The sequence below is a fragment of the Leiobunum rupestre genome, chromosome 5 (genome assembly GCF_980474605.1).
Source record: "Leiobunum rupestre chromosome 5, qqLeiRupe1.1.hap1, whole genome shotgun sequence".
In the NCBI taxonomy this organism is placed as follows: domain Eukaryota; kingdom Metazoa; phylum Arthropoda; class Arachnida; order Opiliones; family Sclerosomatidae; genus Leiobunum; species Leiobunum rupestre.
The window spans coordinates 25,060,166-25,202,235 of record NC_143388.1 but is presented as its reverse complement, the minus strand read 5'-3'; the positions used below and the strand labels follow the sequence as shown (position 1 = coordinate 25,202,235).

General features: G+C 36.6%; 5 protein-coding genes across 8 annotated transcripts in view; 3 read left to right on the top strand and 2 right to left on the bottom strand.

The window, feature by feature from the left end:
* The first annotated feature begins 1,580 nt into the window (after window positions 1-1,580).
* Window positions 1,581-13,287, top strand: LOC149943941 (cytochrome P450 3A41-like). The gene is made up of 4 exons (XM_090175905.1): window positions 1,581-1,722; window positions 4,062-5,176; window positions 12,153-13,084; window positions 13,154-13,287. Exons 1-3 carry the CDS (start codon window positions 1,717-1,719, stop codon window positions 12,553-12,555), a joined length of 1,524 nt encoding a protein of 507 aa, XP_090032031.1. The 5' UTR covers window positions 1,581-1,716; the 3' UTR covers window positions 12,556-13,084; window positions 13,154-13,287.
* LOC149943942 (uncharacterized) lies at window positions 7,420-9,262 on the bottom strand. The gene is made up of 2 exons (XM_090175578.1): window positions 7,756-9,262; window positions 7,420-7,700 (listed from the first exon to the last, which is right to left on the bottom strand). The coding sequence occupies exons 1-2, from the start codon at window positions 9,257-9,259 to the stop codon at window positions 7,585-7,587; spliced, it is 1,620 nt and encodes a 539-aa protein (XP_090031704.1). The 5' UTR covers window positions 9,260-9,262; the 3' UTR covers window positions 7,420-7,584.
* A 24,793-nt stretch (window positions 13,288-38,080) lies between the features above and the next one.
* LOC149943940 (lens fiber major intrinsic protein-like) lies at window positions 38,081-115,621 on the bottom strand. Its single transcript, XM_090175219.1, has 3 exons — window positions 114,765-115,621; window positions 55,757-55,837; window positions 38,081-38,664 (listed from the first exon to the last, which is right to left on the bottom strand). Exons 1-3 carry the CDS (start codon window positions 115,476-115,478, stop codon window positions 38,413-38,415), a joined length of 1,047 nt encoding a protein of 348 aa, XP_090031345.1. The 5' UTR covers window positions 115,479-115,621; the 3' UTR covers window positions 38,081-38,412.
* Window positions 115,622-133,231: 17,610 nt separating this feature from the next.
* On the top strand, window positions 133,232-135,337 carry LOC149943939 (uncharacterized). The gene is made up of 3 exons (XM_090175374.1): window positions 133,232-133,308; window positions 133,395-135,019; window positions 135,069-135,337. The coding sequence occupies exons 2-3, from the start codon at window positions 133,397-133,399 to the stop codon at window positions 135,192-135,194; spliced, it is 1,749 nt and encodes a 582-aa protein (XP_090031500.1). The 5' UTR covers window positions 133,232-133,308; window positions 133,395-133,396; the 3' UTR covers window positions 135,195-135,337.
* A 6,560-nt stretch (window positions 135,338-141,897) lies between these two features.
* Window positions 141,898-142,070, top strand: part of LOC149943938 (uncharacterized) — a 16,180-nt gene continuing 16,007 nt past the window's right edge. For 2 of the 4 annotated variants that reach the window (XM_090175372.1, XM_090175370.1), the window contains exon 1: window positions 141,898-142,070. This exon is cut by the window's right edge. In XM_090175372.1, coding sequence (XP_090031498.1) covers window positions 141,914-142,070 — 157 coding nt within the window. In that variant the 5' untranslated portion in view covers window positions 141,898-141,913. The other 2 variants (XM_090175371.1, XM_090175373.1) reach the window with 2 other exon arrangements.

Genomic DNA, 142,070 nt, shown 5'->3' with positions numbered 1-142,070 from the left:
CAAGTTGGCAGATTTATCAACACAAAACTAAAGCCCCGTTTTCAATCACGTTTTTGCGTCAAAACCAACCGGGAGAAGCTACTCTATCGACTTTTTTGTTTCGAGATATCTAACTGGATTTGATACAGGCTTATTTTTAAATAAAAGCGCGTCAAAAAAGCAAAAGCGAAAAGCCTGAAATTTATCGTAATTGAAAACTGGGCTTTAGAGGGATAATTACATAATTGCTCTGAACAAATTCGAGAATACTTATCATTGTAAAGCCATGTTTTCAATTACAACATTTTTAAGGCTTTTCACATTTGCTTTTTTGACGCGCTTTTATTTCAAAAGAAGCCTATATCAAATCCATTTAGATATCTCGTGACAAAAAAGTCGATAGAGTAGCTTCTCGCGGTTGCTTTTGACGCGAAAGCGTGATTTTTTTCTAAGAAAAAATCTAGATTAAAAATGCGCCTTTATATTTCCAAAAAAACAACTATTCTATCATTAACAATTGTCAGGGAATCTGATCCAAAAATCACAGGGTTCAACAACCTGCTTGCAATGTTGGTCGGTGGTTATTTCAACCGTTATTTGCAATTTTAGACTAATTGAAATATTAAATATTTAAAAAAAATTATGATATTTTGCTTGTCCGAAAAATCTATAGAGTGTTGTCGTCTGAAACCCTGCGACGTCACCATTGTAATTTGCCTATTGATAAAAAACGGTAACTGTCATGGCGGCCACAGCTGTGACGTTACAAGTTTTCAAAATCGTATCAGACGACAACACTCTATACTGACAGATTTACGCAACGAAATTGTATTTACATTTCAGTTTCAATGAGTTTCAACCCGGTTAAAAACAATTTGACATCTTGACGTGAATTTTCCGAATTATAGATTTTAAAGGGCCAAGCCGGCGTTTGAATTTGACCTCTTTCACGCGCTAATTTCCAGAATAGGATTGGTCTTACCTGCTACCACGTGCTAAATTCAAGCCGACTTTTTAAAACGCCGGTGTGGCCCTTTAAGTATTACAGCATGATTACGGAGAGTTTGGCAAAACGCGTACTAGATTCCATGTATTGGTTATAGCAGCCGAAATTTTGTAATTACACTACCGCCATCTCTAGATTTATTGCTGAACCTCTATTCCTGGAGACTGTTTTGTTAATTAATAGTTCAGTATTAAACCTAGGGATGGCGCCACGTTTTATGCTAGCGCGTGCTGTACCTTTACTCTTTGGTGCTAGTCTCCAATTTATCATAATTTAAAAACGCTTTAAAGCCAAAACCGCGTAATTCATGTTACGTGATTGTTGATTTCGAACGACGATTGGCTTAAATAGTAAGTGCCACAGACTGTGACTGGTTCGACTTTTCCAAAGTCCAAACTATATCTAGATGTCGCTTTTCAATCTACTTATGGAACTTCGGTCGTTGACAATCTTCCCTTTTATTTGATTCAATAAGATATTGTACATAATTTATCTTCTTGTCTTGTAACATTGACAATCCTGTACGCGGGGACCGTCTTATCGGGATTATCTGAAACGTCTCGATAACTCAAACGTGCAGACCTGATTTAGGCCTCGGTTTTGCATGACAGAGCTATTGTACTAGAAACATTTCGAAACGACTTTCTTTTGGCCAAACGAGAATTTTGTTGTTTTCGCCGGACCCGCGAAGGCTGTTCAAATAGTTAGCTAGACGAATTTGCGTTCTCAAAATGCACGTAAGTTGATGGTTTATATTTCTAAATTCTGTGTTTTGCACTTAAAATATTACTACCGTAATACCCTCGGTTAATCAACATGAATTTATAAACTGCTTTTGCTAATTTCTTGGCTTGAAATGAAACCTAAATTGGCTTATTTGATGATCGCCCGAAGAGGATATTATTCCAAATTGAAATTTAATCGTCGTAGAACGTCTACAAAACCGGTTTGGCTTTCATTTCTCACAATGAGAACTTTCTAGTGCCAAATGATCCCAAATCGTATTATTTTATTTGCTTAGAGATTTTTTAAACCTTTATTTCAGTTTAAAGTTGGTTCTAACTAAAATTCACACCTAGACTTTGTCGTATAAATTGTTTAAATTTGGTTGTTGGGTTTCTACAATTGCTACTCCCGATTATCTGGATATATACAAATATATTTTTTTATGAATTTAATTTTAGCGCTTAACGTTGGGAGATAAGTTCTATAATTTGATTTAAATTCTTCGTTATCTTTCATGTTTTAATTAGAGATGATTTAAAATCTTATGAGATTATTGGCCTTGGATTGCTTTTTTTGAAATTTTTTCCTTAAGAGATAAGGATAAAATTCCAAAAAGTAAAATCAGGTAATACATGTTCACGGCATTCAGTTTTACTAATTGAAGAGTTTAAAAAATTAATAAATAAATAAATTTACCATCGAATCATATTTAGTTTAATTTGAACCTTCAATTTCGTTCGTAATTAAACCCCCACTTAAATGATTTATTTCTAAAATTAACATCAAGCTTAGTTTTCAATAGCGCATTTAAGAATGTATTTTTATTTACGTGCTTAATTTGATAATCAATCTAGCACGATATGATATCGGTATCGGTTACCGATATCGCGATTTGTCCGATTAATCGGTTCGCGTCTAAATTACCGATTTTACCCGATACCGATAGTTTCCGATTTTTCCCGACATTTTAAAACCGATATTCTCAAAAAACAAGGCAGATGGCGCGAATTCATTTTAAAATGTCGGTATCGGTAAAAATCGGTTAGATATTTGTAATAATCGTTTAGATATCGGTATCGTTAATAATCGGTTAGATATCGGTATCGATAAATATCGGTTAGATATCGGTATCGATATTAATCGGTTAGATATCGGTATCGATATTAATCGGTTAGATATCGGTATCGATAGTAATCGGTTAGATATCGGTATCGATAGTAATCGGTTAGATATCGGTATCGATAATAATCGGTTAGATATCGGTATCGATAATAACCGGTTAGATATCGGTATCGATAATAATCGGTTAGATATCGGTATCGTTAATAATCGGTTAGAAATCGGTATCGTTAATAATCGGTTAGATATCGGTATCGTTAATAATCGGTTAGATATCGGTATCGTTAATAATCGGTTAGATATCGGTATCGTTAATAATCGGTTAGATATCGGTATCGGTAATAATTGTTTAGATATCGGTATCGATAATAATCGGTTAGATATCGGTATCGATAATAATTGGTTAGATATCGGTATCGATAATAATCGGTTAGATATCGGTATCGATAATAATCGGTTAGATATCGGTATCAGTAAATTGTCAAAATCGGTATCAGTTAAATTACCATATTGACCAACACTATTGATAATAACAATAAATTGATTTATATATGAATAATAAAAACAAAAATTGATTACACTTCATTTAATTGCTGCCTGTATTAATGAGTACCGGGTACAAAGTTTTTAATTAATTTAAAAAAAGTGGTTAATCGATTACGAAGTGTGAACATAATTTTCTACTTATTTTTCGTCTATAATTGGATTTTGTTTAGGGGAAAGGACCAAGGGTATTAGCCTAGCTAATTATTATTATTATTATTATTATTACCCTACTGGTAGAGCATGAGCACTTCTAACTGTAGGAATAAGTACAATTTTCAATCACTTTTTAGAACTTTGTACGTACTATTTATGACTCCCACAAGCGCCAGATACTCGACTTTAAGACATAGTTACTTAATAAGCTAACAGTTTATAAAGAAACTACTAAATTTTATTTTCTGGAAATGCAGTCGAGGCATAATAAAACTAAATTTCAAAACAGTTCGATTCCGAAAGTCAGTGCCTGAAATTTTCGTTCCTCATATCTTGTGAATATTCACTTCCTGTCCTGTAAGTCATAAACTTAAGTAAAGACGACGAAATAGACTAGATTATGATTATGACGTAGAGGAAGTGAGTCTTCACCCACTGACTTTCAGAATCGATTTATTTCTTGACTTATAACTTAAAAGGGTATTACGGTATGTTAAACTTTTGTCTTCAACAAGCGTTTAAATTCCTTTAGATATTCGCCGTACCTTTACTATTAACGCGATGGTTGTTCTACGTTTTCGGAGCTTTGCTCGCTTTACTGGCGATCTTCACCTTTAGACAAGCAGTCATCACTTATTTGATGTACAAACGCTACGAGAAGTTCAACATTCCCGGGCCAAAGCCATCCATCCTAGTAGGCAACATGTTAGAATTGACCAAGGACGGAGCTTTGCCTCACGAGACCATCGGAAGATGGCTCCGACAATACGGTAACGTCTTCATCTACTTCGTGGGTAAGATGCCCATGATGGTGATCAAGGACGCGTCCGTCATTAAACAAATCATGATACGTCATTTCCAAACTTTCCCTCAACGGATGGACTTCTCCATCAATTTGAAACCACTGAGCGATTCGGTTCTGGTAGTCAAAGGACAACGCTGGAAAGAACACAGAGGTGTCTTGACGCCAGCCTTCAGCGCCAGCAAAATGAAGCTGATGTTTAACGTCATAAGTCAAAAGACGGACAAGTTCGTACGTGTCCTTGGTGAGAAATGTCAACGGGATGGCGAGGTGGAAATGTTGGAATACTGCAGCACTTTGACACTGGACGTGATAGCTCATTGCGCTCTAGCGTTGGACGTCGACTGCTTAGGAAACCCGCGGGACGAATTCTTTGTAGCCGTCAAGGAGTACATGCGTTACGCCAGCAACCCGGCCACCAGAAGCACCTTCATCGTTCCCTTTCTAATACCGCTGGTGGCTTTCATCAACAACCATCTGACCGCTGGGAAAATGACCACGATGATCGTACAGAATCTACGAGCGGTCATTAACGCCAGGAGGATGGACTCTGGTCAAAGAAGGATTGATTTGCTGCAGAATATGCTGGACGCCGAAGTGGACTCGAAAGAAATCGGGAAAATGAGTGACGATGACATTGTGGGCAATTCGCAACTCTTTCTGCTCGCGGGCTACGATACAACTGGAAATGGACTGTGCTTCACCACCTTCTTATTGGCTTCACATCCGGATGTCCAGGAAAAATTGTATCAGGAAATAATTGCCAATATCGACCATTCAAATCCGACGTACGACGATTTGCAGAAACTGGGATATTTGGATCAAGTCATCAGTGAATCTTTAAGGTCGGTTATTTTTCATTGTTCTTATCGTTCTTTAATGGTACTGCAATAAGTTATAATTTCCTCTTGACTCGATCACTGGGGAAAATGGTGTGACTAAATTTAGAGGGCTTTTAAAAAAACACAATTTACTTAGGTAAGCCCATGGTACAATCTCAGTGGCGTAGCTAGCATGGGTGACACTTGGGGTGGATACCATTGTGTGCTAGTTAGTAGTTTCTAGTTTGTGCAAGTTTTTATTTTTTTCACGGTCGGGTGTCACCCCCTAATTACGCCCAAACGGGTGGCAGCCGGGGTGGACCATCCCCTGCGTCCCCCTAGCTACGCCACTGTACAATCTGGTATTAATATTACTATTTTTGGTGTTAGGTCTCTAATTACGAATGTACTTGGAGCTAAATGGCTTTATGTCCCCGAAACGTATGGTCGTAAATACAAATATTTTTTTTAATTTTTTTTCAATGGTGTGCGCCCCCCCCCCCGAAAAAAATCCTGGCTACTCCACTGGCTTTAATCCGAAAACAGGCGGGAAGAAACACATAGTGGAAGTTCGTAAATGGGCAATGGTCGATTTAAAAGGGCTACCATGCATTTATCGTGCTAAATTATTCGTTTCAGATTCAAAATGTAAGGTAGCCCCGCTTTCGAACTGAAACAGATTAGTAGTTTAGATATTTTTCATAATTATGTTTCGTAACATATTTAAAACTTTTGTTCGATAAACAGCCAGGTTTGTTTAACTCTTAATATGACACGCTTGTTAATTTTTCCAGATTTTGAACTCCGTAAACGCATTTACGTTTAGGGTCAAGCAGGGCCGTCTTTACCTAATTGGAGGCCCCTGGCCAAAGCTTTGGGCGATCCCCCGTAACTCCACCCAAGTTTCTAACCTCCAGTGCGAAGTCAATCGTCGCTCAAATCTACAACTATCGGTTCAAATAGTTTCGCTTGTCCTACTAAAGGTTACTAAAGAAGAAACTTATTCTGCATTTAAAAATACCAAAAACCAAAAGTCTTTATTCGTTTTAGATTTACCCTGTCTATAGACGCGACTAAATACGAAGTTTAGGACTTTCGAGCAATATTTCACTATTTGAAAAATGGGGCTATCCAGAATCTTGGGGCCCTAGTGCAGTGCCCTTTTTGCCCAATGGGAAAGACGCCACTGGGGTCGAGTAAAATTCGTGTCGGACTCAAATGGAAATGAGACTTTTCAGTTACAATGTCAACATTAAGCGTAACCAAAAGTCAATAATGACCATATTCTAGGGGAAGTTGGAAAACTTAATTAAATCGAATAAAAACTGAGTTCCACCGTGGATAAGGCTATTCAATTGTGGCAGACGAGAAATGATTTTTTACACATCTGAATATTGCACGGTGACGTATTCGTAACGTACGCTTTTGTTGTTTGGAAGGTTGCGGGTTCAAATCAGGACTAGGATGAAAATTGATCAGTTTCGTTAATATAATCAGATTGAAATGTTACCGTTGCTCAACAATTTCGGCGAAACTAGTGTTCAAGTTTAAATTAAAGCAAATAATAATTTCAAATTTAAAGTCTGCATAGAAGAAACACTTTACTTCAGCTACTGAAGACAATAAATTATCTTTAGCTGGTTCTAAGAATTCGGTCTAGGGTAAAAACAGTAATATTTTGACGTCATTTATTTTCCTCCTGTGGTGGCGAATAGTTAGAGTTGAGGTAAAAATGTTGTCCCAAAACGGCTCCCTGTAGAAACATTCTGGACAAGCGCGTGACTTTTATCAAAATTATTCTCGCTTTGGGGAATGAGTAGAAAGTGTAGAGTAAATATCTCCACCAGAACAAGCGAAAAGTTAATTCAGAACGAGGGAGTAGTATACGCCTTCTGTTACATTGATGGCTAGAAATAAGAGTGGAAAAGCGTGTTAGATCTGAAATTAAAAATCTTGAAATTACAAATACGTAATTGTAATTAATTATGTTAATACAAAAATTAATCTTTTACCTAAAATTTTCCTTTTTTTGGAACAATTTTCATTACAATTTCATTATCAAAAATAAAAGTTTAGGACGCTAGCAGACCGAACTAAACCTCGCAGTTATGACTGGATTTAGAATCATACCGAAGTGAAATCATATTCGTTCGAACTATAATTTGGTATAGGAATTTGAATATCAAATTAGACAGTATAGAATTTATTAGATAGATTCCTTGCCCTCTAATAAAATAACGGCTTTTAACGAAATAATTTGAATAATGCACGTTCTAATAATTTATTAGAAAATATTTACAACAATATAGATCATCACATGGTACAAAAACTAGCGCGAAGTTACCATACATTTAAAACAGTATTTACAAGAACCGAGATGGAATTTTAAAAATAAATATAGTGAAGAGTTATTGTGGAGCGAGGAACCCGGTTCACATGCCAAAACCGGATGGAGACGGCACAATTACTTGCGGAACCGATTTACCAGTTTCCAACAGCTCCAATGGAACTGCAGGAAATTGCTGGACTACCGGGAACTCAACAGGGGCTGAAATGAGGAACATCAATTCACTGTTCAAATATTTCAAGATTTTTATACATACCACCTGCAGGTCCATACTGTTCCACTGTGTTGTGGAGACCGTTGGTCAGTGATACATCTCCTTCCGCTCGAGGAACGCTAGTCAGAGCTTTGGCGACTCCGACCACTGCATTCTGGACTGCTTTCGTTGTTTTCCCGGCTAAGACTGCTCCAGTTTTTAAGGCGGCAGTAACTCCAGCTGCCTTAGTCCCAATTACTCCTGTGGCGGACTTTCCAACTGCGACTTGACCAGCTACAGCTGCCTTCGCAGCTCCCAATTTGGCGCTCCCGGCCTTGGCTCCGGCTGCTAAGACAGCTTTTCCAGCTGCTAATTTGGCAGCTCCGATCCCAGAGACTATTTTAGAACCTCCCAACTTGACTCCGACTAGCTTGGCACCACCGAGACCACCGACAAGTACTTTTCCACCGACGATTTTACCAGCACCGATGACAGTCGCTTTCTTGGCCAATCCTAATCCAGCAACCTTAGTTCCGACGATGACTTTACCTCCAGCCAGAGCCGCTCCTCCGAGACCGACGGCGGCTTTCTTGGCCATTCCGACTCCAGCGGCTACTTTAGTTCCAACGACAGCTACTTTTCCGGCAACCAGGGCCTTTCCTCCAGCAACAGCGATTCCGGCTTTACCAACAGCTATTTTACCAATGACTCCGGCTCCGGCTTTTGCTATTGAAATTTTACCAGCAACCACTGTTCCAGCTACAAGGGTTTTTCCTCCTACGACAGCGATACCACCGACCGTCTTAGCCAGACCAAGACCAGCAGCCCCAACTGCTGCTTTCGTACCAATGACAGCTTTGCCTCCAGCGATAGCCAGTCCAGCTTTACCAAGTGCAACCGTTCCAACGACTCCGGCCCCGGCTTTTGCTACGGAAACTGTACCACCAACCAAGGCTGTACCTCCGACGACAGCAACACCACCGACCTTCTTAGCCAGACCCAGACCAGCAGCCCCAACTACAGCTTTACCACTAACCAACGCTTTTCCTCCAGCAACAGCCAGTCCAGCTTTACCAAGAGCAACCTTTCCAACGACTGCAGCTCCAGCTTTGGCTACAGCAACTGTACCTCCAACGGCAGCCTTGCCTCCAGCAACAGCTAGTCCAGCTTTACCAAGAGCAACCTTTCCAACGACTGCAGCTCCAGCTTTGGCTACAGCAACTGTACCTCCAACGGCAGCCTTGCCTCCAGCAACAGCTAGTCCTGCTTTTCCAACTGCTAGTTTTCCCACGACTCCAACCTTAGCTTTTCCCACAGCTACTTTCCCAGCTACGACTTTGCCTCCGAGGAGCACGGGAACCACGACAGCCTTCTTGGCTAACAGTCCAGTCCCGATGGCCAGAGCTCCGGCACCTTTGGCGACCGCGAGACCGCCTCCAATCAGACCTTTCTTGGCGATGGCACCCCCGACAATTCCTTTCGTCAGCAGCAAAGAAGACACTTGGAATTCTTGAATCAAGAGACCGAAGCACAGGAATACCATGATACTTTTCATGTTAGCGTCCATTACTGCAAATTAACCAAAAGTATTATTGAGCAGTAATTACCTTAACTAATAATTCAACGCAACTAAAGGATCCGATAATTACCAAAACACTGCAGCTTCTAAAGGTTATCGGGGAAATGCTGTCAGAATCTTCGGGAGCAAACAGATGACTTTGTTCTGATTTAAGCCGTAGAAATAACAGCTATACAAAGTGTTCCTGGTCTTTTATACCGTTTAAAAAGCGTTTGCCCAATGAGCTCAGTCAATTCTCCCCCCTTTGGCCTCACTGCCAAGAACAATGCGTAAAGAAATAATTCTTATCTAAAAACGAAGGCCTACTTCAGGTTTTTTTTATAAACATTTAGTCGTCAAAAACTCATATATTATAATAAAAGTCGAAACGTCCCTCAAAAATTGGCACCTGTTTGACCTATTATAATAAATAAATAATATAATTAATATGGTTTTTGGTTATTTAATTGGTGCCAATCTAGAGTAGGTGTAGAACATGCTTTGTCGAAATACATTAATGTTCAATTTTAACGTTTCGTTTTTTCTGAACTGCTAAAAATAACATAAGAATGTTTAAGCGTAACTGTATCCGTGGTTCTGCGGTAGAACGCTCAAATGTCGTTCAAGAGGGTTCGGGTTCGAATGCCGGCCGATTAAAAAATTACACTACACTCAATGACAAAAAGAGGGCGCTTTTGGAAAAACCTTTTCCCTGATTCTAAGAAACTGCGTACGCAGTGATTACCCTTTGCCTCGAAAATGCGAACGCGTTTGCAGTCCTGACAGACAGACCCACCCACAGACAGACAGACAGACACGGTGGTTGTATAACCCCTCCTTGGGTACAAAGTCCCCTCGGAGAGGTAATAAAGAAAGTTAATCTGGAATTCTGTACCCTATAGTGGGAGCGCATGGTGATAAATTGTTTTGAATTCTCATAAAGCTCTCACAATTGATACACGCGTACCCTGAAATATTCTTTAAAATAGTGAAAAATATTTTTAAAAAATTTTGGTTCGGTTTTTATAAGCAATTTAAACCATAGGCGCTTAAATAAACCCCTCTCTGTCTGTCTTGCCCTCCTGTTGAAAAATGCTGCCAGATCTATGGACAGAAAATTTTCAGCTTTGGCAGTATAAAGAAAAACCATAGACAAACCAATTATTTGTCCAGTCGCAGCAGCACAAACTCTATAATCGGCTATTAATTATTTTTTATTTAAAGGACTATTGGTACCGAGATCATTTTAGTATTTGGAATTTTACGATCCCAAATACGGTATTGTAAGATACACTGCACCTCGCCAACTCGTAGAAATAAAAGAACTACGGGGACCGGGAAACATTTCAAATAAATTGCGGTACATAAAATAGCTCAAACACTTGTTCCAAATAGGCTACGCTTTCAATTAAAAAACCATTAAAAGACATAACATCAGAATGTGTGGCAATTTTGGAGCGACTCGTTATTTTAATGTACGTCCAATTTAACGTCCTTGAACGATGCTTGCCAATATCTGTCCGCGCACAGAGAACGTTGGAAAATATTCCAACTACTCGAAGCACCTTACTCAAAAGGGCTATTTTACAAGGTAACATAATAGTGGGGCAGTGTCATATTTCGAGACCATAGGGTAATAAAAGCTATTTGGTCAACTACTTTTATTTGGAATCTAGCTAGTACATGTCGATCCGACACTTGCTTAAGTGTCTTCACGTCATTAAATTTGACTGGAACGATAGTTAATTACCTCTTTGGTGTCAATGTATTACGTTCGTAGAATCTTGGATAAATTAATAAAGTACCAGTACAGAATCTAGAATCCTTTATAACACCACCGATTGAAGCGCCACTGTGTCCGAAATTAGAAAGATTTCTACCCAAATAGTAAACACGTGGCTAATATAACCGAACGACATTAGGCCTATTATCTTAAGCACGTGCTTTGTATTTGGGTGGAAAAGTTTCACGATTCTCTCGGTAGAGGCGCTGGAAGACCATGCATCTTTAAAAATGGGTTTTGGCTTATGATTCGGATCCATTAGTATATTGATCTTCGATAGATCACACGTACTCTTAGTCTAATTAATGAGTTATTCATGAGAAGGCCAAGGTCTGGTGATAACCAATTTAAAGTTAGATTTACAAGTAATCTACGTAGGGATCCGTTGCCGATATTAATAAAGTCATCTATCAAAACAGTAGTGTATATGATAAAATCATTGTAAAAGACGGTTCAGTGCACTGTCATACCATTTTATTCTAATTTCTCATAAAAAGAAGTTTGCAAGAACATATCAGAATGTTTCTTTTAATTTAACTTGATATATATTATCTATCAGAAATCGAATATCGTTGATTTTATTTGTTTACACTCTAAACCCCGTGTCTGAGAAATGGTCTAGGTTCCAAAATCTGGCGTAGGTGGCGCGGCCAATCACTCTTTAGGTCTTTTAAAAACCTTCTTTGGTCTTACGCGCTTTGGTGGCGAAAATTTCATAGACCTCTAATCCCAAAGACGAGCAATGTTTTCGAATGGTGGCGCGCCAATAAAGAACGATTCCCAATTCTTGCCAGCCTTGCTAGGATCTATCTATCGACGCCTGCATCCAGTGTTAATAGTGAAAGGCTGTTTAGTACAACCGGAAACCTACTTACAAAATTAAGAAATAGACCAAAGCCAAGCCTTGTTGAGGAACTTGTCAGGTTATGACAATAAAATATTATCATAGTATTTTATTATTTTTAAATGTTTTTCCTACAAATGTTTTTCGAATACCGGTATCGGCCAATATCGACTTCGCTTAAGCCGATATTGGCCGATACCGATATTAGAAAAATAGGCCGATATATATTTATATATATAACCTATAAGATTGAGACCACTATTTTCGTCTTTCAGATATTATCCACCAGTAGTGATGTTTATAACTCGTCATACCACGGAAGACATCACGGTGGACGACGTCTTCATCCCGAAAGGCACTAACGTCCTGGCACCAACGTACCAACTGCACCACGACCCCGAATACTGGCAAGATCCGGAGAAGTTCGACCCTGAGAGGTTCTCGGCCGAAAACAAGTCGAAAATAGTTCAAGGAGCCTATCTGCCTTTCGGGATCGGTCCCAGGAACTGCGTCGGCATGAGGTTCGCCCAGCTCGAGATGAAGTTGGCCCTGGTCAAGTTGCTGGCCAAGTACAAACTGATCCTATCCAGCAGAACCGAGGTGCCTTTGCAATTGGACTGTCCCACCGTTATTATCAACGCCAAAAATGGCGTCTATTTGAATTTGGAGGAGAGATAATCTTCAATGGTTTTCATTTCAATAAAACTTTTCTAAAAGGCGAAACTATAAAGTAAATTTGGTCTTAAGCCATTGTTAAAATGGCCAACTTCGATTCGGTAACTCGTGTTCGTAGTTGGCCGTGCGATGGTAATGAAAATAAATTATTCCTTCCAGATACTGCAGACAGCTAATTAACTTCCACCTTTCTATTACAAGATTTTTAAATAATAATAATAATAATAATTAGATAATTTAGATGAATCGATCAAAATTTAAACCGCCATTAGCAAACAAATGAATAATAATTCGTATTTCTTAGGATAGATGACGCTGCAGTTCTCCACAAAGTCACGTGACTACCATCTTTTCAGCCCCCTGCACTTTAAAGTTTCACCTATTACATAAAATAGCTTATTTAAAATAGACTTTTTTATCATTTCATTGTGCGGTCGTATGTAACAAGCAATTTCAATAAAAACGTTCTCCATCGTTGAAATATTTCTTGGTCCGGAGCTTCCACCGTTTGAGCTGTCCTGTAAAGCATAAAGTACAATACTACAGCAAGTGGCTACTTTTCGCTTATTTGAAACTAAAGTGTACACTTTTTACACTAAAGGCAACTATTCCTTAATTCCGGTGGTGAGAATTACAGTACACTGCGAGCAATTGGCCAATGGCAGCAGAGATTTAGACTACACTTTCTACTCCTCCTCAAAAGCAAGAGTAAAGGCAGTCATCTGCTCAAATGGCGACAGAATCATTTGAAAAATTCGACTCTAAGTACGACCTACCAAATTTCACAATGTTTTAGTGTTGTTAATTTTCCGGAAAAATAAAATGCGGAAAAATTTCCAGAAAATTTTCCGCAAATCGGAAAAATTAAAAAAATTAAACATAAATTACTTATTAAGGGTTTTTAATGTGTTTAACTTTTTATCGATATAAAATGTCCAATAACAGTAAACATACTACAAAACATTAATAGTGTTACATTGTTAATCAGTTTTAACTAGTCTAGAGGTTTAGTTTTACTTTTAGATTCGAAAAAATGAGGCGAAAATGCCGCTTTATTTAAATTTGCAAAACAATATATTAGCAGCGACTTATCATAGAATGAAATCTTTTTTTTAATTTTATTCGGAAAAATACGGAAATTTTTCCGGAATAAAGGTCTTGGTCATTTTCAACACTAGAATGTTTAAAACCCTATTTAAGAAATTCAAAGATTTTGTGGTCCTTTAAAAGTCGATTGTGTCTGTTAATAGCTTAATTTTGAGTAAAAAGTGTACACTTTTAGTGAAAAGTATTGAGTATCAACTCATTGTCAACCCGACATGTACACTGGTTTATTTTTTTAATTGTGTGCCCGCATAACCAAAGTCCAGGCTATGCTACTGTTTTGTTTTGTAGTTTTATGGAAATCTACATCTATGCTACCCCAACCCAAGGACTACACTAGCTACTCTATATCCAAATCCCAGAACAAGCGAAAAGTTTCTACATCGCATAAAGCTAGTGGCTGCTCCAAAGAAAACTTTTCCATATTGCACCAAAGTGACCCCATAAAGTATCACCCTCTATCGTAGTCGCAGAAATATTTAAATTCTAGCACAGAAGAGAAACTTCGGCGATTTCTTAAATTAATCAAAGTATCCTAGATTCCAAAAATTTAACTGCCTCGCGCTTTGTCAATAGCGTTTACCCACTTTCTGCCTTACAGCAACCGATGAAATAACAACCTTTTTGACACCATCTTCCTTCACTATCTCAACGTCAGCTAAAGACGTACCAGAGCTCCTAAAGACCATCCGGTACCAAAGATTGTTAAAACTATGAACATTTTCTGACCTTTAATGGGCAATTTAAAAGGATGCGTTTGGGTACGTTGCTAACCATGAAGATTGGCTAACCAACATTGAACCAGCCATGGTTGCTGGGGTTCATGAGGACGTGGAGGAATTCGTCACTGGAACTTCTTAAAAAGAGGTAAGGTTCGGCTGTGCTGTAAATGATACGGGATTAAGCTTACGGTTAGCAAGCGTATTTCACTACTTTTCATTTGCGGTATTTAGTCTTTGACCTTAGTAGACTAATCACTTTTATTACTTTTATAGACTGACGCGTAAGTATAGAATATACTTTTTTAAATTGTTTATTCCAAGACTCAATTGCCTTATGTAAGCCTATGCCTTAAAGAACGGAAACTGTTACGGATCGCATGGGTTTGACCTATACTGGATCCGTAAGCCCGAATTTCCGACATTTTTTACATTAATTTAATCCCGCGGATCTAGAGAAAAATCTACGCATCGGAGACAAAATATGACACCACCACTGGTTTCCTGACGTCGCAGACATGTGCCTTTTATATGTTTCAAATTAATTAGGTTTAGTAAAATGAGGGAAATCATGGATATTGTAATTATTTAGTAAAATGAGGGAAATCATTGAAATTATAATTATTTAGTAAAATGAGGGAAATCATTGAAATTCTAATTATTTGGTAAAATGAGGGAAATCATGGAAAGTCTAATTATTAGTAAACTGAGGAAAATCAGATAAAGTCAGAGAGTCAAATTTACACCAATACGTTTTTCATGTTAAAGATTTGACTTTTTTACTTCTTTTAACCCCTACCACTTCGTGAAAATCTACTCTAGGTAAGTGTTTATTAAAACAACATAAAGCTTCGTAAGAAAGCGACTCCTTACCTTTACTCAATGAATTGGCCTAAAGCTTAGTAAGAAAGCGACTCCTTACCTTTACTCCATCAATTGGCCTAAAGCTTAGTAAGAAAGCGACTCCTTACCTTTACTCCATGAATTGGCCTAAAGCTTAGTAGGAAAGCGACTCCTTACCTTTACTCCATGCTTTAGCTAAAAAAATACTTCAGCTACCTAGGAGAAGCCATTGAGTTGCGAATATTAATCTAGAGGTCCAATTATTATTTCGTGAATTACGTTTTTAAAAATAAGAATACTGCCGTCTGCTCCCAAATGACGAGAAAAGTTTATCATTCTACCCGTGGCGCCGTCTATCTGTCAATGGTTCGTTCAAATAAGACGCGTTTTCCGGCAAAAAGATTTTTTTCCTAAAATAATGGATGGCGCCACGGGTCATATGATAACGTTTTCTCGTCATTTTAGAGGAGACGGCACATTCGTAATTTTGAAAAACTTGTTTCGCGAGGAGCAGATTTGATTGGATATCTAGATTAATATTCCCAACTCAATGGGAGAAGCTAGTCTAGTAGTTTATTTATTTTTTGGCAAGCTACGTTGGAGCCGTTCACAAATTGCGTCACGCAAAAAATCGTATTTTTCGACACCCCCTTAAAACAATTCAATAGGACGGACATATACTTAAACTCAATTAAAATACCCCAATCCTTAAAATTATGAAATTTCTTTCAAAATTAATCATATTTATTTATTTATTTATTGTTTTGCCTCTATAAAACTAAACATATTAGATGGTTTCTTTTCGCTTGTTCCGGGATTTCGGAGTAGGGTAAGAAGAGTAAGGCTATGACGTCATTTCACTCCGATTCTGTGGTGGCGAATAGTTTGAGTCGGAGTAAAAACGTTTTTCTTAAATGGCTGCTGTGGCCTTTTTAGCGGATAAATTCTGGATAGCAGACGACATAATCCGATTTACTCCTTTACACCTCCTTTTCAGAAGGAGTAACAAGAGTAGCCCTAATACTCCGGAACGAGCGAATAGTTTATTGGCCGGAGTAATTCTCATCCCCGGAACAGGCGATTAAAACGTTTTAGGGTAAAAAGAGTACACTTTTAGTGCGAGAACAGGCGAAAATAAACCACCTATTATTATAAATGATAATAACAAGTGCCAAATTGGAACTGTTTGTTAGATAATTTTCGGAAGGACCTCATATAGCGAGTTTCTAGAACTATTACATCGATAAAATATAAATATATATATCATATATATATTTATATGAATGACCCGTAATGTAGCTCGAGCTAAAACTTTAATCTAAGCCAGTAGCGCCATCCTACGGCAGGCAGTGTTACTAGATTAACATATATGCGTGTACATATAATTTCGTCTGCTTGACGTTCGAAATAAGAATAATTATTTTATAATTTTTCCTATTTTTCAATGCTTTCTTTTATTTTCCTTTAATTTAACCATTTTTCCTATATTTTCTTATAATTAGATATTATTTTGTATTTCGCGCGGCTTTTTCGAATTTCCCGCGTGCCTAGTTCGCTTTTCGTAATACAGATGGCGCTCAATGTACTAAATCCCTTTGATAAAATATAAACTGCTTTTTAATAAGAACTGCACTGAATATAATTAAGAATATCGTCGTCTGCTTATAAGAAGTTCCTTTTATATAAAAACAAATTTAAAATTTATTTCTGCAAATTTTCCTATATGTTCCTATATTATCAGAGAAAATACTCCTATATTATCCTATAAATCGACTTTTGAATTTCCTATATCCTATACATTTTTTGGGGTTTTTCAGTGGTCACCCTGAACGGGTTTTTCTTTGGTTTAGTAGTGGAAACTGATTTTAATAGTTCTTTTTATAAAATAACCTTGGCCATCTTGTTGAAATGTTGTCTCCCCGCTTCAGCTGTGGATCCGTTGTCTCTCCCACTAAAGAGTTTATGAACTCATTCTTAGGCATTGGCTGAACTATTCTAGGGCAACATTTCAACAAGTTGGGCAAGCGTAAAGACATTTTATCAAATCAACTATTAGTTGCAAAATATTGTCATATCTATATTTACCATTATTTGTCTCTTTTTTACTTTGGGAAAAAAACTATAAAAACAAGTGGCGTACCAAGAACTAGCAGACGAAAATACTTTCTTGAGTTCAAACTATTTCCGCTAGATGTTTATATTGTATTAAGTTCAACGGTTTAACGTTGCCAAGCCTACCTACCCAGTTTACTCCATAATTTCCATCCTACAGGTCGGAAGACGTCAACTTGAGGGAACCAATGAGAGGATGAGGGAGTGACGCTAAACATAACTTGTTGAGGTTAGCGGTAATAGTTAGTGTAGGGAGCTGTTGGCTCGCGTGTCATGAAGGGCTTGCCACCACCCTCCTACGCATTGTAACCCGGCCACCTGAATTAATGGCTTCAAAAGTCGCTTGATGACTTAGGCCTAAGGTGGTGCCTTGGGTATTATTATCTTCTCATCATAGCAAACTAGCAATCTCAATTGAACCAGTAGTAATCGTGGTAGGGTTTAGTTTCAGCGCATTCGGTTAGCCAGTTTCTACGTTAGTGCTTCCCTCTTAAATATTTTGTAAACCTGATTACTAATTTTCGTAAAATAATCACTGATTACTCATAATTTTGTAGTGATTTCCGGTTATTATTTAAAAATGAATATAACCTCAGGTATTTGTTGTGGAACACCAACGTTTGCAGCTCTGGTCGCTCTTGTGTTCGGCTTTAAAAATGTTTGGCGCCACCTTTGAGGATAAAACACTTTTATCCTCCAAGGCGCCACTGTACAGGGTAATTTGAAAAATTGAAGGGGTCTACCATAAATATTGCTTTGCAGGTTATATTCCCTATGATTTGTACACCTACTTAAGTGACTACCCCCTCGCAGCTGGCTGTCTCGTCGGGGAACGTTTTACCATGGCTAAAGCCGTTGCCATCCCCTTATGCCAGGTGGCGCGTAGAGCGGGAAACCGCGTTGCCAGACGTACGATAATTATAGTAAACGTCGGTAATTTCGAGCCAATTTTCGGGGCCTACGATATATTTCGATTTTTATTTCAATAATGTACGATAATTTTATAACTCAGCAGAAAAATGTTTTAAAGTAACTGCCTTTAGTATTATAATTCAATTTCTAGGATTTGGCAACGCGGAAATTTTCCAAGATTTCGCTAGAGGAGATTGAAGTCTGAGAATTAAGGAGAGTAACCCATATCTAAAATGTCATTTAAATTATCGCCATTACTATCCGAAGTTATCTGCTACGACACCCTACGACTTGTTTTTAACGTAACTAACTCCTACATATATTAGTTCCTACTCCCTTTACGACCGAAGTATTAAATTAAAGTACCGTTAAAGGAGAACTGTCACCACCCTAAAATTTGTTAAAAACCATTTATATGGATAGAGGACGTCCGAAAATGTTAATATTTCCCGTATTTGATTTATTATTAGCAACCAAATTTCGTGTTTTATCGCCCCCGACTCGAGAATCTCAGAACCGCTTGGTTGAACCTACCTGCAGCACCATCTCGTGAACGAAATATTTTTCCCCCGGTTTTATCGTTTTTCGGACGGAACTGCCGTCGGCTACGACATTCTCCTTGGCTTTTTAACCTAGTTATATTGGTAGATTGTGTTATTAATATGCGTTACACGAAGCCCTATCTCAAACTTTTGCCGCTTCATTCTTTTGGCGCTGCACGGAGGTTCAACCGCGATTTCTGAATATTTTGAAGCCGTTTGATGTAGGTTGCGGAAAAAGTAGCGTAACTTTTTAAATACTTTTCTAATAACTATAAAATTTCAGGGACATAATTATTAATATATTTTCTATCTTTCGGTAAAAAACCTCGTAAATTTTGGTTATGGTGACAGTTCTCCTTTAAGACTTTGCAATTTTATTGGTGCCAAATTAGTTCATATACCAAATTATTGGTCACCGTACGCTGTTCACACTTTTCCATCAAACAATGCGTTTATATTTAATTGTTCACACGAGAGCTTTCGATTTGTCTTCCACCAATCGGATTATTCGTACATTATATTGTCGTCCGCTATCATGTTTACTAGATGAAATTAACAGCGTATTCCATTTGACTGCTCTAGATTGCTCTGATCAACATTTTATGTTCCATTTGCGTGCTCGGATCTGCTCCGATCAAGTTTCGCGTGTTCCATTTCCCGCTCTCGGGTACTCCGAGATCGCCCAAAACCGCGATAGATAACGTTTCTAGATCGAGAACGGAGCAAATTTTTGCGTGTTCCTTTTAGATTTTTGGGCAAAATGGTAGACCAAAACTCGAAAATTAAAATTACAAGCAGACGAAAACCAAAAAAGCGCGGGAATATGTTAATGGAATGTTACATTTGCGGTTTTACTCTAGTCGATTGGGGCGAGATCTATGACGTCAGAGTCAGATTCGGAGCGAATCTCGAGCAATCAAATGGAAAACGCTATTAGAAATTGGGATTAGCCTGTCAAAATTATGTATGTCTTCTATTTCCATAATAGCATATGTAATATAGTTACTCATAAGTGTGCCAGAAAGAACTTTACCCCAATGAGACCTTGTTGCAAGGATATGACGTAATTGACGTCACTTTCCAGTCGATGACGGTTTTATCGTCATCAAAACTAGTTCTGGCGGGGAGGTAAGCAAGCTAAAACCAGTTTTACGCGACGTTAGTCCGTATTTTCTTTGGTGGCTGTGACACAAGGTCTCATTTAAATTTTTAATACAGAAATGTTGAACAGAGGCACACTTATGAGTAATTATGTTACATATGATAATAGCAATATTATTTATTAGGTAAACGACGGGTTAAAGGTTTCAATGTACTCGCGTCAGGGACGTCGTTACGGCATTGTTTAATTTCATTGGTTGAATTTCAAATAGTTGTATATCACAATCAAATTGTACACCCAAAAATCAGGCACCTAACCTAAATTGCTGAAAAAAAAGCGATTTTGTTAATCAGATTTCACACACTGTTTTAGCTTGAAAAGCTCTACACGACAACTAGCATTATCCATTTAACCCCAAATGATTTAGTCATAGTATTCTCCCGATTCTCAGGGCCGGAATTACAATTGTTAGAGATCCTGGGCCCACAGGCAGATAAGGAGTCTGGGCCCCCTTTTCACGCGCTGAATTTACTCTTATCCCTGGAACTAGGCTGTGCCTGAATTTCCCTGATTCGGCGTAGAAGTCTGAGCTCTACGGTTATATTACTAAATAAAAGCTCTTAACAATCGACGACTAAATACGCGATAATTACGCAACATTGCGATTTAAGGCTGCGTCCGTAAACTGCCAGGCAGAAATTTTGGTAATTTTAAAACAAAATCTTCTACCTAGGAATTTCTCCAATATAAATTACGATTGATATTATAGATTTATGCCTTCGAATACAGTAATTACGGTCACTGGAGGGCCCCTTCCAAGGATGGGCCCCTAGGCCACGGCCTAGGTTGGCCTAGGCGGAAATACGGCACTGCCGATTCTTACTTCGGTTTATTATCTTCTGATATAAACTCCTGACGTATATAGTCTACATTTTTGACGAAAAAGAAACTAAATATAAAAACAAATAAAGAATGGATGGCAATAAAAGCCACCAGATGGGACTGTAAAATGGGCCCCTTCGTACAATATTTCACCGAAAGAGAATCTCTAGAAAAGAAGAGCAAATAACAGAGAGCGAAGAATGGATGAGATTTATCAGAGTGAAATGGAGAAAAAAAGAGTCTTCGATTCGGATGGGTTGCCTCCAAAACGTTCCGATTATTCGTCGGGATAAATCAAAGACGTCCCTCATTTGTGGGCTGGATGCTCTTCCTCCTGTACAGACACTTTCCCGGATGGCCGATACTATTAACTCTACAAATCCCTCTTTGCAAATCAAGGCTTATAGCACCGATGCTCAGATTTTCGGGATGTTTTCCGTAATGGAGGTCCATTTTCTATTTCAGGGGATTTACTAACCCATAAATCTGTTTGTTGCGAAGTATGGGCCAGAAGGCATTTATTTATACCATAAGTCTATAATATGGTTACATAAGTTTGTCACTTTGGGGAATATTTTACTGAGAGCTAGTAACGGAGTGACGTCATCACAAGAAGAAAATCTCCCCCTAGCGAGGCGCTGTCAAAGGTTACGCGTGACGCGTTAGCAAGCGGACGCAAAACGGTGACGAAGCCCATAAAACAGTCTGCATTTTGATTAGCTCTCAGCGAAATTTTTGCATGTGAAGAATAGGAAGTGTCACACTTATGTAACAATATTATTCACTTATGTTAATACTTGATTGGCTTAAATCAAATCAGCCTCGGTTTCTCATTGGTCCCCTTCCGTCTTTCCATCTTGTGCCAGATAAAAATGAACCTGCTCGTTCAACCTAGGAGCAACAAACACAAGGAGACCGCAGCTAGCCTTTAAACACGCTAACGAAGGGTTGTGTACGAATTTCATTAGACGAGGGTCAAGAGCCTTTACGATGAACGTTTTACGGTCGGGGGGAAAAACAATTTCCGAATTTCCCCCTTCCGACGGCAGCAGGCGCTAAAGCGTCTAGCCAATGAAAAACGTACACAATAAAATCCACGACTTTTGACGGGTTGCGTTTTCCTTGTGTGGGGTGCTGTGTTTGTTGCTCCTAGGTTCAACTTACAAAGGAGATGAGCCGAGGTGATTTTCACTGATTTTGTTTAAAATCGGGGGATAAGAAGACCTTTATGTTACTTGAAATTTCCCAAAAGGAAAAAATTCGACGGGCTTTAGTTTTGGCATGGCAACCAAAAATGTTTTTGATTACTTAAAATCTACTTTTCTTATGGAAATTAACATGGAGAAATCGCTGATTTGAGTAGTCCACCCTTTGAAATATTTTAAAATATTAAAAATTAAATTATATTAAAAAAATTGTCAAGAATGTATTTATTTATACTCAGGGAGAATGAATATGTCGAGACTATCGACGGACACGTTGAGGCCCTAACCCCGTCACGCCAAGGGGGGGGGGGGGGGGAGGAAAAAGGAGGCGGTCTTATTTTTTGCGTTCTCACAGCAGCGTTAATCGCGTCGAAATTTTTAAGAACCAATGAGATTGCAGTATTATTTGATTTTATTAAAGTGGAGGAGCATACCGGGGGGGCACAACGGGTGGAATTAGAGAAACGCTAAAAATAATCTCAACATATTCATTCTCCCTGAGTATAAATAATTACATTCTTGAAATTGTACAGTAAGTATATGGGTTATAATATTTTGCCAATTTAATGGCATATACCAATTTTACTTCCATAAATAACCAAATTTTAGTCAATTTCACTTGCATTTACCTAATTTAGACATTTTACTAATATTTAATTTAATTTAATTTTAATAAAAACGTTTCTTCGTAGTATTTTTAATTCAAATATTTATATACTTAAAACTTAAGCAAGAAAATATTCAGATCTAAATATTTAATACTATATTTCTTAAAGAAAAAGGTTCATTCAAATACCTCATACGTCAATGAATTCATAGATAACAAAATTTCAGAAAAATATCTATGTACATGGATCTAGGCTAGGTTATTGAGCCTTTCTTGGCCACATGCATTACGAAGGTAATAATAATAATAATAATAATCAGCTAGGCTAATACCCAAGACACCACCTTAGGCCTAAGTCATCAAGCGACTTTTGAAGCCTTTAATTCAGGTGGCCGGGCTACAATGCGTAGGAGGGTGGTGACAAGCCCTGCATGAAACGCGAGCCAACAGCTCCCTACACTAACTATTACCGTTAACCTCAAGAAGTTTTTATGGAAGGGGAAACCGAAGAGCTCGGGGGAAAACCCCTTAAACCAGGCTATCTAGATAAATGGGTGAAACAGGGTACACGACGACTCGATTTTGTGTTTAGACTAATCTATCGAAAACCATTTTATACTTATTTAATCTTAAATAATAATTGAATAAATCTTCAATATCAAAAAAACTTCTGGATAAACACTGAATTCCGTTTTCCTGCTGTTTAGTTTTTGGTAGAAAAACTTTTTTTTTGAGATAGTTTATCTATGATGTACATTATCAAATTGGTTCATAGCATTTTTGTTTATTCTAGTTATTGTTTTAATAAATATTCAACTTGACGAACCAACTTAAAATCGTACATTTTTACAATGTGTAAATCCATTCTTTATGAGAATGGAACTTCTCCAAGTAGCGTTCAAACTTTTATTTGGTGCCAAATAAGTTGTGGAAGTTTAAGTTAATAGTAGGTGTAGAGAGCTCTTGACTCGCGTGGCATGAACGGTTTGCCATCAGCCTCCTACGCGTTGTAACCCGGCCACCTGAATTAAAGGCTTCAAAAGTCGCTTGGTGCCTTGGTGATTATTAGCTGATTATTATCTTCTCATCATAGTCCATCTCCCGAAGCACTTGGCAAACTAGCAATCTCAATTGAACCAGTAGTAATCGTGGTAGGGTTTAGTTTCAGCGCATTCGGTTAGCCAGTTTCTACGTTAGTCTTCCCTCTTAAATATTTTGTAAACCTGATTACTAATTTTCGTAAAATAATCACTGATTACTCATAATTTTATGGTGATTTCCAGTTATTATTTTAAAAGGAATATAACCTCAGGCATTAGCTGCGGAACACCAACGTTTGCAGCTCTGGTCGCTCTTGTCTTTGGCTTTAAAAATGTTTGGCGCCACTGTACAGCAGGGTTGGACATAAAGCACTAGTCACGGCATTTGACTACTAAAATAAATTATCTGACAATTAAAATTAATCGAAATCTGGGAGCTCACTAGTCAATTTGACAAGTGAAAAATTAACCTAAATATTCATAAATAATGGCGAATATGGCGTATCATTCATCAATCCCATTTTATTTAAAAAAAATTGTGATCGGCCAAGTCATGTAACTCAAGTGATAGTAAACTCCTATTTTAATTCTGACGGGTAAAGCAAAATGTTGACTGTTCTTGTTTTTATACCTCCCTTTTAATTACTTATCAGTAACTAGTTAGAATAACTGACACACTTATACAACGTAATTATAGACTTATGGTTAGAACAGTTTATTTCAGGTGCGTTCATTACTTAACTTTACTTTAAGAGAGATTCGTATTCTTTTTGTCGAACTTCTTTCGAAGGCTTTTCAACAAATATTTGGTTGGATTTTCTAAGTAATTTAACATTTTAGCGTAACTGGGGGCAATTCTGTAAAAAATCGAATGGGAATTCGATCTCGATACCCTATACCATGTCGAAATCAACTTCGAAAATTTGCATTGATTTATGCTTATTAGAAATCTTTACCGAATACCATTCGTCGAGATCTCGAAGTTCGAAATCTAGTTTTCTATCGAAAATTGGATTTCGAATATTTACAGAATAGGCCCCCTGAAGACGTATTCTTCAACTTTATCCATCTTCAGGGACTAGAATCAAATCTAAATAATGAAAATTTCAGCTGTTACCTATTTAAAGGAATTAACTACCCCATCGATTAACAAATAAATCGGGTAGGATGGTGGTAATTGTAAAACTTTCGCCTTTAACAATCTCGGTGCGCGTAAAAATGGTCTAGACAAACGGAGAATGCGAAAAGCATCAAGTACAGCTAGAGGAGGGAAAAACGGGGTAAAGCGTCGCGTCTAGAGGAGGGAAGAAAGGGGAACAGCGTCGCCTCTAGAGTAGGGAAAAATGGGGAACAGCGTCGCCTCTAGAGGAGGGAAGAAAGGGGAACAGCGTCGCCTCTAGAGGAGGGAAGAATGGGGAACGCGTCGCCTCTAGAGGAGGGAAGAATGGGGAACATCGTCGCGTCTAGAGGAGGAAAGAAAGGGGAACAGCGTCGCCGCTAGTGGAGGGAAGAAAGGGAAACAGCGTCGCCTCTTGAGGAGGAAAGAAAGGGGAACAGCGTCGCCGCTAGAGGAGGGAAGAATGGGGAACATCGTCGCGTCTAGAGGAGGAAAGAAAGGGGAACAGCGTCGCCGCTAGTGGAGGGAAGAAAGGGGAACAGCGTCGCCTCTAGTGGAGGGAAGAAAGGGGAACAGCGTCGACTCTTGAGGAGGAAAGAAAGGGGAACAGCGTCGCCGCTAGAGGAGGGAAGAATGGGGAACGCGTCGCCTCTAGAGGAGGGAAGAATGGGGAACATCGTCGCGTCTAGAGGAGGAAAGAAAGGGGAACAGCGTCGCCGCTAGTGGAGGGAAGAAAGGGAAACAGCGTCGCCTCTTGAGGAGGAAAGAAAGGGGAACAGCGTCGCCGCTAGAGGAGGGAAGAATGGGGAACATCGTCGCGTCTAGAGGAGGAAAGAAAGGGGAACAGCGTCGCCTCTTGAGGAGGAAAGAAAGGGGAACAGCGTCGCCTCTAGTGGAGGGAAGAAAGGGGAACAGCGTCGACTCTTGAGGAGGAAAGAAAGGGGAACAGCGTCGCCGCTAGAGGAGGGAAGATTGGGGAACAGCGTCGCGTCTAGAGGAGGAAAGAAAGGGGAACAGCGTCGCCGCTAGTGGAGGGAAGAATGGGGAACATCGTCGCGTCTAGAGGAGGAAAGAAAGGGGAACAGCGTCGCCGCTAGTGGAGGGAAGAAAGGGGAACAGCGTCGCCGCTAGAGGAGGGAAGAATGGGGAACAGCGTCGCCGCTAGTGGAGGGAAGAAAGGGAACAGCGTCGCGTCTAGAGGAGGGAAGAATGGGGAACAGCGTCGCCGCTAGTGGAGGGAAGAAAGGGAACAGCGTCGCGTCTAGAGGAGGGAAGAATGGGGAACAGCGTCGCCGCTAGTGGAGGGAAGAAAGGGAACAGCGTCGCGTCTAGAGGAGGAAAGAAAGGGGAACAGCGTCGCCGCTAGTGGAGGGAAGAAAGGGGAACAGCGTCGCCGCTAGTGGAGGGAAGAAAGGGGAACAGCGTCGCCGCTAGAGGAGGGAAGAATGGGGAACATCGTCGCGTCTAGAGGAGGAAAGAAAGGGGAACAGCGTCGCCGCTAGTGGAGGGAAGAATGGGGAACATCGTCGCGTCTAGAGGAGGAAAGAAAGGGGAACAGCGTCGCCGCTAGTGGAGGGAAGAAAGGGGAACAGCGTCGCGTCTAGAGGAGGGAAGAATGGGGAACAGCGTCGCCGCTAGTGGAGGGAAGAAAGGGAACAGCGTCGCGTCTAGAGGAGGGAAGAATGGGGAACAGCGTCGCCGCTAGTGGAGGGAAGAAAGGGAACAGCGTCGCGTCTAGAGGAGGGAAGAATGGGGAACAGCGTCGCCGCTAGTGGAGGGAAGAAAGGGAACAGCGTCGCGTCTAGAGGAGGGAAGAATGGGGAACAGCGTCGCCGCTAGTGGAGGGAAGAAAGGGAACAGCGTCGCGTCTAGAGGAGGGAAGAATGGGGAACAGCGTCGCCGCTAGTGGAGGGAAGAATGGGGAACAGCGTCGCCGCTAGTGGAGGGAAGAAAGGGGAACAGCGTCGCGTCTAGAGGAGGAAAGAAAGGGGAACAGCGTCGCCGCTAGTGGAGGGAAGAAAGGGGAACATCGTCGCGTCTAGAGGAGGAAAGAAAGGGGAACAGCGTCGCCGCTAGTGGAGGGAAGAAAGGGGAACAGCGTCGCCTCTTGAGGAGGAAAGAAAGGGGAACAGCGTCACCGCTAGTGGAGGGAAGAAAGGGGAACAGCGTCGCCTCTAGAGGAGGAAAGAAAGGAGAACAGCGTCGCCGCTAGTGGAGGGAAGAAAGGGGAACAGCGTCGCCGCTAGAGGAGGGAAGAATGGGGAACAGCATCGTCGCTAGTGGAGGGAAGAAAGGGGAACATCGTCGCGTCTAGAGGAGGAAAGAAAGGGGAACAGCGTCGCCGCTAGTGGAGGGAAGAATGGGGAACATCGTCGCGTCTAGTGGAGGGAAGAATGGGGAACATCGTCGCGTCTAGAGGAGGAAAGAAAGGGGAACAGCGTCGCCGCTAGTGGAGGGAAGAAAGGGGAACAGCGTCGCCTCTTGAGGAGGAAAGAAAGGGGAACAGCGTCGCCGCTAGTGGAGGGAAGAAAGGGGAACAGCGTCGCCTCTTGAGGAGGAAGGAATGGGGAACATCGTCGCATCTAGAGGAGGAAAGAAAGGGGAACAGCGTCGCCACTAGTGGAGGGAAGAAAGGGGAACAGCGTCGCCTCTTGAGGAGGAAAGAAAGGGGAACAGCGTCGCCGCTAGTGGAGGGAAGAAAGGGGAACAGCGTCACCTCTAGAGGAGGAAAGAAAGGGGAACAGCGTCGCCGCTAGTGGAGGGAAGAATGGGGAACATCGTCGCGTCTAGAGGAGGAAAGAAAGGGGAACAGCGTCGCCGTTAGTGGAGGGAAGAAAGGGGAACAGCGTCGCCTCTTGAGGAGGAAAGAAAGGGGAACAGCGTCGCCGTTAGTGGAGGGAAGAAAGGGGAACAGCGTCGCCTCTTGAGGAGGAAAGAAAGGGGAACAGCGTCACCGCTAGTGGAGGGAAGAAAGGGGAACAGCGTCGCCTCTAGAGGAGGAAAGAAAGGGGAACAGCGTCGCCGCTAGTGGAGGGAAGAATGGGGAACATTGTCGCGTCTAGAGGAGGAAAGAAAGGGGAACAGCGTCGCCGTTAGTGGAGGGAAGAATGGGGAACATCGTCGCGTCTAGAGGAGGAAAGAAAGGGGAACAGCGTCGCCGCTAGTGGAGGGAAGAAAGGGGAACAGCGTCGCGTCTAGAGGAGGGAAGAATGGGGAACAGCGTCGCCGCTAGTGGAGGGAAGAAAGGGGAACAGCGTCGCGTCTAGAGGAGGAAAGAAAGGGGAACAGCGTCGCCGCTAGTGGAGGGAATAATGGGGAACATCGTCGCGTCTAGAGGAGGAAAGAAAGGGGAACAGCGTCGCCGCTAGTGGAGGGAAGAAAGGGGAACAGCGTCGCCTCTTGAGGAGGAAAGAAAGGGGAACAGCGTCGCCGCTAGAGGAGGGAAGAAAGGGGAACAGCGTCGCCTCTTGAGGAGGAAGGAAAGGGGAACAGCGTCGCCTCTTGAGGAGGAAGGAAAGGGGAACAGCGTCGCCTCTAGAGGAGGAAAGAAAGGGGAACAGCGTCGCCGCTAGTGGAGGGAAGAATGGGGAACACCGTCGCGTCTAGAGGAGGAAAGAAAGGGGAACAGCGTCGCCACTAGTGGAGGGAAGAAAGGGGAACAGCGTCGCCGCTAGTGGAGGGAAGAAAGGGGAACAGCGTCACCTCTAGAGGAGGAAAGAAAGGGGAACAGCGTCGCCGCTAGAGGAGGGAAGAATGGGGAACATCGTCGCGTCTAGAGGAGGAAAGAAAGGGGAACAGCGTCGCCGCTAGTGGAGGGAAGAAAGGGGAACAGCGTCGCCGCTAGTGGAGGGAAGAATGGGGAACATCGTCGCGTCTAGAGGAGGAAAGAAAGGGGAACAGCGTCGCCGCTAGTGGAGGGAAGAAAGGGGAACAGCGTCGCCTCTTGAGGAGGAAAGAAAGGGGAACAGCGTCGCCGCTAGTGGAGGGAAGAAAGGGGAACAGCGTCGCCTCTAGAGGAGGAAAGAAAGGGGAACAGCGTCGCCGCTAGTGGAGGGAAGAATGGGGAACAGCGTCGCCTCTTGAGGAGGAAAGAAAGGGGAACAGCGTCGCCGCTAGAGGAGGCAAGATTGGGGAACAGCGTCGCGTCTAGCGGAGGGAAGAATGTGGAACAGCATCCTAAAGAGGGAAAATTAGTAAAAATATTTTATTTCCAGCGATTTATTTTCAAATTTGAGAAGAAATACGCATTTTTTCTTATTAATTTACTACATCAACTTAATCCACCTGTTAGTCATTCTGCCAACAAAGAAACATGAAAAATTAGTTGGTCGTCCGTAGCTCAAGTTTAGTTTTTTGTCTTTATTAGTAGGTTATTTGGTTGGGTTTTAAGCCCAACCTAGCAATTCGACCAGAGTAATCGAAATAAATATATTTATTAAAATTTACACGTTTCCCGCTATTCGCTTGGCGTCGCTGAAACTCACTAATTAAAGCTAATAACGCGAAAAGGCAGATTCTGCCACGGCTAATTGGCAATTAGGCCATGACCAAAAAGGCCTTTCCCAATAACGGCCATTGTGTGGGCTTCCTTTCATAGAGAGCTGCAGCTTCCAATAGAGCCCGTCAAAGGGATACAATGGCAGAAAGACATTCAGAGCGCGTATTTCCCCTCAGCCTGAAGTGGACCGAACTTGTCTTCGACAGACTTTCCCTCTTAATTGATTAATGTTGCCTCAACTCCCGGACGTCGCTCTCCCCCTTCTCTCCCCTCCCCTCTTTTAGACTTCCTACAAAAGAGTTAGGACTGATGAAAAAAGCACAGTTTGTAGAGAATGGAGAACTTTTAAGAAATACGGGCCGCCATTTTGAACAGTTTTAGTCTTCTAGCAGCTGCTGTTTTGGAAAGAGAGAAATAGATATGTTTACTCTCTCTCTCAACTATCTCTCTCTCAACTAGTTATTTTCAGCCAAAATCGATACACACCAGCAGATTTTTTCAGGATCATTTGAACACGGCACTTTCCGCTGGTAAATCCATACGTTTCTTCTTCATTCTTGCCGATCTCTAGAGGTTTCGTTATGTCTGAAAATTGAGAAATACGATTAGAAATATTGAAGGCTGGTTTTCAATAGGGCAAAAACGCCACGACGAAAAACCATCCCCCAGACTAATACAATATTTTGGCGTCGACGCAAAAAATTCCCCGTTAGGCCTAATTCAATATGTTTGCGTCGGGATACGGACGTCTCGGTGGCGGCGCTTTCGATACCACCGAAAATATTTTTTATCATTATACATCTTTTCCCGTTCAGCCTGGACCTTTCCCTTAATTATTTTTTAATTAGATATAAATACCATATATTAGTTCATGAAGCTAGTCATTTTAGATATTGAAATCGGTGACTATGGCTTTTTTTCTTAAGAGTAAAAGAGACTTAGACGTATTGGCAATGTTCAAGAAAAGGCGAGTGTAAACACGCGTTGATACTATCGAAGATAAAGTGGTTAAAATTCATCAATGAGCACACTCATTCCACAACTGTCTCTATGATGGAGGCCAAGTTTGCGGTTTCAGAAATGAGAAGAAAGGCGGTAACAACCGAAAATACCAATCGGTCTATACTATGAGAGGTCGTCAGTCAGATGTCTGAAACTTCTCGAGTTCTCTTACCAAAAAGGGAAACACTTGGTATTTATTATTATGTCATTTAATTCCGCCACCGAAAAGTCCGTCAAACCGAAACGTCCCCACCGAAAGCGCCGCCACCGAAACGTCCCACACCGAAATGTCCTAGACCAATTTGCGTCGACACCAAAGATCCCTTTAGGTTTAATACAATATTTTTGCTTCCACGCAAAAAAAAATCCCCCTTAGGCCTAATACAATATTTTTGCGTCAACGCCAAAAATTCCCGTATATTTTAGCATAAACGCTTACCGTCATGGCGTTTTTGAACTAGTGAAAACCAGCTTTACATCCCAGGCGTTGAATGTGAACGTCTAGCAATCCTTTTTTACATTTATGTTCTGCAACGTCTAGAAAAGGCTTCGTGGAAAGTACCATGGAACTCGTTCTTTAAGTAAAGAAAAGAATGCAAAGAGATTCTAGTGTAATCAAATTAACACGGAAGCTACTCTGTATATTATTAACAGTAAAGCAGGAGACGTTTTGTATACTATAAGCAGTAGCTGAGAAGGGGTCAAGTACTCGATATTATTCACAGTAACGTAAAACGTTTCTGGATATTATTAAAACTAACACAAAAGGAGCTCTGGATATTACTAACACTAACACCAAAGGAGCTCTGGATATTATTAACACTAACACCAAAGGAGCTCTGGATATCATTAACACTAACACCAAAGGAGCTCTAGATATTATTAACACTAACACCAAAGGAGCTCTGGATATTATTAACACTAACAACATAGGAGCTCTGGATATTATTAACACTAACACATAGGGGGTCTGGATTTTATTAATACTAACACAATAAGATATTTGGATATTATTAACACTAACACATAGGGGCTCTGGATTTTATTAATACTAACACAAAAGGGGTTCGGGATATAATTACCAGTAACATAGGATTTCTGGTTATCATTTAAATAAAGGTAATTAATATTATTAACGCAAACTGTGAACTGTATTATATGCATCTTGACGAACAAGGCTAACATAAAATTATTCACTCAAATGGGATACTGAATATTATAGCACAACAGGGATATTAAATATTATAACACAAAAGGGATACTTAATACTATAGCACAAAAGGAATACTGAATATGATAACTTAAAAGGGATACTGAATATTATAACTTAAAAGGGATACTGAATATTATAACTTAAAAGGGATACTGAATATTATAACTTAAAAGGGATACTGAATATTATAACTTAAAAGGGATACTGAATATTAGAACCCAAATGGGATACTGAATATTATAACACCAAGGGGATATTGAATATTATAACGCCAAGGGGATACTGAATATTATAGCACAACAGGGATATTGAATATTATAACACCAAAGGGATACTGAATATTATAAAAAAAGGGTTAATGAATATTATACCCCAAAAGGGATACTGGATATTAGAACACAAAAGGGATACGGAATATTATAACACAAAAGGGATACTAAATATTATAACACAAAAGGGATACTAAATATTATAACACAAAAGGGATACTGAATATTATAACACAAAAGGGATACTGAATATTATAACCCAAAAGGGATACTCAATATTATAACACAAAAGGGATACTGAATATTATAACTTAAAAGGGATACTGAATATTAGAACCCAAATGGGATTCTGAATATTATAACACCAAGGGGATATTGAATATTATAGCACAACAGGGATATTGAATATTATAACACCAAAGGGATACTGAATATGATAAAAAAAGGGTTAATGAATATTATACCCCAAAAGGGATACTGGATATTAGAACACAAAAGGGATACGGAATATTATAACACAAAAGGGATACTAAATATTATAACACAAAAGGGATACTGAATATTTTAATCCAAAAAGAAACTGAATATTAGAACACAAATGGCATACTGAATATTATAACGCAAAAGGGATACTGAATATTATAACACAAAAGGGATACTGAATATTATAACACAAAAGGGAAACTGAATATTATAAAACAAAAGGGATACTCAATATTATAACACAAAAGGGATACTGAATATTATAACACAAAAGGGATACTGAATATTATAACACAAAAGGGATACTGAATATTATAACACAAAAGGGATACTGAATATTAGAACCCAAATGGGATACTGAATATTATAACACCAAGGGGGTACTGAATTTTATAGCAAAACAAGGATATTGAATATTAGAACACAAAACTCATACTGAATATTATAACACAAAAGGGATACTGAATAGAAGAACAAAAAAAAGGGGTACTGAATAGTAGAACACAAAAGGGATACTGAATATTAGAACACCAAAGGGATACTAAATATTATAACACAAAAGGGATACTGAATATTTTAACCCAAAAAGAAACTGAATATTAGAACACAAATGGCATACTGAATATTATAACGCAAAAGGGATACTGAATATTAGAACACAAAAGCGATACTGAATATTAGAACACAAAAGCGATACTGAATATTAGAACACAAAATGGATACTAAATATTATTACACAAAAGGGATACTGAATGATATTTACACAAAAGGGATACTGAATATTATAACACAAAAGGGATACTGAATATTATAACACAAAAGGGATACTGAATATTATAAAAGGGATACTGAATATTATAAAAGGGATACTGAATATTATAAAAGGGATACTGAATATTAGAACCCAAATGGGATACTGAATATTATAACACCAAGGGAATACTGAATATTATAACACCAAGGGGATACTGAATATTGTAGCACAACAGGGATATTGAATAATAGAACACAAAAGGGATATTGAATATTATAACACCAAAGGGATACTGAATATTATACCCCAAAAGGGTTACTGAATATTATACCCCAAAAGGGATACTGAATATTATAACACAAAAGGGATACTGAATATTATAACAAAAAAAGGGATACTGAATATTAGAACACCAAGGGTATATTGAATATTATAACACCAAGGGGATATTGAATATTAGAACACAAAAGGGATACTGGATATTAGAACACAAAATGGATACTGAATATTATTGCACAAAAGGAATACTGAATATTAGAACACAAAAGGGATAATAAAAATTAATACACAAAAGGGATACTGAATGATATTTACACAAAAGGGATACTGAATGATATTTACACAAAAGGGATACTGAATATTATAACACGAAAGGGATACTGAGTATTATAACAAAAAAGCGTATGGAATATTGTGAAGTGAATATTAAAAATTAACCTACCAAAATAATTTTGTTGCAGCAGTACACCTGGAAGATGGCAGCTCGGATCTGGTGAACAAGAGGGAAGCGTAAACGTTGGGACAAAAGGGGCCAAATGAACCAACTACTATTTGTCAGAGGTTGCGGCTAGCAGTCGAATGAAAGGCAGGCCAGACGAAGGACGGTTAGTTTCTCCAGCCACCGCAAGATGTCGCTATTAGTTTGAGGGATTCTCTTCTATTTACCCGAAAAGCGAGGGCGTCCGAGAGATGGAGTCGTTCATCATTTGTCGAAAGCGCGGTTCGCCCTTTTTTGCGGGGGGGGGGGAGTTGAGTTCAGCCGAGATTTTCCGAATCATTTCTTCCCGCGACTCGCTATCTTCGCCGAAAAGTCGATGATAAAACAAGTTCGCCACGGACATATTCGAAGATTCACTAAATTCTTAATTTTATCAACAATACGCTTAAGTACACTTATAATATCTAAGGCCTCTGGTGTGAGACAATCTGTTTCAGCGTTACTCTACACATTCCAAGTGCATACTCTTATAATTTCCTGGTTTAGAATAGATCGATTGACGTCAGCGCCATCTCATGTCCAAAATGGTAACCTCTTTTGGGTTTTCGTCCTCTGACCGCTGCATGCGGATAGGTGATCTTATTCTTGCTAATTTTTCAAATTATTGGCTGCACAATTTTATTCTACGAATAAAGAATTAACTTCAATTTATTTCTTGAAAACTTCCAAAATGGAAATGTGAGTATTATACACAAAAATAATGCTTTGGCTTGGCTATATTAGTTAAACGAAAAGTCTGTAGGAAAAAACACTCGTATTTAGAAGCGAGAGATACACTCAGATATCATGGTGCCACCAAGAACGTCCTTAGGTTACTGAGAACAAACGAGCCTAAATCAGTACTACCAATATGGTCTTTATTTCTATTTAGGGAGATTGACTATGTTTAGTTTAACAGTAAATTCCTCCTACGTTCTAAGTAGCCTGAAGGTAGACTCCTACGTTCCAAGTAGCCTGAATGTAGACTCCTATGTTCTAAGTAGCCTAAAGGTAGACTCCTACGTTCTAAGTAGCCTGAATGTAGACTCCTACGTTCTAAGTAGCCTAAAGGTAGACTCCTACGTTCTAAGTAGCCTAAAGGTAGACTCCTACGTTCTAAGTAGCCTAAAGGTAGATTCCTACGTTCCAAATAGCCCTAAGGTAGACTCCTACGTTCTAAGTAGCCTAAAGGTAGACTCCTACGTTCCAAATAGCCTGAATGTAGACTCCTACGTTCTAAGTAGCCTAAAGGTAGACTCCTACGTTCTAAGTAGCATGAAGGTAGACTCCTACGTTCCAAATAGCCCTAAGGTAGACTCCTACGTTCCAAATAGCCCTAAGGTAGACTCCTACGTTCTAAGTAGCCTAAAGGTAGACTCCTACGTTCTAAGTAGTCTAAAGGTAGACTCCTACGTTCTAAGTAGCCTGAAGGTAGACTCCTACGTTCTAAGTAGCCAAAATAGGTTCTTGGTATCTTATCCCTTGCCTGTTTGAGTCAGTGAAAAATTCATCAAAAACAAGCGCCATTTCATAAGCTTCACTTACAACCCGCCACTGGGTGATGTCAAAAATCGAATAACGTGAGGAAAATAATGAAAAAAGAGATAGAAAAGAGCCTCTAATAGGTCAACTTTTTTCGAATTTAGGGCGTTGTATTGTGGGAGGAAATGTGATGGGATACCACCCCGAAACTCAAGAAGACTCGGAAGATAGTCGAGTAATAGTGAATTGTATCAACGAATGGGTTTAAAGTTTCCTTACAAAAAAACTACCAGGTTAAACGTAACTTAATCCTGGTTAAAGTTCGGCGTTTATATTAAGGGAGATAGTGTAATTTTATCAGTGAATGCAGGAAGACAAGGAAATAAATTATTAGCACCAGCTTATTTACTAGAATATTCAATTACTACATTTTAGCCTTTAGAGCCTCCTAATTTGATCTTAAGTTAAGTTCACAAAATACGCTCGTAAAATTTAAATTCAACCTCCAATTTATTTACTTTATGTTTGAATATTGCTTGAAAGTCAAATTTAATAAGTATTAATTTAATATCAGATATATTTAAAATAATCTCCTACGAGAGAAATATCCATTTAGATCATGAAACGTGTACCTGCGCAGGTTCGAGGCCAGTAGAAAATACAGTCGATGCAACTTGCAAATCATGGTTTATAAATACATTTCACATAAGTGTGCCAGATCCTCATCTTCCACATGTACCAATTCTAGAAGATTTTAGATTAAGTAATTAAGCCAATTTTCCAAATTTTAATTTGACGTCACTCCACAAATCAGTAATTATTTCAACAAATAATAATAATAATTATTATTAGTATAATTAATAATTATTATAATTAGTTTAATTAATAATTATTATAATTAGTATAATTAATAATTATTATAATTAGTATAATTAATAATTATAATCAGTATAATTAATAATTATTATTAGTATAATTAATAATTAGTATAATTAGTATAATTAATAATTATTATAATTGATAATTGATAATAATAATTATTATAATTGATAAATGATAATAATAATTATTATAATTGATAAATGATAATAATAATTATTATAATTGATAATTGATAATAATAATTATTATAATTGATAATTGATAATAATAATTATTATAATTGATAATAATAATAATAATTATTATAATTGATAATAATAATAATAATTATTATTAAAATTAAATGAAATGAAATGAAATGAAATGGTTACAGTAATAAAAATTTAAAGTTATATATACACATGAGGCAAGATTCATTTTAGTTGGAGAATATCATTGTATTTACATGAGAAAATGTCAATTTGCTCACTAAAGCTATTACATGTCATCTGAAACCTTAGTAATGGAGTTAATTGATATAATAATAATAATCAATAGTTGATAATAATAATAATTATTATTATAGTTAATAATAATAATTATATTATATTATTATTATTATGATATTATAATTGTTTATAATAATAATTATATTATTATTATTATAATATTATTAATAATTATATTTTATTATTATTATTATTATATTGTAAATCATTATTTTCCACTATTTCCGATGTATAACCTTGTTGGTGCTATCTGTACTGTTGTTATGCACGATAAATAAACTCATTTCATTTCATTTCATTTCATTTCATATTATAAATAATTATATTATATTATTATTATTATAATATTATAAATAATTATATTATATTATTATTATTATATTATTATAAATAATTATATTTTATTATTATTATTATATTATAAATAATTATATTATTATTATTATTATTATTATTATTACAAATAATAATAATTTTTTAGAAAACATATTCAAAACACTGTAAATAGCTGTAGAAGATTATTAGCCGTAACTTTAAAACTCAGTAAGAAAATTAACTCTAAAAAACATTTTATACTTCTATATCATAGCTTGATTAAGTCCAAATCTATGTACGGATCTTGAACCTGGGGAGGGTGCAGCCATTATCTGTTGCAACATATCGAAAATAATCAAAAGAAATTTGTAGAATATCTTCATACATATTTTTAAAAAAATAATATTTATAATTATTCAAAAATTCTACATGATCTCAAAATTGACAAAGGCTGAACTAATTTTTCTTTATAAATTACTAAACAATATAATACCCAGTGAAAAGTTAATTTCAAAACTTAATATATCTGTTCCTCGGTACAGTACTCGAACTACAAAAATGTTTAAAACTGAAAAAAGTACTCTTAATCCTATTAATAGAATACAAATAATTTCAAACACCCACTCCAATGACATAGATTTGTATAACCTTAAAATATCTGAAATCAAAGCATTGCACATGTATGTCAAAATTTCTAAAACTAATAACCAATTGTATCTAACCTAGTTAAAAGCTTTGGTATTTGGAACACATTAAAATTTCATTTCATTTCATTTCAATTAATAATAATTAATAATAATAATAGTAATATTGTTTTATTACTCTAGAAAAAGTAACCGAAGTCTGCGAAGGTACGTTTTCAATCTTATAACGTTAGCAGATATATATTTTATTATCATGGTAATATTGATAATGTTTTCCATTTCAAAAATTTGACTAGGTGACTAGTTAACATTTGTAATTATTTACATTGTTGTACAATCTCCGGGATCCTAACCTCGCTATTTTACATAATACGTGTCAATATTAATTTACATATTTCAATTATTGAATAAAGGAGAGCATTAATATTTAACCGCACTAGGAGAGCGAGAAAGGTAGAGGCTATTCAAACGCCGCATATCCAATTTTTTTCGATATTTACACACGGTAATTATTTTAAAATGACTATAGATGGTCGTTAAAATTCTTTCATAAATATAATGACCCAGGAATACGTAGTTTTGTTATTTTGGTTAAAACTGGAACGTTGGAGTTAGTCGACCGAAGAGAATTGGAAATAAGAAGTTCTGTTTTATTCGAAGTGGTCCCGAGGACTGGGATCCGAAACTAACGTACCAAAAAAGGACACAGTCAGTCGAGTGTTGATCTATCATCTTCTCTAGTCCCAGATTTGGTCGGTCGTCCGTCTTAGCGGCCGCCCGGGAGTTGCCCGCAATTTCCGCTACGCGTCGCTGCGGAGTGAGTAAAGGAAAGGGCGGGGGGGGGGGTCCTCATCTTGCGCTGTGAGGGGGGAAGCGACCCGTCGGATGTCATACGCCGTAGTCGTTGTTGGAGGCGGCCGTCATTTCGGTCTCGTTGCTGCAGCTGAGCGCCCCCGAGTGGTCGCTGCGGACCATTTCTCCGTCGCGGCCCGGGCCCGCCGCTCCGTGGCCGCCGGGGTACTGAGGGCCGTTCTTCCGGCGGAAGGAGCGTCTTAGGGCCGACGGCGATGAGGAGTCGCGGCTGTACTCGTACGTGAAGCCCCCGATGAAGCCGCCCAGCAAAGGCCCGACCCAATACACCTAAAACGAAAGAAAAACAAGCAAAACAAAACATTAATATTTTTCGATCTTTTGGTTTTACTAGCGTACTCTAACGTTGACTATGTTTTAAAAACAGAGTTGGCTGATATAAATCGTCTATATAAGTTGTCTACGTTACCATCAAGGCTTCAAATTTCAAATATACAGGGTGCTTTAAAAGGTTATGCAAAAATTTTAAGGAGTTGTAGGGGGTGAGTTGAGAACTATGCCTGATTTTCCCCCATTTTCCTACGATGAATGAAAAGAGCGCCAGAGAGCTTCAAAGTGTGGCCTACTAGCCCCTGGAAGTAGGCTGCAACATGCCAAAAAACAAGCAGCAGGGACTTTAAATACTGTTTAAGTTTACCTTTTTACGCTGGTTACCTCGATTTGTTTACAAAGTCCTTTTTTACCTATCACACGAACCCAATTAATGTTCGCGTTTCCCTGCTGCTTGAATTTGCGCTTGTAGCAGCCTTCTTGCAGGGGCTAGTAGGCCACACTTAAAAAACATTTTAAAAAAATTCAAATTTCAAAACAAAAAAAAAAATTGATCAAAATTGACAAATGAAATGAATTTTATGATATTTTGATGAATTTTGGTCAATTTGATCAAAATATGTAAAAATTGATCAATTGTTATTTTCAATGGGACAATATACAGACTGTGTTGTCAAAAACATTTTCGGTTGCCATGGCAAAACTAATGCCCATTGCAACTTTTCCCTTGGTGAAATTTCATGTTACCATAAGGTCTACATACCCACCTACTTTCAACCAAATCGGTGATTATCACCTCGGGTAGTCTCCTCGTTAGTTCAAATCACGTATAGACGCTCAAATCTAACATTAGTCGGTGGCGTCCCCTATCTTTCATAGAAAATATATTTTCTTAAATATCGTCTGCTTCTGTTCCCACTTTAATTATTATCACCGCTGGCTTGCGGTAGATGACGCCACCGACTAATGATATCTGTTTCGGTTCGTACGTGATTTCAAGAAAGTGCACTCAGCCATCGAATAAAAATTTTGGCTCTAGAACTTCGGCTGAAAGCAAAACCTACCTAACTTATTTTAAATACAACTACGATTTCTCATATCTATGGCGAAGGCCACAGTCTTTTATCGTAAAGGTTCGCCGAGATATACACGTTCTAAATTGCGCGTACGTTAAGAATTCTTTACTATTTCAAATTTTTAAATCAATGTTTCTCTTAATTAATTAATTACTATCCCTAGGTATAATAAATTCATTCTTGGTTAGGCCTAAAGCTCAATTTCCCTGTTCGCAAAGCAACCACCCCGAATCATCGAGCGATTTTTCATGACATTAATCCAGATGGCCGGGTTACAATGCGTGGGTGTGTGGTGGCCAGCACTTCACGCCACGCGAGCCAACAGATCCCTACACTCACTATTATCGTTAACCTCAATAACTTTCTTTGGAAGGGGAAACCGAAGAACAAGGGGTTAAACCCCTTTAACTCCAAGTTTTCACCCAGTTTTGCGTTGGCATCAAAAATTACCATTAGGTCTAAAAACAGATTAAATCTCGTTACAGAAAACGGAAGAATTTTTATTTCAATCTTTTTATTCAGATTACGGATATGAACCAGCTATCTACAGATGGTTAAAAAATTGGGTTCATTTGATTTTAATACATTTGAAAAAAATCCCTGATTATTAGACAAACTAACGGATAACTTATCGAGATTCGATGAACCAGGTTGTGAAGTGGGTCCTGTGGGCCCCTAGTGAAACATTAAACAATGTATTTACTGTTAATAATCTGGTAACCAATATTTTTAGAGCCAGTAAGCCACAGGTAGTGATTAAAAAAAATTATGCCAAAGGTAAACTTTACCCAAAGGTCACAGATACCACAAAACCCCAAAGACAAATTTCATGGTAGTACCAGTAAAGTGTATGTGAACACAATAGGAATGTCTAAAGATCATTTACACTTAAACTTAGTCTAAATTAAGACGTCACGCGTTTTGTTCAAATTCATTGGCTGGCTGCCGTCGCTAAGAAGACTCACTTAGAAAATTAATTTGCCAGAAAATTTAGTTCATAAACTAAAATTAGTTCTCACACTGAAGATCTTAAAGAATTTATCACATTCTTCACAAAACTGATCTAGTTCCACGTAAAATCACCTATTTAGATGGCGCAGATGTTAAGTGAACTTCAATTCGATGCAAGGCTTAATGTCGACTAGGAGCCGAGCACATCGCGAGTGAAAATTTCCGCTATAAACCACGCCAGTTTCTATGAGAATCATCAGAGCCACAAGTCTTCCTTTTACATATATAGTTTCAAAATCGTATTGCGAGACAAGTTAATTAAATAACCATCTTATATAAGAGTATAGGCAATAATTAATTAAGCCCATCTTCGCATACTTTAAAGCGAAAGCTCGTCAAAGACTATCGCCATCTATGTTTACGTTTTGTGATTAAAAAGCAGATAAACCTTCGCTACAATGTATGCGAGGGTGGAGGATAATTATACAGGGTGGAAGCCTCAGCCGTGGTCCAGCCTCGGTACTTCTCCCTTATATTCTCCCATTGGTCTATTTTTGGCCTACCAGCGCCTGTAGAAGTGTTCCACCCGCAGCACTCTGGTGTACTAGGAGAAGTACCGAGGCTGAACCACGGCTGAGGCTTCCACCCTGTATACTTCCATATTCTAAGTAGTCCTTTTAATAATTTTTAACGACAGAGCTTGGAATAATTAATTCCTTCGTCCAAGATTTGTACTATCTTTAAAGAAAGTTGTCTGGCTGCTCGCCATGAAAAGGCAGAATAAATCGAAGAAGCCCATTTACCATAGCCTCTGGTCTTTTATTTAAAATATATCTCAACTTTTGAATCTGTCTTGTATTGCCTCAAGCGCCGACTATTAAACTATTTCCATCTTTCCGAGTGACAACCTCATTACGCTTTGACCATTCGGAGATAAGTGCCCTTGGCCATAAGACGATAAAGAAAAAGGGCCATCTCTTCATTAGCATCTAAAATAAAACTATTTCGAAACTTCTCCAAAGTTTCTAAGGTTCTCGTAATAGTCAGAGCATTTCAATTCTCCACCAACGAGTTGACAAAAGACAAAATTTAGTCATTGTGGATTTTATATACATAATTTCTGTTTAAAAATTAGCTTGTTATTCGGAATAATTAAGAAGACCAAATAATTATTTTCCTACCATAAAATAAATTTGTTTATATTATTTCTTAAATGTAGATTTGAGAAAAGTATAGATGGTGCAAAACAACATAATTATTTCCTGACTGAATAGAACGAGTAGTCCAGAAAATTAGTGACTGCGCTGACCTCTCTATATACAGATCTTGCTTCTTTTCTCAACTCCAAAAGAATGAATTTGTTTCCATAAAATCTTGTAGAGATTAACGGTAATAGTTAGTGTTACTGTTACGCAAGTAACCCGGCCACCTGAATTAATGGCATTAAAAGTTGCTCGTTGACTTGGGCCTAAGGCTGTGCCTTTGGGTATTAGCCTAGCTGTTTGCCTAGCTGATTATTATTAGCAAACAATTTTTTTTTAAATTTCTATCCATATTTTCCGTTACGGATTATGGTTACTCTATCTAAAAATTAACCACTGTGTGTTGTTTAATATGCCTTTAATTATCTGGTTTAAAACTGCCTAACGTTCTATTACCGAAAGTGGTAAGTCAATATCATACACAAACAAAGCAATTTGGAAATTCCCTTTATTTAGCAATCGAACAAACGCGAATTTTTAATATTTCGCGAGTTAGTTACGGGTTATGGCATTCCAAGTAGTGTAATATAGAACAAATATATCTGGTTTCAAACTACTTTGTTTATCGAAATGGATACAATAGAGTTGCCATTCTCAGTAATAGTAAACAAAGCAGTTGGAATTCAGATAGTCTAAAGACATATTCAACAATAGAGTGGTTGATTTTGAGATGTAGTAGCCGTAATCCGTAACCAACTCGAAAATTATGTATAAAAATGAGAAATCACATTTTTTTCTAATGATAAGATATAGAGAATTTTCAAGCTCATTGAGCTACCTCTAAATTTGGTTCAATGTATCCCCAATTTCTTATGAATTATGTTTTCAAACATTGGAACCAATTTAGAGGGTAAGTTAGACTGCAACATTTAAGAAATAAATGAAATAAGGACCACCCTTCAAAATACGTTTTAACTTAAACAGTGAAAATATGGATTTTCTGATGAAACCCTTGAACCCTTCTTAAATGAATTGACTCCGCACGAAAAACATTTTGATGATAACAATATTCAAGTTACGAGTGTGGAGGCTCTACAAATTGCGATTAAAAACATTACTCAAGTCAACGACCTTAGGATGCAAAACCTAGGTAAAAGAATAACTGCTAGCAGGTGCTATAAGATTTACAATTATCTGAAGGAGCCTTCTGAAAAATTTCCAAATTGAATGAATCAAAGTTTCGTCGAAACGAAAACACCCAGTACGGAACTATTAACGAGCCTATCGCTATATCTAAATACGAAGAAAAATTGCTCTAGTCATTCACCTTAGTCATCCGTATTTGGCTTGTTCACCAGATAGATTAAATAATTCAATTTTAATCGAAGTGAAATGCCCTGTAGCTAGCAATGACAAACCACTTGATGAAATGGTTAAAGATTTGAACTTTTTGAACCTTCCAAAAAAAAATTTGAAATTAAAAACCTAACAGAAGTTCTATGGACAAATACAACTAAACCTTGCAATTTTAGGCCTCTCCGTAGAGCATCTAGTTATTTAAGAAATGACTGTTAATAATTGAAGTGAAAATTGATAGAGTTTGTTCCTACGTTTTTGCTTAAATTGCAATATGTTTATTTTAAATATTTAAAAAATATATTGAAATAAAATCACAAGTCAAATCAAATTTATTATCTTCCAAAATAGATGTTGACAAATTTACTACAGCGCTCGCAACAATGAACAGTTTATCAGCATATAATAGTAAATCCCAAGTTATGCTTTTATGAAAAATGTTGAACGTTTTCAATCTTTGAATTAGGTACGGCTCAACATGAACACTAGCACTAGCAATTTTTGATGTAAGCAAAGCGTCTTCTTGGGAAAATTGTGCCCTCTTCTTAGTTTTTTTGCCTTTTAGAAAAATGAGTGAAAGAGAGGAGCGAAAATTTTACTTCTCAAAAATGAGCGAAAAGAGACGAGCGAAAATTTTACTTCTCAAAAAAGGGCGAAAAGAGAGGATCGAAAATTTTACTTCTCAAAAATGAGCGAAAAGAGAGGAGTGAAAATTTTACTTCCCAAAAATGAGTGAAAGGAGGGGAGCGAAAATATTACCTCTCAAAAAAGAGCGAAAAGAGAGGATCGAAAATTTTACTTCTCAAAAATGAGCGAAAAGAGAGGATCGAAAATTTTACTTCTCTAAAATGAGCGAAAAGAGAGGAGCGAAAATTTTACTTCTCTAAAATGAGCGAAAAGAGAGGAGCGAAAATTTTACTTCTCAAAAATGAGCGAAAAGAGAGGATCGAAAATTTTACTTCTCAAAAATGAGCGAAAAGAGAGGAGCGAAAATTTTACTTCTCAAAAATGAGCGAAAAGAGAGGATCGAAAATTTTACTTCTCAAAAATGAGCGAAAAGAGAGGATCGAAAATTTTACTTCTCTAAAATGAGCGAAAAGAGAGGAGCGAAAATTTTACTTCTCAAAAATGAGCGAAAAGAGAGGATCGAAAATTTTACTTCTCAAAAATGAGCGAAAAGAGAGGAGCGAAAATTTTACTTCTCTAAAATGAGCGAAAAGAGAGGAGCGAAAATTTTACTTCTCAAAAATGAGCGAAAAGAGAGGATCGAAAATTTTACTTCTCTAAAATGAGCGAAAAGAGAGGAGCGAAAATTTTACTTCTCTAAAATGAGCGAAAAGAGAGGAGCGAAAATTTTACTTCTCAAAAATGAGCGAAAAGAGAGGATCGAAAATTTTACTTCTCTAAAATGAGCGAAAAGAGAGGAGCGAAAATTTTACTTCTCTAAAATGAGCGAAAAGAGAGGAGCGAAAATTTTACTTCTCAAAAATGAGCGAAAAGAGAGGATCGAAAATTTTACTTCTCAAAAATGAGCGAAAAGAGAGGAGCGAAAATTTTACTTCTCAAAAATGAGCGAAAAGAGAGGATCGAAAATTTTACTTCTCAAAAATGAGCGAAAAGAGAGGATCGAAAATTTTACTTATCTAAAATGAGCGAAAAGAGAGGAGCGAAAATTTTACTTCTCAAAAATGAGCGAAAAGAGAGGATCGAAAATTTTACTTCTCAAAAATGAGCGAAAAGAGAGGAGCGAAAATTTTACTTCTCTAAAATGAGCGAAAAGAGAGGAGCGAAAATTTTACTTCTCAAAAATGAGCGAAAAGAGAGGATCGAAAATTTTATTTCTCAAAAATGAGCGAAAAGAGAGGATCGAAAATTTTACTTCTCTAAAATGAGCGAAAAGAGAGGAGCGAAAATTTTACTTCTCAAAAATGAGCGAAAAGAGAGGATCGAAAATTTTACTTCTCAAAAATGAGCGAAAAGAGAGGAGCGAAAATTTTACTTCTCTAAAATGAGCGAAAAGAGAGGAGCGAAAATTTTACTTCTCAAAAATGAGCGAAAAGAGAGGATCGAAAATTTTACTTCTCAAAAATGAGCGAAAAGAGAGGAGCGAAAATTTTACTTCTCTAAAATGAGCGAAAAGAGAGGAGCGAAAATTTTACTTATCAAAAATGAGCGAAAAGAGAGGAGCGAAAATTTTACTTCTCAAAAATGAGCGAAAAGAGAGGAGCGAAAATTTTACTTCTCAAAAATGAGCGAAAAGAGAGGAGCGAAAATTTTACTTCTCAAAAATGAGCGAAAAGAGAGGAGCGAAAATTTTACTTATCAAAAATGAGCGAAAACAGAGGAGCGAAAATTTTACTTCTCAAAAATGAGCGAAAAGAGAGGAGCGAAAATTTTACTTCTCAAAAATGAGCGAAAAGAGAGGATCGAAAATTTTACTTCCCAAAAATGAGCGAAAAGAGAGGAGCGAAAATTTCGCAGCGCAAAAAAGAGCAAAAAGAGAGGAGCGAAAATTTTGACGTGCAAAGAAGAGCCAAAAGAGAGGAGCGAAAATTTCGCCGCCCAAAGAAGAGCCAAAAGAGAGCAGCAAAAATTCTACTTACGCTTTTACCAAAGCACTCTCTTATATAACTCGGATAAAAGACACAGTGTCTTGAGAAATATCGAAAACGTGGACGTGAGTCGCGAATATCGACGCTTAGAAAAATAAGGGACGCCATAGACAGGCGTGTCTTTGCTACGTCGAAGGAAATGGAGGAAAATTGTCATCCATGGCATGCCACCAGCCAGATCCCGAGTCTCGTCACCTTCGCGGGCGCAATAGCCTTCTCGCACTTGACAAGAGTTTTTTCCAACCACCGATATCTCCACTGTTACCCCTATTCCATACTAACTGTACCCCTTCTCCCAGCTTTGACGGAACCCAAGTGTCAAACTCGGTGTCCTAGAACCGCGAAGGCCTCGTCCGGTGGGTTTTGATAAAAGCCAAACCGTCAAAATTTCCTCCGCTTTGAAATGATATAAAAGACGTCGTCATTAGAAAACGTAGTTTCCAAAAGTTTCGCCACCATATTTTTCTGGAAAATCTGGAGAAATCTTTAATGCGAACTCTGACTTGCTATAGCTCGAAACATTTTTTTATGAATTCTAGTTTTATTTACGTTGCACCTGCTACAAAAGGAGTATTTCGCGCCATTTCCTTTTCCTTATGAAGAAACCTTGGAAATCTTTAGTAACGTTTTCTGCCACCAGATGGGGTAAAAACTCCTTCCGCATAGGGCTGTATTGCGTAGCGTAACACTCAAATAAATAGTCATAACCAGAAGCGAGTAAGAGCAAAAAGCACTCTGTGATATACAATAAATTATTACAATTTGTCTGTGATTTCCAATAATTAATCACAATTTGTCTGTGATTTCCAATAATTAATCACAATTTGTCTGTGATTTCCAATAATTAATCACAATTTTTCTGTGATTTCCAATAATTAATCACAATTTTTCTGTGATTTCCAATAATTAATCACAATTTTTCTGTGATTTCCAATAATTAATCAAATTTTTTCTGTGATTTCCAATAATTAATCACAATTTTTCTGTGATTTCCAATAATTAATCACAATTTTTCTGTGATTTCCAATAATTAATCACAATTTTTCTGTGATTTCCAATAATTAATCACAATTTTTCTGTGATTTCCAATAATTAATCACAATTTTTCTGTGATTTCCAATAATTAATCACAATTTTTCTGTGATTTCCAATAATTAATCACAATTTGTCTGTGATTTCCAATAATTAATCACAATTTTTCTGTGATTTCCAATAATTATCAAACTTTTTCTGTGATTATCATTGATTTCTCAAAATTTTTCTACGATTAAATTGATTTTCAACAATTCTTTCGGTGATTTTTTAAAGGTTAATCTCAATTATTTCTGTGATTATATAGTGGTTACTCCAAATTATTTCTGTGACGCTTTAGTGGTTACTCTATTTGTGATTTGATTCTTTAGTGATTCCTCACAAATATTTGTGATTTGATTCTTTAGTGATTCCTCACAAATATTTGTGATTTGATTCTTTAGTGATTCCTCACAAATATTTGTGATTTGATTCTTTAGTGATTCCTCACAAATATTTGTGATTTGATTCTTTAGTGATTCCTCACAAATATTTGTGATTTGATTCTTTAGTGATTCCTCACAAATATTTGTGATTTTATTCTTTAGTGATTCCTCACAAATATTTGTGATTTGATTCTTTAGTGATTCCTCACAAATATTTGTGATTTGATTCTTTAGTGATTCCTCACAAATATTTGTGATTTGATTCTTTAGTGATTCCTCACAAATATTTGTGATTTGATTCTTTAGTGATTCCTCACAAATATTTGTGATTTGATTCTTTAGTGATTCCTCACAAATATTTGTGATTTGATTCTTTAGTGATTCCTCACAAATATTTGTGATTTGATTCTTTAGTGATTCCTCACAAATATTTGTGATTTGATTCTTTAGTGATTCCTCACAAATATTTGTGATTTGATTCTTTAGTGATTCCTCACAAATATTTGTGATTTGATTCTTTAGTGATTCCTCACAAATATTTGTGATTTGATTCTTTAGTGATTCCTCACAAATATTTGTGATTTGATTCTTTAGTGATTCCTCACAAATATTTGTGATTTGATTCTTTAGTGATTCCTCACAAATATTTGTGATTTGATTCTTTAGTGATTCCTCACAAATATTTGTGATTTGATTCTTTAGTGATTCCTCACAAATATTTGTGATTTGATTCTTTAGTGATTCCTCACAAATATTTGTGATTTGATTCTTTAGTGATTCCTCACAAATATTTGTGATTTGATTCTTTAGTGATTCCTCACAAATATTTGTGATTTGATTCTTTAGTGATTCCTCACAAATATTTGTGATTTTATTCTTTAGTGATTCCTCACAAATATTTGTGATTTGATTCTTTAGTGATTCCTCACAAATATTTGTGATTTGATTCTTTAGTGATTCCTCACAAATATTTGTGATTTGATTCTTTAGTGATTCCTCACAAATATTTGTGATTTGATTCTTTAGTGATTCCTCACAAATATTTGTGATTTGATTCTTTAGTGATTCCTCACAAATATTTGTGATTTGATTCTTTAGTGATTCCTCACAAATATTTGTGATTTGATTCTTTAGTGATTCCTCACAAATATTTGTGATTTGATTCTTTAGTGATTCCTCACAAATATTTGTGATTTGATTCTTTAGTGATTCCTCACAAATATTTGTGATTTGATTCTTTAGTGATTCCTCACAAATATTTGTGATTTGATTCTTTAGTGATTCCTCACAAATATTTGTGATTTGATTCTTTAGTGATTCCTCACAAATATTTGTGATTTGATTCTTTAGTGATTCCTCACAAATATTTGTGATTTGATTCTTTAGTGATTTCTCACAATTATTTTTGATTTAATTCAAATTTATTTAAATAAAATAAACCCGATCCACTTATTAAGTATATAAATTGACATTCATATTTTCTTAAACTACCATGGTGAATTACTATGTTAAATATTTATTAAAAGATTTGTTATGTTATTTCATGGTTTTATTAAAATTATAAAATTCAGATTTGACTTTTATTAAAATTTAAATTGTGTTCCACAAGTGTGTCTGTTTATATCATTTAAAACGTTATCAATAATTTTTCCCGATTTAAAAGTATTAGTATTCGATTTTTCTATGAAGTAAAATGTTTGGGGAAATCTTGACGGAAAATGCAAAAAGTACAGCCTTGTTTAGTCTTAGCGAAATTGGTGGTGTGTGACGTAGAAAAACAGTGAAAACACGTAGAAATATTTTACAGAAATCAGATTACCCACATTTACGATAAAATATTATCAAATCAGTTGATCAAAATGCTAACCAAATAGTTTAACTTGAAACTAATCCGAATTTATCGTAAACCGACAGAAAGAAGTTGAGCGGATTTCAGAAGCCTCACAATTATCGATTTTACATGACCCTAGATTAAATTCCTTTAGACATTTTAATCACTGTTTATTTTGATTTGCTTTCACAAGATAAAATAAATCTACTAAACGTGTAAGTCAGAAACCTGTTTAAAAACCTGGAAAGATAAATTATAGTAGATCAGCGCAGATTGTATTATTGTGATAATGAATCAGATACAATTTCAGATCAGATTGATTGGTTGGTGAGGGTGGGGGAATATAACAGACCAGCCTGATCTCAGTAACTGTTTATCTTTAGATATCTGAAAATTACGACGTGAATAACCCGAAGTAGTAGTTGCAGTAAGTTAAAACCACTAGAATAATCTGAACAGTTGGCCGTTGGAACCACTAAAATGATCGGAACAGTCAGCCGTTGGAACCACTAGAATAATCTGAACAGTTGGCCGTTGGAACCACTAGAATAACCTGAACAGTTGGCCGTTGGAACCACTAGAATAACCTGAACAGTTGGCCGTTGGAACCACTAGATTAACCTGCTCAGGTGGCCGTTGGAACCACTAGAATAATCTGAACAGTTGGCCGTTTGTACCACTAGAATAATCTGAACAGTTGGCCGTTGGAACCACTAGATTAACCTTAACAGTTGGCCGTTGGAACCACTAGAATAACCTGAACAGATGGCCGTTGGAACTACTAGAATAACCTGAACAGATGGCCGTTGGAACCACTAGAATAACCTGCAAATTTGGCCATTGGAAGCACTAGAATAACCTGCAAATTTGGCCGTTTGTACCACTAGAATTACCTGAACAGTTGACCGTTGGAACCACTAGAATAACCTGAACTGTTGGCCTTTGGAGGCACTAAATACCACATGTCCCCAATAATAAACATGGCCCTTTTCTTCCCACAAATTCCATGCTCTTAGGAACTTCGACCAAATGGACAAAAGGCTCAGGAACCTTTTCCCTGGGAGCTATATTTTCGCTAAATTCATAAAGAAAGCTCTCCATTTTTGCGGGTGTTATTTTTTTCAGTCGCCATGGTAACGGGAAACTTTTATCTCTCCCCTATTATACGCTTTGAAATTTTATCTATCCCGAGGCCATATTCTTTAACTTGTTTTTTTTTATATATATCTGTAATGGTACAGAGCGAAGTTCCTAAGCCTTAGCGAGAATGGAAAAAACGGAAAATTTGATATTTTCTTTATATATATATTTTTATCTTATAAAGAATATGGCAAGTTCGGTGATTTTACAAGTAAATAGGAGAGGGGAGGATGGTTTTACAAGGAAGTTTTTTTCGCCAAAGAAACTCGAAGCTCGGCCATTTTATTATTTATGGCAACGAGTTTTTTCTGTTTATATCGAGAATTGGAGATGAGGTTAAGTGAATTCCGTCCATAGTGCGCTTTTATTTTTATATTTTCTTGTCCGAGTCTTATGGACACGAAAGAGAATAACTGGTCAGGACCCCAGCTGCTTTTGGCCATCTCGGAGAGTAAATATTTCGTTTTTACAATCCTTTTCAGTCCGGCACTACGCCATCTCTCGCTGTTTGCCAGACTCATACGCTGATAAAATTAACAATTTTGTGGAAGCCATTATGAAAAATATAATTGTCGACCGGGTTATAAAAAGTGACGGACAGTAGTGGCACCAAGGGGTAGGTCCGGTAGATCATTGCCAGGCCCGACAAGAGACGGGGGAAGCCGGTACAAATACTCGGGGCCCTTGCAGCCTGGGGCCCAGGGTTTAAAACAAACGAGGTTTAATCCCCTTGAAAGTATAGCTATCTCCAGTAGTAATGGCTCTGTTAGGCCTCGTTCTTGGCGGCCCTGGCTATTAACTACATTGAAATTGAAAAAAGGGCCCAAAAATCCTACTAATAAAAAATTTCATTTATAAGAAATTACAATTATAAGAATAAAATTTAAATTTTGAGGTTTAATCGTCATATATTTCAAGCTTTTTTAAAACCAAAGAGGCCCCAAAATGTCCTAGCGCCACCACCAGGGCGGGAGGGAAAGGACAAATGGGATAGCTAGAAGGAATTCGATCAGTCGTTGCTTTAGGACCTACAAAGATTTCCTAATTTCTAATATCGGATATCGTAACACCTTAGCATATTTTTGTTTATTTTAAAATGCGGTTATAGTTATGGAATTAACTAAAATTTAATAAATCTGCAAAAAAGTACAAGGCGTGAAAATGTAAATATATTTTTTTTTGGATTTTAAACGTTTATTTTTAAATTTAATTTAATTTTAGTCCAATACAGTAGCGTAGCTAAAAATTCGTTAGAGAGGGTTTAAAATGTGTAAGAATTTTGTACAGTCAAAGCTACAACACTAGAGCCCATTGACTCTATTTTAACCCCCTCCTATTGTCTGTTTCTTATTCTGTACTTATATTTAACCCACTTTTCAGCGCACCCGACTGTATTTGACGTTCTTTCAACTTGTTTTTCAAAACGTAAGCTTCTCCCTAAACTTCGTTGCAATGACGTCATGATTAAACCAACGAATTAGAAATGACGTTGTTTGCCAAGATCATGACGTCAATAAATTGTTTAAGTGCCACTTTTCATAAAAAAATAATATGGTGTAAAAAGAACAACAAGCTATGTACCATTTTCATATTTCTATAATGTACTTGCACTACGACTTAGCATACCGTCACCCAATGCTTTTTCTATGGAAACCCCCCTGTTCCTTAATGGCAGGCATGGTCAAAGTTATGGATTACTTTGTAAAGCTAATGACATTCATCACGCGTTTGACCTAATTTAACTGTTTATAATGTTTTGCTCTATATTAATTCAACGGAAAAAATAACTTTGTTAATTCCTTAAAGGAAAAGTCCAGGTTCGGTAAAACTTGGGTCTATTTGAAAGATCATGTTTAAATATACTCAAAAATATCAGTCGCAAAATTGTACCTTTTTTTAATGACGAGAAATTAATTTTTAAACGAGCGAAATTTTCCGCCAAGCGAGCTGCCATTTTTTTTCGCCTTCCCCCCGCAGACCGCACGCGGAGCAGGCGCGCGCGGGGAACAGTGCGCTGTTAAAGCCTGTTATAGCGCGAACAGCGCGTGATTAAAGTCCTAAAACGTCAACCCGAAACAAAAAATGGCAGATCGCTTGGCGGTAAATTTGGCTCGTTTAAAAATTAATTTCTCGTCATTAAAAAAAGATACAATTTTACGACTGATATTTTTGAGTTTATTTAAACATGATCTTTCAAATAGATCCAAGTTTTACCCAACCTGGACTTTTCCTTTAAGTTTATCATCATTTAATTTTAAAAATCATTATGTCCACCGTGTGGGAAATAAAATACTAAAATACGGGTACTTTAGTATTTTATTTTATTAAATACAAATTTAAATCACAAAGTATCCGTGTCGTTTATTAGAAGTTATTTCTAAGTTTATCACCATTATAATTAAAAGTTTTATAAAAGACTGATACTTCATAGATTTAAAAACATTTTATTTATAAAAAGTCAACAAGTTTGCAGGATGGAGTAAGGTATTATATAACAGTTTTAGCGCCTCACTGTGATGTCAGAGTATGGGTGAGGTTTGACCAAAAGGGGACTAAACTGAACCTTAATAATAATACTAATCAGCTAGGCTAATGCCGAAAGGCCCCACCTTAGGCCTAAGTCATCTAGCGACTTTAAATGCCATTAATTCAGGTGGCCGGGTTACAATGCGTAGGAGGGTGGTGGGAAGCCCTTCATGCCACGTGAGACAACAGCTCCCTATACTCACTATTACCAAAAGTAAATATTGGGGAGAAAGTCTTGGACTTGGGTTGTTTAGCGCGACGACTTATTTGAGGGGCAAAAATATTTTCAAGAATTTGCTTGCATCCCCCAGTCGTGTTTACAGGGATTTTTAATGAAACTTTGTACTCCTCTCCAGAAAAAATAGTTCTGTTCTTTTCGGGCTTTTTTTCCGGCAATACTAAATTTGTAAGTAGTTAAAAAAATTACATTATACAGTTTATCAACCAGTTATTCATTTCTACTGCTAATATATTTCATGTTTTAGTAAAATTAATCAAAGTCCGATTATTGGCTAATTTCACATTATTACCACAACCAACTGTGCCTCGGTTCTTACTAGGGAAAACGTGATTTTCATCTTAAAATGGTCAGAAAAGGCTTAAGTGTAGAATTATTATTGGAAAACTATAATGATGATTTTTTTAATTGGATGAAGATTTTAAACCAATTTGTGGTACCTTTTCGCGGCATATTAATACTTATAATAAGCTAAAAAAACGTATTATCGAGGGGCAGGTCACTTCCTTGATTAACGACGCACCCCTCAAAAGATTAAATCCGATTTAATCGTGATTATTTGGATTAAATTCAATTTAATCACGATTAAGTTGATTAAATCACGTTTAATCATGATTAGAATGTTTAAATCTGATTTAATCATGATTAAATGATTAAATCTGATTAAAATGATTAAATCTGTTTAAAATGATTAAATCCTGATTAAAAAAATTATATCGTGATCAGTATGATTAAATCGTACTTTAGTTTTGATTTTAATGATAAATTCTCTATTCGACCGATTATATTGATTAAATCGTGATTAAAATGATTAAATCTAATTAAAAAGATTAAATGTAATTAAAATGATTAAATGTAATTAAAAAGATTAGATCATGATTAGAATGATTAAATCTCGTTTAAATGATTAAATCCTGATTAAAAAGATTAGATCATGATTAGAATGATTAAATCTCGTTTTTTCTAATCTTGATTATATTTTTTAATCACGATTACCCTGATTTAATCATTTTACTATGATTAAGACGCACCCAAAATGGAAGTGACCTGCCCCTCGCGTATTATAAACAATGAAATGAATCTACACCACACAGCCGACACGCGATTGCCAGACAAACGAAGCGGACGACGTGAAGAAAATCTCTCGCTTCAAATACCTCCCCAGAAGCCTCTAGAGGAGCATTATTTTTAGAGTAAAAGGCGCGAATTTCTAGCAATCCTATTGGCTCTCTGATTTAAATGTTCTCCAGCGCGTTTAAAAGCATAGCAACCACAGTGGAAACTACAAGAAGGGGGCAGTGCAAGACTTTCTCCCCAATATTTACTTTTGCTATTACCGTTATCCTCTACAAGGTTTTTGGAAAGGGGAAACCGAAGAACTTGAGGGAAAACCGCATTTCGCAATGGGGAGAGAACTTGCAAACTCAACGCCGAAGGAGTTGTTCCGAGTTCTAACCCAGTGCTACAAGCTGGGATGGAACCTGGCTTCTCTTGCTGCGAGGCGAAAGTGCTAACCACACGTGCTTTTCCAGCGAGGGAAATTTGGTTTTGACGTCATCACCGCATTTTTAGCCACGGGCCAGTGTCGACCTCCTTTTGACAGCCCCGGAGCCCCATTCTTCCGCTGGAATCAAAGGGATCGGTTGGTTTGAGTCTATTTGATCGATTCCCAAATGATCGAACAGGTCCCATTTGATCGAATTTCCATTTGATCGAATGGCATTTGATCGAACGAAATTTGATCGAAAGCTACTGTAGGGTAAAACTACTAGTTTTTGGGAGTAAATCGAAAAGGCAATTATGCATACGCGCCTACGGCGCGCGTACATCAACCTAACCTAACATAACCTAACCTAACCTAACCTGACCCTATTTATATATATCAAAAACAACGGGCCGTTATCGTCGATGTCATAAAAAATTCCATCATAAAGTAAAAATCTTTTCATCTTTGTGGCTTAATACAGTTAAAGCAATGAATTATTACATCATTATTCCTTCTGCACTTCATATTGACATTCGGTAAAATAAAAACATACCAACTGGTACTATAAATACTTTTGAATTCGATCAAATAGTATTCGATCATTTGAAGGTTCGATCTTATGAAACAAATCACAAATGGGATTCGATCAATTGCAATTTCGATCAATTGCAACGTATAATGATCGACTGTCGATTACATATTTTTCGATCAAATGGATCAACACCGATCGGTCTTCCATATACTTATAACCCTTTTAACTAATCAAAAACGATTGTAGGATTGAGATAAAATTTGTAAAACCGCCCTAATTACTGAGACCGATACATATTTGACCACGGAGAAAATCCCTTCACAGGGGTAACGCCATTAGAGGTCGATTTTTGAATACCCAAAGTGTCCGTAGATGGCGCCAAAAATCTAAAATCCGCTAAAACCACCAAATTTGTATTTATATAGCTTTTACACATGGACAGTAAATTAAGAGGACAGGTTTTCGATACCCTTCCACCTAGGAGCAACAAACACAAGTAGAACGCAGCTAGCCTTTAAACACGCTAACGAAGGGTTGTGTACGAATTTCATTGGACGAGCGTCACGAGCCTTTACGCTGAACGTTTTACGGGCGGGGTGGGGGGGGGGGGGGAAGACAATTTCCAAATTTCCCCCTTCCGACGGCAGCAATGAAAAATGTACACATAAAGTAGATCAACACTCACCCAATGGCTTCTCCAGGAATTAGTGACGACAGCGGGTCCTAACGAGCGAGCCGGGTTGAAGCTCGCTCCCGTGTAACGAAACTGAAAAGAGAAACAGACACAATAAAAATTAATTAATTAATTAAATTAAAAATCTCTAATTTTTTTAATTAACTACTTTATTAATTTCGCAGGGTGGCCTACTTGTCGTAAACAGTGTACAATCTGGCTTAATTTTTTACGGTAAGCGCTTTGTAATAATTCCGTAATAATCACCTTACAACCAAATAGTAACCACCTAGTAATCATCTAGTAATCATCTAGTAACATATCAGACTATCTCGTAGCCACCTTGAAACCACCTAGTAACCATCTACCAACATATAAAAACTACCTCGTTGCCACCTCGAAGCCACCTGGAAATCCGTGGAAACCACCTTATAACCACCTGGAAATCACCTTGTAGACCCTTCAAAACCACCCGGAAACAAACGCGTAGTCACTTCAAAACCACCCGGAAACAACCTCGTAGTCACTTCAAAACCACCCGGAAACAACTTCGTAGCCCCTTCAAAACCACGTGGAAACAACCTCGTAGTCACTTCAAAACCACCTGGAAACAACCTCGTAGACTCTTCAAAACCACCTGGAAATAACCTCGCAGCCACTTCAAAACCACCTGGAAACAACCTCGTAGTCATTTAAAAACCACCTGGAAACAACCTCGTAGCCACTTCAAAACCACCTGGAAACACCCTCCTAACCACTTCAAAACCACCTGGAAACAACCTCGTAGTCACTTCAAAACCACCTGGAAACAACCTCGTAGCCACTTCAAAACCACCTGGAAACAACCTCGTAGTCACTTCAAAACCACCTGGAAACAACCTCCTAACCACTTCAAAACCACCTGGAAACACCCTCCTAACCACTTCAAAACCACCTGGAAACAACCTCGTAGTCACTTCAAAACCACCCGGAAACAACCTCGTAGCCACTTCAAAACCACCTGGAAACAACCTCGTAGCCACTTCAAAACCACCTGGAAACAACCTCGTAGCCACTTCAAAACCACCTGGAAACACCCTCCTAACCACTTCAAAACCACCTGGAAACAACCTCGTAGTCACTTCAAAACCACCTGGAAACAACCTCGTAGTCACTTCAAAACCACCTGGAAACAACCTCGTAGCCACTTCAAAACCACATGGAAACACCCTCCTAACCACTTCAAAACCACCTGGAAACAACCTCGTAGTCACTTCAAAACCACCCGGAAACAACCTCGTAGTCACTTCAAAACCACCTGGAAACACCCTCCTAACCACTTCAAAACTACCTGGAAACACCCTCCTAACCACTTCAAAACCACCTGGAAACAACCTCGTAGCCCCTTCAAAACCACGTGGAAACAACCTCGTAGCCACTTCAAAACCACCCGGAAACAACCTCGTAGCCACTTCGAAATCACCTATTAACCATCTCATAGCCACTTCGAAACCACTTTGTAACCACTTCGAAACCACATAAAATTAAAATAATAACCACCTCTTAACTACTTCGAAAACACTTATAAACTACTTTGAAGCCACCTTAAAACCACGTAGTAACCACCTAATGACCACCTCGTAATATCTGTTCACTGTTTAATGTTTACCTATGTAAATATAAGTGATGAGCGCCTCGACTAATGTTTATAAATTATTATAAGAGATAATGTGATGTCTTTATGAGAATCCCTCCATTTCGAGAACGCGACTTTTATTATTAATTCGAACGACCACATGTACATAGCTAGAGCATTAATAGTACACGTATCGCCATCTAAACATAATGGCGGGATACACGAGATGTTAGTTTTTCGAAGTTATTTGCCAAATCGAGTACGCGAAGTTATGAAGAAAGCCCAACCGTAAAGTGCTCACTCCTAAATATAGGGGCAATATTAAATGAAATACGGGGAAAATTTGAGATGTAATATAGGGACAATATGAGATTCAATATAGGGACAATATGAGATTCAATATAGGGACAATATGAGGTGCAATATAGGGACAGTATGAGATGCAATATAGGGACAATATGAGATGCAATATAGGGACAATATGAGGTGGAATATAGGGACAATATGAGATGCAATATAATGACAATATGAGATGCAATAAAGGGACAATATGAGATGCAATATAGGGACAATATGAGGTGAAATAAATATAGGGACAATATGAGGTGAAATATAGGGACAATATGAGGTGCAATATAGGGACAGTATGAGATGCAATATAGGGAAAATATGAGGTGCAATATAGGGACAGTATGATATGCAATATAGGGGCAGTATGAGATGCAATATAGGGACAATATGAGATGCAATATAGGCACAATATGAGATTCAATATAGGGACAATATGATATGCAATATAGGGACAATATGAGGTGCAATATTGGGACAATATGAGATGCAATATAGGGACAATATGAGATGCAATATAGGGACAATATGAGATGCAATATAGGGACAATATGAGGTGAAATATAGGGACAGTATGAGATGCAATATAGGGGCAGTATGAGATGCAATATAGGGACAATATGAGATGCAATATAGGGACAATATGAGGTGCAATATAGGGACAGTATGAGATGCAATATAGGGAAAATATGAGGTGCAATATAGGGACAGTATGAGATGCAATATAGGGGCAGTATGAGATGCAATATAGGGACAATATGAGATGCAATATAGGGACAATATGAGATTCAATATAGGGACAATATGAGGTGCAATATAGGGACAGTATGAGATGCAATATAGGGACAGTATGAGGTGCAATATAGGGACAATATGATATGCAATATAGGGACAATATGAGGTGCAATATAGGGACAATATGAGATGCAATATAGGGACAATATGAGATGCAATATAGGGACAATATGAGATGCAATATAGGGACAATATGAGGTGAAATATAGGGACAGTATGAGATGCAATATAGGGGCAGTATGAGATGCAATATAGGGACAATATGAGATGCAATATAGGGACAATATGAGATATAGGGACAATATGAGGTGCAATATAGGGACAGTATGAGATGCAATATAGGGACAGTATGAGATGCAATATAGGGACAGTATTAGATGCAATATAGGGACAGTATGAGATGCAATATAGGGACAATATGAGATGCAATATAGGGACAATATGAGATGCAATATAGAGAAAATATGAGATGCAATATAGGGAAATCAACGGAAAATCTGGTAGCCCTGTTAAAAAATATTACAAACCGGCGGCGGCACAAAAAACCGAATAATTTCCACTTAATTTATTATTTAAAAAGTTCTTAGTCAATCTGGTTAAGCAACCCAAAGAAATTTTAGTATGCAAGCCATAAAACTATCGGACACGCCTATTTCTAGTGGCGCCATCTATAAATTTAGTCAACGACTGACCTAGTTTTGCTATAAATCGACTTGGAAATACATCGGCGACAGGCCAAAAAAAAAGGAACGGGACTCAATTGCCAAAAAAACTACAATCCATAGTTGTTAAAAGACCGTTAGGAACTTGCCAACGCCACTCGATAAGGTAGTCAAACGTCAAAATGACCAACGCTGAATACCAACGTCCAACCGTCATCTCGCGTTACCGTCAAAGGCTTACAGAATGGTACAGTCAACACGATTATATCCATACGTAACCTTCTACTGGGACTCGGAATCATACAAACCGTGAACTTGATGAAAATAAGCCTTGGCACCGGTTATATATAGTTTTATATGATTTTCTCTCTCGACTGCTTTTAGGCTGATACGTCGTTTTGGGTTCAGAATGAGCCTTGCCTTGTTTGCAATTCAAATCATACTGAGTTTCCAACCTTAGTCGCTTTTTCGAACTTCTAATGGTCTCTGAAAGGCAAAGCTCCCAAAGAGAATTGAAAAATTACCAACCCAGTGCCCTAAACGGATTAACTTCAAAACATTTCCCTCACCTAAAAAGTTTCAAACCTAATACATTTTCTAATCTTGAATTAAACAAAAGTGTAAAAAAAATAAATGAAAATTTATTTTTTTAAATAAATTACAGTAGCAAAAGTACATAAAACCTCTCTTAGAGAGAACGGCTGCCCCATGGCAAAACCTTATAACCACCAAATTTTTTAAAAATTAGATTTTTACGCATCAGTTTTACTAAGGCATGTACAAAAGTACTGTAAAAGTTTCAGGTAAAAGTCATAAATATTTAACTATTTATGACTTAAAAAATGGTTTTGGATTTTATAATTTTCGCATTAAAAACCACGTTAAAATCTTATAACTTAGGTTTTGAAAAAGTCAAATATCTCAAAATTACGATCGTGGTGGTTAAAAGGTTTTGCCATGGGACAGCCGAGAAGTATCCATATGCTTATAGTGCTATTTTTAAGTTAAACAGGTGAACAAAATATGCCCTAAACGGATTAACTTCAAAACATTTCCCTCACCTAAAAAGTTTCAAACCTAATACATTTTCTAATCTTGAATTAAACAAAAGGGTAAAAAAATTAAATGAAAATGTCTTTTTTTAAATAAATTACAGTAGCAAAAGTACATAAAACCTCTCTTAGAGAGAAGTATCCATATGCTTATAGTGCTATTTTTAAGTTAAACAGGTGAACAAAATATGCCATAAACGGATTGACTACAAAACATTTCCATCACATAAAAAGTTTCAAACCTAATACATTTTATAATCTTGAATTAAACAAAAGTGTAAAAAAAATAAATGAAAATGTATTTTTTTAATAAATTAAAGTAGCAAAATTAAATAAAACCTCTCTTAGAGAAAAGTATCCATATGCTTATAGTGTTATTTCTAAGTTAAACAAGCAAAGAAAATATGCCGGTATTTTTTTCAAATAAATATTAATAAACATAATAATATTGTGTAAATTTTCATATTTTAACAAAGGTTACTTAATATCTAAAAATGCCAGCATTCAAGTGTGTATAAAATGGTATGCCTCTTACTGAATGTCACTCGTAAGCGCCATCTCTTATTATTTTATTTCAATGCAATTGTCAGTTTAATAATATTTATATCATCAATTTCAAATTTGATAGTTATATTTTAGCTTGAAATTAAATGTAAAATATATTATAGTCGCAGAAGTATATAATACATAACTTAAACAAAAGTATTCTGATAATGTTATTTGCTTGAAACGTGTACCTTTGCAGGCTTCAGATTATTTTTAAGTCCATTGTTAGTTTTATCTTCGACTAAGGATTAGTTAAATTTTAGTTTACCTATCCGATATTCTTAAAATTTTGATAAATTTCCTTTTTTGGACCTGTTGAGCCTTAATCCATTTTTAAATTTTATCTTCGACTAAGGATTGTACCATAAATTATAAATAAACTATTATTGTAACTACAGTAGGAATACAAATTTGTTAAAAAAAATTTCGGTTGCCATGGTAAATCGATTGGGTAGTGCAACGTCTCCTTTTGGGAAATTTCATATCTCATATAGGTCTACATTACGCCCGACTTTGAACAAAATCGGCAATAAACACCTCGGGTACTCTCCTTGTGAGTTCATAGTCCCAAGCCCCGTGTTTTATTTGTAGCCGTGAACTAGGTTTAAAATCGGTTATTACATTTCATAGCGTTGGTCAGGAATTCATACCTCTACTTGGAATGCTTATCGCGGCAGATTTTCGTCTCGATGGGGATGACGGTTTTTTTTGTCGTCACTACGTTAACTTAACAAACAACAACGTGAGAGGGGAGAGCGCGCAGAGGCGATTTTTCTCTCGTAGGCGGGGCCGAAGCCGTCAGAGTGATCTTACCATACGCGATACGCTAGGATAAGCATTCCAAGTAGAGGTATGGATTTCGGCGTTGGTATAATTTAAAGTTTACAAATGATGATAGCTACATCTCTACGGACGTTTATATACAATAGAGAGTTTCAGCAAACGAATTTCTAGGCGTTTACGGAAACGTCTGCAACGTTCAGGAGATTTTTAGACGTTCAATGGGTTTGCTGAAACTCTCTATTGATGTAAAAACCGAGGTAAAAACATAGTTCTTTATTTTATTAACCGACTCTGCTGAAAACGATTTAAAAGAAAAAATACTATTTTGATCTACATAATGAAACACTACCGTGAATCCCGCCCATTTTTATAGTAATCATCCAACCGAATCTTCTTTAATAATAATAATCAGCTAGGCTAGCGACTTTTAATGCCTATATGCCAGGTGTCCGGGTTAATTGGCGTAGGAGGGAGTTGACCAGTCCTTCTTGCCACGCGAACCAATAGCACCTTACACTCACTATTACCGTTAACCTCTACAAGCTTATTTATAGAATGGGAAACCGAACCACTCGAGCGGAAAGAGTAGTTGCGAATTTTCACCCAATTCGATCGAACCCGAGGCGAAAGTGCTAACCATTAGGACTGTGCGAGTACTTGATCATCATCGAGTACCCGACATGTTTTTAGGTCGGGTACCCGAACTCGTAACTCGATTAAGAAAAATGCAATACTCGTCGATGATAGAGTATCGAAAATTTACATATTCGGGTACTCGAATACTCGAATAAGCCGCCTTGCTGAATTCGTCAGGTTGTTCGGGTACTCGACTATTATCATATATCATGTTTACTATAGTTATGAATAATCAAGAATACCATTATTAACAATTTAAGAAAATTACCCGAAAAAAACTCGATCGACTACTCGAATAAATAAATTTTTGGCCGACTACATAAATCTTTACTCTGTCTTTCACTGGAAGTAGGCTGACTGCATGGCATTTTTCTTAACTACTCGACTACTCGAATAAATACATTTTTGGCTCAATCGAGTACTCGATTACCCGACTCAACAAAAATACTACCCGACTCAACACTCGTCGAAAAAGTTTTCAGATACTCGGTACCCGACTCGATTGCCTAAAAATACTATTCGCAAGCTTTACTAACCATTCCGCCAGCCCACACTCCTAGTAAATACGCGTATAATTTCCCCGGTATTATTAGTTATTTAAATTAGTTATTTGAATCGATCCAAAATCGTTTTTCAAAATGGTGAGAACAGTGCTACTAAAACATTGAAGCTTCAACAAATCTATAAGTTTATAGTGAAAAATAAAATCATTTCATCAATAAACGCTAGAAAATGACTTTTAAATCAAATATTTGAGTCCCGTTTATAATTATAAAACTTCTAAGCGTAAAATGTCGTCAACAATCTTCGTAGTGAAAGGCTTTAGTTGTTCCAATAGAGCACTCTCTTTTAAAAAGAACCGTTGCGAACCGTGACACCTGGTGGCGGAAAGTTTCGCGAAAACGATTTAGAGAAGTACCTCTACATCTCTTGTAAATTAAAGAACCAAAGATTTAAGTCAATACTTCTTGACGCCAACGCGGCATTAGAGTTTATTATTTATTTAATTTTATTTTATTACTTACGAAATGTGACTGAGTTTGCTTCTAAAAAGGTTTAACCAAAAGTAAATAATTTTATTTCGTGAGATTAACACATTCCCAAAAAAAGCGTACGGGATTTCGGTATCTCTGTGATTTCGCGATTTCGTCGAAGATTTCGCGATGTCATCAGAGATTTTGCGATTTCATCAGATTTCGTGATTTCGTCAAAGATTTCGCGATTTCGTCGGAGATTTCATCAGAGATTTTGCGATTTCATCAGATTTCGTGATTTCGCCAAAGATTTCGCGATTTCGTCGGAGATTTCGCGGTTTCGTCGGAGATTTCGTCGGAGATTTCGTCAGAGATTTTGCGGTTTCGTCGGAGATTTCGTCGGAGATTTCGTCAGAGATTTCGCGGTTTCGTCGGAGATTTCGTCGGAGATTTCGTCAGAGATTTCGTGGTTTCGTCGGATATTTCGTCGGAGATTTCGTCAGAGATTTTGCGGTTTCGTCGGAGATTTCGTCGGAGATTTCGTCAGAGATTTCGCGGTTTCGTCGGAGATTTCGTCAGAGATTTCGCGGTTTCGTCGGAGATTTCGTCAGAGATTTCGCGGTTTCGTCGGATATTTCGTCGGAGATTTCGTCAGAGATTTTGCGGTTTCGTCGGAGATTTCGTCGGAGATTTCGTCAGAGATTTCGCGGTTTCGTCGGAGATTTCGTCAGAGATTTCGCGGTTTCGTCGGAGATTTCGTCGGAGATTTCGTCAGAGATTTTGCGGTTTCGTCGGAGATTTCGTCGGAGATTTCGTCAGAGATTTCGCGGTTTCGTCGGAGATTTCGTCAGAGATTTCGCGGTTTCGTCGGAGATTTCGTCGGAGATTTCGTCAGAGATTTCGCGGTTTCGTCGGAGATTTCGTCGGAGATTTCGTCAGAGATTTCGCGGTTTCGTCGGAGATTTCGTCAGAGATTTCGCGGTTTCGTCGGAGATTTCGTCAGAGATTTCGCGGTTTCGTCGGAGATTTCGTCGGAGATTTCGTCAGAGATTTCGTGGTTTCGTCGGATATTTCGTCGGAGATTTCGTCAGAGATTTTGCGGTTTCGTCGGAGATTTCGTCGGAGATTTCGTCAGAGATTTCGCGGTTTCGTCGGAGATTTCGTCAGAGATTTCGCGGTTTCGTCGGAGATTTCGTCAGAGATTTCGCGGTTTCGTCGGAGATTTCGCGGTTTCGTCGGAGATTTCGTCAGAGATTTCGCGGTTTCGTCGGAGATTTCGTCAGAGATTTCGCGGTTTCGTCGGAGATTTCGTCGGAGATTTCGTCAGAGATTTCGTGGTTTCGTCGGATATTTCGTCGGAGATTTCGTCAGAGATTTCGCGGTTTCGTCGGAGATTTCGTCGGAGATTTCGTCAGAGATTTCGTGGTTTCGTCGGATATTTCGTCGGAGATTTCGTCAGAGATTTTGCGGTTTCGTCGGAGATTTCGTCGGAGATTTCGTCAGAGATTTCGCGGTTTCGTCGGAGATTTCGTCAGAGATTTCGCGGTTTCGTCGGAGATTTCGTCGGAGATTTCGTCAGAGATTTCGTGGTTTCGTCGGATATTTCGTCGGAGATTTCGTCAGAGATTTTGCGGTTTCGTCGGAGATTTCGTCGGAGATTTCGTCAGAGATTTCGCGGTTTCGTCGGAGATTTCGTCAGAGATTTCGCGGTTTCGTGGGAGATTTCGTCAGAGATTTCGCGGTTTCGTCGGAGATTTCGCGGTTTCGTCGGAGATTTCGTCAGAGATTTCGCGGTTTCGTCGGAGATTTCGTCAGAGATTTCGCGGTTTCGTCGGAGATTTCGTCGGAGATTTCGTCAGAGATTTCGTGGTTTCGTCGGATATTTCGTCGGAGATTTCGTCAGAGATTTCGCGGTTTCGTCGGAGATTTCGTCGGAGATTTCGTCAGAGATTTCGTGGTTTCGTCGGATATTTCGTCGGAGATTTCGTCAGAGATTTTGCGGTTTCGTCGGAGATTTCGTCGGAGATTTCGTCAGAGATTTCGCGGTTTCGTCGGAGATTTCGTCAGAGATTTCGCGGTTTCGTCGGAGATTTCGTCGGAGATTTCGTCAGAGATTTCGTGGTTTCGTCGGATATTTCGTCGGAGATTTCGTCAGAGATTTTGCGGTTTCGTCGGAGATTTCGTCGGAGATTTCGTCAGAGATTTCGCGGTTTCGTCGGAGATTTCGTCAGAGATTTCGCGGTTTCGTCGGAGATTTCGTCAGAGATTTCGCGGTTTCGTCGGAGATTTCGCGGTTTCGTCGGAGATTTCGTCAGAGATTTCGCGGTTTCGTCGGAGATTTCGTCAGAGATTTCGCGGTTTCGTCGGAGATTTCGTCGGAGATTTCGTCAGAGATTTCGTGGTTTCGTCGGATATTTCGTCGGAGATTTCATCAGAGATTTCGCGGTTTCGTCGGAGATTTCGTCGGAGATTTCGTCAGAGATTTCGTGGTTTCGTCGGATATTTCGTCGGAGATTTCGTCAGAGATTTTGCGGTTTCGTCGGAGATTTCGTCGGAGATTTCGTCAGAGATTTCGCGGTTTCGTCGGAGATTTCGTCAGAGATTTCGCGGTTTCGTGGGAGATTTCGTCAGAGATTTCGCGGTTTCGTCGGAGATTTCGCGGTTTCGTCGGAGATTTCGTCAGAGATTTCGCGGTTTCGTCGGAGATTTCGTCAGAGATTTCGCGGTTTCGTCGGAGATTTCGTCGGAGATTTCGTCAGAGATTTCGTGGTTTCGTCGGATATTTCGTCGGAGATTTCGTCAGAGATTTCGCGGTTTCGTCGGAGATTTCGTCGGAGATTTCGTCAGAGATTTCGTGGTTTCGTCGGATATTTCGTCGGAGATTTCGTCAGAGATTTTGCGGTTTCGTCGGAGATTTCGTCGGAGATTTCGTCAGAGATTTCGCGGTTTCGTCGGAGATTTCGTCAGAGATTTCGCGGTTTCGTCGGAGATTTCGTCAGAGATTTCGCGGTTTCGTCGGAGATTTCGTCGGAGATTTCGTCAGAGATTTCGTGGTTTCGTCGGATATTTCGTCGGAGATTTCGTCAGAGATTTTGCGGTTTCGTCGGAGATTTCGTCGGAGATTTCGTCAGAGATTTCGCGGTTTCGTCGGAGATTTCGTCAGAGATTTCGCGGTTTCGTCGGAGATTTCGTCGGAGATTTCGTCAGAGATTTTGCGGTTTCGTCGGAGATTTCGTCGGAGATTTCGTCAGAGATTTTGCGATTTCATCATTTTTCGCGATTTTTTCATCGGATAATTATCATGATAATCATCCATCGATAATTATCAACCAACCCTGTCCTTATCCCACCTTTTTAGATACCGACAGACACAGACTTGGACACATTTAGACCCTAGCGTTCTCTGTGCTGATAAATAAACCTAGATTCCACAATAACCCTGAAAATAAGTTCGGTGATAATTTTTGCTTATTGTCGTACTTACCTTAATTATGTTACTTATGAAATGGGAATATATAAAGTGTTTTGAAAATTGGGGCAATGACTATTCTCCACTTCACGTACTACCAAATCTGCAATTAAAGCACGATACGGGTTTTCCGCAAGTTTACACAGAGAATGCTTTCAAGTAAAGGGCGGATGTAGAGTAGGACCTGAATGTTACGATAGATGTCGTTTTCGGTAGCTCCTCCATCCAGGTATGATAGGCCCGATTGGTTGAGATTTCCAATGCTTATGAACAGGGACTAAATAACTGCCTAATATATTTGCACTAGTCTCTCGAACTTCACACGTTCACCGTCTAATGACCGAGGCTTAGCGGCAAACTTGGATCGTAAATAGGTGTTTCTATTAGCGTTTTCAATTTGTCTGCTCTCGAGCACTCTAGATCGCTCTGATCAACATTTTATGTTCCATTTGCGTGCTCGGATCTGCTCCGATCAAGTTTCGCGTGTTCCGTTTCTCACTTTCGGCTGCTCCGAGATCGCCCAAAACCGATCTGCTGATTTCGACAGATCAACGGATCGAGGTTGAGATCGGAGCAAATTTTTGCGTGTTCCTTTTAGATTTTTTTGGCCAAATGGGCAGACCAAGACGCGAAAATTTGAATTACTAGCCGACGAAAAACAACAAAGCGCGGGAATATGATAATGGGATGTTCCATTTGCGGTTTTACTCTAGTCGATTGGGGTGAGATCTATGACGTCAGAGACAGATTCAGAGCGAATCTTGAGCAATCAAATGGAAAACGAAATATGAAATACGGTAGGTCACGTGTAAATGTTTTTTTACGTCACTAGCTAAATTTATTGAATATAGAAAGCGCGCGCTCGAGTCTATGAAAATTTTGTAATTGGAAGTCCACGTGCGAAACGCGCGTGTCAATAAAGTACTAAAAAGCTTAAGACGCCTAAGGGCAACAAACACAAGGAGAACACAGCTAGCATTTAAACACGCTAACGCAGGGTTGCGTACAAATTTCATTGGACGAACCTTTACGCTGAACGTTTTACGGGCGGGGGGAAGACAATTTCGGAATTTTCCCTTTCCGACGGCAGCAGGCGCTAAAGCGTCTAACCAATGAAAAATGTACGCAAGAAAATGCACGACTTTTGACGGGTTGCGTTCTCCTTGTGTGGGGTGTTGTGTTTGTGCACCTAGGCGACGCGGAGAAAAACATTTTATGGTAAAATTATTTAAAGGAAACACCTATTATAATAAACATCTTTTCAATTCTCCAAAAGTAATTGAAAATATGAAAAGGTACATTTGAAAGAATGGCGAGTGATTTTGTTCGTCGATGAAACTGAAAATTTGTGAAGTCGCCGGTTAATAAAATTTAAATATTGCGCGTTGCGGCTACGCTAGGGGGCGATACTTTACGGCGTCTTTTTGATGCAATACGGAAAAGCATCCAAGGGGTTTTCTTTCGAGCCCTCACTTGTATTGGTCTTTCCATAATGTTGGGGACCATTGGGGGGGATCTGTAGAAGTGGAAAAAACAGTAAACAATTAGGGCTGTGCGGGTATTGATACCCGACCCGATACCCAAAATTTAAATTTTTAAATACCCGAAAGTGATCGGGTATTAAATTTTTTCCCGCCAAATAGTCGGGTATTAAAATTTTCCCGCCAATTATTCGGGTATTCAAATTTTCCCGCCAAATATTCTGGTATTCAAATTTTTGCGCCAATTACTGTGAGGTATAAGCAAACTGAAACTGAAACTGAAACCAAAAGTATGCGCATAACGCGAATCCCGCACCTTTCTGTCCATATTTCAACATATGTCTCTAATGAAACTGTACTAAAATACTAAAATAAAAGGATTGTTTTTGAATTTTGGATAAATAAAAGTTTAATTAATTAATTCCCTTAAATAATGTAACTACCCGATAATTACCCGTTATTTTTAGTATCCGAATAGTTATTTTGCTTAGGCTTAAATACCCGAATACCCGATAAAAATTGGCTACCCGACCCGATACCCTAAAGAAATATTTCTGATTTACCCGTACCCGACCCGAACCCGAAAAAGCACTACCCGCACAGCCCTATAAACAATAAGACCACGTTGTTTTATGGAAATGTCTATAGAGACGTTTCATTCTAAAAGTCAATCAATAGCCCTCCTAACGGCAAAAACATTACCCATCAATCAGCCTACTTGAAACTCCCTCTAAACTATCCCAAGGACAAATTAAATTAACCACGATGTCCCGCGTAATACTTTGATAGTTGAAAAGCTTTCATATTTTTAAATGAAGCTCCATTTATTAAAATTGGCTTGAGCCTGGGATGCGAAGCCTCTGATTAGCATATATGCTAATTTCGTTCGTATCCCTAATAACAAATTGCTCCAGAGAGAGAATGAGAATGGGCTTTACATCCAATCTCCATAGGCCGGTACCACCCTCACCGGAAAGATCATCTGAGCTTCGAACCCGTATACTTCACCCTAGCTACGCGCTTTATCAAAAGTACGACGTGGATCGTCAATTTGCATAACGTAACGTTACCCACATTGTATATTTAATCTTAGCGACGAAGTCGTAGACTGGACCCTACTCCTCGCTTTGAATTTCGCTGCCTGGTAATAAAGGTAGCGAGGTTATCTTATCAGGCGTGGGCTTAACAGACGGGTAACTGTAGAACAATGACCAAGTAAGACCCCTTTAAATTCCGAGCAACGTATAAGATTTAACTAAAGCCACCAGCATCAGCGTTATACGAGGAGACCAAATCGATTCAGTGCTCGGAGCGCTCCCTGTCGGACGGCAGAGGACGTAAAAGCCAGGGGGGGGGGGATTAAATGGCTTCCATGTTAATTTATTGGTGAAACAAAGGGCTAACTCGGTCCAATATATTAGTCTTTGTCATTTTCACACGGACCGCATTTACAAGGGTTCCAAATCCCCCTTAAAAGCTTGTTTAAAGCTTTCCTGTCGTTGTAACTCGGAAAATTTTCCGGAAAATGACCGAGGCCTTTTTTCCGGAATATTTTCCGTATTTTTCCGTCAAAAATAAAAAAAGTTTTAATTCCATGATTAGTCTAATATATTGTTTGCAAATTGAAATAAAGCGACATTTTCGCCTCATTTTTTCGAATCTAAAAGTAAAACTAAACCTCAAGACTAGTTTAAACTGATTAACAATGTAACACTATTAATGTTTTGTAGTATGTTTACTGATATTAGACATTTTATTTCGATAAAAATTTAAAAACATTAAAAACCCTTAAAAAGTAATTTATGTTTCAATTTTTTATTTTTCCGATTTGCATGAAAATTTTCCGCATTTTATTTTTCCGGAAAAATAACAACACTATAATTATTTAAACAAAAATTAGCTTTTTGTTTGGAACTTCACCTTGTCGAATACCTTGTTTTCGGAACACAAAAAAATCATAACGATAGCTACGGACAGAGATATTATAGCTTAAAATTAATTTGAGTCGAGTGTTACCATGAAGTTGGACGTGGAAATAAGTTATACCTTCAGAAACAAAGTCAATTTTATGTTCCGATTCAAAATTTTGTAGCCATACGGCTGTCCCATGGCAAAACCTTTTAACCAACACGATCGTAATTTTGGGATATTTGCCTTTTTCAAAACCTAAGTTAAAAGATTTTAACGTGGTTTTTAATGCGAAAATTATAAAATCCAAAACCATTTTTTAAGTCATAAATAAATAAATATTTATGACTTTTACCTGAAACTTTTACAGTACTTTTGTACATGCCTTAGTAATACTGATGCGTAAAAATCAAATTTTTCAAAATTTTGTTAGTTATAAGGTTTTGCCATGGGGCAGCCGCATGTGTTCTATAAGATGCAAAAACTGAGTAAATTAATGCATTTTAAATTAGTGAGGATAGTTTGATATGCTTTAGTGGAATTAACTATTGAAGAACTGCAGGTTTAATCAAAACGTGGAACAAAATTGTAAAAATAAAAGAGTTAATTATAGTACGAATGATTTGGAAATATTTGGAGTTATAAACATCAGTTGTTTGTTAAATTTGTGGTTCTTGCTATATTTATAATAAAATCAAATGACAACGTTTATAAAAGCAACTGTGGCACAAGAGCAACCATAGTATGGAGAGTTTGTAAATCCAAATCGCAGATACATATATCTAATACAGGTTCAACACTGTTTAATTTAATATCAATGGATACCAAAAATTAAGATGTTTCTCGTTGTTTGGCCTTAATTTGTCAGTTTAATAGTTGCATAATTAAAATAAAACCCCTACCTACAAGATTTACCTTACATGGAGGTTAAAATGTTTATATTGAGAAATATTTTGAAATTATTAAGATTTTTACTTCGACTATGCATAATAATAAGCTAGGCTAATACCCAAGGCGCCACCTTAGGCCCAAGTCATCAAGCGACTTTTAATGCCTTTAAGCAGTAGGTTGCAACAAGCGCAAAACCAAGCAGCAGGGAAACGCGAACATTAAGGTTTGGGTTCGTGTGATAGGTAAAAAAGGACTTGGTAAACAAATCGAGGTAACCAGCGTGAAAAGGTAACTTAAACAGTATTTAAAGTCCCTGCTGCTTGGTTTTGCGCTGGTTGCAGCCTACTTCCAGGTGCTAGTAGGCCACACTTTGAAGCTCTCTGGCGCTCTTTTAACTCATCGTAGGAAAATGGGGGAAAAATAGGCATACTTCTCAACTCACCCCTTACAACTCCTTCAAATTTTGGCATAACCTTTTGAAACACCCTGAATATTTGAAATTTGAAGCCTGGATAATAACGTATACCCAATATACTACACAGGGTAAATGTATCTCCAATAAAATGTCGGTAAGGGATAAAATCACATGATCCAAAATATCATGATTTTATCCCGGAAGTTCCGGAAACAAAACTGGTTTATGACTAGGATTTACCACTTGTTTTTCTCATTCATAATAGTATGACTGGTTTTCTATAGTTAAAACAATAAATAAACAGTTTTAATTTGGAATTTAATTGATTAATTTTCTGGTTTATGAGGCCGGCTAGGGTAATTGATAGCGGAGTCCAAGTATTTGGGTGGGGCCAGATATTTGGTTACACCAAATAGTTCATCAGCTTTCTGGTCTCTTTTTGGCTAGGTAACCCGGCCACCTGAATAAAGTCGCTTGATGACTTAGGAATAAGGTGGTGCCTTGGGTTTTAGCCCAGCCGATTATTAGCATTGTATAACTAAAACTGTAAAACCAGTTTCGTCAAATTATTTGGTATATTATTTATTATTTGATCATTTAACTGGCCTTGCTCTTTTTCATTAAAAAATATTCTATCAAACTATTCGACGATTTAAATATTCGATTTGGTATTCGACGTAGCCGAGGGGTAAGACACTCTGCGAACTCGGTGTACACTGCCGTACCTTTGACAGTGCTAAATGGATCTCGCGAACTCTTGAAAATATGTACCTTTAACAGTGCTAAATGCACGAACTCGGTGTACAGATTATCTGAGACTGTCTTACCCCTCGGACGTAGCTAGGAAAAAGTATTTGATATTCGATTAGATCCCATATTAAAGGTGTAGTCTACCCAATTGCTGCTCTCCGTTACAAGGAGGGAGTAGATTTAATTGCGTCACAGACCACCTACCCCAAGAAGGACTTCGCATCAACCTTGAAAACAATGTGTATCAAAAATTATACGATTTTTTTTACAGCAAACCGAAAATAGATTCTTTATTTTAAGAAATAAAAATAAAAAATCGTGCGCGAGCTAGTTTCCACTATACATTCTTGAGGTAGGTGGTCTGTGATTGCGTTAAGTAATTTATGAATGTCCCAAAATTAAGTTTATTTGGATGTGCACTGCGATAATTAGTCAAACCTCGTTTCGTTAAAAGCCTATTAACACGAGTTTACATTTTTTTACCTAAATTAATTAAAATATGTCAATTTAAATTTTTATACATGTATTTCATTGATAGTAATATTTGCAATTATATTTACATACACTAGGAATGTCTAAGGATCCATTGTCACCGTGCTGCAAATTCGGCTAAAGAAACGGGTGCGGCTTAAACTACGTCGAAATTAAAACGTAACGTCTAATTTCATAATCATTGGGTATCAAAACTCCCGGCTGTAAACCACGCCCATTTTATGAGATTTATTACGGCCGTCATAGTATTGCTTAGACATTCCGAGTGGACACATATAATTTCCCGTTTATTCCCATTCGACCGAAATCCCATTCGACCGAATCCCATTCGACCGAAATAATTTTAAAATGTAGCCCAATTGGCGGGGTGATTTGGTATTTTATTTATAAGGTATGTACTATCGAAGATCCATGTTTAGGTTAGGTTAGGTTAGGTTAGGTTAGTTTAGGTTAGGTTAGGTTAGGTTAGGTTAGGTTAGAGTTGGTTAAGTTTACTATTTCAGTTTTGGTTCAGTTACTTTTCTTGACTTTACACATCGCGTTTCGGCAAGAAAAATAGCAATTTGTATCTTTCTTTTTATTAAGACGGAATAAATAATTATTATTGATGTATAAATACCCTCCTTTATTAGCTATCCGCTCCATTGCAAACGACTTCAGTAACTAAATTGAAAACATAGCAAAAGCCAATTTATATAGCAGCGTTCGGTAGAATGGGACACATAAAAACCGCACGTTTCGGCGGAATTCGGTCGAATGGGACACCTCAAAAACCGCCTTCGGTCGAATGGGACTAAAGCATAATTTCCTGGTTTTGTGTAACCGAAATGGATGTCTATGAAAATTATTAGATTGAAATTTTTGGAGCTAAACAACAGGTGTTTCCGTAAAATAAAACCATTAAAAAATTAAAAGATTAAAATGTTTTTTTCCGCGTCACGAGTTTAAGCTTTTTAGTACTTTATTGGCACGTGGACTTAAAATTCCAAAATCTAAATCGACTCCAGCGCGTACTCTCTATCTTCAATAATTATAGCTAGTGACGTAGAAAAAACATTTACACGTGACCTCCCGTATTTTATAGAAACACCTGTTAATTAAAAATAAAGACCACTGCTGCCTAGTAAAAGTTTCAAATATTTAATTAAAATTATCAGTATTTTTAATTAAATATTTAAAAAATTTACTATGCAACAGTGGTTTTTATTTTTAATTAGTTGTTTAGTTTTGAATGCATAGGGTTAGTACTCGTATATTAATATTGGGACCTAAGCCTCGGTCAAGCAAAACACTTGTTCTTCAAAACTTGCCCTACCAAAACGATTTAGAAACGAATGTTTTCTCTTGGTGCTTGGCCTCGACACGGCTTCCTGCACGCGCTCACCATGACGACGAGGCAAAGAGCACCTATTAGGCCTAACGTTAAGCATAGTGTGCTTTGTAATATCGCGTTTTTAGTTCCACATCGAGATATATATATATTGAAGTGGGACTATTGCTATGGACGGATTGTCGTTAAGTGTTGTGTGTTTGTTTGTGTGTTTGTGTGTTTGTTTGTTTGTTTGGTGTGGAAAGCAACGACACGGCAGATGGCGCTGCGAAAATAATTTGAAGTTTTGGCGAAACCGGGATTCGAACTCAGTCAAAAACTCCGAACAATGACGCCTTTACGCTCTCAGCCACTGGAAGCTTACCAAAATTTGTTCGGAACTTCTACTGTATTCTCGTTAGTTTTAGCGGCGCGGGGGGAGTTGGCTAGTTAAGTTGTCGAAATTCTCGTCCGTTTTTACGCCTTATTTTACGTATATTTTCCGAAATTTAAGGTCAAGTGAACCTCAAACTTCGCGTCGGGTGGTGGGCGGTGGGCGGTGGGTGGTGGGCACACTCGCTTAAGATGACTCGCTCGAAAGTGAGTACTCGAATAAACGAGCTCGAAAATTTTAAATGTTCGGGTGGTGAGCAGTGGTAGGTGGGCACACTCGCTTAAGATGCCTCGCTCGAAAGTGAGTACTCGAATAAACGAGCTCGAAAATTTTAAATGTTCGGGTGGTGAGCAGTGGTAGGTGGGCATACTCGCTTAAGATGCCTCGCTCGAAAGTGAGTACTCGAATAAACGAGCTCGAAAATTTTAAATGCCCTCTTCCCCATATGTACTTATAAATGCTCTAAAAGCCCCACAATGAGATACTTATTTTCTTATTTAAATAAATCAACAAGAGACATTAAAAAACTTCATCACTCGTTACACCAAACAAAAGGTTCAAGACAAACTACGAGTTCAATCCACACTGACGAACTTCCTTTTGGGTAATAAAAGCAATAGAACCATAGAGAAACAATTATACATTGAAGTCACTATCGGGAGAAGGTATTATATTATTAAGAACACGCGTACGCTTAAAAAGTTAAAGCATTGAAGACTCTATTTCCCTTCACACACTTACGTACCGCCATTATTAATTATTGGACTCCCATACTCATCCAAAAACTAGGGGCATTCGGGCATATGTAGTTTTATATCTATGAAGGTAAATTTTTATTACGATAATCTTTGCCGTATACCATTCGCCAAACTTAGGTATATTAACTTACAAGTTCACGTAAAGACTACCCGTTTATAGCTCTACCACAAATAGATCGAAATTTAAAATATAGCTTTTTGTCAAATTACCTTGCAAGTTAAGTCAATAAATGACCTCAACAGCTTATGAATTGGTTTGCCCACCCATGTATCCTGAGGGTGGGCGGTGGCCTCTCTTTAACATAGGATGGTAAATAGTATATCTAACTATAGGAAATCACATGGGCTCAGCAGTTTTTATATTAGTTTGCCCACCCGGGTCTCCTGATGGTGGGCGGCATCCACCCTTTCACTTAGGGTGGCAATTTATATATCCAACGATAAGAAATCACAAAGACTCAACAGCTTTTGTATTAGTTTGCCTACCTGTGTCTACTAAGGGTGTATGGCTTTGCCCATTCGAATACACTGATGTGGAACTAATATTACGGTCTGGGCCGACTTGTTAGAAGTATGTCCTAGCTCTCTGTTTTACTACTTCTAGGCAAATCGCTAATCAGGTTTTATTTAAGCGTGTATTATATTATTGTTATAGTAGATTCTACCCCTACCAATTAACTTTATTTGATGAAAATTTATTTTATTGTTGTATGACCCATTTCTCTGAAACTAAAGGCTTCGTGTCCTTAGAACATTTGTGGCAAATTTTGCCACGCATCAGTGAAATTTTGGCAAACACAAACAGCCCACATTTGACGTGATGTAATAAAAATTCATGGTCAAAGTGAAAAGCAAAATCCAACGCGATGTTCTTCCAACCCTTTGCTAGGGCCGTAAATGGATGAAAGGAGAGATCGGCTCTTGGTATTCAGGACGAACGATTCGGGGCTAAATCGCTCGGTTTCGGGGCCAACTGCGGGCCCCACTGCGGGCCCCGAAATGCCTTCTCATTTGCGGCCAGAAATGATTCGGCCCAGCATCGATTATTCCAAACCCAGCGCTCGCCCAAGGACGTACCGGCGACCCGTTAACTTGCCAGCTACGAATCAAATACAAAGCCGCCTTTATCTTATATACTACATTCAACCTGACAATTACGTCGAAAGGAAATAAAGGGGGTAAAGTTTATACGTTCTTAAGGTTACGGCTCGCTCGTTACGATCGAGATAGCGCTTTCAAGTTAGCGAGCGCGTAAGAAAACTTGTCTGGCGAAGAAAATTTCCCGTTCTTTGAAATAACTCATTTCCTGGAAAGAAATGGAGACCGCATTTTCTGTGTACAGAAGGGAACAACTTTTCTAATTGCGCGGAATGGGAGGGAGGGAGGGACTACCAAAATTCCACTAATTAATTCAGGAAATTCAACGGTTATGTTCGGGTGGGAGAAAACTTAAAACGATTGTTTGAAGGAAATACGGAGGTTAAACCAGCCTCTGAAAACTTGTAGACGGAACTGGTAGGAGTCTAGATTTACCTTATTGTGCAAAGTTACCCCTACAGGCCTACACGTATAACCAGGGGCGTAGGAACCAGGGGGGGCAAGGGGGGCAATGCCCCTCCCTAGAATTTTACTGGGAGGGGCAACTAATGTTATTGCCCCCTCCAACGTTTTGGTCAGTTGAAATCTACGCAAGGCTCAAATTATCATTTTAAAAGCGTATAAAGCTTATAGAACCTCAACTGCGTTTAAATTTCAGTCTTTTCCCGCCAATGTATATAGTAGAAAAATGTAAAAATGCATTCCGAGAAGCTACACTCCATTAAAAATTAAAAACCATTCTCCAGACCCCTTTTGGTTTCACTTTGCCCCCTCCAACTTCTAGAACGTTCCTACGCCCCTGCGTATAACCAACTAATAAAAATAAAAATTAACAAACGTAAATTAAAAATTCGTGACGAATGAGCTACATTAAAACAAGTTCAGCAAGCGTTGCCTATTTTATAGAAAGGCCTAATTTATATTTCAAGAGAAGGACCAGGGTTGGACACTAGTCACGGCATTTTGACAACTAAAATAAACGCTCTGACTACTAAAATTAATCGAAATCTGGGGGCTCACTAGTCAATCTGACTAGTGAAAAATGTACCTAAATATTAATAACTAATGGCCAATATAAATAATGGCCAATATGGCGTATCATAAATTCACCATTCATCAATCCCATCACTCAAGTGATAATTAACTTCTATTTTAATTCTGACGGCTAAAGCAAAATGTTGACTGTCCTTCTTGTTTTTAAACCCCCACTAGTCAGTGACTACTAAAATAAATTAAGATAGGAGGCTCACTAGTCAGGCTGACTACAAAAAAAATATCATTATGTCCAACACTGAGAAGGACTATCTTGAGCTTATTTTAGCGCTGCTGCCTCACGCTTTAACAGTCAGCTCCTTCCAACTAAAATAAATCATGCGATTCATGCCCACGGATCGCTTAAACGTAATTGTTATCCCTAAGTGTAATTAATTCTTACACTTATTTCCGAATAAATATTATTTCTTTGTGAAAATACTCAAAATGGAAATTTAATTATTTATATGAATATGTTATCGCGAATTAAAGGGGAACGGCCAAGCTTTTCCAAATATCGCCTTATTTGCACATCAAAAGATCAACAAGACGTTCAATATACTTGTATTTGGGTTTATCTTAAGGTGTATCACCAGCGCCAGCAGCACCTAAGTGAGCGATTTGTCAACTATCCTAACTTTTAAAATCGCGCAATTTAGGCTTAGGTCTCGTATAACTGGAACGCGCCACGCGTACAAAACAAATTTTTCGCGTCTTCAGCAGCGCGCGCTTTTATGTTGTTTTTCTGTCTCACCGATCTCTCACCAGGTGTCGCGGCGGAAGCGCGCTTTTCAATTTCCCAAAATGTTTTTATTGTATTAAAAATTAACCACTTAATATTTTTTTATGCGGTTTTCGCCATAAATTTTAGTTTTTAACGGGCTACAGGGCTATCTAACCGGTTAAAGCTTGACCGTTCCCCTTTAAGAATTTTCACGTTCAACTTGGTTGAGGTTTATTTAGCGGTTAGTTTTCTAGTAGAATCGATGTGCTTATTAACTACCTAAGTAATTAATCAAGGCCCGTGCAAGCTCGGGACAAAATAATTTTGGTCTTTCAAATTCTACGCAAATTTCCGCTAGGTGCGCATGTACGTCGAATCTGCTGCTCAGGCCTTGTCTATAGCGTAGGCCATGGTGATAAATCACGTAAGCTACGGCGGGAGTGGCTGCATCGCGGCTTCGTAGGACAGCCTTTGAAGAATAAAACGAATGTTTAAGTATTTTTTTTATAAATCTCAATATTCCTATTACCTTTTTTTAAAATACAAGTTATTAGTTAACTTATATCAAGAATGTATTTATTTATACTCAGGGAGAATGAATATGTCGAGACTATCGACGGACACGTTGAGCCTCTAACCCCGTCACGCTAAGGGGGGGGGGGGAGGAGGCGGTCTTATTTTTTGCGTCCTCGCAGCAGCGTTAATCGCGTCGAAAAATGTAATTTTTAAGAACCCATGAGATTGCAGTATTATTTGATTTTATTAAAGCGGAGTAGCATACCGGGGGCCCCAACGGGTGGATTTGGAGAAACGCTAAAAATAATCTCGACATATTCATTCTCCCTGAGTATAAATAAATACATTCTTGCTTATATCTATTGTTTTAAGTTCTAAAAAAAAATCGACGCTTGACTGACGAAGGACCGCGGTCTGAAAGCTCCCAAATTTTAAATAAATTATGTTTTTAAAAACTCCATGAAGTAGCAGTTCTTTTTAAAATATTTACAAATTTTAAATAATTTACCATGGAACAAACATTAAATATTTATAATTTTAAGTTCTATATTTCGGCAATTTTTACAAAGCAAAATTTTTAACCAAGCCAAGGCTTAAGAAAATCTTTATTTTTAACGTAATTTTATATAGTTAGTAGTTTTATTTGTGAAAATTTTCAAATAAATATAAGTTAACTAGTATTTGTATTTTAAAATAATGTAATATAAATATTGAGATTTATAAAAAAATACTTAAATATTAGTTTTATTCTTTAAACGCTATCCTACGAAGCTGCGATGTAGCCACTACCGGGCACAACCTACGTGATTTATCTCCATGGCCTACGCTATAGACAAGGCCGGAGTGGTAGACTCGACGTATATGCGCACCTAGCGGGAATTTCCGGCGAATTTGAAAAACATGATAATGTATTTTTTTCCTAGCATGCACGGACCTTAATTGATTACGTAGGTAGTGGCTAATTAGTATGTACTCTATTTGGAGAAATTGTCTGCTCGCACGCACTATGACTCGTTTATAACGTAACTAGCGCCAGGTGGTGGCGAGTAACGTGAAATTCGTTGATCAACTATACATATGAAACTTCATAGTCCCTTTAAAAACATCGTGCCTTGTCTACCATTAAAATTGGATCGATCTATACACTCTTTTTAGAAACGTTAACTGGGCGCCGCCATTATCGTACAGACAACCAACGAGCAGCCCTCTACCGCAGATATTTCATCCCCCAAAACCGGTTTTCTCATCACCCTCCCCGTAGACTGTAAGGTAATGGCGGTCGATTGGGAAGGCGCGTTTAAGAGTCTATACGATTCGTACCAGCTATGGGATATTCACCCAGATTTTTGCAAACGCCGGTGTGCACCTTTAATTTTATAATTTTAATCTCGTGAAATTTAGATAGAGGTCAGGGACGGTTAATCATTAGCCATGTTTAAATTGATTTTTTTCGGGAAAAAATGTAAACAAAGAAATTTACCGCTTAATATTTCGGAAAATGATTAAAAACATTTATTATTTGTAAAATTTGAGCTTTTTATCGAAAAAAACGTTGTTTTTCCGATTAATTTTACAAATTTATCAAAAAATTAATCGGATAATACAGAAATATAAATTACTTGATCTAAATGTTTTACGAATAATTTTGAGAGTTTCATCTATTGAATAAAAGTTAACCATCCCCGACCTCTAAATTTAGAGAACCGTGCTTTGAAACCAGTGAAGCTTTAGTTTATACCCGATTCGTGAAGCTAAAGACAATAAGGAACCGAGGTGAAAATGAGGCTCTAATCGCGTTGACCAACATCTGCTTGAATGAAACGAAGATATTCCTCATTTGCTTCACAAATTACTTAATACAACTTTGGACGGGACCATTAGAACAGTGAAACAGTGGATCGAAAGACAGCGAGAGACATAATTAAACCCAAAAGCGTCGCCCCAGTTTAAATGAACCCTTCGGCTGAATAAATATCATTAAATCAAACCTGGCAAAATGAGATTTATACATACTTGGTTTGCGCTACATATTAAAGGACAACACAAGTCAGTGGCGTAGTCAGAAATTCGTCAAGGGGGGGGTCCGAAATATGCGAATATCAAGAAGGGGGTTGAGAAGGGGGTGGAAATTTAGTACAGTCAAAGGTAGGCCCAAGGGGAGGGTTGGAACCCGGAACCCCCCCTGTCAACGCCACTGACACAAGTGGCCATGTAGGGGGACGCGATTTGTGAACTATCCTAACTTTTAAAATCGCGCAATTTAGACTTAGGTCTCTTATAACTGGAACGTTTTTACGCTTGTTGTAAATTTTGTAAAATATCATCGGTTACGGCGTCTACAGCTAGCCTTACTCCGTGCAGTGACGTCACGTGACTGTTGAACAACGGAAAAACCTGCTCTTGCAGCCGATGACTTCGTTGCTCAACGGACGGGCAACGTGACGTCGAAACCGGAAATCAAAAAACAAATACATGTTTTAAATATTTAAAATAGGTACTAAACAATATCCATTCAATTAAAAAACCTAAAAAATCAAATTTTAGTCGAAAAAGTTTCAATTTGAGAAATTCATTTAAAAATATCGTAATTTGAACTTACTATTATACTAATGAATGTTTTTCCAACAAAATAATACATCGTAACTTCACGCTACTATCAATTTAAATGTTTGATAAAGTAAATAAACTTACGATATTTTTAAACTGAAATATTTTCCTTAAACATCCCTTTTTACATTAGAAAATGTTCGAATGATTTATAACTCAGGTAACGAAAAGAACCATTTGCTGATTGAATTTGAACCTTTTAGGGCTGTTTTGAAATTACAAAAGAATGAAATATGAAAATAATTATTGGCTTTGCATAAAAACAATTCAGAAAAATAGCCGTTCCCATCGCCGCCTAGCGAGGAAAAAAATCCCAAAGATATTTAGCAATCGGAGAACTTTTGAAAATTGATGGTGCAATCAAATCGTGTTTCCATGGTGTTCAGGCTTGGAAACAACGTAGTAGAACTATAAAAAATACGCTGCTAGATGGCGCTGCGCTCCATTTTTTATTAGGAATGGGGGGATGTAATCAAAATCAACAGCCGTCGTACCGGGATATTACTAGAGCTAATCATCTATATGCAAAGTCATTAATTAATTTAATGAGTGTAAAGGCATTTTTCATCTTTCCAAAATTTTATTATATTTTTAAAGAATTAATTTTTTTTATATTTTTCAATTATTATTAATGTGCAGGTGATTAAAATGAAAACACATAATATCCTTTTAGCGTGTTTATCAAGTTATTAAAGAACACGTTAAATTATTATTTTCTAATTTAGAAGTAAATATCCGGAAAATACGAAGCGGTATTTCTTTATTGCCAATTTAGAAGGATAGATGGCAGCAGACGTTCAATTTGTGGCGCGATAATAAATGAACTAATAGAAGTTCAAAAATGATTCGAATTTCATTCATATTTTGTTCATTTAATTGTTAACCAAAATATAAATAATACAATAGAGCTCTGGATATCGAACTACATGTGTATCATGCCTAAATAGCGTCTAATAAAGTTTATAATAAGTTCTTATTTCAATCTAAACAATGGTTATCATATATAATCATAATCATTTAGGACTCTCACTTGAAGTATTTTCTCATTTTTTTTTTAACTATTCTAATAGATATTGAGTTTTACGTAATCACTTAAAGGCCTAGGTTTTCTTCTGCCTGTCACCCTTTAATTTTACTTTCCTTCCAAACAAATACCCTGGTGGTAGGCCAACGTGTTCTGCTGTTGGCCTCCCACCAGGCAACGTCATTATAACGAAGCCCTTCCGATCGCGGCGATTGAAGCCAAACTACCTAATGCGGAATATTCTTTGTTGAAATGAATACATTCATAATAGAAGCTTTCAAATTTTGCGCGCTAATGGAAACTTTGCAACAGTTCGTCTTTATTAACAATATATGACGAAGGGATGAGCCTATAGGTGAGCTTATGATAGTTAAATGAAAATAATTTTAATTAGCTTCTGATATAATTAATAAAATAATATTATGTTACTAAAATAAAAATCTTAGTTTGCTTCTGATATAAAATAATACATATATGTTTATAATATTATGATACTAAAATAAATGTTTTGATTAGCTACTGATATAATTAATAAAATAATATTATGATACTAAAATAAAGGTTTTCATTAGCTTCTGATATAATTAATAAAATTATATTACGATACTGAACCAAGAATGTATTTATTTATACCTAGTGAGAATGTCTATGTCGAGACGGTTTTTAGCCTTTCTCTCAATCCACCCGTTGGTCCCCGCAGTACGCTCCTCCGCTTAAAATACAAGTCGGCCCAGGCCGTAATATTAGTTCCACATCAGTGTATTCGAGTGGGCAAACCCATACACCCTTAGTAGACACAGGTAGGCAAACTAATACCAAAACTGTAGAGGCTACGTGATTTCTTATCGTTTGATATATAAATTGCCATCCTAAGTTAAAGAGTGGGTGCCGCCCACCCTAAGGATACCCAGGTGGGCAAACCAATTTAAAGGCTGTTGAGGCCATGTGATTTCCTATCGTTTGATATATCATTTACCATCCTATGTTAAAGAGTGGCCACCACCCACCCTCAGGATACGCGGGTGGGCAAACCAATACAAAAGCTGTTCAGGCCATGTGATTTTATATTATCTCGGTGATTAAATTAGTATTTTCTTAGAGCAGATATTTAATATTGATTATTAACAACTGCATAAATCATATTATTGCCAGAATGTATTTATGTACTAAGAATATGGCAAGACGGAGATTCTGTCCCCATGGTCGCATACTTTTCAGCTTAAAGGCCTGTTGCCAAAGTGCTAGGCAAAGTGCTAGCCCATTGAATTTAACATGTTTGATTCTAGCAAAGCAGACTTTTGCAACACACCCTAAGTTCGACTGCTTTGGATTTTTTGGTCTCACTCTTTTAAGTAGACGCGAGCGTAGACGATTCCAATCTTTTACTTTTATTGTTCTATGAGACCAAATTGTTTTTTTCGATCACTCTCCCTTTAAGGGGGTTGTTCGGAGGGGGCGGAAATTAACGGCACTGCGTGCGCGTCAAGGAGCTCTATCGAATGAGACCAACTTGATTTTTCGGTCACTTTCCCTTTAAGGGGGTTGTTCGGAGGGGGCGGAAATTAACGGCACTGCGTGCGCGTCAAAGAGTTCTATCGAATGAGACCAAATCTCTGGACCAACTATACAAACTACACAAGTTCGCCAAGAAGGCGATAATATTATTTTGTGCCACATATAAACGACTTCGATAAGAAAGTGCCACACTTATTTGTTACTTCTGACCATACACCGTTTCGATAAGAAAGTGCCACACTTATTTGTTACTTCTAACCACACACGGTTTCGATAAGAAAGTGCCACACTTATTAATTACTTCTGACCATACACGGTTTCAATAAGGGGGTCGAAATTCGGGCGGGGGAGGCGAAGTTTGAGGTTAACTTGACCCTAAAACGCCGTAAATATACGTAAAATAACGCTGAAAAAGGAACCAGAATTGCGACAACTTAACTAGACAAAACCCCCCGCGTCGCTAAAAACGACTAGAAGTTCCGAATGAGATTTGAACAGAGCGGCGTAGCTCGGTTGGTATAGTCGTCGGTTTTTGGAGATTACGTGGCCAGCGGCTATCTGGGTTCGCCGCCCATAAAGTAAGTTATATAATCTATTTTTCGCAGCTCCATCTACCGTGTCGTTGGTTTCCACACCAAACAAACAAACAACACTTAACGACAATCCATCCATAACAATAGTCCCACTTTTATATATATATATCTCGATGTGAAACTTAAAACGAATAGTCCCGGTATTTCATTGGCTGCTTAAAATTTACGTCACCTAACGCGATGGAAATCAAACGCTTGGGACGTTTTGTCTTTCCCCCCGCGCGAGACGGGGGAAAGGCGTTTAACGTGCCCGGCGATTGTCGCAACATAATCATTCTTCCTAAATATAAATAAATACATTCTTGACTGAACTAAATATCTTAATTAGCTTCTGATAAAATTAATAAAATAAGATTATGATACCAAAATAAATATATCTATTTGCTATGATGTAATTAATAAAATAATAATATGATTATAAATAAATATCTTATTTTGCTAGTGATATAGTTAACAATATCTTAATTTGATAATAATATAATTAATATAATAATAATCCTAATTTGCTTCAGATATAATTAATAAAACAAATTATCCCACATTTACGAAGAAATTTTTCCATTTCAAAAAGGGTTTATTTGTTGAGCAGATGGACAATTTGTTCTACCTGACCGAAGCACTGATTGCAGTAACAGTTAATCGATCCATCGACTTGATTAAAACGAGGCTAGATTATTTCAACACGCAGCCCTCCCAAAAAAAGAGGAAAGTTTATTAAATGACTCTGTCCTCGGAAAATTCGATGAACGCCTTTTTCGAGCACGGCTCATCGGGCCCCTATCGGGCCCGTCTTTCTCCTTCTCTTCTTCCCTCTACTTCCGTTTCCGTCAAATAAGAAAAAAAAATCTAAGAAGAAACTCTAGCGAAAAAGATATAATGAATTTACAATTCAGAAAACGAAGCCTTGCCAAAGCGAACTATAAAAAAAGATTTATTCTGGAGAATTTAAATATTTGAGTTCTCCGACCCTCGACCCTGCACGCGCACCATTCATTTTTCCAAGTGCGCCATTGCTCATTTCGAATTAGTTGGGAAAACTTTTCGATTTGATGGTAATTTCTTTTATTTAGGAACGGAAATTTTTCAAACTGAATTGAAATTAAAAACGATTATCATATATCAGCTTACGAATGATTTGAGTATTTTCTATTTCGTTGTTTGATTTTAAGGATGAGCTTATAGGTGAGCTTATGTAATTAAATTAAAATAATTTTTATTCGCTTCTGGTATTATTAATAAAATATTATGATAATAAAATTAAAATTTTAATTTGCTTTTGATATAATCCATATAATATTATGGTACTAAAACTAAAACTTTAATTTAATTAATAAACAGCTATTATTATTATTATAAAATAATATTATGATACTAAAATTAAAATTTTAATTTGCGTCTGTGGTAAAAAATAAACTAATATAATGATACTTAAATTAAAATTTTCTTTTGCTTCCGATATAATTAATTAAATAATATTATGATACTAAAATTAAAATATTAATTTGCTTCTGATATAATTAATAAACAGCTATTATTATTATAAAATAATATTGTGATACTAAAAAAAAATTATAATTAGCTTCCGATATAATTAATAAGAAACATAATGATATTAAAATATACATTAAAATAGAAATAAAGTCCCAATATTAAGAAAATTAATAATAATTAATTAATATTAAGTAAACGTTTATTTAAAGAATAAATCTGCAGTTTTTTTTTATATATGAAGAGTATAAAACAGTCATTATTCTTATCCAACAAATTTTCTCTTGGATGTTTATAAATTTCAATCGCTACAAATATATTTATTTATTTATTTATGTAATGTCATAAATAAAATCTAAGTAGAAATCAACAGTTAAGCCACTGTACGTAAACCCAGCAAAGAACAGTAATTCCTTTAAAGATAACCGAAACAAAACCAAAATAAACCGATAAATATTCGTTAAGAAATGGGGAATGTAATTCAAAACATCCACTCGGATATATTTCAGATGACAATCTACAAAACGTCAAATAAACCAATAAATATTCGATAAAGGTTAGTGGTAGCCTATCCACAATGGCTTCTACAGCATCATCCATTAAGCCAAAATATATCGATAAATATTTGATGAAGGTTGGAGAGTGTAAGTTAAGCCTTTTCACACTTGGCTCTATAACTGACGACAGTGTCCCCAAAAAAAACGGCGAAAAATATATCGATAAATATTCGATAAGGGAAGGAGAATATAAATTAAGACTTTCGACACTTTGGGTGTGTACAAGAGACGGCAGTGTCCAAATCGCGGCCCCTTTTTCGGGCCCGTAATGTGACCCTCATAAATTTCCAAGCGAGACAACACCCGACGTTGGACAGTTCCCTACGCTTAAGCCTGGGCAGCGAAGGGAAAACGAAACAAAAGCAATACGTCTTTCGGGCCGTCTTTGGAAATAAGCCATTACATAGACTCTTAACCCGGGACAAGCGAAATCCCCGACCTAATCCCCGAGTCCCGCTGCAAAAACAGAGACGCAACGTACGCGAGAAAGACAATGACGGAAAGCCTAGATTACTCTTTCGGGCCGCCGAAAAATTTCCAAAAACTCAAGCAGCGCCATCTCCACCTCTCCCCGCCCAACACGGATTCTTCAATTTATTAACTGACTCCCTGTCGGAGCGGAAAAAAGAGAGGAAATAGTTTGGGGAAGCTTCCTCTAGATGGCTCTCGTTAATTTGAACAAGATGAAAGCGGCGGAGATGAGACGAGGGATACCATCTCGGGTTTCTTCAAACTAATCTCGCTACACCCCCCGAAAAATGTAATTAAAATTGACGGTTAGAAAAATAGTCCATGGCTACCGAATGCGCTTAAAAAAATATTTTTTTTTGTAATGTGATAGTTTTTACAGTGGGCTGATATTTAATTTAGGGGGTGATTTTTTATTGGTTTTTGATTTGGTACAAGGGTCTATAGCGCCAGTGAATAATTAAATGCGCATGCGCGGTGGAGTGTTACTCCTAAAACCGATATTGAATCAAAAGCGGGGTGTGTTTTTACCGCAGCCAGTTATGGTCTATGGGTTATTGCATTTCGTAGATTGGACCATTAAACCATCTAAACCTTTAACGAAGTTTTCACCTTTTAAAAAATAGAGATTTCGCCCTTTCAATTATCTAAAACGAAATTTGTAATGATTATAAAAGGTAGTTTGGCCCTTTCAAATATTAAAATTTAAAACCTTGACCCTTTAAGAAATTACCCAAATAATTTAATATATATAAAATTTTAAACCCAAAAGTTTGGCCCTTTAAAAATTTAAAATCCAAAAAATTTTAAATCCAAAACGTTTGGCCTTTTAAAAATTTAAAATCCAAAACGTTTGGCCTTTTAAAAATTTAAAATCCAAAACGTGTGGCCCTTTAAAAATTTAAAATCCAAAACGTGTGGCCCTTTAAAAATTTAAAATCCAAAACGTTTGGCCCTTTAAAAATTTAAAATCCAAAACGTTTGGCCTTTTAAAAATTTAAAATCCAAAACGTGTGGCCCTTTAAAAATTTAAAATCCAAAACGTGTGGCCCTTTAAAAATTTAAAATCCAAAACGTGTGGCCCTTTAAAAATTTAAAATCCAAAACTTTGGCCTTTTAAAAATTTAAAATCCAAAACGTGTGGCCCTTTAAAAATTTTAAATCCAAAACGTGTGGCCCTTTAAAAATTTTAAATCCAAAACGTGTGGCCCTTTAAAAATTTAAAATCCAAAACGTTTGGCCTTTTAAAAAATTTAAATCCAAAACGTTTGGCCTTTTAAAAATATAAAATCCAAAACGTGTGGCCCTTTAAAAATTTAAAATCCAAAACGTGTGGCCCTTTAAAAATTTTAAATCCAAAACGTTTGGCCCTTTAAAGATTTAAAATCCAAAAGTTTGGCCTATTAGAAATTTAAAATATCAACCCTTCAAAAATTTAAAATACCAAACTTTTGGCCCTTTAAAAATTTTAAATTCAAAACGTTTGACCCTTTATAAAATTAAAAACCCAGAAGTTTGGCCCTTTAAGAAATTAAAAGACCACAAGGTTGGCCCCTTAGAAATTTAAAACCTGAAAGGTTTGGTCCTTTAAAAATAAAAACATACAAGTTTGACCTATTAAACTATCTTAACTGTAGAATTTGTCACTTTAAAGTCATCTAAGAAGGAAAATATTCCCTCTATAAATCATTTTAAAATTATCTTAAACCAAAAAACCCGACCCAAGTGTCGCCAATATTTGGCCTACTGGTGCCTTTAAAAGTGTTTCACACGCGGTACATCAGTGCTCAGGGATAAGTTAATTTACAGGCTTCACGACTACTAACGCCATCTATAAGATAAACATTTATAAAAGCCTGAATCGTGAAATATAGCTCTTATTTAGTGCTCGGAATTGTTTATTCATTATCCACAAATTTTTCGATTTATTTAAAAAACTTTGGTAAAAGAATATCACTTTAACTTATTTAATTATGTTTTTACGCAACCAATCATTTATTTGAATAAAAGTGGCATTTATTTAAATAATTGTTTGTTTTGTTTAAATAATAGGCTTATTCACTTTCGATTATTTAAACATTTTACAATTTTTATTCAACTATTGGTTATTTAAATAAATATTATTTAAATATCGCCGAGCTTATTTTATTCATGGATAAAAATTAATCGAAATCCGAACACTACTCTTATCTCGTAAGATATATATTATTAACTAACTTAATGTATTATTAACTAAAAATTAATGAAGGAAATAGAATAATAGTAAAGCGAAATTTTAAAGAAGCAACGAAACTCATTATTGTAGTTGAGGGTCCCTACGCCAGGGGGCAGAGGGCCTAATTTAGTTGGCTCCTCGTCGGGGGTAATTACCGCCACCTAGAAGCGAAACGTGTTTTCGCTCCATTAGGAAGAACGCCTTTTAAAATTAGTGACTTCAAACACGTCTTCCCCTTCCGGCAGCTGAGGCTTAATAGAAAAGTGCCACGAACTGCTTCTCTCCGGCGGAAATTTCCATTCAGTCCATGACGGCCGGCCGAAATTAGCTTTCCCACGCCGGGAGTAGCTTATTTAGTTGGCCGTCGCGGCTAAACGAAAAAGAGGAGTGCCATCTAACGAGAGAGAGCCCCGGGTAATTATTTCGGTGGCTGAAGTACTTTGAGATCTCCGGGGAAATACCCGACGGATTGCAGGGACGAAGAAGCCAATGTCAACAGTTAATGGTCTACTAATGGTTCTGACACACATCACCCGAAGGCGCTCTCGTTCGACGAAGGCTCTCCCGTTAAGCCTATTGCGGATTGTATACTATTATAAGCCCAACTTTATATAGTACATTAATACGACAGTGGGTTCAGTTCAGTGGCGTAGCCAGAAGGGGGGGGGGGCACAAAATCTTTACTACGCCACTGGTTCAGTTTTAGTATTAGATATAGCCAAATTGTTCTTTACAAACCGATTATCTACGTGCCCGTGTGTGTGATAGCGTTTTTCTCAGTATTTTTGGGAGATGCAGTTTGAAAAATCTCTAGAACAGTATGTTGAATAATAATACGCAGACAGTTCGTGGGATCATAATTCGGAGACTGAGAATGCAGTGTTTGTTTATAGCTCTCAGACTGAGAATGCAGTGTTTGTTTATAGCTTTCAGACTGAGAATGCAGTGTTTGTTTATAGTTCTCAGACTGAAAATGCAGTGTTTGTTTATAGCTCTCAGACTGAGATTACAGTGTTTGTTTATAGCTCTCAGATTAATAACGCAGTGTTTGTTTATAGCTCTCAGACTTAGAATGCAGTGTTTGTTTATAGCTCTCAGACTGAGAATGCAGTGTTTGTTTATAGCTCTCCGACTGAGAATGCAGTGTTTGTTTTAGCTCTCAGACTGAGAATGCAGTGTTTGTTTATAGCTCTCAGACTGAGATTACAGTGTTTGTTTATAGCTCTCAGATTAATAACGCAGTGTTTGTTTACAGCTCTCAGACTTAGAATGCAGTGTTTGTTTATAGCTCTCAGACTGAGAATGCAGTGTTTGTTTATAGCTCTCAGACTGAGATTACAGTGTTTGTTTATAGCTCTCAGATTAATAACGCAGTGTTTGTTTGTAGCTCTCAGACTTAGAATGCAGCGTTTTTTTATAGCTCTCAGACTGAGAGTGCAGTGAGGTACATTATAAAACCACCAACGGTTTCCAGACTTTCAAACATTCGACCTTTCAACATTTCAAGTTATTTCCGGTGCTTTTTAAGTACTAAATCTTTAATTTAAAATATCAGATTGTTTCACTTTCCATTTGTAAAACTCTAGGAATAGCCAGGTAGGTAGTTGGGGCAAAGAGGCCACGAGGGGATAGCCACAGAGAAAGATCAGATCATTTCTACGAAAAATTCAATTTCATTCTTGTTTTATATCTTCTAAAAATTGGAAAGGTTTATTTACAAGGACAAATATTTTTGAAAATTGATATTGACACAGGTTGCAAACCGAGATATTACGAGGAAATAAATAAAAAACACTGACTCAATAATGCTTTTATTTTGAAGAAAGCGGGTTTTTTGTAACACAAATTTAAATTTAAATTTTTTCATACACATCCTTGGAAGGGTTAGGTACTCGTAAATTTTTAGTAACTTATTAATGATTTTCCCAAACAAATTATCATTATTATTCTGATTACTTTAAGCAAGTCGAAGATCTAGTTCAGTAACTAGATGACTCAAAAGATAACGTGGTCTGCAGTTATTTCGAATTACTGTATTAGGTCATATTGGTTAAGATTTACAAAGCGCACGTACGATAAATAAAAAGTTGGCGTATTAACTCTGCCCGTTTAAACATTTAGGAAATTAACTAAAATATTCTTTATTATTTTAAATTATTCCAAACTAGTGATCGGCGTTTAAATAAGAAATTATCCAATTATTTATTTTTATTCATAACCGCAAATTATACAAAAAATATACGAAAAAACCGATTACTTTTGCATGTTAAATCGTTGTTTATTCGTATAAAATGTTCATAAAAACAGTTAACCAAACTTTTTATGGTTAATCGAAATTTTGCCGGTTAATTTATTCGTTCCGCCGACCTCTATTCCAAACCAAGTACCTCTATTTAAATCTAAAATATTATAAATATCTGGTCCTTGATAGGTTACAACTTAGTCCTAACACTTAAATCTGCCTTAAAGAATTCTGGTTTTATTATTTATTTATTTTAAAGTAATTTTCTCTAGTTCGATGAATGAATGAATGAATATTTATTTACTCTTTATTTAGAACAAATCCCTTTTATAACCGAGAGGAAACCATAAATTATGGATTCACGAGTTACATGCTTTAAGATATATTTGGCATCGTCAAAAAAAAAACGTTTAATTTCGATGGAATAAGTTTGGAAAAAAATTATAGAAATTTAGAAAACTAAAATGAAACCAAGGGATGGATAGGACTAATAATAAATAATAATAATAAATATGAATGCATTTGCAAGAGGGAATAAAGTTTTAAATTTTGCACTAACTAGAAAACGTTTTAATTCCTAATTGACCCCAATCACGTTTGGGCGTGATTTGGGGGTGACACCCAACCGTAAAAAAATAAAAACTTACACAAACTAGAGACTAGTAAGTAGCACACCATGATATCTGCCCCGGATGTCACCCATGCTAGCTCCGCCACTGACCCTAACGTCTCAGAATTCGTTTCTTCACGACCAGATCTTGCCATTTATCACCCCCAATCCTAAGCCACGCAATCGTCCGACTTGTCCAGTTCGTTCGCGTAAATATATTCTTTTCGAACGTTTTCGAATCTCGGACACTTAACTAGGAGATGTCCAATATCTTTGACTGACCAACCACAGAGCGGGAATTTTCCCCGAAGATGTCCGCGAACCTCGCGCGGCTACACGTTTATCAATGGAGGAGATCCTTTCACAAGGGATAACGCCATTAGAGGTCGATTTCTAAATACCAGATGTCTCAACAGATGGTGACAGCCGTCTGAAACGTGGAAATGTTAAACTATCCGAAAACCACGAAAATGTTTTTTTCAATGTTTCTTTCTATGGCTAGTTTTAAACTTCTGTTTATAGTATTTATAAAAAAAAACATCGCTTAAAATAGTGTTACAAAAAGCTTTTACTCAATCAGAAACAAATTTAGCTATTCTGTTAGTGACATCTAGTATAAATAAAATAATTAAAATCGCACATCTAAGGGTTTTGACAGACATTTCATAAATCGACCACTTATAGCGATTTTGCTATTATTCATTTGCCGAAACACTTGGAATTTATAGCAGAAGCTTTTGTACTGTAAAGGTGATGTATTATATACTACATTAAATGTTTCATTATTACTTTTAAATTCAAACTAAAATATAAGAATATCAAATTTGAAATTGGGGATATAAATATTATTCAAATTCAAATTGTATAGTTAATGAAATAATAAGAGATGGCGCTTACGAGTGAAATTGGGCGATATTCCCATTAGCATTCAGACGTAGGAGGCACACCATTTTATATACGCTTGCGCTCTGGCCTTTTTAGATATTAACCTTTGTTAAAATATGAAAATTTTCACGGATAACCGGAACCGGAACTGGAACCAAGAGGAACCGGGTATATTCTTGGCACCGTTGATATAAAACTTTGATAACCGTATCGGGAACTGGAACCAAGAGGCGCCGGATAAATTCTAGGAACCGGAACTAAAACCGGAAGCGATAATATAAAAATTTGATAACCGTATCCAGAACTGGAACCAAGAGGAACCGGTAATATAAAATTTGATAATCTTATCCGGAACTGGAACCAAGAGGCACCGGATAGAGTCGAGGAACCGGAACGGGAACCATGAGGAACCGGATAAATTCTCGGAACCGGAACCGAGACAGGAACCGATAATATAAAAATTTGATAATCGTATCCGGAACTGGAACCAAGAGGAACCGGTACTATCAAATTTGATAATCGTATCCGGAACTGGAACCAAGAGGTGCCGGATAAAGTCAAGGAACCGGAACTGGAACCAAGAGGAACCGGATTTTGTAAAAAAACCGAAAACCGAAACCGAAACCGGAACCGGAACCGAATTGTTTTATTATGAGAAACGGTTCTATGACTTTTTTACAACCTTTTAGCGCATATTGAAAATGTACTAATTTAGTAATTAAACTTACTATTATTTATTTTTCATATAAGCCCATCTTTATCCAGAGTAAAAGGAGCAATAAAACCGTATGACTAACTAACGACCTCTTGTTTCACACCATACAAACAGTAAAGAAAAACAACCCCTTCGTAAAGGAAATTAACACTTCGTAGCTTTGGCTGTAGCCGCCATATTGGGTAGAATTTATTTTCAATAGAAAAAAGCATGGGTGACGTCGCGTGACGTAGAACTGTTATCTCCCTATTCTCAATTACTAGGGGAAATGAAAATAGGCTCCACAACATATTTGCCTTAGAATCTGCTGCAATCCGCGGTAGTGGACGTCGCTAAACAAAAACATTATATAATAAAAGCCATTTCATTTTCAACGTGAGGACGCCGACCTTTTTCTACGAGGTAACTATTTTATACATTATATTTATAATGTATAAAATAGTTACCTCCCTATATTATAATTTGGATGAACTTAATGACATTTTGGCTTTACAGATTCAAAGCTAAAATGCACTGGAACCGTTTAGGGATCGGATAAATTAAAAATTTAAGAATCGTAACCGGATCCGGAACCGATAAAGTAAAAATTTAAGAATCGTAACCGGATCCGGAACCGATAAATTAAAAATTTAAGAATCGTAACCGGATCCGGAACCGATAAATTAAAAATTTAAGAACCGTAACCGGATCTGGAACCGATAAATTAAAAATTTAAGAACCGTAACCGGATCCGGAACCGATAAATTAAAAATTTAAGAATCGTAACCGGATCCGGAACCGATAAATTAAAAATTTAAGAATCGTAACCGGATCCGGAACCGATAAATTAAAAATTTAAGAATCTTAACCGGATCCGGAACCGATAAATTAAAAATTTAAGAACCATAACCGGATCTGGAACCGATAAATTAAAAATTTAAGAACCGTAACCGGATCTGGAACCGATAAATTAAAAATTTAAGAATCGTAACCGGATCCGGAACCGATAAATTAAAAATTTAAGAATCTTAACCGGATCCGGAACCGATAAATTAAAAATTTAAGAATATTAACCGGATCAGGAACCGATAAATTAAAAATTTAAGAACCGTAACCGGATCTGGAACCGATAAATTAAAAATTTAAGAACCGTAACCGGATCCGGAACCGATAAATTAAAAATTTAAGAACCGTAACCGGATCTGGAACCGATAAATTAAAAATTTAAGAACCGTAACCGGATCCGGAACCGATAAATTAAAAATTTAAGAATCTTAACCGGATCAGGAACCGATAAATTAAAAATTTAAGAACCGTAACCGGATCTGGAACCGATAAATTAAAAATTTAAGAACCGTAACCGGATCCGGAACCGATAAATTAAAAATTTAAGAACCGTAACCGGATCCGGAACCGATAAATTAAAAATTTAAGAACCGTAACCGGATCCGGAACCGATAAATTAAAAATTTAAGAACCGTAACCGGATCCGGAACCGATAAATTAAAAATTTAAGAACCGGAACCGAGATAGTTCGAAAAAAGTGGAACCGTTGCATCCCTAATGTTTTTCAATTATTTTTTAAAAATTACAGGTATATTTTTTTAAACTTGGTAACAGATAATATTTTTCTCTTCCAAAAAGACAGGAGGCGACACCGCAGGGGGTTTCTTTGGAGCTGCCTCTTGCCTACTCATCATTGTGATTGGAAAAGCACAATGAAATTGTAGTACACGTTATTTATATACGGCTCAATACTGAAAAACTACAGCTCCTATTTTACCATTTTTCTTCTGTACTCATCTTTTCAGCGCTTAGATTCTATACAAGTACAGTCTCGATCAAAAGTTTCTGGCCGTTTTCTCTTGGCAGCCATTTTGTTTCTATTTTACGTAGAGAGCCGAATGAGGGTTTCTAGGAAAATAATATAGGTAAAAATTAATGCCCTACCACAATTACGGCGCGAGCAAAACCGGAAATAGCCAAACCATTCCAAAATGTCGTCATGAAAAAATAAATATAATTCGTCGGATTTGTAGTTGTAAAGTTATTGAAGAAATAGTGATGACGGAAAACATGGAAATTAACCCTTATTTAATTTTTAAGTGAAATAAATAAGGCTTAATTTTCATAGAAGCCCTCATTCGGCTCTCTACCTGAAATAGAAATGAAATGGCTGCCAAGAGAAAACGACCAGAAACTATTGATCGAGACTGTACATGATAGAGGTTCGAGATTTGTTGCCCCAGGGCTTTCCAGACAGATTCCTTAAAAATAGTGAAGAAGGTCCAGTTGGATTTTTCTCATCCCTTCAGGTGGCAGGAATTTTAGGAAATTGGACTCAACAGGAAAAACGCTCTATATAATGTCTCGACGGCGACCCGGCTAGAGAAGAATTTTCCCAAAAAAGTTTGATTCTTTTCTCATAAAGCTTTCACCTCAAACCCACCAAAAGGTTGAAAAAGCTCCAGAGATTAGAAATTGCGACGGAGTTACAAGTTCACATTCACCCTTATGCCCCGTGGTGTCTGAAATCGACTTTGGATTTTTCGAAAAATTAGAAATTACTTTGACACATTTGGCAGTTTGGTGCAAAGGAATAATATTTCCGTTAACGTGGTGTTAGATATCTTAATTTTAAAGGGTTTTTAATTTAATTTTTAATCTTTTAATGCTTTTATTTTAGTTTAATAATTTTTTACTTTATATTAATTTTCTATTGTTATTTTATTAATTTTTAAATAATTAACGCCGATTTTACTTTATTTTAATTTTTTTATTTTTTTTATTAATTTTTAAATATATAGTTCCGTTTTTATTTTATTTTAGTTTTTCTATTTTTATTATATTATTTACTTATTATTTTATTATTTATTATACATTCAATAGCATCTTATTCTGAAAGTAATAATTCATATTTTACGATATTTGGTGCTTGTATTGTAAAGTAAATTATTTTCCTTTATTTAATTTAATTACTACTGGTAATAGACCCATAACAAAAGAGGGGCCGCAGACGAGGCTTAAGTGAGACCTGTGGACGGAACATCCGGTTTGTGACGTTTTGAACCACGTGACCGCCATTGAAATATTCAGGCGGAAGTAAGGAAACGGATGTTCCGTCCAAATGCTGAGTTGCCAGGTAAAAATGTAAATTTTCGGCCCCCCAACTTTCAACATGGGTCTATTCTGTTTATTTTGAATTTTCATCGCCACTGAATTGTTTTCTATATTTTTAGTTGTATTATATTATAAGTAGTAAAATTGTTTTTGAAATTACCGAAATCTAAATCAAATAGTCACTCTTAAATATAATGATTTTAGAAAACCACTACAACTCGGATAAAAAAGCTAAACCCTAACAAAATTTGAAGAAAATTAAAAACTTACAAATAGCTCGTACCGATAGGTCTTCGAGCAAACAAAAAGAGGTGAAACTCGGACCAGAATGACACCTCACACAACTCTGTAGCATAATTAGAACAGTTGCTATGAGGATTAGAAAATATACAAGTCACGTGATTTTGGCCATATTTTGAAAACCGTTTGAGATAATTAAATAAAACTTTATGTTTTTCTTCGTGTTCCGACACACTATCTATATGCTAAATTCCGTAAAAATCTGAGATGATCAGGTTAAATGAGTGCATTGATTTGACATGCCCCGTCACAAGAGCCAACAGCTCCCTACACTCACTATTACCGTGAACCCCAACAAGTTTTTATCCAGCCAAGAGCGTGGTTACGAAATATGAGAGGTTGGTCCTGAAACATGTTAGGAGAAAAGGGAGTGAAAGAAACGATTATTTGGCCTTACGTAACGGAGCCCTTCGTTCACCTGCAATCTAAAAGGGAACAGCCTTCAAATTGAAAATAAAAGTCCGATGTCGATTACATCATTGAGATATTGGAAAATCATCTGGAAATGGCGAAATCTTTTCGCGAAACTTTGATCATCAAAAGAAATCTGGAACCTTTTGAGTAGAGTCAACAGCGCTTCAGAAACCTCATTTTCCTTTGAAAGCGAAAGATGATTCATATTTTAAATATTTATTATCTTAAAACTCTTATTTTTATTTAATAGAATAAGGTAAAATTAATTAAACTTCAAGTATATCTGGTCTAAAAATCTTTATTGAAAGTTAAGGCGTTGCGTAGATTAATTAGTTTAGATTATCTCTAACCAAAAATGTATTCGAGTGAACAGAGAATAATGTGGACAAGCAGTGATGCCAGATCGTGAAAATCAAATTTCCCTTTTCGGACCAAACATTTTCTTAGGTTTACGTAACAAAATTACTTAAGTAACACTTGGAAAAATGTTTTTTATTGTTTTAATTATATCTGGAGGCCTCTAGTGTAGAAAATAAGGCCCCAATTAAATTCTTAATATCGAACTATATACCAATAATTATTCTCTAATATTGTTTGATTTTTTAGCTTAGTTATTTAACGAAGACTTAAATAAAATACCAAAGCAAGATTGTAGGGGTGCCAACTAAACTGAATTCGATAAAAAGCCTAAATTACAGTCAGTTACTAAGTTCTATTGTATTTATTTTTTCCAGATTTAATTAATTTTGGTGAATTTTTAATAGTTTCCTTTTAAAATCATCCCCAGCTCGAAATTCCCTACATTTCGCGAATTTTAGTTTTAATTCCCCTTTTTCCTTTTTTAAACTTTCGAGCTTAAAATATCCCTAGATGTGGTAAATTTCCCTCAATCTGGCATCATCGTGTGTCGTGATTGTCGGAAGAAAAACCACGCTCCTCAACCTTAAAACCACGCCCCATCCACTTTAAATCACGCCCCTCTCCTTAAAACCACGCCCCTAAGCCTTAAAAGCACGCCCCACACCTTAAAACCACGCCCCATCCACTTTAAATCACGCCCCTCTCCTTAAAACCACGCCCCATCCACTTTAAAACCATTCCACGACACCTTTAAACCACGCCCCTCAACCTTAAAACCACGCCCCATCCACTTTAAATCACGCCCCATCCCTTAAAACCACGCCACATCCACTTTAAAACCATTCCACGGCACCTTTAAACCACGCCCCTCAACCTTAAAACCACGCCCCATCCACTTTAAACCACGCGAATTTTAGTTTTAATTCCCCTTTTTCCTTTTTTAAACTTTCGAGCTTAAAATATCCCTAGATGTGGTAAATTTCCCTCAATCTGGCATCATCGTGTGTCGTGATTGTCGGAAGAAAAACCACGCTCCTCAACCTTAAAACCACGCCCCATCCACTTTAAATCACGCCCCTCTCCTTAAAACCACGCCCCTAAGCCTTAAAAGCACGCCCCACACCTTAAAACCACGCCCCATCCACTTTAAATCACGCCCCTCTCCTTAAAACCACGCCCCATCCACTTTAAAACCATTCCACGACACCTTTAAACCACGCCCCTCAACCTTAAAACCACGCCCCTCTCCTTAAAACCACGCCCCTCTCCTTAAAACCACGCCCCACACCTTAAAACCACGCCCCATCCACTTTAAAACCGTTCCACGACACCTTTAAACCACGCCCCTCCATATAAAACCACACCCACACTTTCAAACCACACCCCTCCATATAAAACCACACCCCACACCTTAAAACCACGCCCTCCACCTAACCGCGTGTAATCTTACCCTTTTTCTCGGTAAGAGGGAAGACGATCGACGCATATTTTTCCGTGTAGGCGTAGATAATCTTCCGGGAATCATGGACACAAAAGCTACGGCTACTTATTCTCAGTTGACCCGTGTATATTCTTGCTTTAATTCAGTTTTAGGTTTTTGGAACCACCAAAACTTGGAGTGGGCAATTCAATTACCTTAAGTGTCTAATTTTTGGAGAGGGGCAATACCCCCTTCCTAGGATCCCGAGTCTACCCCAACATATCCGAAATGGGGTCGCAAGAAAACTAAAAGACACAGTGAGGAATTTGAGATCTGAGAACACAGCGAATCAATTTCTTATTATACATTCTTCGAAGGCTTCCAAAATTGATTTTCCGCGAAACCTTGGAGAAAATTAGGAGGCGGAAATTCCTCTTTCACTATCATTTGCATCTTATATAACGCGTACAGACTGTACCGAAACCTGTAGTGTCCGTGGAACTGTTATCTTACCCACCCGATCGCCATAAGCTTCGACCGATATTCATTTTTACGTTGCTGAAAACTATTCGAGCTGTCCGGAGCTACAACCCTACTAACATTTCACATTTAGTTCCAGCAAAATTGTAGCTCGAAATGGCCCGTAAACCGCTCTGGGGCTGACCAAAAGTATTCGCCTAATATGTACTGAACCTCTCAACGTAGAGGATGCTTTATAAAAGAGTTGAGACTGTAGTTGTGGTAGGGAAAATTTATTGATTTTGATAAAACTATCTTGAAGCACGGCCAATTTTGATTGTAGCAGAACCCAAGTTTCGCATTCAAAGTTGTCAGTGCTTAGATAACCATTCGATAACCAGTAATTTGGTGCTTAAATGTCTAAAATATATACCTAAGAGGGATTCGAAACTATATATGACAGTCATCGTAAAATAGAGCTATCCAATTACTTGAACTTCCCCATATTCCGCGATTCTACAAACAACCAATTTTACAGTTTCTAAGGTTTTCGAGGTAACAGCACCGACCTTGTTTGATTAATACAGAGTGTTTCAAAAGGTTATGCAAAATTTTTAAGGAGTTGTAGGGGGTGAGTTGAGAAGTATGCCTGTTTTTTTCTATTTTCCTACGATGAGTGAAAAGAGCAACAGAGAGCTTCAAAGTGTGGCCTACTACTGCAACAAGCGCAAAACCAAGCAGCAAGGACTTTAAATACTATTAAAGTTTACCTCGATTTGTTTACAAAGTCCTTTTTTACCTATCATACGAACCCAAACCTTATTTTTCGCATTTCCCTGCTACTTGGTTTTGCGCTTGTTGCAGCCTACTTCCAGGGGCTAGTAAGCCACACTTTGAAGCTCTCTGGCGCTCTTTTAGTTTTGGTATGAGTCGAATAATTATCAAGAATTAATTCAGGTGCAGTTCTTTTAGTAATTTCAAGTGCCACACAAGCGTTTGAAAAATCTGGGGAACAAAATCGAATAGCTTAACATCGTTTTAATTTCTTTATGTAAAAATGTAACGGATAGGTATTCAGAAACCACACACGAAAAATAAAATTATTTTACGTTTCCGATTTATGTTTTCCGTCATTTCCGGTCAGACGGTGAACGTGGCATGTTTTCCGACAGAAAAAGTCACACTTTTCCATAGTGCTCGGCATTCGATTAAGTTTTATCCATGAATAAAATAAGCTCGGCGATATTTAAATAATATTTATTTAAATAACCAATAGTTGAATAAAAATTGTAAAATGTTTAAATAATCGAAAGTGAATAAGCCTATAATATTTAAATAAAACAAACAATTATTTAAATAAATACCACTTTTATTAAAATAAATGCTTGGTTGCGTAAAAAAAAACATTATTAAATAAGTTAAAATAATATTCTTTTTACCAACGTTTTTTAAATAAATCGGAAAATTTGTGGATAATGAATAAACAATTCCGAGCACTACTTTTCCATATATTTTGACGTTTTCGTTTCATTTTCTCTTTCCGTCACATAAATTTAATTTTTGTTAAGGCGACTGCGAGCAACGCTAAACATCGTCTCAACATAGCTATTTTATTCTACGCTCTCATTAGCTTTAAAGGCTATCCGGAGTAAGCAAATACGTGATCTTTAGCAGCGAGAAAAATGGTAAAAATCAACAGTGACAGAAAATCTCGATTCGTCAAAAAAGGCAATACGCATGTGGAGAAGGGGCGGATATCGAAATATCAAGCAACCGATTGTGTAAGTTCAGCGTAAAGGTTCGTCCAATGAAATTTGTACGCAACACTGCCTTAAGGCTGGTTCACACGGGCAGTGTTTTCCTGATTTTCTCTATTTTCTCGTTTTACCACCTTTTCCCGTTGTTCTGGCGCACGTGAAAACGACTGTACACACGGACAACATTTGCCGGATTTTTCCACCGTCAGCGCTGCCGGTAAACGAGAAAACGGAGAAAAAAATGTTGAAATATCTCTACTTTATTTTCCCGGTTTTTGAAGCGCTTTGAGTTCGACTAATCAGCGAGCGTTTCGCTGTCACGTGATATAAGGAGCGATTTTGAAAGTCTTTAAAAGTAGGCTTAAGATATTTTGCGTCTACCACGTGACGGCATAACGCTCGCTGACTGGTCGAGCCCAACGCCCCTCAAAAAAAGGTTATCCGTTTCCTCGTTCCCCGGCAGCGCTCGCTGTGATAAAATCCGGCAAATTTTGTCTGTGTGTACAGTCGTGTTCCTGCGTGCCAGAACCACAGGAAAAGGCGGTAAAACTAGAAAATATAGAAAACCAGGAAAACACTGCCCGTGTGAACCAGGCTTTAGCGTGTTTAAAGGCTAGCTGCGTTCTCCTTGCGTTTGTTGCTCCTAGGTGGCATTATGTTACGCTATATACACAAGTATCTGTTTATTTTTGGTGTCCAAGGCTTAAATTGGCATCATTGACCGTGTGTCAAAGCATTGAATTAAAATCACTTACGTCGGCATTACAAACCGCCACTATTTTGAATTTGACCAATTATACTATCGATAGTTTTATATTTCGATAGCAGCCTCTTCTCCAAACGCGCACTGTCAAGTTTTGACGAATCATTATATTTTTGGTCATTTTTGATTTGTACAGAATAACCTCCCTGTGGCAGTTACCAGCAAATAACATTAGCAAACATAGAGAGTAATAATTTGGTTATACGTCTACGCTATCACGACCAATGGCAATCAATCCAATCTTCGCGAAATATACGAAACAGTCAAGTTGTACTCTAAGCAACCAATGTCGGGAACGCGAAAGGGAAATCGAGCTCATTATGACACTCGTACCCTAAATAAAAGCGCAATTAACGTGGCGTAGCACCCTAATTCCATCAAATCATTCCAACGTAAAAAAAAATCCTTATTAATAATAAACGACGGTATATAGGTATAACCGGCAACTTGACATGGAATCTACTCGTTTTTCGCTGTTCCAAAACGGGAAAGTATTTTCCTTTACGAAGGCGGGACAATATACGATAAGAAACCGCGAATAGCTCCTGTGTTTGGGATATTTTTCCTATAGATTGCGTTTTTTTTTGCTCTTTGTACGGCGTAAAGAGCGTGATATGGGCAGTTCGCGTGTCCAGAATATTTCACAAGAAACGAACACGCCAGGTCGACGGGACACAGCTTATAGGAAACACCGGTGGTGGACATCAAACCGGGAGTGCGGCACCGTACTTCATAATAAAAACCACATCATTTCCTTCTCGACTCTCAGTTTAAGGACCTTCTCGGAAAATAAGACCATCAGTAATTGACGTCAGAGTTCCGAGTTTAATTATAACACGACCCACATTTCGATAACATTATTCACATTCCACATTTTCTAAGAGAGTTTTTTAACCCTTATCTGATTAATAAAAGAACGACGAATAAGGAAGTAACAATCCGTAGATTTGGCTGTGGCCACCATGTTGGGTAGAATTTTTTTCAATAGGAAAAAGCATGGGTGACGTCGTGTGACGTAGAACTGTTAGCTCCCTGTAGAATACTAGGATCCAGTGTTTCCAAGAATGTATTCAGGTATAGTCCGATCAAAAGTTCCTGGCCGTTTTCTCTTGGAAGCCATTTTATTTCTATTTTATGTAGAGAATCAACTGGGGGCTTTTTGCCAAGAATATCTTCACGGAAATAATATCCCCTGTAGCAAAAAGACTAAGTACGTTTTTGATCCCTTTTTGAGTCGGTTGGCGACCTAACATTTTTGACCACTTACCGGCCCAATAAATATCACCATTGCAACTATTAGTTAGAGTCCGAACGCGGACTTTAAATTAATTTCTGCCCTGACTTGAAAAGACAGCACACATTTATTATCCGACTAATGACCTACTTATTTCCAACAGTTTATTTGCCAATTAATCGCGCAGATCTGTGGAAATTTGCGATTTAATAAAACAAATTTAAATATTGTTTTAAATAACTTCTTTTCTATACTCTACTTTTTCGAAGTAATGTTTGCTTTTTAAAAATCTCCTAACTCAAGTAGGTCACATTCGTGTAATTAAATATGTTAGGGAAGTATATTCCAAATGAATATTTCGATTGCGAAGTATACTTGGTAAAATTAGTTAGGGCTCCTATAGGTTTATGATACGTTTTTAATTTTCGATGACATGAATTTTCTGCTTTTATATTGTTTTGATTAGTTCTTTGGAATTACGATAACTCGTTGATTTAAGTTAACAAATTCATAAAGAAGTATTAGCAATTAAATCACAGTTAAATATCTTTTAGGGCATCAAATTGGTATTTTGTTTTGAGTCCATGTCGGAAATACTGCCAAATTTGACGTCGGCCCAACGTCGTTTCGGAGTCGTAAATTTGTCTATTTAAAGTCGGCCCAAAAATAGAGCATAGCGCCGAACCAATTTTCAACGGCGGCGGCGGGAACGATAATTAGTTCGGCGGCGGCGTGGCGCGCCGATTTGCAGAAAATAATCGGCGGCTGCGGCGCCTAAGGGGAAAAACTATATCCCCCCCCCCGGAAATAGCACCAGCCTTTTAATAGACCGCTAGAACACATTTTAAAAAAATACATGTTTAATAGAATGTATTTTATTAAAATAGGAACCACTTGTTTCCAAAACGAGAAAGAGGTAACTTTGGTTACATACTATCATATGAAATTTAATCATAAGTGTGCCAGAAATAACTTTTTCTCAATGAGACAAACTTTTTGCATGGATATGACGTAATTGACGTCACTTCCCAGTCGATCAAAAGTAGTTTGGCGGGGAGGGAAGGTAGTTAAAGCCAGTTTTACACGACGTTAGTCTCATTTAAATTTTTAATACAGAGATTTTAAACAGAGGCACACTTATGAGTAACTATGTTACATATGATCAGTGGCGATTTTCCCCACAGGCGCACGAGGCGCGCGCCCTAGGGCCCCCGATTTCTAGGGGCCCCATTTTAGCCGAAAAACCGAAATCCATTAGAAATGTTTAAATGTGCTACATGGAAGTAGCTTTATTTTTCGTAATAAATATTTTAAACAAAATTAAATTTATAAAAATAAATAATTATTAATTTACATACAACACTTGTTTCAACATGAAATAAAATTTTCAGGCCATACTAAGCTACTCTATACGTTATCTGAAAATTCCGAAGTGCAACCCTGAATACGCCATTGGCTTAAATGACCTTGTGGAAAAAGGGGCCCCAAAATCAAACTGCGCCTAGTGCCACAATTTACTAAAACATTTACGCTAGTAATAACAATACTGTACTTATTTACTACTATTTCACTAGTATTATTATCTATACACTCTTTTTAGAACCGTTTACTGGGCGCCGCCATTATCGCACACACAACCAACGAGCCAGCCTTTTAACGCAGAAATTTCATCCCCCCAAAAACGGTTTTTTCATCACCCTCCCCGTAGACTGTAAGGTAATGGCGGTCGATTGGGAGGGCGCGTTTAAGTCTATTATCACAAATTATTTTATCTTGCTATCAAAGGAATTTTTAAAATATAATAGACCAGTTATTGCTGAATGCAACTGATACGTTTCTGTACTTATTACAAAATACGAGGCGAGGCAACTCCAAAGCCGTTTTCGTTTATCTCTCTCCGATCCCAGCTGTCTGCTGCAGAAAATCTTGGTGCGCGCGGTGCAGTGGTGCCAGATCTTTTGGAAATTATTCATTATTTCCAATTTTATAACGGTGCACCCATAGAAATCTCATAGATAACTAGAATGCTGCCGCCTACGGCCGAGCTTGTCGCCAGTTCGTTTTGAACCTTCAGCCAATGAGAGGCCGTAGAGTGGTTCTATCGCGGGAGCTAGGTGACGTCATTCTCTCTGGTGACATTCAATTCTTGGCAGAACCACTCTTTGAGCTCTGATTGGCTGATATCTGGCTATCGTCTGCCACCTATGAGATTTCTATGGGTGCACCCAACAGCCTAGAAATCGTAGCACTACAAATAGAAAAATCTATGTAGGTAAAATTTAGATCTCAAAACGCAATTATTATACTTTAATAATGGAAATTAATTCGGTGGTGAAATAAAAATGTTTCGGCGGCGGCGGTGGCGCCGCCGAAATTAAATTTGTCGGCGGCTTTTAAAGTTATTGACGAAAAACATCACACTATTGAACCCTAATTTAATTTAATTGCTCTTGTTTCACTTAAAAATGAAATTAGGGTTAAATAGAGTGTGATCAAGCGTCGAACAAGAATTTATTAATTTTTTTCGTGATGTCATTTTGGAGTGGTTTTCCTGCTTCCGGGTTGAAAACGGCCAGAAGCCTTTGATCGGGACGGTACATTAGATTAGTCTTAGTCAATAATTCTAGTTTTCTTCCGCCATTTTACGTTTTAAGAAACAGTGTTGCCACTTAAAAACATTCTCATATGGTAAAAAAAAATAGCAGTGTTGTCAGATTCAGAATATTGTGTTTGAAATACATCGAAAACGGCCATCTTTCGTTTTTCGGCCAAACGTCCAGGGTGCAATCTAATATTTAGCGGCGTAGTATCGACTAGGAGCACAATATATCAACGAATACTTTCCCACAATCCAGGGGCGTAGGAACCGGGAGGGGCATGGGGGGCAATGCTCCTCCCTAGAATTTTGCTGGGAGGGGCAACTAATGTTATTGCCGCCTCCAACCTTTGGTCAGTTGAAATCTTCGCAAGGCTCAAATTATCATATTAAAAGCATATACAGTTTAAATAACCTCAAATGTGTTTAAATTTCAGTTTTTTCCCGCCAATTTACATAGTAGTAACAAGTACACACGCATTCGGAGAAGCTACACTCCATTAAAAATTCAAAACCATTCTCCAAACCCCTTTTCGTTTATCTTTGCCCCCTCCAACTTCTAGAACGTTCCTACGCCCCTGCCACAATCGCACACTTTGTAGAGAAAGTTCGTCTGCTTTCGATTTTTCACAAACCACTAAAAATTTAGCAATCTTACGATGGTGGCGCCATAGTTCGTCCTTCAATATAAAAATTTAAGGGACTTTTCAAATATAATTATTCATAATAATTTAATATTAATTTAATAAGTTGTTCAATGCTCGTAATAATTCGTATAATATTTAATATTTTAACGAAGAATTAATTTTTAGAAAGCGAGTCTCGGCTCCGACTCGTTTTGAAGGTCGCTCAATAGATGTCGCCGAAAATAAAATATAAACAAGTTAGTTAATCCACAATGGGTCTTGAAATCGGGTCCCTCATTTAGTATAGCAGCTTTTAATAAGTTTAAATAAATACCCATAGATGGAAGCACACGCTAGGAGCGTATTTTTTCACATGTTTTTGTTATGTAGTGTGAGAAAAAGCAGACGAACTTTTGATGTATGCCAGGATGGTTCCAGAGGCTATACTTGGGTACCTGAACGCATACATTATATTATAAGGGAAATACATTATTTTGTACTTGGTTTTTTCCATCAACCATATTGGTAATGGTACAGATAATTATTGGTTTTTCTAAACGTCGCTTTCCAATAAGAAATATCATGATCGTGTTTTTATTCTGAATAATGTACTAATCATAATATTGTACCTTGCCCTAAAAAGCACCAACCATTAAGAACCATCGATTTATATTTTTTAACCATTTCCGCCAATAGAGTGATTCGCAAATTGCGTACAGGGTAACAAACAATAAAAGCGAAGACCATAGATTTTCAATTTTAATGGTTTTATTTCTTATAGATGGCATTAATTTAAGGTCATAAATATTAACTACTTCAAAAGATGTCGGTTAATAATAACATTAAAATATCAAAATGTTTCGTGGTTTTTGTTTAATTTAATATTTTTCTTTTCAAACGGCTAACTACAAGTTGACTAATTAAAAATATTAGAGGTTATTATTAACCTAGGGTCCTTATTATTTTAGGAAAAATTAATTTTGTATCATAATATACTTGAAACTTACTGAAATCGTTCCTATTTTTGTGTTAAAAATCAACTTATTTCCATCTATTAAATTTCGAAATACAAAAGATTCTAAATCTTTCCCGTTAACATTGCGTATATACTAATCTCCACCACTCTCCCCCTATTCGGCTTTCCGTTTCTATGCAACTCGTTTTGAAATTTTTAATATTCAGGCTTAGTTTCTCTATTCGGTGTTATAGTCGCGAGCCAGATTTCCCGCGCGGTACTGACGAGTCCCAAATAGGACGAAACTGGTCTACCGTTGGAATTTCTGGCTATTTTACTTAATTTAATTTAGTTTTTCACTCGAAGATCTATTTGGTCCGAGTTTCACGCCTTTTGTTCGCTCGAAGACCTATCGGTATGAGCTATTTGTAAGTTTTTAAATTTCTTCAAATTTGTTTAGGGCTTAGCTTTATTATCCCTTTTCATAATGGACTAATCTACTTATTCGCTAATTTTATCATCCTTTTTTTAAAAAAAGATTTGCTGATTCGAAACCAGCGAATAGTTTTATTTAGAGTAAAAGGTATACACCTTCTCTTGTTCCTGAGCAAGCGAAAAGTATCAACCTACTTATTTGGCAAAGAAATATGTAATACTTAAGTTTCCATTATATTTTAGCAATTTCTTCGTGCTTTGTTTAACGTAAAAGTTGCTTTGAATAAGGTGAAATGTAGGACCACATGCGGGGAATTTTCCCCTTTTCCGCGATTTTTCAACCTTCCTAAACGCTAAAAAGGGAATGATGCAATTTAAGAGGGAAAACGGGAAAAGTGTTCTTTGCACGGGAAGAAAGATTTTTTTTTCTGATAACATTGCCTGTTCTAGTCTACTCTTATTGTATATTTAGTCCATGGATATGTTATGAGTCACAGAATGCATGTTAAAAACATTTTTAATACGTTCCTAAAATGATTGTGACGTTTGATAGTAATGAAAGTCATGATCTAAATATCCATTTGCGACTTTTGAAGATATATTTTTGCAAAATTATTCAAATGTAAGTAATTTTGTAATAAATAAAACCTTATACTTGGAATTCTTTTCAGAATTAAACTTAATATTTATATAAATTATTAAAAGCTCCCAAATATATTGAGGGATAAAAAATGAGAATTTCTAAGTCAAAAAATGGGAAAAAAGGGATTTTCCGTTAATAAAATTATGGCAAGAGGGAAATTTTAGATATAAAATGTGGAAGCACTGGCGAGGGGGTTCGTCATTAAATAAAAAAACCCGTACGATCTAGAAAAAAATGATTTAGGAAATCTGGAAGTCAACGTGCAAATCTCAAAACGTGAGCCAGAATCAGTTCCAAAATGTCGAAATCAACCTGCATTGTAACCCGGCCACCTGAATTAAAGGCTTCAAAAAGTCGCTTGACGACTTAGGCCTAAGGTGGTGCCTTGGGTATTAGCCTAGCTGATTATTATTATTATTATTATTATTTAACCAGAAATCATCAATAAAATCGTACTGTCAAGATCTCAAATCAGTTTCTGATTTCTGAAATAACTTTTCAAAATCCCGTTCTGACATGACTAGCTTTTAGCTAAAAAATACCCTTGGTTAGTCTCAAAGTTTAAATCTAGATGGCACTGAAGTCAAAAACACAACTAGATTGCGATTGGCTCAGAACTATCCATACATTGCATTTGCGCTTTGCGGGGCAGACTGCCCCGGGCAGCACCACATTATGCACTTGCAGAGTTGCCAGATGGGCGGTTTTCCGCCCAAATTGGGCTGCTTTGCGGAGGCTGTTGCGGGGAAAAAACCTTTGGGCGGGAGGCGGTTTTTTGGGCTGGTGCCAAAAATTCGAGGCGAAGTAACGGGGTACCGGTTTTCCCCCTTTCAGCCCCATCCTTCATAACGGGAATCAACGTTCCTAGAAAAATATAGCTGGAACCAGCTTTGCCAACTGATGTTTTTTAATAAATTAGTATCTATACTGAATAACGCGTCCAAAATTACTTTCAAATAACGCGCCAATTCCCGTTCTATAGCAGAAATCGGTAATTTTTCTTGGGCGGGAATTTGGGCTATTTTGGGGTTAATCCGATTTTGGCTTGTGCGGGAATTTGGGCTGGTTTTAAAGTTGGTTTGTGCGAGATCTAAAATATTATTCTGGCATCTCTGTGCACTTGGTTTTTCTAAAGGCAGAAATTAATGAACTTCTGATGAACTTTCACTGATGGAGCCCCTTCCGACATGCTATATTTATAAACAAACGATTTTTTCTGAGCGTTGGAATATTTTGTACCGAGGGTAATCCAATATATAAAGAGGAGCGTTAACCAAGGGTCTGCTATAGGAATCTACAGTTTTCAACTTAGGTCGACCACATTTGGTATACTATCTCATGGTACCCTAACTGTGGTTTTCAATGGTTACGGTCAGCAAAACCACTTTAATTAATTGAATTAATTACACACTTTGGTCTTAGCCAAAAGACCGAGTTTTTTAGTTCTTTAGGCATTCACACGAAAAAAGCTTAAATTATTCCAATATGTTTTAAAAGCCTTCTTCTATAGACACTAGGTCGTATAATAAAAGACAAAGTATTATGTAATCAACGTATAATTGGTTAATATTGTCATTAACCAGTTGGTTATATTGGGTACGGTGCCATGCGTATATTTCTACGTAATTTTTCCAAGGAAAAAATTTTTTCTTGACCACCTTTGTACAGAAAAGGTATTTTATCGAAATGTCGTACTAAACGTAATATTTCTAAGGTACTACGTTTTAAAAAGTTTGCAATAAACTATGTATGCGATTAAAAATGCCCCAAACCATTATCATAGATTTTGTATGTTTTACTTTTTCTTAATGTCATTATGTCGTTGTACAAAAAAAGGCTAGATCGCTTTCTGAAAATAAACAACAATTTCACGTTCAATAGGCAAACCAGGCATTGAGAAAATGCCAAGGCTTAAAATAAAATAGCGTCGCGTCAGATCCATTAAAAGCTAGCCTTATCTATAGCCTCGGATCATTAACTTGCTTTAACGACTAAAAACAGATGTTACGAGACATACACGGATTTTTCAGCATGCTTCGAGTCAGCTAGCACGAAAGCTTTTTACATTTTAACCGTATTTCAAAAACCAATGCTCTTTAGGTGCATTCATACGGAATAGACTCTGAAATTATTGGCTGTGCTTAGTCAGAATACGAGAGATTATTTCATTTAACACTTACTATCATGTTTTCATTTCACATTTACATACAAGTTTTCATTTCACATTTACATACAAGTTTTCATTTAAAGGCGTATTCACACCAGGATAACATTTGCCAAACGTGTGGGCAACGAAAACGTTTTTGTTGGACAAGTTTCGATGGACAAGTTTCGTTGGACAAGTTTCGTTGGACAAGTCTCGTTGGACAAGTTTCGTTGGACAAGTTTCGTTGGACAAGTTTCGTTGGACGAGTTTCGATGGACAAGTTTCGTTGAACATGTTTCGTTGAGCAAATTTTGATGGACAAGTTTCGTTGGACAAGTTTCGATGGACAAATTTCGATAGATAAGTATCGATGGACAAGTTTTTTTTAACAATATTTGATTGACCAGTATCGTATTCACCCCAGCCTTCAATATATCGTATTTACCCCAGCTTTAAATATATCGTATTTACCCCAGCTTTACCCCAGTTTTAAATATATCGCATTTTCTACAAATTTAAATATATCGTATTCACCCCAGCTTTAAATATATCGTATTTACCCCAGCTTTAAATATATCTGATATTTTAAATATATAGCATTTTCATAAAATTGTGGTATTTTCTAAACTTTTAAATGGATGGTATTTCCCCCAGTTTTGAGTATATCACATTTTCATAAAATTGTGGTATTTTCTAAACTTTTAAATGGATGGTATTTCCCCCAGTTTTGAGTATATCACATTTTCATAAAATTGTGGTATTTTCTAAACTTTTAAATGTATGTTATTTCCCCCAGTTTTGAGTATATCACATTTTCATAAAATTGTGGTATTTTCTAAACTTTTAAATGTATGTTATTTCCCCCAGTTTTGAGTATATCACATTTTCATAAAATTGTGGTATTTTCTAAACTTTTAAATGTATGGTATTTCCCCCAGTTTTGAGTATATCACATTTTCATAAAATTGTGGTATTTTCTAAACTTTTAAATGGATGGTATTTTCCCCAGTTTTGAGTATATCACATTTTCATAAAATTGTGGTATTTTCTAAACTTTTAAATGGATGGTATTTCCCCCAGTTTTGAGTATATCACATTTTCATAAAATTGTGGTATTTTCTAAACTTTTAAATGGATGGTATTTCCCCCAGTTTTGAGTATATCACATTTTCATAAAATTGTGGTATTTTCTAAACTTTTAAATGGATGGTATTTCCCCCAGTTTTGAGTATATCACATTTTCATAAAATTGTGGTATTTTCTAAACTTTTAAATGTATGTTATTTCCCCCAGTTTTGAGTATATCACATTTTCATAAAATTGTGGTATTTTCTAAACTTTTAAATGGATGGTATTTCCCCCAGTTTTGAGTTTATCACATTTTCCTCAGTTTTACGATGTGGTTATTCTTTAGAGCTTACTATTTGCAAAAAGCCCGAAATAGGTGTTTCTGGATTCGATAGTGACCTCTATGAACTGTGCTGGAAGTGTAAACTGTTAAAGATAATCTTTAAAACTATACTCAGCTTCAGTTTAAGAAAGGCAAAAAGCCGGGAGTAGTGGCTCACTCCTGTAATCCCAGGCGTCCGGGAGGCAGAGTTTGTGGATGGCCGTTTGAGGAAGACCACCAATCCCCCAATGGGTGGACGGAATACTTCCGCCACGGGTGTCCCCACCCCTGTCCCCACGTATCCCCCCGTTGGCGTGGCCGTTCCACCTATCTCGCTCTGATTATTCAAATGGACGAGAGGACTGAATTGTCCCACACGTCACAATCGACTAAAAAAAAAAAAAAAAGGGCAAAAATATCTAGTACATTTGGCAGAAAGACCTGCTCACGAATTTCCGGTAAATCGGCGGCGGGAATTTCTAAATTCGCCTACTTTCTGTTGAATTCCTGTAGGTTCCTACGCGTGTTATAATAATCCATTTAAGAAATATCTATTGCGTAAATTTCAAAGTGATCAATAAATATTTAATGTAGATTATTATTTTAGGCTTCATTTTAGAGTATTCTTAGTGTTACGCTCCTAAACACTCATCAAATCTCACGTTTATGTACGTCAAAGTGCTAAACACTCCGCCACCCCATGCCGCCACCCCACTGCAGGGTTCGTACACGACCTGGAATACCTGGAAAACCTGGAAAAGTCAGGGAATTAGAAAATGTTTCCAAAAGGTCAGGGAAAAGTCAGGGAATTTGAAAATGATTCCCAATGGTCAGGGAATAGTCAGGGAAATTTATAATGGTCCGAAATAGTAAGGGCATTTTAAAATGACCCCAAAAACAACTCCGGCAAATAAATTTTTGAAAAATGTATTAAAAATACATAATTAACATTTTTTCAATATTTTACCTCAAAACATACATTTATTTTACAAAAATGGTCAGGGAAATTTGGCAATTTAGTCAGGGAAAACCTGGAAATGTCAGGGAATTTAATTCCGGAATTTTTTTACGAACCCTAATCGGCATTACCCGGACTTGCCAATCGGAATTTTTATAAGTATGCCTCACTTGTACTAAAAATAAGTTATTACAACCGTTTTTAAATCATATCTATGTTAATTAATAAATTATCACTTTGAAATATAACGCAATAGACGGTATTTTCGAAAATTATAAAACGCGCGCGGGTATACTTAGAAATTTAACCGTAAACAGGCCAAACGTAAATTCTTTCTAGTATCTTTCCGCCAAATGAACTAGATTTTTTGCCTTTCTTAATCTACAACTGAGTATATTTTCTAAATATATTAATCAAATGCTACAAAATAGTGACACATTTTGCTCTATCACATGATAAAAATAATTTTCAATGGTTTTATATCAATAATAATGTAAAATAATTTAAGCATTCAACAACTAAGCGCTTACGCGTTTATAGAGAGCCAAGTAGCGGCCAACGTGAGAAGCTCATGAACTGCTGGATTTATCGTCTGCTTAGCGGACGAAAATCCAGCAATTTATGAACTTCTCAAGTTGCCCGCTACGGGACTTTGTGTAAAGTGAAAAGGCTTATTCCTATGCAGAGAAAAAAGGTTAGTCTATAGAATTCTGAAACGTTCATTAATTTAAACACGAACTTAGACGCCAAAACAACCTTGGAATGTACCCGAGGTGCTACCGACCGATTTTGTTCAGACTCTGGTATCATGTACTCCTCAATGTAACTTGTAAAACCTGCAAGGTAAAAATTACGCTGGGCTTTCGTTTTGCCATGGCAACCGAAAATGTTTTTGACAACACGACATGAAATTTTTCCCATTGAAAATAACATGGGCATCTGACCCTTTGAAAATTTGGAAAAAATAGATCAACCTTGATCAGAATTAATATTTTTGATCAAAATTTAAGATATTTTATTAAAAATGTTTAGACTTTATTAATTGGTTAAATTAAATAAAAATTGATGAATTTGATATATTTGATCAACTTTTGATTAGTTTTGTGCATTTTGTCGTAACAAGTTGAAAAGGATTAAAAAAAAATTAAAATATAAAAGAAAATGGTTAGAAAGGGCTGTGATTGAAAATTTGATATAAATAAATTATTGATTTCTCTAAATTGAAATATTAAATTGAAAATGTTATTTTCAATGGGAAATATTTCATTTCGTGTTGTCAAAAACATTTTCGGTAGGACTGTGCGAGTACTCGAACATCAAGGTTCGTAAAAATGCTCGCCGCACTATAATAAGTCATTGGAGAATACTCGTCGATTACCGAGTACCAAAAGATTGCATATTCGAGTACCCGATTACTCGAATAAGCTGCTCTCTAAACTCGAATAAGCTGTTCTCTAAACTCGTCGAGTATTTGTTTTTTCTATCCTCGTTGCTTCAAAGTTTGAAGAGGGTTTTTTACAAGTTGTGGAAACTGTGGTCCATTTAAATTAAAGGAATATTTTTCAGCATTGAAAGTTACTTTAAACTCCTTTTAAATTTAATTTCATAATTACTTGAATAAAACCAACTTCTATTCAAGTACTCGATTAACCTACTCGACTTCAATATTACTCGACTCGAATACTCCATGAAAAAAAAATGTATACTCGATAACCGACTTGATTGCCTAAAACCACTAATCGCACAGCCCTAATTTTCGGTTGCAGCGTAACTTTTCCTTCGCAGGTTTTTCAATTTACATTGAAGGATACATGATAGCCGAATTTGAACAAAATCGGTCGGTAACACCTCGGGTACATTCCTTGTTAGTAAAATAAAGTAGTGTTAGTTGAACTCACGGTAAACAAATGCGCGGCCGTATAGGCCAAGCCAATGGAAAGAGCTTGGAAGCCGACGTCCGCCCTGCGAGGGTCCAAATTAGCCAGCACGGTGAGCACCACCACCAAAGTCCCCAGGAACTCCAGACCGAACGCCTGACTCAGGTGCAGCTCTTCGCTGGGTTCCGTGGCACCCAATCCAGCCGTTGACCTCAAAGTCTCCGGGGTCAAACCGTAGAGGATAGCCGCCCCGCACAAGCCTCCCAGACATTGCGCCAGTACGTACATCGTCGCCCTCAAAGGGCTAATGTGTCTGGTCACTAAGAAAGACAGGGAGATGGCCGGGTTCATATGTCCGCCACTGACGGGTCCCAAACATTGGACCAAAGTAGCCACCGTCACGCCGAAAGCCAGTGCCGCCTTGATTTCAATCGCCACTAAGTTAGCGTCACCCGTCGGCGGTACTTTCCACGGCAAACACGACCCGCAACCGAAGATAGTTAACAGCAGGGTGGCGAGAAATTCGGTACGAACCGCCTTCCAGAACTGGGACGTCCTGATCTCTTCGCGTAGTGGGATTTCCGGTGGGAGAGAGTCGATGTAGCGCCGCATGACCGCGACTGGCGACGTGGGGTTCAAGGGCGACTCTTGGGTCATTCCGGCTCGCGAATTACCGTTGCGTCCGACGACTGCGGGATCACCTTCCAGCGTCACCACGTACGGGTTGCTGGACATCAGTCTCTCGAATTTACCTATTTTGGACGCTGTTTTTCGACGGGAACTGCTAAGTGAGACGCGAAAAGCATCAGCAACGCGCTTCGGGACAAGGTAGTCAACGACTATCGACGCTTTCGCAGTCAGGCAAGTCAACGCGTGGCCTTACCGCCGCGAACTGTTTCGAAGAGATCCGGAGACCGCTTATATAAAGGAGCCGCGGCTTCGATAAGTTTGATTTTCTAGGGAACGCCTGGCGCCATCTGCTAAGGGTTTCGAGAACTAAAATCTGGTTTCTCTTCATATATACGAAATAAACCTTACTCTCGAGATACGTTACCCGTTACCGTTACCAAAGGCAACAATACCCTAGTATTTTATCGCCTTTAGTGTCGGCTTACGTAGATATTTCCGAGATTTATCGGAGTGTACTTCATCCATTGTTTGTTCAGTTTGGACACGCTCGGAACACGCGCTCGGAAAACGTGAGCGGAAGGCCTAAACGGACGCAAAAAGTCTTGATGAAGTGTATTAACCGCAGTTTGAGCTTGAGAAATAGTTAAAACAAAAGCCAGCCAAGTTTAACTAGAGCATAGTTAATTTGGATTCGGCGGCGGCGCGGCGCGCGGATTTTTCAAAAACCATCGTCAGCGTTGTTTTTTTCGGCCACGGTGGCGTGAGGAGGCCAAATCCCCCCCCCCCCTTTAGAAAATTTTGAAAAAAAAATTCCCAAATGTTTTTGAAGGGATGAAAAATCTCAAAAAAAACATTCGGCGGTAAGATCTAAATTTATCGGCGGCGGCGGTTCGGCGCTAGAGAAAATATCTTCGAAGACGGCGTTGGATCGGCGGCGCTAGGTTCTAGTGTTAACGTTGCCTACGTTATTGCAAAGGCCCGTGCATAGCAAATTTCACCAATTTATTTCAACAATTCTGACCACTAGAGTCAAGACCCACAAATAAATGGGGTTTGCAAAGTGCAAACTGTCGCGTTAAGATAAATCTGTTTTTTGTCTTAATGGAAAAGGTTTAATCTACCATTTTGAAAACCCCATAACAAGTCCCGATGACAGAGCCATCTTTCGTGAATCAGAAGCAACAAAAACAAATATGACCCTCTGGTTGGTAGGGCTGCACGGGCCTTTATAATAGCATAGGCAACGGTTTTAAACGCACTCTCGCAAGCCCAAAATTTGTGTTAGCGTCGAGTTCCGGACTACTTATTTTTATTCAATTTTTTTTTCTATTAGATAGTAGCGGCAATGAGAGCAGCGGAGGTTTCTCTAACTACGCTGTACAGCCAAAGGTAGCGGAGAGAGGATTTTCAGCCCCTTGGAGTGGCTGACTTCTAACTCTTCGGGGCATATAGTTCATTCCTTCCCACATATACTTTTACTCTAAGGTTCGACTTTCGCAATAAAGATTGAAGTGAGATTGGAATAGCTCGTAGCACGCGTCGCGATAGACTCCAACGCCATCTCTTTTTAATAAAAGAACTAAAAGCTACCTATGCGAGCGTGCGTTTAAGGTTGAGGATATTTGAAATTTAGACAACGTCAAACTGCCTGTAAATTCAAAATGACATTTCGCAAAACGAGCAGATGGTAATTTGTAAGTACCAACTTAATGTTTTGAAATAATATAATCCTCTTATAATAAAGTAATGTTCAAACAAGGCAAATACGCTTTCAGTTGGGGTCATCCAATGGGATTGTTCGTGTTTCATAATGTAGTCTGCTTTATTTTCTGCTCTAATATTTCGTATTGGAAGTTAACTGCTATTTAAATCATAATAATCAGGAATCCATACTTCTACTTGGAATGCTTATCTCGATGTGGCTGACGGTTTTTTTGGACGTCATTATGTGAGTTTGGGACTGGTATTTTGCTTATTTGTCATCATACATTTATTACAAAAATTATTTAAAATAAGAAAAACGGCGCGGAAAGCCGGAAATTAGTGAAGCCTAGGCTAGCAGCTACGCTACTCCTAAAAATCAACTGCTCTCAATTTCTTATGGGTTTGCCAGATAAATATTTTTTTATCACATGGAAAACAGGCCAAACCTTCACCTCCTCCGAACTCAAAAGGGGGAAAGCACACCACACCGATTTTATAGAACGCTCTATTGTGGGAGAGGAGATACAAATGATATAATAATCTTTTTTAAACTTCAAAAATTGAATGGGGAATTAAATAACGGTGCGCGACGCACCCTCGTTGTGCACGTGTTATATGGACTGGAGCGTATCACCATGGACCCAGAATCTAAGGGGACTCACTGTTCCCGATATTTTGACACGGTAGGCGTGGCCTAAATCGGAAGGCTTACTATGAGGTACATCAGCCGCTTTGAAGCGCCTGAAGAATTCGGTTCAACCTAGGAGGATTCAAGTGTACCTGGAGAAGAATTCGGGGGGGGGGGCACGGGAGAGGCTGCTTAAAGCCACAAACCCTTGGACATAAAACTACAACGGAGCCATCTAGTGGGGAAAATGTGAACTATGACCACTTGTTTGGCTTAGGAACTGGATAAAAAATTATATTTTTATGGCACCTAGAATCGCTACGACAGTTGTCAAAGCAACAATATTTCCCCATAATTAAATTTAAAATTTAACATTCATTGCAACTTTCTTTGAAATTATATAGTTTTTGGGCAAATTTCTTCGACGTGGCCTAAGCTAAAAACTGTTAAAGTTCGAAATACTGTCTAGCAGACGAATGTTTTGGTAGCTTCTAGGTTACTTTGAAGCTTTGTAGATGGCGCTAAAAACGTTATGTCCAAGTATTTGACACACGGGGCGACAGCTGTAGCCGAGCCGCGAGGCATTGGTCGGGGGAATACAAATTTCTTCTCCAGGTACACTTGAATCCTCCTAGGTTCAACTACTACTACGACTCTACGAGAGGCTTAGTCGGGGCTTGGGCGACAGTACGTGCGAGGAAGTTAGGTTAGGCTTAGTTCATTAAATTTTTTAAGTTTAGAAATGAAATGGATTTCAGTGAATTTGATTAAAAAAAACTCAGCCATACGTGGCTTACTGGTTATTATTACTTAGCATAATGGTTAATTACAATTACTTAAACTTCTAAAGAACCAATTTCAAAAATGAAAGTTCTAAGACTTACTAAGCCTAATCATTTAAGCGACAACAACGGCGCCATTTTGTCAAAATTCAACGTGAAGGCTCCGGCTTATCTCCGAAACTACGCCGGAAATCGACTAAAGCGTAAAGCTACGCCAAGTCGTGATTTTCCTATTCTCAGTACTAACGCCTGCCTGAAAAGTGCGTCGCCTTAGATTCTTGGCCGTTATTAAAAGGAGGCTCAGAAAATCCCTGCTGTAGTGTAGCGCTAGCGCCGCCATCTTCGGAATAGTCAGTGTTGGAAATTTATTAATAATAATAATTAAAAATAATTTTGTCGATTCACGGTTGTTTTAAAAAAAAATTTATTTGTGTAAAAATAATAATAATAATAATAATAATAATAATTAATTCATTAAAAAGATAAAACTAATTTAAAATTGTGAATCGAAAAAGACAAGTTAGATGTTTCGTAGTTGCATCATGTGAAATAGGAATGCTGATTTGGTTGTTTTTTAAAGGTTTAAAGCCCCATTTTCAATCACGATTTTTCCGAACAAAAATTACGCTTTCGCGTCAAATCCAACCGGGAGAAGCTTCTCTATCGGCTTTTTTGTCACGAGAAGCAGATATCTAAAGGAATTTGATGTAGGCTTCTTTTGAAATAAAAGCGCGTCAATAAAGCAAAGCGAAAAGCCTTAAAAATATCGTAATTGAAAACGGGGCTTTACTCCTGTTTTTCTTGACAAATTCATTGATGATTTGAGTAATGTAATCTAAAATTTAAATTAATCTGAATAAATTTAAATATTAGTTAAAAATTTAATTTAATTGAGATTGCTCTGAATTGACATTGCTAGAGAACCTACGTTCAGTTTCTCCTAACCGTAAAAACTTGTCGGCTGTTAACGGAAATAGTTGGCTCGTGCCACCACCCTCCTACGCATTGTAACCCGGCCACCTGAATTAATGGCTTAAGTCGCTTGATGACTTAGGCCTAAGGTGGTGCCAAGGGTATTAGCCTAGCTGGTTATTATATATTAGTAAATACATTGAAGTTCAATAGGTGATTTAAATCAATGATTTAAAATAATCACTTGATTTAAATGGCCATATAAACAAGAATGTATTTATTTATACCTAGGGAGAATGTCTATGTCGAGACGGTTTTTAGCCTTTCTCTCAATCCACCCGTTGGTCCCCCCAGTACGCTCCTCCGCTTAAAATAAAACGAATAGTCCCGGTATTTCATTCTTCCTAAATATAAATAAATACATTCTTGATATAAATCAGTGATTTAAAAAAACATTTTATTTAAATGGTGAATTATATCAAGGATTTAAAAAAACCACTTAATTTAAATGGTGATTTATATCAATGATTTAAAAAAACCACTTGATTTAAATGGTGATTCATATCAATGATTTAAAAAACACTTGATTTAAATGGTGATTCATATCAATGATTTAAAAAACACTTGATTTAAATGGTGATTCATATCAATGATCTAAAAAAACACTCAATTTAAATGGTGATTCATATCAATCATTTAAAAAAACACTCGATTTAAATTTTGATTCATATCAAAGATCTAAAAAACACTCGATTTAAATGGTGATTCATATCAATGATCTAAAAAAACACTCAATTTAAATGGTGATTAATATCAATGATTTAAAAAAACACTTGATTTAAATGGTGATTCATATCAATGATTTAAAAAACACTTGAATGAAATGGTAATTAATATCAATGATTTAAAAAAAACACTCAATTTAAATGGTGATTCATATCAATGATTTAAAAAAACACTTGATTTAAATGGTGATTTATATCAATGATTTAAAAAACACTTGATTTAAATGGTGATTCATATCAATGATTTAAAAAACACTCAATTTAAATGGTGATTCATATCAATCATTTAAAAAACACTCGATTTAAATTTTGATTCATATCAAAGATCTAAAAAACACTCGATTTAAATGGTGATCCATATCAATGATCTAAAAAAACACTCAATTTAAATGGTGATTCATATCAATGATTTAAAAAACACTTGATTTAAATGGTGATTCATATCAAAGATCTAAAAAACACTTGATTTAAATGGTGATTCATATCAATGATCTAAAAAAACACTCAATTTAAATGGTGATTCATATCAATGATTTAAAAAACACTTGATTTAAATGGTGATTCATATCAAAGATCTAAAAAACACTTGATTTAAATGGTGATTCATATCAATGATCTAAAAAAACACTCAATTTAAATGGTGATTCATATCAATGATTTAAAAAACACTTGATTTAAATGGTGATTCATATCAAAGATCTAAAAAACACTTGATTTAAATGGTGATTCATATCAATGATCTAAAAAAACACTCAATTTAAATGGTGATTCATATCAATGATTTAAAAAACACTTGATTTAAATGGTGATTCATATCAAAGATCTAAAAAACACTTGATTTAAATGGTGATTCATATCAATGATCTAAAAAAACACTCAATTTAAATGGTGATTCATATCAATCATTTAAAAAAACACTCGATTTAAATTTTGATTCATATCAAAGATCTAAAAAACACTCGATTTAAATAGTGATTCATAATAGTGATTCATATCAATGATCTAAAAAAACACTCAATTTAAATGGTGATTAATATCAATGATTTAAAAAAACACTTGATTTAAATGGTGATTCATATCAATGATTTAAAAAACACTTGAATGAAATGGTAATTAATATCAATGATTTAAAAAAAACACTCAATTTAAATGGTGATTCATATCAATGATTTAAAAAAACACTTGATTTAAATGGTGATTTATATCAATGATTTAAAAAACACTTGATTTAAATGGTGATTCATATCAATGATTTAAAAAACACTCAATTTAAATGGTGATTCATATCAATCATTTAAAAAACACTCGATTTAAATTTTGATTCATATCAAAGATCTAAAAAACACTCGATTTAAATGGTGATCCATATCAATGATCTAAAAAAACACTCAATTTAAATGGTGATTCATATCAATGATTTAAAAAACACTTGATTTAAATGGTGATTCATATCAAAGATCTAAAAAACACTTGATTTAAATGGTGATTCATATCAATGATCTAAAAAAACACTCAATTTAAATGGTGATTCATATCAATGATTTAAAAAACACTTGATTTAAATGGTGATTCATATCAAAGATCTAAAAAACACTTGATTTAAATGGTGATTCATATCAATGATCTAAAAAAACACTCAATTTAAATGGTGATTCATATCAATGATTTAAAAAACACTTGATTTAAATGGTGATTCATATCAAAGATCTAAAAAACACTTGATTTAAATGGTGATTCATATCAATGATCTAAAAAAACACTCAATTTAAATGGTGATTCATATCAATGATTTAAAAAACACTTGATTTAAATGGTGATTCATATCAAAGATCTAAAAAACACTTGATTTAAATGGTGATTCATATCAATGATCTAAAAAAACACTCAATTTAAATGGTGATTCATATCAATCATTTAAAAAAACACTCGATTTAAATTTTGATTCATATCAAAGATCTAAAAAACACTCGATTTAAATAGTGATTCATAATAGTGATTCATATCAATGATCTAAAAAAACACTCAATTTAAATGGTGATTAATATCAATGATTTAAAAAAACACTTGATTTAAATGGTGATTCATATCAATGATTTAAAAAACACTTGAATGAAATGGTAATTAATATCAATGATTTAAAAAAAACACTCAATTTAAATGGTGATTCATATCAATGATTTAAAAAAACACTTGATTTAAATGGTGATTTATATCAATGATTTAAAAAACACTTGATTTAAATGGTGATTCATATCAATGATTTAAAAAACACTCAATTTAAATGGTGATTCATATCAATCATTTAAAAAACACTCGATTTAAATTTTGATTCATATCAAAGATCTAAAAAACACTCGATTTAAATGGTGATTCATATCAATGATTTAAAAAAACACTTGATTTAAATGGTGATTTATATCAATGATTTAAAAAACACTTGATTTAAATGGTGATTCATATCAATGATTTAAAAAACACTCAATTTAAATGGTGATTCATATCAATCATTTAAAAAACACTCGATTTAAATTTTGATTCATATCAAAGATCTAAAAAACACTCGATTTAAATGGTGATCCATATCAATGATCTAAAAAAACACTCAATTTAAATGGTGATTCATATCAATGATTTAAAAAACACTTGATTTAAATGGTGATTCATATCAAAGATCTAAAAAACACTTGATTTAAATGGTGATTCATATCAATGATCTAAAAAAACACTCAATTTAAATGGTGATTCATATCAATGATTTAAAAAACACTTGATTTAAATGGTGATTCATATCAAAGATCTAAAAAACACTTGATTTAAATGGTGATTCATATCAATGATCTAAAAAAACACTCAATTTAAATGGTGATTCATATCAATGATTTAAAAAACACTTGATTTAAATGGTGATTCATATCAAAGATCTAAAAAACACTTGATTTAAATGGTGATTCATATCAATGATCTAAAAAAACACTCAATTTAAATGGTGATTCATATCAATGATTTAAAAAACACTTGATTTAAATGGTGATTCATATCAAAGATCTAAAAAACACTTGATTTAAATGGTGATTCATATCAATGATCTAAAAAAACACTCAATTTAAATGGTGATTCATATCAATGATTTAAAAAACACTTGATTTAAATGGTGATTCATATCAAAGATCTAAAAAACACTTGATTTAAATGGTGATTCATATCAATGATCTAAAAAAACACTCAATTTAAATGGTGATTCATATCAATGATTTAAAAAACACTTGATTTAAATGGTGATTCATATCAAAGATCTAAAAAACACTTGATTTAAATGGTGATTCATATCAATGATCTAAAAAAACACTCAATTTAAATGGTGATTCATATCAATGATTTAAAAAACACTTGATTTAAATGGTGATTCATATCAAAGATCTAAAAAACACTTGATTTAAATGGTGATTCATATCAATGATCTAAAAAAACACTCAATTTAAATGGTGATTCATATCAATGATTTAAAAAACACTTGATTTAAATGGTGATTCATATCAAAGATCTAAAAAACACTTGATTTAAATGGTGATTCATATCAATGATCTAAAAAAACACTCAATTTAAATGGTGATTCATATCAATCATTTAAAAAAACACTCGATTTAAATTTTGATTCATATCAAAGATCTAAAAAACACTCGATTTAAATAGTGATTCATAATAGTGATTCATATCAATGATCTAAAAAAACACTCAATTTAAATGGTGATTAATATCAATGATTTAAAAAAACACTTGATTTAAATGGTGATTCATATCAATGATTTAAAAAACACTTGAATGAAATGGTAATTAATATCAATGATTTAAAAAAAACACTCAATTTAAATGGTGATTCATATCAATGATTTAAAAAAACACTTGATTTAAATGGTGATTTATATCAATGATTTAAAAAACACTTGATTTAAATGGTGATTCATATCAATGATTTAAAAAACACTCAATTTAAATGGTGATTCATATCAATCATTTAAAAAACACTCGATTTAAATTTTGATTCATATCAAAGATCTAAAAAACACTCGATTTAAATGGTGATTCATATCAATGATTTAAAAAAACACTTGATTTAAATGGTGATTTATATCAATGATTTAAAAAACACTTGATTTAAATGGTGATTCATATCAATGATTTAAAAAACACTCAATTTAAATGGTGATTCATATCAATCATTTAAAAAACACTCGATTTAAATTTTGATTCATATCAAAGATCTAAAAAACACTCGATTTAAATGGTGATCCATATCAATGATCTAAAAAAACACTCAATTTAAATGGTGATTCATATCAATGATTTAAAAAACACTTGATTTAAATGGTGATTCATATCAAAGATCTAAAAAACACTTGATTTAAATGGTGATTCATATCAATGATCTAAAAAAACACTCAATTTAAATGGTGATTCATATCAATGATTTAAAAAACACTTGATTTAAATGGTGATTCATATCAAAGATCTAAAAAACACTTGATTTAAATGGTGATTCATATCAATGATCTAAAAAAACACTCAATTTAAATGGTGATTCATATCAATGATTTAAAAAACACTTGATTTAAATGGTGATTCATATCAAAGATCTAAAAAACACTTGATTTAAATGGTGATTCATATCAATGATCTAAAAAAACACTCAATTTAAATGGTGATTCATATCAATGATTTAAAAAACACTTGATTTAAATGGTGATTCATATCAAAGATCTAAAAAACACTTGATTTAAATGGTGATTCATATCAATGATCTAAAAAAACACTCAATTTAAATGGTGATTCATATCAATGATTTAAAAAACACTTGATTTAAATGGTGATTCATATCAAAGATCTAAAAAACACTTGATTTAAATGGTGATTCATATCAATGATCTAAAAAAACACTCAATTTAAATGGTGATTCATATCAATGATTTAAAAAACACTTGATTTAAATGGTGATTCATATCAAAGATCTAAAAAACACTTGATTTAAATGGTGATTCATATCAATGATCTAAAAAAACACTCAATTTAAATGGTGATTCATATCAATGATTTAAAAAACACTTGATTTAAATGGTGATTCATATCAAAGATCTAAAAAACACTTGATTTAAATGGTGATTCATATCAATGATCTAAAAAAACACTCAATTTAAATGGTGATTCATATCAATCATTTAAAAAAACACTCGATTTAAATTTTGATTCATATCAAAGATCTAAAAAACACTCGATTTAAATAGTGATTCATAATAGTGATTCATATCAATGATCTAAAAAAACACTCAATTTAAATGGTGATTAATATCAATGATTTAAAAAAACACTTGATTTAAATGGTGATTCATATCAATGATTTAAAAAACACTTGAATGAAATGGTAATTAATATCAATGATTTAAAAAAAACACTCAATTTAAATGGTGATTCATATCAATGATTTAAAAAAACACTTGATTTAAATGGTGATTTATATCAATGATTTAAAAAACACTTGATTTAAATGGTGATTCATATCAATGATTTAAAAAACACTCAATTTAAATGGTGATTCATATCAATCATTTAAAAAACACTCGATTTAAATTTTGATTCATATCAAAGATCTAAAAAACACTCGATTTAAATGGTGATTCATATCAATGATTTAAAAAAACACTTGATTTAAATGGTGATTTATATCAATGATTTAAAAAACACTTGATTTAAATGGTGATTCATATCAATGATTTAAAAAACACTCAATTTAAATGGTGATTCATATCAATCATTTAAAAAACACTCGATTTAAATTTTGATTCATATCAAAGATCTAAAAAACACTCGATTTAAATGGTGATCCATATCAATGATCTAAAAAAACACTCAATTTAAATGGTGATTCATATCAATGATTTAAAAAACACTTGATTTAAATGGTGATTCATATCAAAGATCTAAAAAACACTTGATTTAAATGGTGATTCATATCAATGATCTAAAAAAACACTCAATTTAAATGGTGATTCATATCAATGATTTAAAAAACACTTGATTTAAATGGTGATTCATATCAAAGATCTAAAAAACACTTGATTTAAATGGTGATTCATATCAATGATATTAAAAAACACTTGATTTAAATGGTGATTTTTATCAATGATATTAAAAAACATTTGATTTAAATGGCGATTTATATCAATGATTTAAAAAACACTTGATTTAAATGGCCATGTAAATCAATGATCTACAAAATACTTAATTTAACTCAATTTCATTTAAATCAAACAACCCTGCGTATGAAATTTTTCCTCAAAAGAGTCAAAACCCTCCCTGAAATAAAATCCTGCCGTTAAATTTAGAGAAACGAGTGTAATTTTCAGATTTAGGACCTTCAAGCGCTAAAGAGAAAATGTCCGTCAGCAGCCGAAAACCGTCCAATAAGCAATCGCGATTTTGGGCGCCCCAATAAAAAAAATAAAAAATCTACCAACAGTAGCGAGCTCCTCGAAAAAAAGGGTACACAAACAAATATGGATATAGGAGGGAAGGGTTGCCCAAGATATAGACCGTCGGCAAGTCCTCGGGGATTCCAAACCTTAAGCTAGCGGGCCTCGGCCAATACTTCGACGTTGGATCATTTTTCACGGACTCCGTCGAAAGCAGCCAGCCACGGAAAAATAATGTACCGCCATCTATCCGTGACCGAAGGAAAGATCTCCCCCCCCTTTCCGCATCGAAAGCTAAAAGCTCAGATTACTTTAATGGAGAAGCGCCCGTTTTCGCCGCTCGGTGGCGTTGTCAGCGCCAAGACAAGCGTGAAAAAGCCGTGCCGAGGTTTAACAGAGTGGAAAACTAAAAATACGCCCCCCCCCTCGCCACTATAATACATCACTAGATATATTTACCAGCCCCCCTGTCTCGAAAATGTTCGGTTCTAATTAATCAAAAGAGTCCCGAACTAATTCCTAGAAGTACTTCCAGTCTTATTTGCATAAAGATTAATTGCTTTTTACACGAAATATGAACTGTTGTTAAGCTTGGACGTATAAACTCTATCGCCTCTTTGGCAAAAGACCGTACACGTCAAAAGTGGTTGAAATACGGGATGAGCGTGAGCCTGCATTTAGATTTCCCGATTCAGCGTGTGTAGGGACATCTATCGGAGTTCTTAAGCACGAACCAATGAAAAATATCCAAATAGTCGATTAATTGTTGATTTATCAAATAAAAAGTGCTCTTGCCCAAACTGTTAAAATGTTGCTCTTACGCCACAAGACACGGCTTCATTAAATCGCAGGTGCGCTAGAACAAACCTATATTCCTCTGGCGACTGTAGCGCGCGCTCGTAGGCTTGTCAAAGTAAGAGACTGTGACGTATAAGAGCCACATTTAAACAAGAAGGCCACGTTACTTTATAAAAAGAACTTTTGTTTCTACGTCATGACGTTCGATGCTTTTAATTAATTTCTCGATTTCAACCGATAGATAGCGCCACTAATGATCGTTATTATTTTGGACGTTATTTTTCGAATAAATAATTTGTAAAATTATCATATCTACCCCATTAAACTTTCTCGGGTTACATAGAGAGGTTAAGCCACCGCTCGAACTTGTAAGATTGTAGACGTATCTTTGTGTGTACAGCCTGCACCTTCTACGTTTTCTGGAAGTTTTATGGTGCTGGCCTAACCTCTCTAATGATTATGTCATAAATCTAGATTGAACTGACTGAATCTAGATTGAACTGACTAAATCTAGATTGAATTGATAAAAACCTAGGTTTAACTAATTAAATCTAGATTGAACTGACTGAATCTAGATTGAACTGATCATATCTAGATTAAACTGATAAAGACGTAGGTGTAACTGATTAAATCTAGATTGAACTGATAAAAACCTAGGTTTAACTGATTAAATCTAGATTGAACTGATAAAAACCTAGGTTTAACTGATTAAATCTAGATTGAACTGATAAAAACCTAGACTGAACTGATAAAAACCTAAGTTTAACTTAACTGATAAAAACCTAGATTGAACTGATAAAAACCTAGATTGGACTGATAAAAACCTAGATTGAACTGATTAAATCTAGATTGGACTGATAAAAACCTAGACTGAACTGATAAAAACATAAATTGAACTGATTAAATTGTGATTGAAAAGACTGATTAAATTGTGATTGAAAAGACTGATTAAATTGTGATTGAAAAGATGGATTAAATTGTGATTGAAAAGACTGATTAAATTGTGATTGAAAAGATGGATTAAATTGTGATTGAAAAGACTGATTAAATTGTGATTGAAAAGACTGATTAAATTGTGATTGAAAAGACTGATTAAATTGTGATTGAAAAGACTGATTAAATTGTGATTGAAAATACTGATTAAATTGTGATTGAAAAGACTGATTAAATTGTGATTGAAAAGACTGATTAAATTGTGATTGAAAAGACTGATTAAATTGTGATTGAAAAGACTGATTAAATTGTGATTGAAAAGACTGATTAAATTGTGATTGAAAAGACTGATTAAATTGTGATTGAAAAGACTGATTAAATTGTGATTGAAATGACTGATTAAATTGTGATTGAAAAGACTGATTAAATTGTGATTGAAAAGACTGATTAAATTGTGATTGAAAAGATGGATTAAATTGTGATTGAAAAGACTGATTAAATTGTGATTGAAAAGACTGATTAAATTGTGATTGAAAAGACTGATTAAATTGTGATTGAAAAGACTGATTAAATTGTGATTGAAAAGACTGATTAAATTGTGATTGAAAAGACTGATTAAATTGTGATTGAAAAGACTGATTAAATTGTGATTGAAAAGATGGATTAAATTGTGATTGAAAAGACTGATTAAATTGTGATTGAAATGACTGATTAAATTGTGATTGCAAAGACTGATTAAATTGTGATTGAAAAGACTGATTAAATTGTGATTGAAAAGACTGATTAAATTGTGATTGAAAAGACTGATTAAATTGTGATTGAAAAGACTGATTAAATTGTGATTGAAAAGACTGATTAAATTGTGATTGAAAAGACTGATTAAATTGTGATTGAAAAGACTGATTAAATTGTGATTGAAAAGACTGATTAAATTGTGATTGAAAAGATGGATTAAATTGTGATTGAAAAGACTGATTAAATTGTGATTGAAAAGATGGATTAAATTGTGATTGAAAAGATGGATTAAATTGTGATTGAAAAGACTGATTAAATTGTGATTGAAAAGACTGATTAAATTGTGATTGAAAAGACTGATTAAATTGTGATTGAAAAGATGGATTAAATTGTGATTGAAAAGACTGATTAAATTGTGATTGAAAAGACTGATTAAATTGTGATTGAAAAGACTGATTAAATTGTGATTGAAAAGACTGATTAAATTGTGATTGAAAAGACTGATTAAATTGTGATTGAAAAGACTGATTAAATTGTGATTGAAAAGACTGATTAAATTGTGATTGAAAAGACTGATTAAATTGTTATTGAAATTATTTAAGCCCGTCTCTCTTGCTATATCTTTGCACTTCGCGACAAGCTCTCCGTGATAAATATGTTGTTCTGACCCCAACTGGCGAGGTTATTTGCTTTTGGTATTACTGTATCTGAACGTATTTAATTTCAAATTGCACAAGCCAACAAAATATGAATCCTTCAGGCCTGGGGTTATTCTCCCACAACAATCAATAAAAAGAATTGTTTTGATGTAATATGTTTCGGTTCCGTACGTTATTTTCGTCCAATGTAAATAGGGAAGAGTACGACTTTAATAACCATTATCGGTTTTCTTCAAATTTAATTTTTGATTTTGACGGTTATTATTTTGACAAAGCGTCCTATGAAATGGAATTTACATATAAAAAATGCGCGTTGCAGTTCGCCGACTAAAAACAAACATCGTTTTTAAATAAGCCATGAACTAAGGCTAATGTTTACCTAAATAAATTACGCGTAAGTGCTTAGTAAGATAGCAACATCTCATTTATAATACCATAAGTAACATAAAGACCATAAGTATGTAAATTAGCGAAAATTATCACCAAAATGTCAGAATTTATAGCCCGGTGTACCTAGCAACAGGGGCCATACCACCGGAGGCCTATCATCATAGTGCCCTACGCCAGCGTCCCCAAGCCCGGACAGGAGACAAATCCAGCATGGGTAATAGTACCATACTACTGATGGTCACACCTTAGACGCAAGCCACTCAACCCAGCAGAAGGTGCAGCAACGGGTGGACCAGTTCCCACTTCGCACACAGCAGTGGGAATAAGAGCGGATGCTGTAGCAACTCCAGCCGACACCCGACCCAGTGCGCCAGTGCATCAGAATTTATAGCCCGGTGTACCTAGCAACAGGGGCCATACTAACTTGATGAAATACTGTCGTTAAGTTTATTTAATATTAAAATTAAATCAACGTGCAGCGCCCCGCTGCGGCTTTTATTCTGAATGATAATTTTACCGCGCCTAGTTTGTGACGTCATGGACTATGGTTCTGTCTGAATTTTTCCCACTGCATCTGGTAGATTATATAGTCCCCACTATCCTACCAAGATGATTCTTGTAATATCCTTGCTAGATAATATGACGATGCCAATTTAACACGCGCTCTAAAGGATAAGCATGAGCGCGTGTTTTTAAAACCTTGTAAGCACCCACGTACAAAATTTGGCAGTACAATCCCCTAATTCTATAGGAGATTTTTCGGATATGACCACTGGAATCAGTATCATCTAAACTCTATGTTGTCAAAGACGTTAATCACCACGCTAAAGTTCAAATTATTTTGGCGTTTTACTAATTAATTTCTGAATTAACTACGAAGTGGAAAGCAACGAAACTTTATATTTGGATACTTTGAACGTACGCGCTTAGTTTAATTACAAAATTAAGGCGGTAACGAATAATTTTCAACTTACTCTTTAAAACAATGGGAAATGTCATACTTATTGAAATATGTTACTTATGATAGGTTAAATTATAAAAAGAAAGAGCTTTCTTGAGAATATTAATGACGCGAGAATAATGGAAACAATAACCAGTAATCAAAAGTTAAAATCGTACAAAAGAACCTAGTTATGGCAAAAATTTCGAAAAAATCGGTTAACTTTTACTATAGAAGTTAGTACAAACCCCCGATGTGAAATTTAAAAACCCGGAAAAGGTATAAAAATCGAACAATGAACGGGGCAAAAAAAAAGCTAAAACCTTAAAAATTTAATTAACTTTTACTATGGCTCATTAACTATTGAATGAACGAATATTTGGCCATTAGAGCACGACCAACTTTGATCTCTCGCGCTACAGCGGCCATCTCATTCGTTGACGTTTCTATGTTAACCTATGAGCAAAAGATGTGTATGACGTGAGCGCCCCTAGCGGATTATTATTTTTAGAATAGCTTTTACATTGAAGTCAATATAAAAACAGAGCGTGGCGCTGAACTCCTACACGTTATAGTACAGTTTATAGGGGGAAAATCCTTGCTCGCGGAATTTCGACGAATGTGTTGGCCGCTGTAGCGCGAACAGCGCGTGATCAAAGCTGGCCGTGATTAGAGTCGGAAAAAATTGTATTTTCCACGTTGATTAGTAGATTCGGCAATACAGTATATACGCATAAAATATAATAATCAGCTAGGCTAATACAAAAAGCGCCAATTAATCAAGGGACTTTTAACGCCTTTATCCCAGGTGGCCGGGTTAAATTGTGTATGAAGGTAATAGCATTTTTTATGCTTTATTAAATTTAATTACTAATTGTAATTTGGTTTATTTTGAATTTTTATCGCCGCTGAATTTATTTCACCAGCTCTTCCACTAAATAGAGCTTATTAATTCGTTCATACGCTAGACTGCACTATCTAGCAGTCGTAGCTAATTTATTTCTTTTATTATCAAAACTAAAATGGTGTTCGAAATTAAATAATTTTAAATCACATAATCACCTAGGCTAATACCCAAGGCACCACCTTAGGCCTGGGTTATAAAACGACTTTTAAAGCCAATAATTCAGGTGGCCGGGTTACTACGCGTAGGAGGGTAGTGGCAAGCCCTTCATGCCACGCGAGCCAACAGCTCGGGAGAAAACCCCTTTTACTAGTGCAAACTCAACGCGGAATAAGTGGTTCCCAGTGCCACAAGTTGGGATCGCACCTGGCTCCGCCACCCCAAATTTTGCTCTGACATCGCATTTTTCTCAAAAATATAATAGGTAGAGTTTTAAAATTTTCACGTTATACCTAAGAGGTAGGGAACATGCGAAATTCTAATTTTCAGAAAATTCTACCTTTGGCACATTTGTGTTACGCTTAAAATGTGTATTCTTACAGTGCCCGAAAAAGCTATTGCCTCCTATGACCAACTTGTAAACTCTACGCAGAAAAAGTGGTTCTGAGGTTTCACCCTGTGCCCCACGCGGCTTGTGATTGAATTCGGATCCTCTTGCTGCGAGGCGAAAGTGCTAACCACTCCGCCACCCCGCCGTCAGACTAGAGCATAGCACCGATTTGAGTTGGGTCGGGGGCGGCGTTTGGCAAAAATTACCCTTCGGCGGTGGCGGCGCGAAGGGCTACAAATTTACCCCTCTTTTAAAAATTAAAAAAAAATCGTAGAAAAACTCAAAAACGTCTAGCCAATGTAAACGCACTGCTTCTAGACAATTCATTAAATAAATTTAAATATAAATTAATATGATCACTTTTTTGATAACTTTGATTATTTTCGTGTTAAAACAATTTAAATTAAAAACTATTTATTGAATTAAAACATTTTATAAATTATCATAAACATAAAAAGAATACGCAAAATAAATAAAGATTAGCAGAAAACAAATTATAATATTTTTTATGACTCAAAGTATTTAAAAACTATCAAGGACTATTTTTTTACGTGGGGGGGGGGGGGGTGAGAGAGTGCTTGTGATTGGCTGAGGTTTCTTTGAGAACGTATTTTAATCGGTATAAAAGGCGAGGGAAAGTTATGAAGGTAATTCGTAGTCCAATTCGGTTCCTACTCGTAAACTGCTTCCAGCAATTCGTTTCCAGAAGACTACATAGTGAATCCACGACATACTTTCAGTTACTAGTAATTTGGTAATTATAGCTTCTAATAATCACGTTGATTAAATGTATCAGTAAGTTAAGTAATACTTCACCTTACAAATCTTGTAAATTTGCAGTTATGAACGCTAATATGAAGAGTTTCATAGTGTTCTTGTGCTTCGGTCTCTTGATTCAAGAATTCCAAGTGTCTTCTTTGCTGTTGACGAAAGGACTAGTTGGAGGTGCCATCGCCAAGAAAGGTCTGATTGGAGGTGGTCTCGCTGTCGCCAAAGGTGCCGGAGCAATGGCCATCGGGACTGGACTGTTAGCCAAGAAGGCTGTCGTGGTTCCCGTGCTCCTCGGAGGGAAAGTCATAGCTGGAAAAGCCAAAGTTGCTGTCGCAGGAGGAAAAGCATTGGTCGGTGGGAAAGTTGCCGTCGCCAAAGCCGGAGCTGGTCTCGTGGGGAAAGTCGCTGTTGGTAAAGCCGTATTGGCTGTTATCGGAGGAAAGGCTGTCGTTGGAGGTACAGTCGCTGTAGCCAAAGCTGGAGCCGGAGTCGTTGGAAAGGTGGCACTTGGTAAAGCTGGACTGGTGGTTGCTGGAGGAAAAGCTGTCGTTGGAGGTACAGTCGCTGTAGCTAAGGCTGGGGCCGGAGTCATTGGAACGGTTGCTCTTGGTAAAGCTGGATTGGCCGTTGCTGGAGGAAAAGCTGTCGTTGGAGGTACAGTCGCTTTAACTAAGGCGGGAGCCGGAATCGTTGGAACGGTTGCTCTTGGGAAAGCCGGACTAGCTGTCGCTGGAGGAAAAACGTTGGTCAGTGGTAAAGCTGCAGTGGGGGCTGTTGGTCTTGGTCTGGCTAAGAAGGTCGGTGGTGTCGCTGCCGTAGGAGGAAAGGCCCTTGTCGCCGGAACAGTAGCTGTTGGTGCAGCAGGAACTAAACTGGCAGTCGCTGGAGGCAAAGCTGTCCTTGGAACGAAAGCAGCAGTTGGCGCTGCGGGTCTGGGTCTCACGAAGAAGGTTGGCGGAGTCGCGGTCGTCGGAGGAACAGCTCTGGTTGGTGGTACAGTAGCCGTTGCAAAAGCCGGAGTCATTGGAAAAATAGCTGTTGGTAAAGTCGGTCTAGCTGTTGCTGGAGCGAAAGCGTTGGCTGGTGGAGTTGCTGTCGTCGGAGGCAAAGCTGTCGTTGCAACTAAAGTAGCCGCTGGTGTCGGAATGGCCAAGAAAGCCGCCGCTGGTGTCGGAGGAGCTGCACTGGTTGGAGGGAAAGTCATCGTCGGAGCCAAGGTTGCTGGATTAGGGTTGGCCAAGAAAGCGACTGTCATCGGGGCTGGGAAAATCATCGGTGGAAAAGTTCTTGTCGGTGGCCTCGGTGGTGCCAAGCTAGTCGGAGTCAAGTTTGGAGGTTCTAAAATAGTCTCTGGAATCGGAGGCGCCAAATTAGCAGCTGGAAAAGCTGCCGTAGCAGCCGGAGCCAAGACCGGGAGCGCCAAATTGGGAGCTGCGAAGGCAGCTGTCGCTGGTCAAGTCGCAGTTGGAAAATCCGACACAGGAGTAATTGGTACTAAGACTGCTGGTGTTGCTGCCGCCTTAAAAACTGGAGCAGTCTTAGCCGGGAAAACGACGAAAGCAGTCCAGAATGCAGTGGTCGGAGTAGCCAAAGCTTTGACTAGCGTTCCTCGAGCGGAAGGAGACGTATCTCTGACCAACGGTCTCCACAACACAATGGAACAGTATGGACCTGCAGGTGGTATGTATAGGAACCTTGAAATTCTTTATCAGTTAAATAATGTTCCTCATTTCAGGTGAGAACCCGGTAGTACAGCAATTTCCTGCAGTTCCATTGGAGCTGTTGGAAACTGGTAAATCGGTTCCGCAAGTAATTGTGCCGCCTCCGTCCGGTTTTGGCATGCCCGCCGGGTTACTCGCTCCACAATAATTCTACACTATATTTATTTATAAAAATTTCACTGCGGTTCTTGTAAATACTGTTTTAAATGTATGGTAACTTCGCGTTAGTTTTTGTACCATGTTATGAACTTTATTCATGTAAATATTTTTCTAATAAATTATTAGAATGTAGCTTACTGAAATTCTTTCGTTAGAAGCTGATATTTTAATGATCGTTCCGTTTAAATCTAAGTTGTATTTAGGCAGATAAATTTTATTGGCTTAAAAAATACATTGAAGCAAGCTTTTGCTTGAACTGCAATATGTTTATCAACAAGCTTCTGTCAATCTACACTTCAATTATTAAACATTAATTGCTTTTTTTTTTAGTAAATAAATATTTGCCATACGGAGAGGCCTAAGATTGAAAGTTTTAGTTGTAGTTCCCTGATGGGGATCTTCAGAAAATGCAGAAAACTGAAGTACTAATGCCTGTATTTTGTAGCCTGGCTGTTATTCGGATACGCCAGTCACGCTGAATGAAACTACACGCTTACTCCTTAGTTTTCCATCTCCTTGTTGAATGCAATTCACATTGGTTCATACATACGCTAATATTTCCGTCAAAGGCAATCTGACTTCAACTACATTTTTCAAAGCAAAAACAAAAATGTTCAATAGCTCGAGGCCTACTTCTTAAACTACTTTAAAAATATTTACCCTCTTTAGTATCGAGAGTCGTATCACTTTCTTCCATGCTGATGATTTTTACGATAAACAGTATTTATTATTATCATTAATTTGTTGAATAACGATATTAATAAAAAACTTCACGGTTATATATACTGTTCTTATCTGACAGCGATTTGTTAGCTTGAGATCGTAGTTGGGCTTCCTCGCCACTAGGTGCGAATATACATAATTACATATGAGTTATTATGTTACATATGCTTGATCCTAAATTGACATAATTATCAGCTTCTATTATTGACATAGAAAGAAGGCTAGACAAAAATGCACGATACACCCACTTTCTCGTCTATTCTTTCAAATTTTCTATTAAAACGTAGGTAGATGGCGGTAGCGTTTTCGTTCAGTGGCCAAAAATCAATATGCTGCTAGACTCGAGGCGCTGTATTAGAGAAGGCCAGGAAATCTCTGCGGTTTGAAAAAATATTTACTGGCACCAAGGATTCTATTTCTATATTTTATAGAATCCTTGGATAAACTCCCGTGTCTCTTAATACCCGCGTCTCTTGACAGCGTGTGGTCAGGAGTTTCGGTCTTGCGGTCACCGGTTTTTGGTCCCGTGGTCAAAAGCTACGAAGGTTAGCAATCTCAAGACGCCCCTAAAACCTGACGGCAGGGTCACAATGCCACAGGCCAAATTTCGTGCGAATCGGACAATTATCTTGGGCGTGCATAGAAGGTAACAAACCAATATATATATATTTATACAAACATCAGATTTTATTTATATAGATAGATAGATGTTCAAAATAAAAATATTTTGTTTTATTATTTAAGTAGAACAACACTAACACTATGATAGACGAAAATATTGTTCCTAAATGGGTTTCAAATAGCTTGTTCAAAAATTTACAGGAAAAGAAAAGAAAAATATAATATTTGAATCGCGCGCCTTTAGTTACTACTCCAATAAGTACCATCTAGCGGCAGAAAAAATTACTCACGCCGCCCCCGCCGAAAATTCGATTTCCTGGCCTTCTCTAATACAGCCGGCTATGCTCGACCATAGGCTCGATGCTCGAGGGGTCCGCCACGAAAGAAACAAGACGTACAAGATTCGGAATCAAGGAATGTTAGAGTTGATTTTCGTAGTGCTCGGAATTGTTTATTCATTATCCACAAAATTTCTGATTTATTTAACAAAAGTTGGTAAAAAGAATATAATTTTAACTTATTTAATTATGTTTTTTACGCAATCAAGCATTTATTTGAATTAAAATGGTATTTATTTAAATAATTGTTTGTTTCGTTTAAATAATAGGCTTATCCACTTTCGATTATTTAAACATTTTATAATTATTATTCAAATATTGGTTATTTAAATAAATATTATTTAAATATCACCGAACTTATTATATCCATGGATAAAAGTTAATCGAACGCCGACCTCTATATTTTCGTTAGGTTATTTCTTTGTTTATATTTAAAGGGAACAGGAAGGGCAATATTTTGCATTTCAAGATATCCGCAACCTTCGTTGCAGCATTGTAAATTATCAGACTGATAATTATGTTTTGTATCCCTCCACCAACATCGGCGTTTACTACCAAAAGTAAATATTAAGAAAAAGTCTAATACTATACTCTTATTTGAGGGGAAAAATTGTTGGCTTTGGTGATGCCTTCCCCCTCGCCACTTTTCAGGAACATTAAGTATATCGATGTACTCCGCCGCGGTAAAAATAGTTAGCTTTTTAATAATTTCTTTTCCAAAAGTATATAAAGTAGATATTTGATTGAACCTAAAATACGACATTTTAAAAACAATAATATGACTTTTTAAATAGATACACATGTAACTTAAATCAGTGCTTTTAGTATGCCTAATATGAAGTTAGCCACAAATTTATGTCACGTGGAGTATATTACAAGAAAACGAATATTTAAACGGATTTAAAACTTAAAAAGGCAAGAATTTTAAATGACTTTAAAATTAGACTTTTTTCGTGGGTTGACATTCAATTCTATAGCCAGAAATGGAACATATTAATTAGTTTCATAAAAAATGACTAGCCAAGGGTTAAGTATTGAAGCATTGTTGAAGAATAATGAAGATGATTTTTTCGAAATGGATGTAACCTATAAAGCTATTTGCTAGTCGTTGTTGATGGATGGAAGTTTGCAGCAAATACTAGATAAACTATGCTTAAAATACAACACCTTGAAGAAAGACTGAAGTCTTTGCTCTCATTTCAAATTCATCCCTCAAATAAAAATTACACTGTGTCGATTGAACTTTCGGGGCGTTTAAAACTGCAATCGGCGGCAAAGGTTGCTTACGTGGCATTATTATTGACTGTATTAAACTAATCACATAATTAAAATCTTTAAACGAGGTCCAAACAAAACCGAGCGTGAAGTAAAATACTAGGCTAGTGCTTCTGAAACAGAAGCGGACGATTCGAGACGTGGAAAGCGTGGACCGAAACAATGTGTCCCAAAATTCCACGGAATGCACTACTTTTCGTGGGAAAATATGTCGAAGAAAGTGTTTTTCTATTGGTGGAAAAAACCACGTGATCGATAGCTCTTTAAAAAGGATGTCAAGCATGGTGGAAGGTAAAATCTGAAGGCACTATTAGCCTTTATCTCTATATTTACTTTTGTTACTACGTATTCACACTACACCCACTGTTTACCATTTTTTTGAAAATTGGGTTGTGCATCCCTTTAAATAATAATACCTAAAATAAAACATGGGGTCAAACTTCACCTCTCTTGGAAGACAAACGCGCCCACCACCATCCCAACCGGCCTTGGAACATTGAGTTGAGAATAATATAGAGCTCCAGACTGGATTTTCTCCAAAGGCTTTAAGCTTACCATTAGTGGCAACGGGACTGAAAATCTAGATTCTATGATTTGGTTATGATTCCTGTAAGATTCCAAGATTCGGTTATGATTCCTGTAAGATTCTATGATTCGGTTATGATTCCTGTAAGATTCCATGATTCGGTTATGATTCCTGTAAGATTGCATGATTCGGTAATCATTCCTGTAAGATTCCATGATTCGGTTATGATTCCTGTAACATTCCATGATTTGGTTATGATTCCTGTAAGATTCCATGATTTGGTTATGATTCCTGTATGATTCCATGATTTGGTTATGATTCCTGTAAGATTCCATGATTTGGTTATGATTCCTGTAAGATTCCATGATTTGGTTATGATTCCTGTAAGATTCCATGATTCTGTTATGATTCCTGTAAGATTCCATGATTCGGTTATGATTCCTGTAAGATTCCATGATTCTGTTATGATTCCTGTAAGATTCCATGATTCGGTTATGATTCCTGTAAGATTCCATGATTTGGTTATGATTCCTGTAAGATTCCATGATTCGGTTATGATTCCTGTATGATTCCATGATTTGGTTATGATTCCTGTAAGATTCCATGATTTGGTTATGATTCCTGTAAGATTCCATGATTTGGTTATGATTCCTGTAAGATTCCATGATTTGGTTATGATTCCTGTAAGATTCCATGATTCGGTTATGATTCCTGTAAGATTCCATGATTCGGTTATGATTCCTGTAAGAGACCATGATTCGGTTATGATTCCTGTAAGATTCCATGATTCGGTTATGATTCCTGTAAGATTCCATGATTTGGTTATGATTCCTGTAAGATTCCATGATTCGGTTATGATTCCTGTAAGATTCCATGATTCGGTTATGATTCCTGTAAGATTCCATGATTCGGTTATGATTCCTGTAAGATTCCATGATTCGGTTATGATTCCTGTAAGATTCCATGATTCGGTTATGATTCCTGTAAGATTCCATGATTTGGTTATGATTCCTGTAAGATTCCATGATTCGGTTATGATTCCTGTAAGATTCCATGATTCGGTTATGATTCCTGTAAAATTCCATGATTTGGTTATGATTCCTGTAAGATTCCATGATTCTGTTATGATTCCTGTAAGATTCCATGATTCGGTTATGATTCCTGTAAGATTCCATGATTCGGTTATGATTCCTGTATTATTCCATGATTTGGTTATGATTCCTGTAAGATTCCATGATTTGGTTATGATTCCTGTAAGATTCCATGATTCGGTTATGATTCCTGTAAGATTCCATGATTCTTTTATGATTCCTGTAAGATTACATGATTTGGTTATGATTCCTGTAAGATTCCATGATTCGGTTATGATTCCTGTAAGATTCCATGATTCGGTTATGATTCCTGTAAGATTCCATGATTCGGTTATGATTCCTGTAAGATTCCATGATTCGGTTATGATTCCTGTAAGATTCCATATTTTGGTTATTATTCCTGTAAGATTCCATGATTTGGTTATGATTCCTGTAAGATTCCATGATTCGGTTATGAACTTGATCCGAAGATGATTCTTTGATTCCGGAAAAATTCCTGTGATTCGGAATAGGGGAATCAGGGACTGTACATGATTCCTTGAAGTGGCGCACCCCTCGGCTAGACTTCTCCGGTGCTTCCTTAGTTCTTTTTAACTTTCCTACATAATGTATAACATCCCCCGACGCCTCCCAACTTCACGAGTAACATTCATTGTAAATGATTCAAGTGACACACTTTTGGTAATTATGTAACTTTTCCTTGTAGGTAGATTTCTTGGGTGCTCTTGGAGCTACATTTTATAAATTGAAAATAATTTCCTAACGGACTGGCATCACTGCGCGTTTTAGCATCTTTGAAATATGATTTAACAGTTTTACAAATATTATAATTTGAAAAACAAGAATCATGAAATTTGACGAAAATTTTAAGTTAAGTAATAATGACAACGACCAAAGCCTAGATAATGAAAACGAACTGAATATCCAGTAGAAGAACTTAGTGGTGATTTTACCGAAATCTTAAAAGAAACTTCACGTCGGGTGAGAAAATTCAAATATTTCGTGCTGCGGCCACTATAGCGGGCGATACTTTACGGGGTATTTTTGGTGTAATACAGAAAAGCATTAACTTTTCTTTGTGCTGCCACTTAACTTAAACACTAAACTACCGTCCAGACTATGCAATTTTATTGAAACTACCGTCCAGACTATGCAATTTTATTGAAACTACAGTCCTGATTATGCAATTTTATTACCAGTGCCATATTAAGTACCGTTCAGACTATGCAATTTTATTGGTGCCAAATTAAGTACCGTTCAGACTATGCAATTTTATTGGCACCAAATTAAGTACCGTTCAGACTATGCAATTTTATTGGCACCAAATTAAGTACCTTTCAGACTATGCAATTTTATTGGTGCCAAATTAAGTACTGTTCAGACTATGCAATTTCATTGGTGCCAAATTAAGTACCGTTCAGACTATGCAATTTTATGGGTGCCAAATTAAGTACCGTTCAGACTATGCAATTTTAAAGATAGAGCAGTACGGCGCAATTGATGGAGTGCAATTTTTCGGATGTTACGTGCCGGAAGTCGGTAATCGTTTCGTAAACAAACTGTCAATCAGAAGCTCTCTGAATTCGAATCTTTATTTAATTTTATTTATACATTCTCATAATAACATGTTATTTTTAGCAGTTCGAAACATCTAAATTGAAAATTTGTATATTTGGACAGAGCCACCTACTCTAGATTAGCAACAATGAAATAACCAAAAACAATAGTAATAATATTATTTAATTATTATAATAGGTCAAACAGGTGCCAATTTTTGAGCGACATTTTGAATTTTTTTTATAAAATATAATTTTTTATGACTAAAGGTATATTAAATGCATGAAGTAGGCCTTCGTATTTAGAGTAGAGCTATTTCTTTCAGCATTTTTCTTGGCAGTGAGAACAAAAGGGGGAGGGTGTACGCTTTTAAAACTGTATAAAAGACCAGGAACACAATAGAGGGCTATCACTTTTATCGGTGGAATCAAAGTAAGTTCATCTTTTCATTCTGGCAGTGATTCCCCGACAGCGTTTTGAAGTTGCAGTGTTTAGGTAATTATCGGTTCCATTGGTCGCGTCGCGTTGAGTTGTTAGTTAAATTTATTGATTAATTTATTGTTGTCGCTTAGCAGTCATGCACGCTAACATGAGGAGTATCATAGTATTCCTGTGCTTCGGTCTCTTGATTCAAGAATTCCAAGTGTCTTCCTTGCTGCTGACCAAAGGACTTGTTGGAGGTATTATTGCCAAGAAAAGTCTGGTTGGAGGTGGTCTGGCTGTCGCCAAAGGTG

Coding starts and splice junctions, on each gene's coding strand:
- LOC149943941 (XM_090175905.1), top strand. Junction 5,177..12,152: donor GTCATCAGTGAATCTTTAAG/GTCGGTTATTTT, acceptor TTCGTCTTTCAG/ATATTATCCACCAGTAGTGA.
- LOC149943942 (XM_090175578.1), bottom strand. CDS start 9,259: ATGGACGCTAACATGAAAAGTATCATGGTATTCCTGTGCTTCGGTCTC. Junction 7,701..7,755: donor ACAGTATGGACCTGCAGGTG/GTATGTATAAAA, acceptor TCCTCATTTCAG/CCCCTGTTGAGTTCCCGGTA.
- LOC149943940 (XM_090175219.1), bottom strand. CDS start 115,478: ATGTCCAGCAACCCGTACGTGGTGACGCTGGAAGGTGATCCCGCAGTC. Junction 55,838..114,764: donor CGGCCGCGCATTTGTTTACC/GTGAGTTCAACT, acceptor TTCTCTTTTCAG/TTTCGTTACACGGGAGCGAG. Junction 38,665..55,756: donor ATTCCTGGAGAAGCCATTGG/GTGAGTGTTGAT, acceptor CTTTCGTTTTAG/GTGTATTGGGTCGGGCCTTT.
- LOC149943939 (XM_090175374.1), top strand. CDS start 133,397: ATGAACGCTAATATGAAGAGTTTCATAGTGTTCTTGTGCTTCGGTCTC. Junction 135,020..135,068: donor CAGGTGGTATGTATAGGAAC/CTTGAAATTCTT, acceptor TCAGGTGAGAAC/CCGGTAGTACAGCAATTTCC.